This window comes from Xiphias gladius, chromosome 7 (genome assembly GCF_016859285.1).
Source record: "Xiphias gladius isolate SHS-SW01 ecotype Sanya breed wild chromosome 7, ASM1685928v1, whole genome shotgun sequence".
Lineage (NCBI taxonomy): Eukaryota > Metazoa > Chordata > Actinopteri > Istiophoriformes > Xiphiidae > Xiphias > Xiphias gladius.
This window is the reverse complement of record NC_053406.1, coordinates 22,944,050-23,065,945: the sequence shown is the minus strand read 5'-3', so window position 1 is coordinate 23,065,945 and position 121,896 is coordinate 22,944,050. Positions and strand designations below refer to the sequence as shown.

General features: G+C 42.0%; 4 protein-coding genes and 1 non-coding gene across 6 annotated transcripts in view; 2 read left to right on the top strand and 3 right to left on the bottom strand.

Moving 5' to 3' along the window:
• Positions 1-5,037: 5,037 nt before the first annotated feature.
• Positions 5,038-10,151, bottom strand: nek3 (NIMA related kinase 3). Of its 2 annotated transcripts, XM_040129932.1 has the most exons (14): positions 10,034-10,151; positions 9,743-9,866; positions 9,211-9,304; positions 8,994-9,091; positions 8,802-8,885; positions 8,371-8,438; positions 8,166-8,252; positions 7,677-7,731; positions 7,267-7,467; positions 6,892-7,006; positions 6,512-6,673; positions 6,258-6,389; positions 5,983-6,100; positions 5,038-5,458 (listed from the first exon to the last, which is right to left on the bottom strand). In XM_040129932.1, the coding sequence occupies exons 2-14, from the start codon at positions 9,857-9,859 to the stop codon at positions 5,392-5,394; spliced, it is 1,398 nt and encodes a 465-aa protein (XP_039985866.1). In that variant the 5' UTR covers positions 9,860-9,866; positions 10,034-10,151; the 3' UTR covers positions 5,038-5,391. The 2 variants fall into 2 exon arrangements, with proteins under 2 accessions (XP_039985866.1, XP_039985867.1); XM_040129933.1 differs by lacking the exons at positions 9,743-9,866; positions 10,034-10,151 and adding an exon at positions 9,462-9,617.
• A 408-nt stretch (positions 10,152-10,559) lies between these two features.
• Positions 10,560-10,632, top strand: trnak-uuu. Its single transcript has one exon. It is a non-coding gene; the product is annotated as a tRNA-Lys (tRNA).
• An 11,825-nt stretch (positions 10,633-22,457) lies between these two features.
• Positions 22,458-64,774, bottom strand: LOC120791567 (LHFPL tetraspan subfamily member 6 protein). The gene is made up of 4 exons (XM_040130012.1): positions 64,511-64,774; positions 62,937-63,454; positions 26,762-26,860; positions 22,458-23,252 (listed from the first exon to the last, which is right to left on the bottom strand). The coding sequence occupies exons 2-4, from the start codon at positions 63,319-63,321 to the stop codon at positions 23,134-23,136; spliced, it is 603 nt and encodes a 200-aa protein (XP_039985946.1). The 5' UTR covers positions 63,322-63,454; positions 64,511-64,774; the 3' UTR covers positions 22,458-23,133.
• A 1,748-nt stretch (positions 64,775-66,522) lies between these two features.
• Positions 66,523-91,013, top strand: cog6 (component of oligomeric golgi complex 6). The gene is made up of 19 exons (XM_040131597.1): positions 66,523-66,731; positions 67,059-67,202; positions 67,776-67,847; positions 68,093-68,151; positions 75,484-75,595; positions 76,213-76,295; positions 76,548-76,618; positions 77,715-77,808; positions 80,137-80,265; positions 81,597-81,688; positions 82,655-82,719; positions 82,866-82,957; positions 83,389-83,506; positions 84,581-84,712; positions 84,885-85,052; positions 85,587-85,694; positions 87,541-87,594; positions 87,716-87,795; positions 89,623-91,013. The coding sequence occupies exons 1-19, from the start codon at positions 66,597-66,599 to the stop codon at positions 89,768-89,770; spliced, it is 1,956 nt and encodes a 651-aa protein (XP_039987531.1). The 5' UTR covers positions 66,523-66,596; the 3' UTR covers positions 89,771-91,013.
• Positions 91,014-115,511: 24,498 nt separating this feature from the next.
• The window catches only part of foxo1a (forkhead box O1 a), a 26,801-nt gene continuing 20,416 nt past the window's right edge, over positions 115,512-121,896 (bottom strand). Inside the window, exons 2-3 of the mRNA XM_040130752.1 lie at positions 120,052-120,243; positions 115,512-119,527 (exon numbers count right to left, since the gene is read on the bottom strand). Of these exons, the coding sequence (XP_039986686.1) occupies positions 118,340-119,527; positions 120,052-120,243 (1,380 nt within the window). The 3' untranslated portion in view covers positions 115,512-118,339. The remainder of the gene's footprint in view (positions 119,528-120,051; positions 120,244-121,896) is intronic.

The following is a 121,896-nucleotide window of genomic DNA, read 5'->3' as shown; positions in this document are numbered from 1 at the left end:
TTACTGCAACCGTGGCCTTAGGGGTGGGAAGGACACGGCTCATCGATACCCCGGAGGTTATCTGCATCGACCTAAAACAAACCACACAATTAGCCCCGTGTAGCAGACAGATAAGACCAAGATAAAGCCACTTCCGTCAGAAGGTACCATCCAGCAAGAGAAGCCAATCGCTGATATGAAATGATCCCCATGCCACATTGTAATGGTTGGAAGCTGATGGCTGCCTTGACTAAAATATATGTTAGAAAATCTGAAACACTGGAGCACTGGAGTTTTTCAAAAGTGTTGGCAATAATAATAATAATAATAAGTATGTGTGATTTAGTAAAGGGGCTAAAAGGTGAAAGATCATTAGTGCGGTGTTTCAACACATCTCAAACACCTATGTTTTCATCACATACTGACACCTCACAGCGCGTGTGTTGGGAAAGTGCAGTGGCATGAGTGATGAAGAACACATTGGCTCGTCATCGATTATGCCCTCTTGTTGGAACCTGTGCCGTGTGGATGTGTTGTTTCAGATCAGTGAGATATAAACACTAATTGTGCAACTACACAGAATCTCAAGGCTGAGGGATTCGTTTCCTGTTGGAGACTGGACTGCGACAGTATCTTTTTCGAGCTTGAACGAATCTGTGTCAGACTCATTTGGTGAATTAATGAAGCTGTATTTCCCTCTCAACCAATTAAACCTTTCATATGAAGCACAACATAATTAGAGGCAGATGAGAAATGTTGCCTTTAGCTAGATCGCCACTCATTTCTAAGGACACACAAGCTTTTGTTTTGATGAAACTGTATGCTTCATCGAAAGACAAATACAACATGCTGGCTTATTTAAAAAAAAAAAAAGTCTTTCCCAGCTATTCTCTTTCTAACTAAAGAGCAAAGCCAGAGGCAGGGTGAGATGTTTAACAGAAAAGAACAAAATAATAATAAAAGAGGAAGTTTTGAAAGCAGGAAAGATGATCATGACATTGTAGCTCAGCTGCGCTACACAACTTCATCTGTATCTTTCCTGATCAGTGCATGCAGAATAAGGAATAAGCAAAAAAGAATGAGCTGAAACTTCACAACATTTAAAACTGCCCGCGAGATTAAAAATAAAAAGACACATATCACATTTTAATACCCTTAAACCGAACAATGGAGTTTCTTTACTATTAATCTATTATTGGCTCAAAGGAAGGATGACAAGAGGACAGTCCAACAGAGCCCGGGACCCTGCCTAAAGGCGGACCAACCCATCAGGTGTCAACAGGCAAGGGAGCCCCGAACAATGGGGGAGTTTAAAACCGCGAAGGGCCTGACAACGGGCCAGCACTGTCCCACACAACCCAGGCTCCAAATTTAGCTGCTCCTGACCTTTTTACTTTGAGTGGCTGATGAATTGTGCCGTTCCACGACAAATCCTGATTGGCCACACCGGCCTCTATTGCCTGATACCGAGCCCCGCAAAAACACGGGCAGCGGACAATGGAGGGTCACTGTGGAGGGCTTGAAATAATCATAACAATGACAGCTCCCATATTTATAGTCGCAAAGAGACTCCCAACTGCAGCGCCTAAGTGCTTTGTTATTAACAGGAAGAGCTGCTCCCCGCGAAACACCTCTCCTTACTGGGTGAGTCATGGTAGCGGGTTTCATTGTTCTCTTCAATGTGTGTTAGATACCAGTGAGGTTATACATGTCCACTGAAAACTCAGATAAAGTACAGAAACTAATTTAGCGCAACCTTTAAAAAACACACAAAATAGAGAGAGAGAGAAAAAAAATCGAGGCTCCATCTGTTTGTTCTGAATAAGAAAACTGAAAGATCGGTATCAGCAATGGTAGCCAGACAGAGATCACTGGGTCATCTTGCATCTGCAGAGCTCTTCCTGAGTGAAGCTGGGGGCGCTCAGACAGCACGCCACAAAAACAGGCATGTGACACAGGCAAAAGGGGAACAGAGACCGTGACAAGTCGCAATATTACATCAAGGGTGATGACAGAGGCTAAGATTCGAGGTGTGCGGACAATCTCCCCAAAAAACAAAATGAAAGGCCCTTCGATAATTGGGGAAGTTACTGGATTGTTTGCTATCAGGTCACCAGGATGACCAGGATAGATAATCAATGAGGCACTTCAGATTAGACGTCCGAGCGGGGGCTGGAGATGCAACCTCACTGTGACTCTGATTAGATCCTGAAAATGCAGGATGTAGCCTGTTTTAAGCTGAGAGAGATGAGGTAAATTGAACAGAGAGAGACAGAGAGGAAGTGCTACATCTGTGAGTCTCGGTTCCAAAGGCTTGTCGCATGTGACGAAAGACGCCAAAGCGCCGTGGCTTTTCTCACATTTGTAAAAAATTCACATGGCAATGAGTGTCACAATTGCACGTTTCACATCTGGCATCGCTCGATTTCCAGTCAGAGCAAAGAGTTAGATGGTCAAACTGCTTCAAAATTGAAGTTCAGTTTCCATTTTTTTTGCCTCACAACCCTGCTGTTAACGCACACACACACACACACACACACACACACACACACACACACACACACACACACACACAGTGTAAGTGCACTGCACAGATGCAGTAATTCATTCAGAGAGAAGTTTCTTTCTTGACCCATTTATAGTCATTGAGATACAACAGACACAACTTCACATCCTTCCTGCAAGAGGAAGCCCCTGTTCATCTGCTTGTTTGCCTCCTTATTTTCTGAACTACGGCCGCATAAAACTGTTCGGTCAGGATTTTTTTTTTTTTTTTTTTTTTGCTCCCTTGACCCAGCAGTTACAGGAACAGCTGCACAATTTATTCCAAACCAACAACCCTGACACAAATCTTATCTTACTGAAGTTTATTACTGTAATTTTTCAAAGACTGTGTCAGAGAAGGCCGTTTTTCATTTCTCATGCTTTATTATATGATGTGATTTTATTAGACTGCAGTACAGTGAGAGGTGCTATTTTGCATTAGATTTATTTTAATCTGCAATGACAAACAAACAAATGAACATTTAACTGCAGTTTATTAAAAAAAAAGTTTGTCACAGTGAAAGAAAAATAAAGACACAGGAACAAGATCCGGAAAACAAGCACATTCCTAAATAAATAAGATAAAATTAGAGGTCATTACTCAAGCTGGCCCCATTTCCAGGCTTGCTATATTAGTGCCACTTAGCATTATAGGATTATTAATGGAATCAGAATAATTATAAAAAGAAAAAAAGGGGGAAAAATACAGAAAAACTGTATACTGGTTATACTGTAATATAAGTTGTTTTTACCACTCCCTGTACGTCAGCAGTGCATGCTGGCTGTTGCCTATTTGCACAGGGTTAATCATTCTAGGACAAAAAGTACTGAGCCAACACTACATGTCGAACAGACACCCGTAACCCGCTGCCCACACCCTGGAATTACAGCTGGGTTTGAAAGGTTTGACACTGGTGCCACTATGACACCAGAGTAGCTAAACACTATTGGTTTTCTGTTACCTTAGTTTGGGGAATCTAAACATGTCACACACCCCCTTTTTTTCCCCATCCAAATTTAACTTAATATGTCAAATTGCTCAATGCATCATTGTCAAATTAAGAACATTAACAGTTTAAAGTTAGAAAAGTGTCTTGATTTCGATCAGGAAATGTCTGATCAAAGAGGAGGTGAACAAACCTAAGAATCTGACCAAGCACACACTTTGTGATACGTTGATGCTTAAAAAGTATTGTGGTTCAAACACTTAAATTACCGACCCTAATAACATAATACTAGAATTCCCAGGACTCCCCAGTTTACTTTAGTTGACTGAGCTGGAAAAGCCACTGTCCCATGGACACTGATGGGAGACCCTCCTATCTGCAGGGCACACAACATGACGTTGTAGCTCAGCTATACTACACAACTTTATCTGTATCTTTCCTGAACATGGACATGGAGGTGCAAGGGGAAATACAGTAATGATACATTTTTTTTTTTTTTTTTTTAAAAAGAAAGAAAAAAAAGCCGGGGGCTGGAGCATGAGCCCTAGAGGGGGATTCAGTGTGGCTTCAAGATAAGGGGTGAGCTGCAGCCCTGAGCTTCCTCAATAAAACACATCATGGGCAGATATCTAGCAAGAGCCTCTCATAAAGAGGAGTCCTCCTGTCAACCAGTGAGATGCTTCTTATCCTGGAGGAACTTTGGCAGCAGGATAATCCATCCCTGGCGTGACTGTTGGTGAATCAGCACCATTATGGTTTTGTTGACTCAAGTGTTTTTAGTATCTATATCCTGCTGAGCCCAAACTGTCATGGGCGAGGTTTGGTTTTGGTCTCGCTGTTGCCATGAGGTTAAGCCATTGTTTGCTCTAATTTCCTCCTGTCAAGATTTTAATTTGGCAGGACAAAAAGATGAACAGGCTCTACTTGTTCCCTTATATTAAATGTCGTTGTATTCTTTAGGGTGCCAATAACTATGAACACAGTCTGAATTGAATTGACATATGGGCAGGGAGAACACTCACAGATTTATCTTACAGCATCTTACATGTAATGTGAAAAAGACATTCTGGTTCAGGTTTAATTTCCCAGAATGTAGCTTTTCTCACTCCTCTCCACTCTGTAGGGTTCACATCACTGTTTTTGACTCCACCTAGTGGTACATAATCGACATTTACCGCAGGAAAAGACCCGCACCGCCACCTCTCTCGTCTCTGCACCACTGTGGTCACAGCAAATTAGAAATAACACAACATCTGAAAGGGGCCAGACGTATGGTTTGTTCGTGTCTCGCCACAAGAATAAATCTCAAAGAATGCCAGTGACCGAACATGTTTAGTCTACTTTTTCGATATTGCAGAGGAAATGGACATCAAAAGCTGCGGGGTGGGCTCAAAATGATGTGACACCACGCAGACCCAGCTGCTCTGACTCTAATATTTCCTGCTTCCCCCCCCGACAGACCAAACAGGAGCTCCCAGACGGCCACAGCCTGCTGGGAATGTTATCACTGGTAACATGAACAATACACAGCAGATGTTCAAATCAAATGAGAGACGGAGCACAGACATATCTCAAGCGTTCTTTATGTGAAAAAAGGTTTTGCCACAACAGGTTGAAGAATATTCAGTTCAAATTTAGTGTTGTGATCAAGTTCACACAAACCAGCGCAGAGCTTGAAACATACAATATTTAAAAAAAAAAACTTTCTGTCTCACTGTCACTGTCTGAGCTTAACTGGATTTTCATTATCTTGGCTACAACCAGCTATAAAAACCGGTCCTCATTAATAAGACCAAGACCTGGTCTCACATACATCAAGTTGAAATGGTTTCGTCATGTGGAAACAGCTAGCGTTTTAAAACAAATGCATACATTAATAATGACGGCCTTGTGACCGCGAAGGCTGCGAGGGAAAGAGGCTTTAGTGCTCGGAAAACATTCTTTCAACTTCATCAATCCAGTCACATGGAGATTCTTCCTCAAAGTCTCTGTGAAGAGAGCACATTCAGTACGATACATTTTAATGTTTTTGTTTTCATATAAGAAGTCACACATACACATCACACAAACCCAGTACTTTCTGTGGGTTCATCAGAGATCCAACAGATATTCATACAGCACGCATTACTATTTGCTGCCAGTTTTAATGTGCATAATGTTCATTTTGCCGGGTGCTGTCATATTTTGTTTCACATAATTTGCTTTACAGCCTATACTCTTGGCTTTGGACGTCCAAAAGGTGAATTACAAAGCATTTCATTCTTTTTTTTTTTTTTTCCTGCCACTGTTTTCATTCGAAACCCCTAAACATTCTGTAAATACTTTAAACCAACACATCAACCGTTTGCATCTTTACATGATTTTTTCCATAGAGGTATAAACCATCCAAAACGCGCACTATGGCCCTTTAAAGCTACTTTAGGGATTACTAATAATCATTAGAATGTCAAAATAAAACCAGAAACTCGAGGTAAAATCGTAGTAAACACAGCAGTAGGCCAGGGTTACTTACGTGTCCTCGTCATCTGAGCGCGGCTGCAGCCTGTCCTCGTCTACGGCCACTTCCAGCTCAAGACCGTCGGTGGCGTCCCCCTGCGGCTGGGAGAGGGGTCCCATCAGCAGGTCGTCACCTGTAAATGGAAACCGCAACGCCACAGGTGGCTGTAAATCATCTACTGCGCCGACATTAATTCTGTCATGACTGAAAGGACTCTTATAGGACATTTAACAAAAACATCCTCTAATTTCAGTTTATTGGTTGTGATCGATTCAGTTATTTCAACAGACCTCCTCTGTTTATTAAAAAGGTGCTGAAGGCTCTGCTCAGCCGGGCCTTCTCCAACAGACTCAGAAGCCTCTCGGGAGGATCCTTCTCCCATTGTCTCCTCTGCCTGCTGTCCTCTGGCTCCTCTGACAGGCCTGAAAAAAAAAAACAAAAAAAAACAGGGATCCAAAACACCGATGGTGTACGTCATTCCTCAAACTTGACTAAGTCTTTTGTAAATTTCAGGGAAATTGAAATGTGGACGCTGCTTTCGTACTTCCATGAGTAGAGCCTGCGAGGGTCTGGCCGGTCGATGCCATGCTGCCGGACGAGACGAGGCTGGCATCGGCCAACACCTGCAGCACAGAGCCCCCAGTGGCCCACTGCTTTCGACGGCCGGGCTCTCTGCGGTCAGAGTGACCCTCAGACAACTCCATGCCTGGGGTGAAGGGGTTATTTAGCACATTTTCCGTTACATAATTCTTGTTTGAAAACGGTGAAAGCATTGAAAAACTGTGCTTATTTTCTCACGGACAACCACATGCAAGCTCATACCGGACCGCACAAAAAAAAAAATCAGTAGCGTGATTCTCCCAGAATTTCGGCAGCATTTCCTTTATTTCACGACGACGTCCTTAACGTTGACGTTGACTCTACCTTCAGATATTGACGCTTTTATTAAACTCTTCTCTCCCAGGAGATTAGCCACCTTCTTCCCCTCCTCCCTGTTCCATCGACCAGTACGCCTCCCCTGTTCCTCCTTCTCTATCACCTGTAAACAAGGGGTCAAAGCGGTGCGGTGAATCAAACGCATTACATGAGCTCCGCGGCCATCTGAACTAACAGCAGCTTGTCAAAGGTCAGATTCCACACAGGCTCACAGCAGCTGGGGAAGCTGCGTAAGCGTTTCAGTTCTCGCTTTGACACCTTGCCCTGACAGTATGTCGTTCTGATGGATGGGCAGCCGTAAAAATCACTTCAGGTTCAGCTGCTTGAGTGACAGTCAACATGCAGGAACCGCTTTGTTTTTACCTGCGAGGTAATATGTGGACGCAGGAGCTTGGAAACCCGGTGACAGGCCAGGATGGTGTGCAGGGACGGCCTGTCTTTCGGGTGCGTCTTAAACATCTGCTTGATCAAATACTGCAGCTCGTAGGGCAGGTGGTTGGGGAGGGGAGGGTACGCACCCCGACACACCTTAAGGATCAGGCTCTTCCAGCTGGTTGCCTGGAACTAGACGCAAGATTGAGGTGTGACCATCTCTGGGGACAATAAAACCACACAGCAACATCCCAGCCACAAAGAAATACACAGAAGTTAATCTAACTCAGCTGAAGATACCAGGCCTCCAATCCTTCCCACAACAGTGCAGAAGTGTTTCATACAAAGATTCATTGACAGTAGTCGGAGTGAGGTCCACACTCGAGAGGGAGGGGACGTACCGGGTGTCGCAGGGTGCAGAGCTCGTAGAGAACACAGCCCAAGGACCACACATCACTGCAGAACACACGAACACAAGAGACGGTTATTCGCTCGCACCAGACACTCGTCATGTACTGGGCACAGTCAGCGAGACGCAAGACTGGTTCACCCACGCACCAGTTGCATAATCACTGCTGAGCCCAGAACGTAGCTGAGAAAACAGAGTGTTTTGAAAATTCCTCATCGCTGGTGCGTTTGTTGACGCTCAGAGACTGTGTTTACAAGCCATGCCATCAAGTAAATAGTAACATACCTACAAGGTGTATAACTTTCTCTCAATGCAGTAACATCAGCCTGGTGACTGTCTGTATATGTATATATGGTCCTCTGTAGCACGTTTTTTTTGAATAATATGTATTCATATAATAGCATTTTGATCCATAGATATTTTCACTTAATCTTGTGCCATATCAAAACAAAGAACCAGCTAAACAGACATGATAACATACCTCTTGTTGTTGTACGGCTTGTTGTCCCAGATTTCTGGTGCCACATAATATGGTGTCCCAACATAAGTATGAGCGAAAGCCTTGGAGCTGCAGCAGGACAACAGAAACGGGTGGATGTTAAAATGGGACAGCGGCGAATCAAATAAAAGTGCCTTAACCTTAAAAAATGGCCAGCTTATAAACCGCTGCCGCTCTCCTCCTCTACCTGTTCAGAATACACGCTGAGCCAAAGTCCCCGAGCTTGACTGTCCCTCTATCTGTCAGGAAAATGTTCTGGGTGGGGAAGAATGACGGAGAAGTGAAGACTTTACAGGAAGCTAGAATAAGAGCGGCCGAGCAGAGCGAACAAGATGACATTATGCATAGGTGGGAGATAATGGTGCGATCATGTCTCGATCAGCGATCTCATCGTTGCTCGTTTCACACTGATGATAGTCTAGGAACACGCAACCAACCAATAAACTAAATGACTGACTTCTTCTGATTCAGACAGCAAGCATTAAAAAACAAAAAACAAAATCTGATCTTCCGCATGAGCTTGTTCTACGTATGACAACAAATGTTTTCAGACATTCATTCAAATCTTTTTAACATACAGAGTAATCTAAAAACTATAACGTCTAGAGACTTATGCACCTTGGACTTCAGATCTCTGTGCAAAACCCGTTTATCGTGGATGTGCTTTGCGCCTGCGCACATTTGAGCAAACCACCTCAAGATCTGAAAAAAAAAAAAAAAAAGACTTCAGTGAAACAAAATTTAAAAAGGGAGGAGGGGGCAACAGTGACATAAAAGTTTGAGAATAACTGCAGGTAGTCGAGGGCCTACATCATCAACGCAGAACTGCGTAGTTTTCTGTTGCCGGATCCTCTGGAGCAGGTCTCCTCCCCTGCAGTACTCCATGACAATACACAGGAGGCCATCGGCTGAAAGAACACAATCACACTGCCTATTCTGCAATCCAAATAATAACAATAACTGTGTGTCACAAGAGTCCAAAAGGTCTTGCAACGGGTTTTACAGGGAGCCTTGCGCCTGCGACTACCTTCGAATGCCTCCCTGAAGGCCACGATGTTGGGATGTTTCATTCTGGACAGGAGCACGGCTTCTCTCCTTGAATTCTCCAACTTTGACGGATTCTATAAAAATGCAAATACAGGCGTGAATGCATTTCCTATCATGCAAAAACAAACAGCCTCCATGTGTCTGCGCAGGCAGCAATCTGGTAGCTTATCAGCAGCACAGTGCAAATAACATTTCCTCGTCTGACCCCCCCCCAACAGTATGGATTCAGTCGTTGTCTGTGTAATGTTGCTTTCTCCATATATGTAGCAGTGGAAATGCAGCATTTGAATGTTTTAATCGTTATTCTGATCAATATTTTCCCAGAAAGACCCGATGCACTGGGGCGATCCAGTTCAGCTCCTGTTCCAACGCACAGGTGAAGGTCTATTTGTGCAGCACTTTTCAAAACAAAAGGACACGCAGTGCTTCACAATAAAAGCACGGGCAGGAATGAATCAGAAATCACGATGCGCAGCGCAGCGCAGCGCATCCCTGTCTCTGTTTACGCATACCGTGGGCAGCTGGATTTCCTTGACCACATACTTCTCCTGGCTGCTTTTGCACCGGACTAGCAAAGCGCGGCCGAAAGATCCTTCTCCGATGACTCTCAGCGGTGAATAATTCTCCATGGAGCGCCTTTATAGAAACAAACAAACAAACAACGAGAGAGCACAAAGGATATAAACATCTACAACAGGCCGAGCCGACGGGGGCGGCGCTTTACACTGGGGGCTATCTTGCGCTAGTCTTCCCGCGCTGAGGCATATTTACAACGTGTGAAAAAGACAAGAAAAACAATCTACCTGTACTCGCGCTGCTCGTCCGGCCGCCACTTCCTTGTTGCTGCATGACGTAGGGGCCGCGCACGCCTGCACCGCTCGGTGCCTCCGCCAGGTGGCGGCAGATCATAATCTCTAGATCCCGGGTCGAGACTCAGACATTTCCCCTCACGGCAGTGCTAATGTTGCAATGGCTATTCTCTATTCTGTTTTTCGAAGTGCTTATATGACAAACTTCGCCCTTTTCCTCTTCTATCAGATGCATGTGTTTTCGATTCATTATCATTATGTCTGCAATAAACTGCAGGGTCTATACCCCTGATGTTGCCGCTTTCCTTCCTGCCCTCCCTCTTCCGGTAATCCGCTCAACAGATACAATTCAAATTATAAAAAATAAATAAATGGATAAAAAAAAAAAAATAATAATAATAAGATTTGTGGACCGCCCAAACCCCGCCTGAAGCTAGCCCATCGCTGCGCGTCGGCAGAGGTCAAGTGTGGACCGCGATGTCGAGGTGGTATAGGGAACCCACGTCACCCTGAAGCAGGAGCCCGGATAGCTCAGTCGGTAGAGCATCAGACTTTTAATCTGAGGGTCCAGGGTTCAAGTCCCTGTTCGGGCGTACGAATTTTTTGCTTTTGAAGAAGAAGAAGTCAGCGCGCTGCGGGACAAAAAGCCAAACCCTCGGTGCCCGTAGAACCTCGGCGAGTTGACGAGTAGCCTACAATCTGTGGGTGGAGACCCGTGCCAAAGGCGGATTCCCAGTCCAACGGTGAAGCGCGTGAATCTCAGAGGAACGATCGGTTGTCGTCGCGCGTTGTAGGTCACTTTACTGCAAAGTCTGCACGGCTGAACATTTCCCCAACCCAACTATTGTATTAGAAAATGACAGTGCAGGGCCGTAGCCAGGACACAGCTACTGAGCTTCTCCTCAGGCGCCACCAGCAGTCTGTAACGGTTTCTTCTATTTATTTACATTATTTATTCACAATAAACACCAATCAGCCACAACATGAGCTACTTTTAAAGTTGTGGCTGATCGGAGAACTTATGGATTTTAATTACTGAATGAGTTCATGCATTAAGGCCTAAAAACCAGTCAAAGCGGACTGTAAAGACATTAGAGTCAGCCCTCCATAACCCATTATGTGCAAGTTGTGTGTAGTTGTAGAACGTGAACTCCTCCGTAAGGTGAATAAAAGCCCCACGTTCCCAGAAACGGTACAGAGGACATGACCCGGATGTCCTCACTTTGGTGCAACTATGGCTCCTGTTTCAATGTTAACTATACCGTGCCTGCATTGGTTTCCATCCATATCCACGTGATATGCAAATTGATTCGTGAGGGAACGCTGTATAGACTTCTAAAACCAATCAGTGCGTAAACTGCATCACAGTGCAACAATGATGTAATACAGACAAAAAAAACATAACGCCGACCTCACCCTCGCTGCGGCGCACGACTTTCAGGACTCCGCTAATGGGCTCTCAGATCACAAAGCAGTGAGCGCATACCGCTGGCTGACTAGAACAGCAGGAAAAATACATCCCGAAAAAGTGCGATCGTAAACGATCAGCACAAATGCAAAGCGTATGCGATTTGTAGTTAAGGAGCTGAGACTTTAAAGCACACCCGGTAAGCTCCTTTAATCTTCAGCAGAATTCCCCTAACATCTTGTGCAGCATAAACCAAGTGCTTCGCAGTCAAAATGACTGCATAGTGGATCCAAATGTCTAATATTTGGCTCATTACCTCCTGTTTTTTTTGCTTTCTGGCAGTGTTCTGGTTGCACCTATCAGCAAGTAGTCTTCCACAGGAGGAAAATAAAGGCATTAATGAGGTAAATATTGGGCATGGTGCAACAGTTTGTCTACAGCTCCTGAATTATGCTGCACAAGCTGTTTGGGGAAATGTGATGGACATTTTTTTTGCTTTTCTTGGAGCTGCAGAATGGTATCTTAACTTAGTTTGGGAAGAGGCCCCTTTACAAACTTCTGCTGCGCCTCTACTGACAAACGGCTGACATGTTTTCATGTAGTTTCCATAAGACAAGACATCAATGTGCTCTTCGCTTTGCGTTACAGAATTGAATACTAATTTACGGGTAAATCAGAAAAGGGGGCCAGCCACAACCTCCAGCTGGTGATTTTCATGAGCTAAACTCATAAATACAAAGACAAATAATTGTAAACAGCAGCTAAACCCTTCTGTGAAGTTGAACAAGACAGTGTTCACGGCTAAAGTACAACAATGTCAGGCTGCTCTGCTCAGTTCATAAGTGAGGAATTTTCACATGGCCACCTGGCTAATCATTAATTACTGGTTATTAAAGATGGACAAAGCTGTGCCAGCGTGTGTGTGTGTGTGTGTGTGTGTGTGTCAGAGAGAGAGAGAGGGAGAGAGAGAGAGCTTTTACCAAAGGTTTTAAAATATGTCATTTATGAATTGATAGGGGTGAGAAGAAGATGTTGTACGTGTTTGTACAAGAACCGGCTTTGCTGTAGGTGATTGTGCTGCTGAGAGAGCATCTACATAACATATGGTTTCAGTTACACGCTGTGATGCATCTTTTCAAGATTGTGCTGCTTTAAAAACGACATATGACTGAAACGAAGCAGCTGTGGGACAATAAAAATTCAGACCGAATGACAATTCTGTAAAAGCCTCTGGTGTAGAGGGTTCTCAGTCCTGGGGTCGGGCCCCTATGTGGACCTGGCTGATATACAGATCGGGTAATGGGATATTTCCAAGACTGATTTATTGATATTTGTTTGAATTTGCGCCTGTTTTAATGATATCGCCCCTTCTAAACAATACAATCTGAACTTGAGTCATGTTCCTGAAAGAGAATCCAAAAGTATGCCTGAAACCACATGGCAGCTTGACGACACTCAAATGAGAAGTTTGGAACCAAAATAAGAGGGTCAAGTGCCAAAAAAGGCAGAGACACCCTGCACGAATGATCTTCTCTGATGTCAAAATGTTTTCACAGAAAGTCGCCCATGCCATAAAATCTCTCATTCTTAAGCTTTCACGTAAATTTTTACGTTCGAGGCTATCAGTGAAAATAAATCTCCCGTGGCATAAAAAAGTCGTGATCCCCCGCCCTTCTAAGAGCGACTCATTAAGAGCCATCAAATGGTCCTTCGTGGGGACGGTTGGAATTCCACAGTCTGAGAGGGAGAATACTCAAGTCCATCAGAGACCCATTAAAAAAACATAGAGGAAGATCTGACACTTAGTGCTTAAATATAATAAAATAGTATGCAGGACTATGAGATACTGTTAAAATATACTGTAAGAATATCTCGTTACCCAGGTGACACATTTTGGTGTAGTTAAGACGGCAGTGTTAAAGCCTCAAATGTATGCCCCTTGAAAAAATTAGATAATCACAACGGAAACGTTCAGAGTTATACCACTGGTACAATAAACATGCTCCTGGAGGAAACCTTAAAGTTGTGGGCTGCCTCCAAACGTCCGATTCGCTGCCCGCATCTCTCAATTGTCCAGCGACTCGAACTGAGTGAAAGACGGAACGGACTGAAACGAAACGGTAATTCCGTCTGATTATCTGGCTGTTAAAGATGGACATCAAAGAAGACAAAGCATTGGCCTGTGGAGTTGTGTCCGCGAGGCTGCTTTGTGGACAATGAAGGTCACTCTGTGGGACGATCCGAAGTTTATCTGAACTTTTGAGTCCGTCTGAGCATCACAAATAAGCGTTTTCATCACCATCCTTAACCTCAGCACATGTTGATCCCGAGATAATTCTCTCGGATGCTCTCACCTTGACCCTATTTTTCGGTTTATCCTTTAAAGGCTTTGGGGAGGGATCAGGCCGGCTTTTCTCCCGTTTTGGGAGACAACAGTTACAGTTTACTAATACGGAGGAAACCTGCTCGATTTATCAGGTGCAGACGAATAGGATGACGTCACTATCCTGGATGATGGCGGGTGAGGAAACCTTGACAGCACGTATCAGACCCACAGAAAGTGGAAAAAGACCTCGCAATGTAATTATCAGCTACCTCATAACGTTCCAGTCGAGCAGCTTCAAACCTTCCAGGAATGCGTCAAAGTCTGGACTAGTGTGTAGCTGGATATTGGACTTCCCTTACAAAAATGAAAGCCCCCGATTATTTGAGGCGTGGACGAGGGAAATGTCCTGCTTCTCCAGAAGTTTACAAAACAGACAAACGGTTTGAAGAATAAGCCGAATTCGAAAAAAAATCCTCAACAAAAACCGAAACCGACATTCAAAGAGAAGAAATCAATTTGTGAATGAGTGCAAAGAGGGTTACAACAGTTAAAAAGATTATATGAAACAATTAATGACTTTCCAGGTTGGCTGAGGATAAAGAAACACAGATTTTTTTTTTTTCATTCTTTAAAGCTGCATTAATCAAACTTGGCCACTGGAAGGCAGAAGAGTACAAAAACATGTAGACAGACACACAGCCTTTTCGTCCCTTTATGAAGATGTAATGTGTAATATCCCATTGCAGTCACATGTCTGGCCACACGGCGAGTCTAAGTACAGTATTCCCAGTTCTTTTAGCTTTTCCCTCGCAAAAATCCCCCCTGATAAAATATCATACGAAGGTAAGCCCATGTACCACAGTTCCTGTGGTACTTGCTCTGTTCATGTTTCCAGGGGTACTATTACAGTACTCTGAGACTTGTGCTACATTTTGGCACACGTACCACAGGATTGGACCAGCAAGAACATGAGGTGAATTACAGAAACCGGTGGTATAATCCTGTGGTAGATGTCCCGAAATACCACACAAATGTCCGAGTGCCATCGAAATACCAGCGGAAAAAACGCCACAGGAACACAAGTTCCTGTTCCAGAGGAAGTCACCTCAGAAACTCGAGCTGGGGCACCAAAACCACAGAGCATATGGTATTTTACCACTTGGAATTTTTGCAAGGGTGTTTTGGACTCGACTGGCTCTTGAGAAGAATATCTAGCTCTCTGGCTGCTTAATTTTCAACTGTTTTTCACAAGCTAGTTGCAAACTTTGTGCATCCGTAGTTTAGTGCTGGGCAGGTAGCTCGCAGTGGGTTCATCGGTGCTCCAACGCAGAGTTAGTCATATCTCTCTGTGTCAATACGTTTGATTTAATGTTATTAGGAAACACTTTGCAGCTTTAAAACCTCCAATTATAAATCCATTTTTTGTGATCTTGATTTTGAAGTGGTCCTTATCCGCAAAGACTGTGATTTACATTGTGATGGGTGTTTATCAGTTGGCTCAAACTAACTAGACAGAAGCAGCAGTTTAAAGTTAGGCCTATTGTTGCTGAGTTTTAAGGGATCAGTGCTGGATTCTTGGATAGGAGCTGAACTACTGTTTGCTTTAAACGGGATAAACACCAGTGGCCAGATAGCTGTTTATGACTGATAAAATGTTGTGATTAAATTTATCACAGACCTCCTGGCACAGCTCAGCTGAGACTACATTTTGGGGACAGGTGTTGAACTTCATGAGCGTAACATATTTAAAAGAAAAAACATGACAGGAAAATGGGCTGGTTTCTCCTCGGGGGCCGCTTGACCACAGGGGGTTGTCAGCAGAGTTTATTACACTGAACAGCAGTGTTGTGACAATTTCTAGACGGGAGGTGCTCCAGCATCTTCTCTCGCATCGCAGTAGGTCTTCCATAGGGCGCTGAGAGATTTGCAACTTGTTGGTTGTCTGTTATGTTCAATCTCAATAGGGGTTTATGTTCCCAAAGTAAAGAGAAGGCTGTGAAGTTGGATTTATTTATTTACCTATTTATTTTTTCACTTTAAATAGTGCAACATGCATTGAATGGAAACTGTGCCGTCTCCGCAAGCTTTGAGAAGCTCACTGTGTTTTTTTCTTTGAGACTGTGCCCAGGGGTATGATTTCAGTTCTCTAGAAATTTGTTAGGCGGTAGGTTTGGTCTTTAGGCTCTATAAAGTTTCTTTGGCCATGTCTCATCCAGGCTTGGAAATAATCCCGCTGCCTAAGTTTGAAATTTTACTGAAGTAGCTTGAAAGGCGACGCCAGCCTGCATTCTACAATTTTTGAATTGCAATGAATTGAATTTTATTTTATTTAATAGGGATGATGAAGTTGAACACAGTCCCATACAGAGCATGAAACTGCTGTGCTGCACAGAGAGTTTGTATCTATTGCTAATTTTTATCTCCTGTCCCTAATTGCACATACGCAGTGTACTTGAAAATATACAGCTTTCATTCTCATGAAAACACAATACACTACAAACATTGAAATACAATGACATGCCAAACAGAAAAAAACAATTATTCCGAGTACAATAACCTAAAACAACTACAGCTCGGGTTTGCTTTTAGTCAGCCCTTAACCTTTGTTGTGAAGGGTTTAATATCTTTAATTAACTTGATTTCAGGTGGTTAAGTGTTCCAGAGTTGACAGCCCTTTATGGAGTAAGCTGATTGTCCAAATTTAGATTTACGACTTGGTATTTTACAGTTACCATTCACCATGCCCCTAGTTGCTCGGTTACTGTCTTGTCTTTGGATATGTCTGAACAGAGGCTCTGGGGCTAGACTGCTGATACATTTGAAGACGAATTTGAGGAAACAAAGAACATTATATCTTTTCAGGGTGTAGCAGTGATGCCACCAGACAGACTTTTTGTCATTCATTTTTTGAGCCTGTTTGAATAAGGTGAGATGTCTGACTGTAGATGGGGATGCTTGAGCCAATACTGCCATACAATAGGAAAAATAAGGGAAAATCATAGAGTGCATAAATAGAATAACTGCCTGAGTGGGTATGCATTGCCTGATTAATTTGAAATTATGAAGGTTGGTCTTTGCTGTTTTTGAAATCTTCTTTAAATGTTTATCAAATTTGAGGTGTTAGATTATTATATACGATTATTCCTAAGAACTTGAAATCATTTATCTGTTTTTTCATTCCATATCTTTATTTAAAATCTTCAAGTGAGCCCTGCTTTCTATTGGAGAAATGCATACAAACTGTATTTTTCAAGTTCAGAACAAGATGGTTATGTTGCAGCCACTGACGGACATCATCCAAGTATGCAGTTAGGATCTCTGCTGCCCTAGTAATTGACTTAGCTGGTGCATATATGACCGTGTCATCTGCATACAGCTGGCAGCTGGCCTCTGAGGAACATGTAGGTAGGTCATTTATAAAGACTGATAGGCAGTGGGCCCAGGATCGAACCCTGGGGAATACCCAGGGATGACTTTTCTTGGCCAACTTTCACATACTGCCCTCTAGTTTGAAGGTATGACTCAAACCAATCAGTTGCTTGTTTAGAGAAACTGAATGTGGACAACTTAGACAGGAAAATGCCACTTTTGACATTGTCAAATGCCTTTTTCCACATTTTTTTTCGACATTACCCCAATCTAATGAGACAACAACTTGCACTTTCTTTGGAATATTTTGGTCTAAAACCAAATTTTTGTAGATGAAGGAGTTTAGTGGTCTCAAGGTAGTCAGCTAGCTGTGCTGCCACAACCCTCTCAAGTACCTTTGACAGGACAGGGAGAACAGAAATAGGCTGATAGTTGCATATCAGATGATGATCCCCTGCTCTGAAGACTCGTGTAATGACTGCCTTTTTCCAGCCGTTTGGGAAATTGCCGGTCCTAATTGATAAATTGATGAGATGAGTCACAGGTCTTATCAACATATAATACTGAAACAAGTATCCAAATTATACATGTCTTTTGCTTTACAATTTGATAATTTCTTAACATCTTCTGTTTAATTGACCTCTTGGATACAAAATGAATCTGGGTATTCTATACATACATATAAATTAGGGTTAAAATGTTGCTAGTGATTCTTTTAGGTTTTTTAATCATTTGGTTGTAGTTAAACTTTAACATAATCGTTTTCAGTTTTTGTTTATTGTTTTTGTCCAACCAGTTAATATTCTAGTCAGCATAAATTAAATTTATGGCCCAAAATGAAACTTCTGGCCCAACATATGCCTGGGTCCTCGGCCTGAGTCTGGCCAATATACTGCACTTCCACATCTGAGCTGATTCCGGCTGTTGACAGCCAGATTTTCTGTGTTTGCACCAGAATTGGTCCAATTGTGGAAGTAGCATCTGACAGTCATGCTGTGTATGTGGGTCGGACTTGGGCAGATGTGCAGGGCCTATATGGAGCCTGAAGAAACACCAAAATGTGGCGCAAGTATTCACCAGAATAATTTTGCTATCTGGGAGTCTTGCAGTTCGTCTTAAAAAGAAACATCTCAGATGACGGGTTATACAGTCCATAACATTGAAACTCATTTGATTGATGATTCCTCCACCCCCACCTAGCAGGGTATCCTTTCTAAAGCATACGTGACCAGGAATGTCTATCATATCTGTCGGTACATATTTGTGGAGCCAGGTTTCAGTTAAGCAAAAATGGTCCATGTTTGAATCAGACAGTAGAAAGTAGACAGAGTATGAGTCTGATCTCTTTTTGAAATTATGCTCCAAATATTCAAGCGTCCGCAAGGAATGCCTTTGGGTTTAGATTTTATGTCCCATAACATCTTAGCATGATTAACAGGCTGAGAAAACAGATGTTGTTGTTTCCAGCATACATTGATGCTAACAGCACACAAGGAAGACATCTTGGAGGGACCCCAAAACTATCTTTTAATTCTTCTCCTTTTCTATCGTCCCTCACTGCCACTCTTATCTTAGCAGGAAATAACCTGAAGCAGATGATAGAATGAAGTGGTAAGGAGGAGGAGTGAGGGAACGAGGAGGCCATTTGGGATTTGAATGTTTATTACTTCTCTATCCTGAAAAATTGATATCTGTTGTTGATGAAGTGGTCCAGACATATAGCCCACAGGGTCATTTTATCTCTAATGTCATAGAAGGTAGGTAGCCAATACAAAACACCTGACATATTCTAGTGAGACATGCATAGAACTTTAGGAAACTAGAGGAGCAGAAATAGTCCAGTTCTGTCCTGTGTGATTTACTTCAATTTTAAATAAATAATAAAATGTAGGAGCTATCACCCTGCACGCAGACGACTTATAAGCTCGGGCTACAGCCTCCAGTTTTTCCTCATTTGTCTGATGTTTGACAATCACCTTTGACCTTTAAGGCCCTGCACACCCATGTGAAACCCGCACAGGTGATTTTAAATATTTTGACTGATTAGACCTCATCTCGGGACTGTGTGAGCGTGTAAGGATAATGCTTGATCGACATTTCTTGGATTCTCTTTTTTATCTTTGTTGCACCTGCGGGACAGGACAAGTTACGCCTTTATCATAGGCCCTTTTTCACAGAAGACGTTTTGACATGCCCCAGTAGGAAAAAGCACAGGTGTAAACAATATAATGAATGATGGCTCAATTCCATTTGGTTTCAGGCTCCTGGTATTGTGCATGCTGGCTCAGTGTCACACTGTCCTGCCTTACTGGTACCCTTGAATAGAAGAGAGCCATTGTTAATGTTGTTAGTATCACCTGTGCTTTCCCTGCAATGACAAGTCAAAATGTCTGCTGCGAAAAAGGCCAGGCCTGGTATCAGGTGATTCTGTGTAATTCCCAACATAGCTCCCAGTATGGGGAATACAAACTGCTAGTTTTAAAAAACCCTGCTAACCACAGCCTCTCTATATTCCTGTAGGTGAACCGGTGAACCTTGAGTTGTAATCGGTCCGTTCCTGTGTGTGAGCTTTGAGGAACAGTCTCTGATCCTCTCCGCTGATGCAGATTGTCTGGTGTATGTTATCATGAACTCCCTTTATTTCCCTGTCCATATAAGCCTGGTAATGGGCAGATAAACAGACGTGCTGTTTATGGCTAATTGGCAGTTCCTGTAAGCACAGAGGGAAACAAAGAACAACATATGTGGGTGGGATTCTATTTGAAATCAATAAGATCGAGTGATTTAAAAGATTTTGGCCTCGGCTTTCTGTGCACCCTGATTGTTTGTATTTTAGTTAATGTGAAATGCCTGCGTAACTCCATCCATCCATCCATCCATTAGCTATACCGCTTATCCTTTGAGGGGTTGCTGGGGGGGGGGGGGCGCTGGAGCCACTCCCAGCTGACATTGGGCTGGAGGCGGGGAACACCCTGGGCAGGTTCTCCTGGGCGACTGTCTTAGTTACTGTGCTGCAGATACTTCAGGACTTGAAGCTCCTTTTTTTCAGACTAGTTTTATTTACTCCACTGCCAGTACATTCACATATATTACACAACAAAATAACAGTTACAACCGCTGCTGATGATTTCTGTGGGTTACCAGGGTGACACACCACGATTATTCTGTACAGGTTCTAGACGTTTGCAGTCGTGGCTCCTTATTATGCTATGCTGCAGCAATATCAATTATGCAATATATTTATGGAGATTGGTGTTATAGTAGCACAAAACCTTTTTTAGGCAGAGTTGCTCTTAAGGGCAGGAATTATCTCGCTGGAGTACTGTCGGGGGGAAAAAATTAATTAGAAAGAATTAATTGATGTAGAAGTATCTTCTCTAACTGGCTGCCAAGGCTGAGCTCTCTAATGGTGATTAGGTGCTTTCTCCCTTAAATAATCCCCGCTCCAACAATATTAAAAAAGTCACTGCACAATATGGGTGTTTTCAACTGATGCCATAGTGTTCACATAGGGGTTTGATTGTCCTTGTTGATTTCCCTTCATGCTCTCTTCCTCCCATGGCATTTTCCTCCAAGTTTAAGGATTATTAGCAAGGACAAAAAAAAAAAAAAAAAAAAACCTAAACTAAACTAACAAAACTTTTTGGATCCGGCCCGAGAAATCTTTGCTAAGACGTGTGTTAGTCTAACTTTCAGATCAAATCATCAAGATCAAATTATACCACAGCTCTGAAAAGCTGATCCACTAGTGATCCCGCTCGTCCTCACAAAGCGTAAATGTTATGGTCATGAATGGAAAACAAAAGTAAATCCCTGTCATTTTTAAATAGATGTATATTTTGTTATTTTGACCGTACAGTTTAAGTTTTGGCCGATTTTCATTCGTTTCTCGGCTCTACCCGTTGAAGTGATACTACGACCACAGTGTTTTTCGTATCAAACGCTCAGCCGCTGTAGGTTTGAGAGGTGCTCCTAAAGGGTAAGTTCACCCAAATGAGAAAAAAGACATTTTCTTTCCCTATTGCTATCAAGCCACACTGACAGTTTTGGTTTTTATTTTTCCAGGTTTTGACATATCTGTCAGAGATTGATGCCTCTTTCACGGGACAACGAAGGTGAGTATAAAACAGGGTGTGGTCCTCTCGCTTAAGAGTCCTCACAGCAAAAAGTAGCTCTGATCAGTCTAAGTTCCCATCCTTTCCAACAGCTGTAATATCCCTTCACTCAGCAGCTGATGAGAGCGGCTGTACTCCCTGGATACCACACATTTTGCATGTTTTAAGACAAACAGCCGCCTACGAGTAACGAGACTTCAGATTGCACGGTGCACTCTTGTCAGTTTGAGGTATGGGTACTGATATAAAGGAGGGAACGCTCCGACTTGACCCCAATGTGTCATCCTCCGCTGATGAGGCATCTGACACTCTGTAACAATCACTGGTGATATCAATCAGCACAGCGGATCAGAGGGAGAGAGAGAGAGAGAGAGCAGGATGCAGAGGAGCCATAGGAACATATTAAACAGAGCGAGCGCTGAGAGAGATTTCTCAAGTGAGTATGGAGAGGGGGGGGGCTGTCGTTATCTGGGGGATGCTGAGCATTGTGAGAAAATGGGCATGCTAATGAGGGCCAAACACATGGAGACAGCTGCATTGTAAATGAGCTGACTTCGTACACTCGGGTTTGGATGAATCTCTGAAGTGTTGTTTGTGAATCAAAGGAGGAAAAACAGAGGCGGGGGAAAAAAAAAAAAAAAAAAAAAGACTAAAAATAGTAACTGAAAAGCTGGGCGCAGCTCGTGCCTCCGATGACACCCTTACCACCGTGGTAACTGCTATGAAAAGGTTACCGCTCGTGTTATCCACACTATGAGGGCAGGTCGAGGAACTTTGAGACACCCCCCTTGACATTAAGCTGATGGCTGCACAGCTTCTCAGTGTCCCAGGGTAGTATTGCATCTCGGGCATTGTCTGGAAGACTCTGAAGCTTTGAAGCCGAGTAACCTGATCAAAAGGCAAATAATCTGGCTAGAGGTCGTGGGACTTACCTTGTCAATAAAAGGGAAATTTTAAATTCACTGCACTGCCTGTCCTTATCCTCTTTATCGATTCGGGTAAAGAAAAAAAAAAAAAAAAGGACTCCCACATGTAGTGAACACTACGGAGATCAAGAGGTCATGGGAAAAGCTTTTTAGGAATGTAGGTGCACGTCGGTCGGGTTCACCTCAGGGCGTGCTGTGTGACTGGAATAACACTCTAAATCCAGAAATTCAGTAAACATTTATTTACAAAACAAAAGTAATGACAAAGAATAATCTGAACAGTGAATACAAAACATGTGCTAATATGATAAAATACATTATCATACAGAACATATATCTCATGAATATGTTAAATAAACTATGCTTAGATTTTTGGAATCTGAAAAGACTGAGTTGAGGAAGCAGGCAGCCAGTGTTGGATTGCTTTACATTATAGGGATTATTGCATTTTAGTTTGTGATTAAGGCAAGGATGAGATATGAAGAGGAGACAGAAACACTTCACGTAACACTGAAGCAATATTACTTTTCTCTTAATCACAGGGCACGCTATCACATAAACATCAATGACCGAAGGAGAGGAAGACAAAAAAAAAAAAAAACAAGAAAAGAGAATGCTCTTTTCGGTAAAGAAATAGTTATGTAACAATTTTACAAACAAGATTGGTCCATATATTTTTCTTTTAAGAACAGATTTTAAGAGAAGAAACACTTTTCAAAGCCATGTGTGTGTGTGTGTGTGTGTGTGTGTGTGCTGTATTATGAAACAGTCCCTGCAGTCGTCAGATGAGTAGTGTCCCATGATGTGCAGTGCACCACAATGACTTGGTGTCTTTGGTGCCTGGTGTGCTGTACGGCTGTGAGTCCACAGAGTCAGAGCCCTCTCCCTTTTGTCGTACCGCCTGAGGTCTCTGCCTGTCCCCGTCTCTCTGATGCTCTCTCTCTCTCTCCTCAGTACGGGTACTGCTTCTGCTTCTTCCCTGCGAAACAGGACAGCCAAGTGCAGAGCAGCATGGCAGCTGCCGCCCCCGCCCCTGTGCAGTAATATGCCCAGCCGATCTGGCAGGAACCTGCGGAGGAAAGCAGAGGATTCAGGACGATATCACTTCGCCCTTCCGTTTATCTATCTGTCCCTCTGTCGGCAGGATATCTCCCAAAACCCATGAATGGATTTCAGTCAAATTCGGACAGATAAGCCTTTGGCCGAGGAACAACTGACTGGTTTTTGGTTAACCAGATCTTCCGAGTGTCAGACGAGGCCCGCACTGTTTACACTACATTTATAGAGCCTTTTTAGAAAAACTACTCAGACATTATTTCTCATATCACTTCTACAATAAAGGGGGAAAAAAAAAAACGAAACTTCTCTACAAGAGCAGAAATTTAAAACAGTTTACTTCATTGAGATTTACTGCAGTAGGATATAAAACTGGATGTATTCGAGTCATGTACCTGCTATGTTAATAGCAGTTTTAATAAGACTTTCACGCTATAATCTTTTTGCTGTTTCTGACGTGGGGATCTTGTCCGTATTCACAGTTTTAAAATGTAACGCCTCTACTTTTAGCGTCCTGTGTGCACATAGAGCCTGGACCACTATCATCATTCAAGTGAATGATGCTCTCGGCTCGGATCCTCTCTGATCCACCTGAACCGAAGGTTCTTACTTCATTTCAAGTTTTAAGGGTATGACTGCAGAATTAAAGAATCGCTTGATCTTGAAAACTAACTTGCTGGGAACAATGTCTGTACACAATCTTGTACAACTATTAATTGTTAATGGATGTGTGCAGTATATTAAAGTTGTATGTGTATTGTGTATTAGGGAGCAGTAATGGAGTGTAGTAAGGACTGAACGTGACATCCTGCTGATAATATAACTGTTGTGTCAGTTGTGTTTCATTTAAAATACATACGTTCATTTGAAATGTTGATCTATTTGTGCGTACTGTATCGTTCTCCACCATTCTTGTCTTGTCTTGACGTAACATTAACATGTTGGTGTTAGGAGCAGCAACTGTTGTGAACTGCTCAACATTTTTGTTCGAGGCACTACATTTCCCTTCCCCTTGAGAAAAACAGTTAGCGCCGTCGAAGCAAATGCACCGAGCATAGTTTGACTTCATTTGGAAAACGGACAGTCTGGTATGTGGCAAATGCACTCTCACGATAGAGACTTCTGGAAAGCACACCGGTGGCGAAAGGGGCCGAGAATGAGCCGAAAGCTGAGAGCGAACAGAAATTAAAACATAAAGCGCCTCATTAAGACGCATCCTCTATAATCCTCAGAGGAAATTATGTGCGTTATTAAACAAGGATATGACATCCATCTAATTCTAGACGTGGAAAATGTTGCGATGACCATCAAGACTTGAACATCGCATCAAATTTTGGGAAGAACTGAATACCGAGTGAATATAGTTATCTAATTACGAGCCGGGTGGTAGGACGAGGAGGTTTTCTCATTGACAAATCACATCAGCCTTCTCCTCACCATGGAAACCCAACTCAACAGCCACAACTGAAAATGCTTCTCATTTTATGTTGCATCTCTCTCCCTGTGTTGGGAGTCGCATTTAATGAAAATGAGCTCCCCCCTCGTTCATAATGTGGCTGTAGTTTACCTATTGAGAGGATGTGGGTATATTCAATTTTGCTAAATTAGCAGGTCAAAGCAATCAATTCATTCTCACGGCAAACATACCTGCAGTTAATGTGCCCTGCAGCTACATTCAAGGTTATCTTTGAATAACTGAAGCACTGACTCCTCTCCGGGTGATTAATGAATGAGTCTATAAAGGAGAGATTCAAAGTCCTCCTCGTGGCAAACGCATCATTTGTGTGAAATCCACTGTTCTCGTGGGGGAACATCGCAGCCCTGTCACGGCGCTAACAAGAATGAGGTGGAACTGAAATAACTGTGGTGCAGTCATCTTCAACAAGCAAATATAATTTGCCAGCGGCACTAACCAGCACACTGCTGCAAACACACTTGTTAACAATAATTTACATGTACCGAGAGCCTGTTCTTTCAAAGAGGGAATCCCAACATGAAAAACCTGAGATTCAACGTAATAACCCTAGATTCCATTGCCTGAAGTTTCAGTATTAAATATGATACGGTTCGGGATTTGAACCTGTCAGGATCATATCTGTTTGGATCATAAGGAGGCTGTCTAGATTTAGATGCTGTTAGAATAGACTATCTGTCTATCTGCTAACAGAAAGGCAGCTGTAATCTGTAAGTATCCATCCAATTTACACGACTGCAAACGTATCAAAACCCAGCGTTGTATTGTTGGCTGTGTTTTGAAAGCCCTTTCTTGTTCTTTAATGTCAGTAGAGATACAACGTTCCTAATGCATACGGCTGGTTAACGTCGATTAACTCGCATTTCCTAACTTCATGATAACAGAGCGGACGTAACTGTTGTTTTCGCCTTGTTGGCGATGTTGGTCTTTCCGAGAGCTAGTCCATCCACCTGACCGGAACAATACACATCTCACCGACCACTGACTAGGCTGCCATGAAATGTGATATGAATATTCGTTGTCTGGTGGTGCTCCGGTGTCACTGCCGGGTCAAAAACCTTCCCTTGCGTAATTACGAGGTGTAATGAAAATCGCACCACACAGGGGACCCTTCCGGGACTTAACCGTTTTTTTCTGTAACAAGCCACACCATTTCGGTCAGCAGTTAATAGGTGTTGTAGTAATACAGCTCAATATACATGTAGAAACTCCGCGGATCTTCACGTGTGAGGATAGGAGTAGAAAAAAAAAAACCTTAAAAGTGGCAGAAACTCTAGCATGGTGGACATTGAAGTAAATGAAAAGAGAGCGCAAATCTAAGCGTACTCGGTGTCGCCTGATTACATAGGTTATGGGCTGCACAGCTTTCATCAAAGTTATACCTGTGAAATTTAATTCATATATTCCAACCCCACCAAATGGATTTCTCCGCGTACTGCTCTGATGTTTGGGACTAACATTAATTTGAGTCTCTAAAAAAAAAAAATCTCCTCCATTAGGTAAAAAAAATCACACACTATTTGCTTAGCACCAAATAAAAGAGAAGCTGCAGCATGAAAAGCTCCTCCACCGGCCCTATTGTCTGATACAGTAGCACATTACTGTCTGCGAGATAGTCCTGATAATGTCAGCTGAATACAGAGCACAAAAGGAGCCCCCGCTTATTATCAGCACGTATGTATAGCTATAAAACACTTCAGAAATTGACAGCAACTGGAGGCTCTGTTGACTTTTGTTCATACATTTTAAAATACCAGGGGGATCAAGTCTCTTCAGTAAATGACAGTACCGGAGACTTTTGTCTGTTTGGCCCCTAAAAAAGGCAGAATGTCAAGGGCCAGATAGTAAAGTCTGTTCTCCCTGTCCAACTTTTTCACAGATTTATCTGTTCCGATAGCAGAACATTCAGCAAACACGGGACAAATTTGAACAGTCAGGGTTGAAGCATCTGTGTGTAATTCAGGCGCTGTGTGCAGGCTGTAGGTGCGTCTGTGTGAGTGTGTGTGTGTGTGTGTGTGTGTGATGGATCTTCCGGGTAGACATCTTACCTAGTTGAAACTGGTCCGAGCTGTTGTTGCAGGTCTGTTGTACTTCCTCACTGTCCCATCCCAGCGGATAGAGTGCACAGCCCGATCCTATGAGCAGACCTGAGACGAAGGGGAGGAGAAAGGGGAGACTGTCGGTGAGGAAGGAATTGCAGTAACTTGACTGATCGCTGGAGGTTCAAAAGATTTCACCGAGCGTGGCTGGAGGTTGACAAGACGCTGATGGTGAGGGGAAAACTGCAGCAAGGACAAACTCTCATCGTCAAGGTGTTCACTCAGCTCCTTGAGGAAGGTCTGCATTGTTTTTGTGAGACCTCGCCAATGTGGGTTTTAATCATTTAAGAATCTTTTCATTAATGAGGAAGACAAAATGCAAAGCAGTGGGTTGTTTTTTCTTTTTTCTTTGTTGCATCCAGATATCCGGCGAGCCGAAATGAATTCAAACTCAGGTTTTGTTTGGATTCCCTCTCATTCTTTCATTTATGTTTTAATTAAAATGACCAAACAGACAATGAGCTGCCGCTCTCCAACAGCGTGATGTGTGTGACCTTACCAAAGTGATTCCTTTTTTTTCCCACCTTATCAACCGTTTCCAGCGGATGCTGATGGGGCGGCAGCTCTGACCTGTTCCACCAGTTTTACCTCTGCACAAGCCTCACATCCCTTTGTAAAGTGAGGCGGATTGTGACTTTGACATTTCATCACATTTTTACTGCACCAAAAACAAAGCACTCCTCCGCCAGCAGCTCTTAAAACAGCTGTAAATGAACAACGAACATATGCAAATAGCGTGGCAATTTCTCACAGAGGAAAACAGCGAAAAAAACAAGCATTTTTTTTCGGGCACGCAATAATTACTGTAAAACTCTGGAAAATCCTTGAGGGACTGCTTTATGTCAGTGATTAAAGAGACTTATGACTGTGCTTAAAGCTGCACACAGAGACAAGAGTAAAATCTAGCCAAGGCCATTACATTAAGGATTAATATCCTCAATATTTGCCTGTAGCCAGGTTCTTGACAAGTTATTCCCTGGGTGCCAAGGCCTGTCTCTTGAAATTACCCTGTGGGGGCCCCTGGTAGGTGGCTCTGCCATCACATTAGCTTAATCCCCTCCAATGTCTCTGCCCCGCTATCAGTTTTGGGATGCGAGGATGGCAGCAGCGGAGGAGAAGGCAAGAAAGCTCTGCCTTCCAACCTGATTACCCCTGCCATCCAGGACCGCCTTATTACATCTAGGCCAGATAACAAGCAAGAATTAATCCACATGCTAATGCAGATGGGCTACACAAACCGGCTAACATCTGAGGTGGAGCAGGAAAAGTGAGAAAGACATCTGTGTCTCCCCAGTCGCAGCCAAGAGGACAGCGAATGTCATCGGCTTGCTTCTGGGAGAAAATAGACCGGCTGATTATGGCATCCGTGGTAGAAAATCAATTCAGTGAAACTCCGGCATGCTGATGAGAATGAAGGGATATGAAAAGGCTCGGACCAAGTCTGTGTCATCATAGCTCGGGATCTGAGGGGGATCCGGGGATTTTCATATGTAACAACTCAGCCGTTTCTTCTTCAGACCCTTAAGAGGACGTCAGATGAGTTTCTGCTTCGGACCCAAAATGACTACCTTTCGCAGAGCAGTACAGCGAAAGTAACATAGGAGCATTTGATGTAAATCCCTGTACAAGCAGCCACTGTGGACCCCTGATGAACATAAAAACCCACCATTTTACACAAGGCACAAAAATGCATTTAGGAGCATTAAAATATTCGTAGTTATATAATGTTATCAAATGTGTTTTGATTCAAATTTGTAACAGTAAAGACTGTAAAGCATGCCAGCAGGATAATGTATTCATGATTAATATTTAACAAAATCAGAAATTCTCTTTCAAGTGTTGTGTAATGCAGCGGGATACGGCAGCATGTAATCAAATTGAATTTCCTTGCAGCAAAAGGGAAGAAAAAAATGAACACAGGCAAAATGTGGTTTTGTTTCACAAAGCCATTGTTACTCTATCCAGCAAAGTGTAAAATTTGCATTTGAAAAATCAAGATTTATGGGGGATTCTCAATCATACTTTGATTAACACATTTGTTAAAATCATCAAAACCGTAAAGAGCTGCTGCTCTGTAGCAGGCCCCTCAGAGGGAAGAACGGGTGAAGAAAGACTTCAGTGCATAGTTTCCACATCAGGTCAGATGATGACAGTGAGTACTGAAAATGGCCCCTAGACTACGGGCGGGCGGGAAAACTATTGCCACAAGAAAGACAAGAGCTCGGTTTCAATGTGTGACCACAAAAAACAAAACAAAATAAAAGGTTCCTGGGTGAACTGTCGGTGTTTTCTATTGGTTTTGGGGATAAACTCACTGAGCCTGCAACACTGCAGTGGGCGAAATCAGCGTGAGCACTCGCACGTTACCATGACACTATTAAGACAGATACTGTGAAACACAGATCACTGTGGGAGCGGATGAACTAAAATATAAACACATCGCCACGTCGAGGGGTAATACAATGCCGTATTATATGCGGTCCTACATCTCTCTTTTGGCTTTTATTTATTGTATGTATTTCTTTATTTTTTCCCAGGTTAGTTAATTCCATCAAATCCCATCCTCCACACTCACTATGTGGGTTTTATTGCGAAGCAGAGGTAGGGAGGCTGGTGACTGGGATGTGGGAGAAAGATTACCAAGAATGAAAGACGTCCTTTCACATAATGTTTATGAGCCAAGCTGCTTGAAGGAAGTGTGGACTTGTGAGAGGAAACTACCTCAGGCTCTGATTCTCCATGCATGCTGTTGTAGACAGATACTTCTAGTCCCTCTTATTTCCCAAGCTGACACCGATGCGCCCCGATCTGCACAAACAGCCGGGGATTTGTGTCATTTAGCATGTGGTTGTCAGCTACAGTGGCCCTTCAAACTTTTTGGCTTTTGACCCCTTAAACTGAAGCAAGGCCTTCTCGTGACCTCCTGCCACAGACCGCATATAAAGACAGTTTGTATTTTGGATTGTGTGTTTGTTTTTTTTGTTGTTTCTTTTCCAGTAAATCCTTTTGTGAATTCCCCCAAATTTCTTGACCTATATCTAAAGTCCTGGCCCCCGGCTTGGGAACAACTGAGACTGTGGTCATGCTACAATCACAAGCACTAAACCATGTGCTAGACTTTGCTAGATAAGATAAAGCTTAATGATCCCCGCAGGAAAAATCGGTTCACTGTGGCAGAAAACAGTGAGATAGCAGAGCAAAAACTTAGGTCAAATAAGAAAACACTGCAATAGAAAATTGACAAATTCAACTCTTGAATGTTATGTGGAATGAAAAATTCTGAGAAAAAACATGAATCGCAGCAGAGTAGAATATCCAATAAATAATAAACAGCATTTGACTGCATTAAAACAGAAAGGCTGATTTCTCTTTCACTCAACACGATCAACTTCAACAAGCAGCTCATTTTGCTGCGACCAGATGGCCGTCTCACGACGACACCGTCGCAGGACTCCACTAAGCTGCCACGCGGGCAGTTGGTGGAAGCCACCGGAAGGCTGTCGCAGCAGCCACGCAGCCACTACAGGACACTGTAGAACAGACAGACAGGAAAGATGATAAACGTGAGAAATCTGGCCAACACCGCTTCCACAGCCACTGGGTGTAACTTCCACAGGGGTTATTAGGAATCAAAATAAGAAGTTTCCCTTCGGCAGCGTCTCAGCCCTCAGGTCAAACTTAAAGATGCGCCGGGCTTTCTGGGAGATCAGGAGAGGTTCAAGTGCTGCTCTATCAACACAGACCTGGGAGGTTTGTTTACCTTGCTGCTTTTCGCTAACAACCACAGTTTGTAAAATCTTAGCCTATTCTGGAGTCTTGTTTCAGTTGCTATGGCAGCCGGCTGATGCCCAATAGTCCTCTCTGGCGGAGGGGGTCAAGAGGAAGAGGAAGGGGTCGACTTATGCACGGATCGAGTTTCAATTGATCTCCTTACGGTCGTTATACGAATGACTATCTCAGGCCTAATGGCTTCTCTGAAAGGCTATTCTATGAACTGGGGAAGACTTCAGTTAAATGGACTCAATCAAACACAGTCAGTCCAACATATCAGGGTTCAATCTGTAAAATCTAGTCTAATATAGCGATCTCTCCTCTGCATGTCCTTTCCTTAGATTTCATCATTATAGTTGAGCTCACTCTTGAAATCGCATTTTCAGTGCTTTAAAAAGTGAACTGAAAAGTGCTTTATTCCACCCATTGTTCCCCATCCTTTTCTGTCGACGCTTTTTACCTGAAAGAAAAACTGCCCCCTTTTCATATCCCCCACATTCTCTGATTTAGGGAGTGCTGATGCCTTTTGTCAGGCCTTCCTGCTCTCTGTCAAGAACAAAGGAATTTCTTTACCCTCCTTCATGCCCCGAGACAATACCATTCAAGGTTATCATTCAAAAGGCCAAAGAGGACAGGGAGAAAAGGCTGCCGCTAAGCTGGAGAGAATTTTGGTGGCCAGGGAACTGGAGTGGGGATGTGCCTGAATGGGCCGGCTTAATGTAAGACATTCCCTTCTGGGCTTGGAGGATGATCCGAAAGAGAGAGGGAAATGTAAGGGCAACCACACCTGGGAAGGCAGGACTGCGCACTTTCAAAAACTAATATCCACCTTTACAAATCTTATTCTGTTTTAAAATCCAATTTTTCTTACGAGAGTTGAAAAAAAATGCCAAAGGGGTCAGAGACTGCCAGTCATTCTCAATGTGCTTTCATATGTTAAGACAATTTTCCAGACAACAATGACGATATAATGAAGGAAGACAGAATTAAGCCAGCTTTGGGATCAATCAAATGCCTCATTACTCCAGAAAATGCATGAAACAAGTTGCAAAAAGGGCAATTATCTCATAAAAAACTGCTCTTTTTATGCTTTCGTTTAAAAAAAAAAGAAAAAAAAAAGTCAGATTTAATGGTTTTATACTAAATGGATTGTAAAAATAAATACATTTCATGGAGCGTTGCCTTTATGGAAGAGAATAGCTGAAAATAGCTGGTAAAATCTTTGCACAACTGTGCTCAATTAAACAAAATGTCACATCTTACTATATATACGGTTACACATTTAGACTCATTTATTTGATCGATAAACAGATTTGCCCTCATTCTAATGAAAACGATTTTTGTTAACACGTTCATGTGCAGCTAACCTCATTCTCATTCTCTCTCAGTTTACCCGTCTGAGATTCAGTCAGAGGCAGCGACAGGTTCTTGTGTACCTTCAGCCTCAACAGCCCTTGTGACTTATCTGTCAACCGACCAATCCCTGCATGTCGAGGCATGTTTTTTTTTTCCCCCCCCTTCACTTGAAACACAAGGCACACATCAACATGTGCAGCTTGCATGCCTGCTTTTCCTTATGATGTTTTCGAGTCTCTGTCATTCGAGATGGATCAAGACAGTCGCTTTCACAGGGGCTTACTCCTGTGTGAGCGTTTTTGCTGGCAAAGCCGGGGGTTCTTATGTGAGCGAAGGGGGGGGGGGATCTGGAGATTCAGTTGAAACATTCTGGAGCACTGAGAGATGGAGGTTGAGGGGGATGCAGAGAAAGTGGGGATTTGTGAAGTACGTGTGATGTGTGATGTGTAGAGTGAAGCATACAAATACTTTTCGCTGCCAGTGGCTGGCATTCAAGCACTCCTTAGCCAACGGTCTGCTCATTGGTTTTCGGCTTGTAACGAAAGCTACATCAAGCTCGTTAAGTAGTAGTCTTCAGTTATCCTGTTTTTTCTTATCAATATTACTTTGCTGAACACTTCTGTTGTGGTTTTTCTGCACAGCACCTCCCAAAGATTACCTCAGTCATCCGGTTGGACAAGAGGTGTGTTGAATGGCGAAGATCTGGTTGAACGGCAGGTTTCAACCCCGCTGGAATATTCTGAGAGAAACCGGGTGACTGCACTGGAGATCTTCCAGTCCACAGCCGTTTGTACAGGAAACTGTGTTACTGACCACATCCAGTAGGATAAGAGCTCTACGACAAGCAAGCTCTACAGCCAGTGTGCATTTTGTTCAGAGCGTGACCATCCTCTTCATGACTATTTTAACCCTCTTCCCTCTGGTACTTGCTACAGCCAGCCCCGAGAAAAGGTTAAACAATCGCAAAACACTCCTGTCCATCAGTTGCCCCCTGGGACTTATACAGCACCTTAAACATTCATCAATGCACCATGGATTTATGGTCCATCGAGGTCTTTGGATGATCTAAAATTAAGATGTTTTGCTGTATGCTTTTGCTTTGCTTTGTTTATATAATTTAAACTATTTTAAGAGTCCAACGTATTTTTTTCACAGATCCTAGAATGTAAGATCTTTTCTCTTACTATACACTACAGGTCTGACAACTGCCCGTTTCCACTTCAGAAACTTACCAGAATGTAAATTAGCTATTGTCGTCCATTCTGCTTTTATTGCAGTTGTTATGTAGGTGCTTTGGAGAGAGCTTCCTAGAACTAGCCAGCTGAGGAGGTCATCCTAAATCCAGGTGCTTTCAGGCAGTGCTAGCGGTGCTGTTGACTGTCATTGGTCGATCCAAAGGGAATGCTAAGAGGAATACCAGAGGGTCGGGGTGTTCCACGCAGCAAAACACGCAGCGGAGGAAACTGCAAAACACGGTGCAACACAATGCACTGGATGATGGTTTTCGACCACCTTCATCCCAGCCTGACAAATACTTAACAAGTATGTAAACGTTCAGGTTGTGGTAATAAAAAAAAAAATAGGAAAAAGAAAACCAAAAAAAGTGACACTACTTTAGTTGCTACATTGTCAGTTTAAATGGCGTACTCGTAAGGAAAAGGCCAAACATAAATAATGTACAGCATGCGCTGGCTTGTTGGCTTGTGCCACTCTCCTGTAACAATGTGTCATTTCTTTCCATGTCCTCCCATCAGTCACCATCGTTGGCCCTGGGCAGAAAGTGCAGCTTGTGTTATACTGATCAGCTTCGGTGCTTTTCCTACAGGCGCTCTGTCAAGGGCTGGCCTTATCTAATCACACCATTCATTTGTCACACAGTTTCCGACTACAACCGGTAATTAATAAACACACCAATTACAAGAGCAAATGAACCACTGGTTCATTAATCAGTGGGCATATATTAAGCAGAAAAAAGAAAAAAAAACACTATTAGCTCCATAGCTCAGGGGCACAACATAGTGCATAAAAAGTGCACAAGATGAAGCTGGGGTGTGCTAAATACGTAGCAAATAACTTTCAAAAGAGAACATCTTCTGGGTGTGTGGGGAGAATGCGCTTTTCACACGGGGGCACAGAGATTTTCTGTATGTCTCAGTCTTTCCAGCAACAAACCCACGCCTCCCTGCGACCTCAGCCATGTCTCCTCGGATCTCACATTGCAAATTGGGCATTCGTCCCCCTCCTTTCAAGAAAGAAGGGAAAGAATTCGGCAGTGTCCGAGAGGAATTCCTCCTCTAGCTTTTCTAAAATGTTGAACAAATTTAACTCCCTCTTGTAAATGTAGTCACTCCTGTGATGAACTAGCGCTGGAATCTAGATCATGAAGAACAGCAGAAACAACGAGTTTGGGGTATCTAGGTAACTGAGAAAACCTGCCATGTCAAGATCACCTGACTGCTAAAATGCTGCAGTGGCGTTCATTTGCCGCCTCAGTTTTTCTCTAAAGTCAAAGGGAAGATTAGCTTTTGCAATATCTTGCAATATTTTAATGACTCACTGTATTATCATTTTGAGGCTTGGTGGCAGGGTGGTGACAATAAGCTACTTTACTTGCACATGACAAAGATAGAGTCAAAGCCAGCTTATAGTTTTTCAGCCTCATTTAACGGAAAATTTCAGTAATTCAAACAATCGAAGTAAGTGGAAAAACGTGCTAAAAAGGAGTGCGGACATCTACTGCAAACTATTATACAAATGTGTATTAGTATGCTAGTCTGGAATTTCAATTTAAAAAGTGACGACCGTTACATCCAGCAGAGGCGACGCGAGTGAAGAAGAAAACATGTGGGGAGAACAACAAAGCCAAAGGGTATGGAAATCCTCCTCGGGGTAGGATCCACTTTACAGGGTCCTACAAGTGTAGCTCCTCTAACTGGGTCATGTCTGATGTGTTGAGCAGCACCCTCCTCCCACAGACAGAGCCTGACAGAAAGGCATGACATTAGGCCACGTGTCCATAATTCAGCATACACCTACAGCGACGCGTTCCTGCCTTAATTACCATTTACAATGAGCGGTAAACATGCTAACGCAAAGCCTTCTGGGGAGAGGGGAATCAAAGACGCTGCAATCTACGATTTAATATTCATGTTAATAGCATCCAAATATGCAATGAATGTTTTAGTATCCTCCACGCAGACACTGCCAGACATCAAAATGCCTCGCTGACAGTACTGGGGCTCGTGATGGGAGCAGCTCCATACTGCAAACACAAAGGACCTCCTTTCAAAAGACAATGCAACGCTTCAGGGATCGAGGAAAAAACGACTCCCACTGCCAAGTGGCACCAAGTGCCATAGCTTGTGTTTAAAGTGCCGGCCCACTGAATTCACGCTGTCCACCAGGACACACACCAGGCTAGCTTATTACCCTCGAGGATGGAGTTTAAGCAGCATTGCCTAATTCGCAAAAATCAAATATTCCCTGAACTAACAGGTCACTTTACTTGCTGGCAGCATGTCATTGTGTTGGTGTAATGGAAAAAGCCATCAAGTAAGAATCTCAGGAAGACACGAGGCTCATTCTAAAGCCCAGGGAGGTTGTAATGACATCGGTATGTAACTTTTATATAGGTTACATTCAAATCAAAGCATAAAACCGAAGCAGTAGATTTTACCATTTGGAGAACTAAGTACTTTTTTACATTGAGAAACTGTTTCATTCAAGTTTCATAAGTGAACAGTTAAGACAGATACGAGAAGAGAAGAGTCCACCAACACTGAATTTGATATTCACAGCCTTTTTAATTATGTAAATATCAAGCTGTGGCCGGTTAGCTTAACTTAGCACAAAGACTGGAAACAGGGGGAAACAGCATAAGCCTGTCAAAATCTACCAACCAGCAAGTCTGACAACCACTAATCAACATGTTTTTCCTTGTTTGTTTGATCTGTACAAAAATCAAATAGTCACAACTTGTTGTGTATTATGGTAGGTGGGCATTTGTGGCCTTTGAACACAGTCAAGCCAGCTGTTTCCACCTATTTCTAGTCTTTATACTATCCTAAGCTAACCAGCTGCTGGCTGTAGCGTATGCTGATGTTTTTAAAAAAATGTCAAAGTTCATGAAAGTCACCTTTTTTCAACGTTTTTTTCTTCTTACTTTTGTATAGACTGATAGGTAAAGGTTCGATGGCGACGCACAATGTCTCTCCTCTTTCATCACATGCTATTATTGTGACATTTGAGAGCCCTTCTGGAAGCGGGAAATAGCCAAATTGAGGACGCATTATGTAACTTGTCAAGTAATCCGTGAGCAATACAATAGGGCAATACAAAGGAGAGGCTGTGCAGGACTGTGTGTTCTTTTGACATTTTGTATGATATTGAATTGGTATTGTGATGCTACATAATCATACAGTATCTGGTTTATCCTTTCTGCTCAAGGGTGAAAAGCTATTTCTGCCCCGATGAGTCCACAGATTGAAACCAAACAGATGTCGAGAAAAGGTTACCAATTCCATTTCATAATAAGATTTACTATTATCTTGCTTTTTATGTTGCCATGCCATCTCTGACAGGGTAGTGAAAAGTACTGGGGTAAATTGAAGCGGATGCTATTATGTTGAGATAAATGTTAGCGATGAAACCGCAGCCTCCTGGTGAAGCCTTGTCGTCTTAACTATGCTGTATGGAGTCCTTTGAACCCACGGGTAATAACATACGATCTAGAATAAACTGCAGTTTCCTAACGCTGATGGTGTGGAAAAGAGACATGACAGCGACACCTTGTTGTTCCACCGTGGTGTTAAAAGCGTCTGGTGTGGGAAAAAGTCATGAAATATGTGGAGCGCCTGAGGGCTGATTATTTTTGCCTCTTGGTCAGAGCACTCGCTAAATGTCACGCCTTGGTTGTGGTTTTGTCAGGCACATTCATTAAGTCTTCATCTCGTTAAACAGTTAGGATTCTGTCGGTTGAGCCCCGAGGCAAACTAAATCAAAAACATTTTAAGGTAAAGAAATAAAGCCAACTGGATGAGTGTGAACCCAGACAAGATGAAACCCAAGGGGTTGAGCACTAGCAGGTGGGCTGAGAATGAAACTGTTTACATGGGTAATTATAGAGAATACAGACATTACTCATAATTATCTGAAATAATCCATGGCTTTATTTACTCCTGTGTCCATTTAGGAGAATGTGAAAAACCATGATGTAAAGCAGAATGAACAATGGAGCAGTTAATCGGCTTGAAATGTGTTTCCAATAAGATGAGAAATTTTAAAACAGGATGGTGTCCCGGCCAGGTTCCTTTTTACTTCAATTCAAACAACACAGACTTCACACCTCTGTTACACTGCCGCCTCCCACAAACATATGGCTTCAATCAAGCTGCAGGGATTCATGACATAAGAGTCGGTGAATCCACAGATTATAGCAGGGGAGCAAAGACGAATGAAAATCAATAGTTTCAGGGTCCTCGCAAAACTGCCCCTCACCGAGATGTTTCAAAGAGAAAAAAAAAAAAAAAATCAGAAGAAAAATAGATGCAATAAGATGTGGGAACAATGCTCTTTAAGCACCAGAGGTTTCCTCCAACAGTCAGGGCGGTTAGAGGGTATTTCCACTCTTATTGCTTTATGCTCAGTTCACACGGGACTAACAGCACAGCATCAACTAGCTCCTTACCTCTGTGTTTTCTGAAAAAAAACAAAAAAAAAACCCATTAGAACAAGAAAATAAAGTTCATTGCATTGGATACAATTCTGTGAAGTCAAAGATTTTAGAGATTGTCACTAACCAAAGCTTAACTTCAAACCGCCTGCAAAAAGCATTCCTCTATAGTTTCCACTACTGCCTCTAGCTTTGCAAAATTTTGCATCTAAAACAACAAAAAAAAGACAAATTCAGTTCCCATGGGATTACTATGATTTAAATGGGGACCTCTGACTTCACCAAGGTGTGGCAGGTAATTTGCTCCGGGATTTCACTTAAATTATGACCAGGGCAGACTCGCATCAGGATTAAAATCATCAGCGATCCCCCTCAATTATACAAATCACTTCCCGACCTCGGGTTGTATTAGTTCCGTGCAGACAGAGCTGTGTAAAATTTCCATCAGTATTCATGAACATGAACGACTCTCTTAAAATGAGAGATAAAATTTGGATGAAGGAAGAAACTGTGAAACTTGGGAGCAAAATTAACTCTGTGTCATTACGGCGCTCTCAGTGATGAGGCAGAAAGGTTCTCCCCTGTAATGTAATGGGTCCACAAAGGCTCCCATTCACCGTCAAAAACACTCGTCCACAATACGTCCCGTGATTGAATCGGTTTGAGTGCCTGTAAGTCTTAAGGGGGGCTTGTTCCTGCTCACAAATTGTCCGAGATCATAATTCACTGCATATGCAAACTCTTTTTCGAGGGATGAATCTTTTTTCCTTGAATGTTGATTACTGTAGCGCTGTTGTGCTAGCCTCGCAGTGACTGAAGAGCCTGCCAAAGGGCTGTTGAGAATGTATCACTGGACATTTCAGAGCTAGTCAGTCTGATTGATTGAGCCATAAAGAGTTTGTCCGTGGGGCTAACAGGACTTGGATAAAAGATTAGGAGTCTGTTGAGTCTTGATTAATGTTAGAGGATATAACCTCTGGCCAGTGGTGCTGAAAGATTTATATAAACGGGGTTTTGGCAGCGAAATATACGCACAGTAAAATGGAGCGAGTTGAAGTCGGTGAGGATGAAACAATCACAGGGTATCCCCAGGACATGAGCTAAATCAAAGCAGCATAGTCACAACTTCATAATGAGACAAACAAGCATATTAACTGACAGATGAAGTAGGACAGCAACACGAGTGACAAAACAGACTAGGCTAAAAGAGATATCTCAAAGGCAAGCGACCCCAATTTCGTTTTTGCTGTTTTCTAAATAAGAAGGAATGTGATGACAGCGGGGTAAAAAAAATTCCTCTGCATATTTATAAAGGACCTTGTCTGTGTCAAGCCCTACCCCACCCCCTGGACTTAAGGCTGTCTGATTAGTATTCAGTGAATTCATTAAGACACAATCGCTGTTGTCTGGGAACATGGGAACTCTTGATGGAGGAGAGGTTGAGTTCAGCCCACTGGGTAAGTCCCTTCAGGAAAAAATGCCCCATCCCCCAAACCTGAAGGTCACCATGTCCTTACTCTGCAACTGATCTGATGATCACAGGCAAAGAGCGGTTGGGGGGGGGGGTTCAGTGTTAAGATCTTTATTTGCACATGCTGTGTTGTTGCCAGCATGCAAAGATCTGCTATCTGCTAGATCTGGCTATGCCTGAGAAAAAGGCAAATGTGAGTCGGACTTCCGGCTTGATTTTCCCCAAACAAAATCATCCGCAATTCATCACCCAGTCTAGTGTTTTTCCTTGTAAGCTGTAAAAAATTATAAATGAGATCAGACTTTGCAACTCGCGGACCCTATATCCCTCAAAAGTTGCACCCCCAACCCCACCTTCCCAGCTATTAAAATCAATGTTGAGATGAATGTACAGCAGAAGCCATGGGTACACCGGGTAAAAAAACTCTTCCAGCTGCTCCAGTGGTTCATATGTTAGGCAGGCAAGCTTTGGTCGCGTCCTGGCAAACCAGTGATGAACCATTCCCCAGGGAAGCGCTTACACACTTCAGCCAGTTTAATAAAAAAACAGGGGAAAAAAAATCTGTTCTGCATGAGAGCTTCACAATAATAAATCACAGACAAGGACAAAATATTGCATATGGCCACGGTGCACAAATCCAATAGAGTTTGGCTTAGATCTCATCTTAGTGCTCGACTGTCAATCTTGTGTGTTTCTTCCATCCTGCTTTTTTTTTGCCATCACTTTGACTTGCAGCAACAAATACAAATCTCTTTGTTGTCACCTTCCACCTCTGGAAAGGATTTCAAATTATGAGAGAATTATCAAACAGAGGCAAAAACACTTCCCCCGGGTTTAATATCGCAATTTACTCTCTGCTTTGCTTCAAGTGGTCTCTTTGTGGCTGAGGAAAGATCTTTAGCCCGCACCAATTTTAAGGTGTTCACAGTAAAACTAATTACCAGTAAAAACAACAAAAAAAGGAGAATAATATGAAGAGCTGTTCTGGCAGTCCACAGCATATATCCTTGAGGGAAATCTGTGCCATATCCTGAAGCTTCGTTCTGTTTTCCACCACCACAATGAGGAAGAAAGACTTTGATCATCCACTGTGTCTCACTCACCAAGAGAGGAGGAAAACAGAGTCAGGGCATAAGATTTCGGTTCTCCACACATGGGAATGCAGAGCAGAGGAAAATGAGGTGAACAGTCATGGAGAGAAAAGCAGAAAACGTCCAGCAGCTGCAACACATTTGACAGGAAACAAGAAACACAACGAGATTGGGAATTAAGTTGCCAGAGACAGAAAATGCCAAGGATAGACCACCAACATCAAGAATAATGCTGACTTTGGTGGTGGTGGTCAGGTGCGAGTATGAGTGTGCTCACGAGTTATCAGTTCACATCTGAGGAGTAATTCATAAACGCTTGGTTTTTTTGCAGTTCCTTTGTCCAAAGCAGCATTGGAATTCCTGTTATTTTCTGCGACATGTTCAGTTCTTGTCATGAAGCCAAAGCTAAAATCGGCTTCTTCTCAACAGGGACCACAGTATTCAGTCTCTAAAGATGTTTTTTTTTCTTCTTTTTTTTTCCTTCACAGCCCAGGCACGGCAGGCACATAAGCATAAATGTGACAGCACAAGCGAGTCGATAAACACACTTTCATTTAGGAGTACTTCAAAGTTCAGCCAACAGGGTTAAGAGAGACTACAAAAGAAAAAAAAGGCAATCTGCGGCGGCGGAAAATGCATTTTAAGATGGAGAAAACCTGATATGGCAGCAACAATAACTACAATAAATACATCTATAGTGCATTCTATTTAAGGTCAAAAGGAGAAAAATCCTATTTGATATTTTTGAAGTGTATAAATTGTACCTCTATGTTAATTAAATTTGTGTATGAGTGTTTTAGTTTCGGTATTTGAGCAGCAGGCATTACTGAATAGCTAAGTGATGTATTTTATTTCTGGCAAATCCCCTCATAAAAAACTGTTTTGTTTTGACAAAATATCCACAGAAATGCAGAGAGTAAGCATTAACTATTAATCACACTTGAAAACAATGTCACTAATGCAAGAAGAGGTAAAAAAAAAAAAATGCAAATTAGATATATAAGATGTATGTTGATGGAAACTGCAAAAAAGAAAGGAGTGTGGTCCTGTAAGTGTGCGTGTGACTAAGATCAGAGGCATGTTGCAAAGGTTTAAGGTACCCATTACTGCTGAGTGTAGCAGCAATGGGATTATTGGTACCCGGAGGGTACAGATGGCACCGAAATCCTCTGAGTCGTACTGAAAAGGTCACACAAAATACAGGAGGGCCATCCCCTCCTTCTCACCCACCCATTCATTGCTGCTAACAAAGTCCTCGGGCTGGTTTCTGCTCCAGCTTCTAGTTTCTCATCAATCCTCTGAATGCTCCTCAATCGTTCTTTTCAAGTGTGTCACAGAGAACAGAACAGAAACGCCTTTCAAATGTCAAATGGCAGCGGACCTGACTCGCAGTGTCGAGATCGCGGAAAGGGCTGAATTCAATAAAGCACTTGTGGCGCTTTCCAGGAAAAATAGATTTCATCAGAGCTCTTTTGTTAAGATGTTTAACACGACAGAAAGAAAGAGCGGAAAAGATGCGGATGCAGAGCGATGTATTAAAAGACATTACTGTGCTGAGAACAGATGAAATGCTATGCACATTGTAATTTAGTTCGAAGGTCATTTTTGACACATTCCATTCTTATCCTGTCGTCCATTTGTCTCTGTCATACCGCATGTACTCATGTTAGGTCTGTTGTTTGCATTGCAGCGAGGAGACTCACATTCCTCCTCTGTCTTGTTTTGCCATACTGCTCTGTCTGTGTATTTCCTGCCCCCATACGGCTCCATCCTCCGAAGGCGCTGGCTCCTCCACCAACACCATATGGCGAGTCCAACTAGGCAGGCAGCACTCTGCAAGACTCTCACAGCGTCTGCGTTCTCCATGTTTTCTTTGAGGGATCCACCACACCGCTTACAGAGGGCCTTACGGATACTTACTAACTCTCACACAATGTGAGCACAGCAAGGCAGGAGTGCAATTACTAGAACAGACAAAAGTATATAGTACATCTGCTGCTGGCCTCAGCCTCTAACCTCAGAAAGGTCTTTAGGTAAGAATTAAGTCCACACACTATCAATCTCGTAAAGCAATATAAGAAGGCTTTAAAAAAATCAGCATACAGATTAAAAAAAGAAAAAATAGGCATCATGTATCCATGCTATTCCTGGCCTAAATACCTTACCTATCAAATATTTATCAAAATCTGTTAACAGACACAAACGAACAAAAAAAAAGCCTTTAAAAAGACATGCCATATACATGCTTTTACTGAAATGTAAACCAACAGATATCAGTTAAGGAGAGAGAGGTCCTAAGAAAGGCAAGTTTACTTGATAAGGGGGCAGAGGGAAGGAAATTGAAACTGTTGGTTGGAGTTCTTACTTACACCTACTTGTGCATCGTGAGGTCATTATTGCGGTCAAATTTTGTTTTGTCAGGAGGAGAAAGTTTGTTTGGAGAGCTGTACTGTATCCTCTGAAAGCCTCGTCGTTACACCACCATACAGGTTGTAAAAGCCGAAAACATCCAATGAGAACGGACTGGGCCTGACAGCTGGCGAACCAAATCGCTGAACTGTGGGGAGCAGTTTGGATGACGTGACTCAAAACTTTTCTACACTCAAAAACCTGGAGAATAACCACTTCCACCAGGTGTTGTGGATATTAAATGTGGTGTGATTCTTAGCTGCGTGGCTCATTTGTGACCAGCTTTGCTGGTCAATGAGATGAGATCACGTTACATCATTACATTTTGAAGTTAATTTGGAAATCAGATGGAAAGACCGACGACGGCCAAATGAGTGGGGTGTTCATGCAGCCAGGTGCAGGGAAAGGGTTTAGAAAGATGAATGAGTGAAGGAGAGGGCTGTCAGTCAACTCTTGTACAGCGTGGTTTAAATTCTTTTCAGACGATAGCAATATTTGGATTGGTAGATACCGAGCTGCTGGATTTAATCTGTTTTTGCATTTCTCCTCGGCAACACAACGTTTAAACTCACCCATCAGCTCCTCAGCTTGGAAGTTGGTCTGTACTCTGATTGGTTGGGAGGAATACACACATCGAGCACCTTAGTTAACGTTTTTGCCCCTTTTTTTTTTTTTTTTTTAATCTGACATAGTTTTTTTTTTCTTCTTTTTTTCATTTTGACACCAGCTGTTAGAATGAAAACAACTTGTAGAAGGAAGCGTGAAACCAACTCTCGAGAGAAAGCCACAAATGGACTTAGCCAACTCTGCCTGCCAGACAGGCATGTGGAGTATGTGTTATAATGTGAAGATGAGACATTCATACCCCAGGATCACACTTCATGTGTGGAGTGTGCTACTCTCAACTGGAAGCTCATTTCTAATGGGAAGGTGTTGCCACCATATCCTTCCTCTGCACAGGCATCGTGCAGTAAGGAAACTGCACTCAGTTTTGCTCGTTTTTTGTGATGAAAATCCACATGAGATCCTCATGTAGATGTCTACAGTTTGAGGGAAAATGCATTAAATGCATTATTTAGTAACTGATACCGGCGTCAAGACGCGGGGAGTGACAGAGAAGTCACCACCAGCCCTGACATCTGTGACTGATTACAAGTTGCAATGTGCCAGTGATAAATGTGCGAACACGAGGCGGTGATGAATTTAATACTGTTCCCCAAGGAACACAGACCTTCGATCACACGTCTTATTACTGTCTCTCCCCCCTGATGGCTTAATTGATCCTCAAAGAAGCAACAAAGAAAACCCTCCTCCACTCATCCAAAGATTATGATACCTGATAGGAGGGGGAAAAAAAAAAAACACGGCAGCTTTTAACCCAACTAGCCTAATGATCAAAATTTAATTACAAAGCTATGAGGTGCCGAGTCTGTTGTACTATTGAGCAGTTGCTGGACCATGAAGGTGACTGCAGCATTTGATCACATAAGTTAATTTTCACTGGTTACAACTTGTTTTTCCTCAGCAGAGAAAACATGGCAATAGGGCCACTGGTGTGATTGGCGTGTCCTGCTGCCAGGGCTTCTTCTGCTGTGGTGCGTGCTAAACTGAGCGCCTTCATGGACGAATTCAGAGGAGAAATGCAAAGCAAGGAGGAATGGCACTCCTTTTCTACCCACAGAGGTTGACCATGGCATATGCTGCCGCTTATTATTCCCTATGTCTGCCTGTTTTCCATTGTATTTATAGCAGGGGGAACTTGATTTAGATCTGCTCCATCTGGTGATTCGCTGTAGGGATGGGTGCCACATCCTCTGCTCTTCTGTGTTACCCCCCCCCCCCCCCTCGGCTTACTGGCCTTTATTTAAGGAAGATGGTAAGTGAGATAGCAGGGCGTCAGTCCTCTCTCTCCATCTTTCTCTCCGACACCAGCTGCTGCTGCACAGTTTATGATGCTGCCTGGGAGGCAATGGGAGAAGGGGGCGTCTGGAGCCGGTAGAGGTGTAAAAATCCCTCCCACTTTCTTTGGTGGTATGCAAAGATTCCACGGGCGGCCGCCAGAGCCCCTTTCCTTGCACAACCCTCCCCCCAGCCGCAGCTCCCATCAACCTTCAGAAGCCCCTGAAATGGAGGTGGAAAAAAGAGGAGGTAACAGAGCTGAGGTTTGGGGCACAAAGGAGGAAGAGGCTGATTAAAAACCACCTTCACCATCTGACTTCAACGTCTGAAACTCCTTTTTACCTCGATATAAAGATGTGCAGGGTTTGCAAGGATTTGTACCTACAAGTGGACCAAGTGTGGGTCGCAATTTCTTTCATTTCATGTAAATGCATTCCACAGGAAATGTAGGGCAGGACAGCCGAGCTGCCAAAAGATGATTTTCTGATCTAATGAAGTCTCCACATACCGGCAAACGGGCATCGACAACAAGAAAAAGAACAGAAAAATAGAATTCTCTGTTTTTCCCTGAACATTTCCGCAGCACAGACATGAGCCCATTTCCACTGTAATTACATTTTAGAAGCTTTCATAATACCTCTTAATGGGAAGGAAAGTCAGTGCAACGGACAACTGGTAATGTGATCGTCTACCCATGACTGACACTCAATTCAAATCTTTCTTTAAATGCCCTTATTTCATTACCCTCTAATGTATTCTTTACTCAGTGTGCTGGTGCAGAGAGAAGTGGTGAGAGATGAGGGAAGGGGCGGTTAAAGATGAGCTGCTATCTAAAATGCCTCATTTCATGGGTTATTTTTCTGCAGAAAAAAAAAATTAAATTGGGTAATTTCAAATCTCATGATTAATCAGCGTCTGGCTTCAGCTGAAACAGGCCGTTTGTCTCTTTCACTGCAGTGTTATGCCGAAGTTTGTTGAATCTGTATTTGACTTCCTCTCGAAAGTGACAAACGAGGGGCTTGGCCTCCAGAAGCTGGGTCGAGGGCAACATGTCGTTCACTTTGCCACAACTGTAAGACTTTCTGAGTGTACTTGCCGGAATGAACAACTCACCATAAGGCCGACTGTCTGTCTGCTGCAATGGTGGAGCTTTAATGTTGAATGTCAGCGAGATTGCACTCAGTTTTATTCTTTGAGTTTTTCTGTAAAACTGATGCTTATGCTAGGGTTTCTGCAAAAACGCATTTTCAAGTTGAAAGATGTGTATCTTAATTTGAATGCGGGTAGAATCCGTGCAAAATTGCTCATACACTAACTTCTAAAGATTCGGACAATGCTGCTAAAGACTAGAACTGTAAAGCTTCTGAATTACAGTCAGATGAATGCATTGTGTGACAAAACACAAGCAAACAAGCGAACAAATGACTTGCAAACAGCTCTTTGTCTACTTAAAACCTTAGCGTAATGGAGAACAAACACACTGATGAAGAGCATCTTTGGCTGCTTCGGCACCATGTGCATGTGTTTGCATAACTGCGAGACTTATTGTTCTAGCCCGGTGACGTGACAAAGCTTTGACTGAGATTTACAACAGGAAGAAAACAATAATACTAGATGTTATTTCAGCAAACATATATGTGTGATATGCAAGAAGCTCCGAAAACAAAATGGGGCCAAAAGAGAAAACAGGAAACTGCACACACAGCAAAGCTAGTAAAACTAACTTCCCATGCAATTTGCTCATTGTCACCTCAGTGTGTGAGTGTGGTCACGCATGCTTGTTGCCTCTGAGGAGGTTTGAGACTCCCCGCAGCGAAAAAGGGACCTCTTCAGCGATTTTCATTTCCACGCTCACGGACAGAATGTTGGGGAAGAGACAGGCCACTGCTCACCTGGTGACCATATGAAGGCTTCAGATTCCAGTATCCCCTCGTAGCTCCACAAATACAAGCACGACGGGACAGGCGCGAGGCCGGCCCCTGCCTGCGGCCTGTCTGGAAGACGGATGAGACACTGGTGCCGGGCCTGGGGCCCCAGGGCTCCCTGAAGGGACCTAGCTATTGGGCTGGTAGATTAGGTCTGGATCACTGTTGACATGCCACAGCAGAAAGCAGTGGTTGAGAGAAAGAGGCTAAAGTATTTTTCTCCAGTTCAAAAGTGGAGCAGCCCACATGTGGTCTGTTGTTTGAGATAAAGGATATGCATATATCTATTGCAGAAAAAGTCAGATAATCAGTTATTTGTTTCACCGAAAATTAAAATGTAATTGTTTAAATTATTAAGCAAAAATGCCAAGCCTTTACTGCTTCCAGCTTTTCAAATGTAAGGATTGGCCACTTTTCTCTGCTCTACATCATCGTAAATCTCAATCACGGAGTATCGGGCTGTTGATTGGACAAAGCAAGCAATTTGAAGGTGTCACCTTGGCGTCTATGAAATGAGCTGTACCCCTATACATACCAATACTGATCATGAACCTATGTACAGCTTTAGGCTTTTCATTTATATTGTTTTGGCCACTAGAACGTAATAATAACGAATCATCTTTCCAGTTTAATGTTATCACTAGAAAGACCACATTAGCAGCCACTCAAGCAACAGCAGCCCATTTTCCCCATGTTCACCTAACAGCCCCCACCTATTACTGCTTCCTTGAAGATATATAGCCAGCCATTTACATGCCAATGAATCACAGTCCTGCTCCGCACGCGACAAGTTGCCCTTGGTTAGGTGTTACTTCTCAAGCTCAAGGTCTAACAGCGGGGTAATTATCACAAAACGCTGAGATAGAGGAAGATGTTGAAGGATATGTTTACCCAAGGTGCTTTGGGGGGTTCCTTAATTACTAGACACACGGTGTAGGATTAATCATTTGGTGGGTTTTTAAGACAACATACAAAAGAAGACGGTCAATGGCTGGATGTCAGAGAGAGAATGACAAGGAGCTGTACGTGAAAAATGTAGTTCAAGATAGGAGGAATAGTATAAAACACATCCAGAGTACACAGCGAGGCAGCAGAAAGTAGCTCACCATCACAAGTGACAAACTGTGGTCTGTCGGTCGCTCAAGAGAAGATGTAGATCTCTTTTCACCGATCAATACGTCCTGCAGACGCCCCTGTCACAAGCCCGGGCCTGGTACCTGCTTGAGTCTCCACCCTGCACTGTCCCCACCACTACCATTCATCTCCAGTGTAACTGCCCGCAGGGCTCACCGAGGGGAGAAGAGCGCGCTCTAAACAACAAAGCTTAGAGCAGGGACACTAGCGGGCTCCCAGCCGAGGGATCTGAGCTTTGATCATGATTACAGATTGCTGAGGCTCAGGGCAGGTGTCTTCCTGACTCAGCGACACCCTGCTGAGAGCCCATCAATAAGCAGTGGGAAGGAGGACTGTTCGAATGCTTTGCCTGAACGACAACACACCTTTAAATCCCTATGATACCTCTGTACAAGCTGTCTGCTTTGAATTGTTGTTTTGTTCAGTTGCCTTCCAAGAAAGAGGATGTTGAAAAACCCTGGGGAGCTTCTGACTAGATTTCAGAAGGGAAACTCTTTTTTTTCTATAAAGAAAATCTTCAACTCTTGCCCAAAGAAGTTTATAAAAAGCCCCCCGCTGTTACTCCGTCCAATTTATGTATCTGGTTTTCATATCAAACCACACAGGATTTCACTTCTGGCTTTATCGGCAATCCCTTCATCCCATGTTTCAGCAGCGACAAGACTATTTCACAGTGACTATGCTGAAAGTAATGGTAAAAAACCAGTGCCTTTTTCATTTCCAGTTTGGAACGGCGTATGTGCTGTATGAACCCGTCTTTTCACACTGAATGCACACCACTGGGGTGGGGGTGGGGTGGGGATGGGGATTGTGTTGGGGGAATCTCCACGTGCCAATTGCCAGTAGTTGGCTGACAACTGCTTAGTAGCTCATCTCAAGTCTTTCCCTGTAACTGTCTCTGGAGGACAGAGAACGAAGTTGTGGACTGACCAGTAACCATATATTTGCCATTTTTCTTTAGTCTGCACATCATTTGGACTGAGAGCATGAAGAAGAGGCAGAGAATGTGAGATTCACACCAGCAGATGAAAAACTCCAAACCCTCGGGAATACAGTCCTTTAAAAATAATAAGCTGTCTGATTTCCTTTGAAACCTTTGACAATTCTTTTTGTCTCTGCTGTTTTTTTTTTCTCCCCTTTTTTGTTCAACAACATATTTTTAATTCTGAATTTGCGGCAAATATAGTCATATCAATACTTAAATCAGTTACATGACTGCTGGCTAAAGGAAACTCCACCACGCACTTTACAGCAGCTGTTGTAAAGCAATTAAAAAAAACTGCTATTTTCAGTTCAGCTCAGGTGGTGTCATTTTTTCATTCCTGCAGACAACTGGCTAGCAACACGTCAAGGTATATTCAGTGCAGTTATGCTGATAGCAGAGAAGTCTTCAGTAATGTAAATATCCACGGTAAACATTCGGTTTTGGTTCCAGGCAAAACAGTGCAAGATGAAGAGCTCCTATCTGGACATTTTGCACCAACATTCAACACCTACACAGACAGACAGAAATCCACATATACTAGTTTCTCCAACAGAGCAGACTGTGGAGCAGCCACTCGCTTTTCACTAAGAGGTGCAGCTCTTGCTTTGCAGTCTGATCCAAATGTTGGTCTAATCTTACCGGAGGCATCCACCAAGACACATAATAAAACCACGCTCATATTCAAGAGGAAATTTCCAGCACAGATTAGCAGCCAGCGAGTCCACGTGCTCCAAAGCTGTTTCTCTGCTTTTTCGACGGGCAAAATAATGTATAACTCATCTTCATCTGCAGTGCCGGAGGAGGTGGAAGCTAAACGATTGTAGAGCTCCAGACCCATTGCAGGCTGGAGGGGAAGATGCTGAGATAATAGTGGGACACTTACTGCCCCAAACGCAGCAGGGTATTGCAGGGTATCTGTACACAGCACAGCTGTCTCTGCTTTTATTGACATTTTGTGCATGCAGCATGGGTCAGTTTACCGGATGGCTTCCAGACTAACCGTGATGTCAGGGGTGTTTATGTTTGATGTTCAGTGTAACTACTGAATAATGGATGTCAAACTCACCTACCTCTATAATACCTACCTACCTCTCTGCCACCTCACACACCTCACACCAGAGAGCTGATGCAGTTACAGAGGTTGGAAAAAACAATATTGAGTAACATTTTCTTTTCTGGGTCAGATAACCGTGGGAGGGAGACATCAGTATAACATCAAATCACAAATCAGATATCAAGCAGGCAATCAAAATAGTACAACCTACGCTTTGTCCACTCTGCTGTGTGACTGACAGTCTGCACTGGGTTATCAGCAGGCCCGAATGCCTGGGACTTCTCCGCTCCTATTATCTCCCTCTTTGCACATGATGAGACATTTGGCATCCATGCTCTCTGTTTGAAAAAAAAAAAAAAAAAAAAAAATCTACACACACACTCCGGCCAGCAACTTACTGTGTGGTTATCTTCAAATGTCAGATGGTGAAGCACATCATGGTCAGGCTGAAACATGTCGAGCAGAACCGCTTTGGAGGACTTCCCTCTCAGACCCAGCTGCTCTCACGGAGATTCAGCGCTGTCGACCTCTAACCTGCTATCACTCTGTCAGAACAGCTCAACCAGCCAGCCGCTGAAACTAATCAGCTATCAGCTGAATCTCCCTTTATTTGTGTAATTTTGACAGAAATAATCACATCAAATCCGTGCCTTGTGAATGAGCCAAATTCAATTTGAAAAGTCATTCTGACAATTTTCTAATCAAAGCCATATCTTCAGTTTTCTTGCACCTACGTGCTCCAGCAGAGAGACAGGAGGCAGCGGGAAGCAGGGAAAGGAGTTCCCCTGAGGGGAATGCCAACAAAGGACCAGCACTGGAGTAGCACTATCAGGACAGTCAGTGTAGGCGACACATTCACTAATGATCCAGTCTTAGGTGGCGTTGCAGTAGGTAAGTAGATGTGAATAATATCACTAGCAACAGAGCAATATACTTCAACTCCTAAGGGCTTTGCTCCACATATAATCACTACGTGATGACAAACCTTCCATCCTGCTTAACCTTACCAGGTTGTCTTTAGTCGTCTCTGTTAAAAAGCTTTCTTGTTTCCTTCCAATTTGCCCATGTAATGTTGCTTAGATACAAGTAGAGTCAGACTATAACACTAGGGCGTGGACACTGTAATGAGGTTCATGTATTTCATAGAAAAATCAATAATTTTCGAGATATTGGACACTAGAACAGCTCAGACACTGCCGGAAAAAAAATTAATTTGATCCCATTTTCACCTTTGAATGGATTTAGATGAATTTGTCTAGTGACGATTTATGTAAAATGAAAGCGACAATAAAAGGAGACAAATGATGGTGGTCAGTGTTTGCATTATCTTGGAGCTATTCACTGAAGATTGGTGTTTTCATTATGTTGGTGAGTCTATAAAGCCGAAGAATAACTCATATTTAATCATTTCGATTTGTCCACACCACCCTGCGCTAGAGTCATCAACTCGTGAGCCAGCTCGAGCAATAGCTGGAATTTGTTATTAAAAAGCCCTGGGTTCGGTCACAGTACGACTGTAAGTCACACCCAGAAAAAAACTTTCTGTAATATTATGGTGTAACTAACTAGAATCAGGTTGCCGTTCCCATGGGGACTTGTGGCAAGCCTATGGGCAAAGGGCTGGGTGTAGCTGGCTTGTCAGGCCTGGGAGAACAACAACTGGGGGCTCAGACTGGTCCAGACCCAAAATTAGAGCAGAGAGCAAAGTCATTCTGCTGGATCAAAGAGTACCTTTTGTTCCTATGCTCCCTTTGGAAAAGGAACAGAACTCTCAGCTTTCACTTTTTGAGTTCTCTGTGACATTTTATTTCTGTTTGAGCAAAAAGAACATACACACGCGTCAAGCAAGGAGCAAGTGGAAACAGAAAAGAGAATATGTGACTAATGAAAATAAAGGGCACGAAGGTGGCAGAGGAAGAGGGGGAGTGGGCGTGGTAGGCAAATTGTCTTGCTAATGTTCTCTGCTCTGATAACAGGTGAGGAAAGAGATAAAGTAGCACTGCAGATATTTTTATCCCCACCTACCATACAGCTGTTTGTAAACAGCAACTGACCCACCCTGTTAAGGCAAGTGCCTCTGATTTAGACTCCAACACTGTGTGTTTTTTTTATTTTATTCCCAATGTATTTATTATAACGATTGTCTTTGCAGGGCATTCAATAACAGCTTCCAAACCTCAGACAGCTCCGTGCAGCTCTTCCAGCATGCTGTTTTTCACAGCAATCCTATATATGGCCATCGGCTCTTGCTGATCTTCATAAACACATACAAATATGGGTAGAGCACGTCTTCTTTCCGGTTTAAAGTCTCCTCTAGCTTTCTCTGAGATGAAGCTCACTTTGTGCATTCCAGAGGCCTTGTGTTATGCTTTCAGGGGGCTGCATTTCGGACTCAGTGGCTTAAAATACATAAAAGCCACTCTGTCTTATGGTGAACTGAATGGGCGTCCCATCTTGGGGCCTCTTATTCCTGAGAACTTTTACAGCCCTTGTCTGCTGGCTACAGAGAGTAAATGCTTGACTTTAAGATCTTTCTTGCTCAGTTTTGTTTATGTCACGCTGTCAATGCTGCCGCTGCTGATTTTCTTTCTCTTTTGGGTCCACGGGAAGGCCAGTCAACAAGGCTGAGGCTTCACTACAGTATGCTCGTGAGGGGTAAAAATAGAATTTTGGTAGATGAACTGCCTATCAGCAGAATGGTGGTTTGTTGTTTCTTGAATCTACAGACAACTTGTAGCTTAACTTGCTTCTCTTAAGCAACAAACCACTGACTGCTACAAGACTCTGGGGATTTCTCCAAATGTTGACAAGCCCTCCTCTCTCTCTCTCTCTCCCGATGCCTCTCATTTAGGTCTGCACCCCCTGCTGCTGTGGAAACCAGATCCCATAATGGGAAGAGCCCACCCAACTGCTGCTGACCAGCTGGAATGAGAGTCTGGGAAGCAAAGCAGAACTGGAATCACACTGCATCGGCTTCCACCCAAACACTAAACCCTCCCCACTCTCCACAAGTACAGCCGTGGGCCACAAAATGGAGATTATTGTTCAGCTTGTGTCAGCCCTATAAAAACTGAGGCATGGCACACTATTTTTTTCCTGAGACATAATTTCATGTGGAACAATTATAGGGTTGTCATTTTATGATAATGACAAGAGGGACATTTTGCTTATTACTTCGCCAAGGTGCCTTTTGATGGTTTTTCCTGCAAGGCTTCAAAAAAGCCCACAATGCACATTCCACTCCTTCACATGAGGTCGTATTTGTATTGATCACGAAACACACAAACACTCATTCTCTCAAGGGTCTTGCCGCCTCTAATTTATATAAGCTGAATTCATAACAGATATCCCTGACTCTGTTAGCATTCGCGATCACCAGCAAAATATAGATCTTAGCCCGCTGCTGTAAAGACAACTAAAGGAAAGCTTCAAAATGTATTAATTTCAAACACGTTCTCTTGTGCAACGTATGCAATCGTGCTCAGTGAAAGCTTCTCAAATTAAACTTCTAGTTGTGCTGGGGATGGGGAAGCGCGTGAGCCGGGGGCAACAGAATATATTTACCCCAAATTCCCGGCATTCCTTAAGGCAGACAGCACACACAGGCCCTGGCCTGAGCACACAGGACATTAATACACTCAGCCACATGCAGGCTATGCTGACGACACTTTAAAAATAACACAGAGATACAAGAAGCAACAAATTCACACCTTACCAGAGCACATGTCCCTTTTCGCACACTCAACTACTGTAACCGTTTCATTAACGGACTGCGGGCCACTGATGACAGACAAATGCATGCGCACAGATGACCCTTATCCTCCTCTGATCTGGTCCTCAGCTGCCTTTTACACCACCTCCCCCTGTCCCCGCTGTCTAGCAGCCACATGTGTTTGAGTCACCCACCGAGGGTCAAAGCTTCTCTCCCAGAGCCGAACACTGACCCTGATCTAATTCTCCCAGAGACGGAGGGGACTCTTTTCCACACATTACTCACCATGAGAGCTCTGTCTCCTCGGGCAGCTCTTAATGCTATTCCCGGCCCTTCAGGAATAAGATGCAGGGGATACTTGGATACATTGAGTCAAATTAAAGGAAACATCCACGAGTCAAAGTGACACAGAGCAAATCAAATTAGTCCTAATTAGGTGTTTGAAACGTTTGCTATATAATGTATCTTTGGTTGGAGGGTAAAGAAATTAAAGACAAGCAATTATTATGGATTCCTCCACCAAAAATAGCGTCCTCTCTTCGCTATTCTATGCTGCCATCTTATTTGCAGATCTGTCTCCATACATTCATCCCATATTCTATTTACTCGCTGGTCTGCTATTTGACCTACGAGAAGGCAGCACAAAAGAAGTATTGACCCCAAATTCCCCCTAACTGGGAAGAGCAGGGTATAATTAACTGTAGTGTTAAAGGCATGGTGCCTCTGAGACTGTAAAACAGGGTATGAATACTGAGCAAACTACTTTATCCCACAGGGCTAAGACACAGTCCATCCAATCCATACTTATTAATTTATTCAGTGGACTCATGGCCTCTGACTCCCTCAGAGCTGGCTAACTGGTCAAATGTGGGCTTAATTAGACATAACGTGGTGAACTTCAGGAAAACGTTTTTTTTTTTCCCCTTCCCTTGTTCTCTCTTTGTGTTTCTCTTCACACAATATGGTTTATCTTCTACAGGAACAAGTACTACGATGGCTCAAATTCAATGAAAGGGGTTTATTCTTGTAGCCCTACCTGTGACTAAAGCGCTGCTCACTGTAAGTACAGACTGGGGCATTAACATCAAACATGCCCTTCGCAATGTGTGTCACCAGTGATACAGAGAAGCAGAGCCTCCGCCATCTGTTAAGCATCTGTCTGAGCGGTGATTCATCCATTCGCACATATTCACTGTTTTAGGTGTCAGCGGCAAAGACGTGATATGCGTTAACAATTACTTTTCTGTCCGCTTCGTCCTTTCTGTTAAAGCAGGGGAGAATGTCCTGGGCGATCATCTCAGAAAATAAAACTATTCACAAAGAAATTAATGAAGGTCCTGTGGTCGAGGGCAACAATTAACAGTTCTTTTCATCATCAATGGTAATGGCAGTTATATTTTTGGGCACGGTCAGTTGGTCCAACGCGTTGGTCTAGACTGAAATATCTCGACAACTATTGGGTGGATTGCAATAAAATTTTACACAGACAATCACGGTGCCCAGAGGCTGAATCCTAATGACTGACTTTTCCTCTCGTGCCACCAGCAGGTTCACAGATGTGACTTTGAGGGAAATGCCTCAAAAAACTATTGGATGGACTGCCATGAAATTTGGTTCAAACATTCATTGTCATGAGAAGATTAATTATAATAACTTTAGTGATACCCTGACCTTACATCTAGCGCCATCATCATGTCAAAATTTTAAATTTGGTTTGGTTTGTGACTTGCAAAATCACTTATATTTCCATAAGTGTCAGCTGTACTTTGTCTTTAGTGCTAATTAGCAATTATTAGTATGCTAACATTCTAAACTAAGATGGCGAACACAGTAAACATTACACCTTCTCAACATCAGCATTTCAGCATTGCCATTGTGATCATGTTAGCATGCTGTCATTAGCATTTAGCTCAAAGTACTGCTGTGGCTCAGTATAGCGTCACAGAGCAAAATAGCATGGCTGATTCTTGTCGAATAATTCTGATTTCCCAGTGGCAACAATCAAAGTGCTTGTTTTGTCTGACTACCTGCCTCAAAACCAAAAAATATTTAATTTACAATCATTAAAAACAGCAAATCCTCACATTTGGGTACCTGGAACCAGCAAATGTTTGACATTTTTGTTTGGTAAATTACTTAAAAATTAGTAATTATTTTATAATCAGAATTGCTGTTTATTCTTTTTCTGTCAGTCGACTAAACATTTAATTAACAATAGTTTCACCAATACCAAATTCATTTCCCAAAGTCATTCATTCTCCTTAACTGCCAGGCTCCCTGCTCTCTGTTTTAATGGCTGCATTAATGCCAGACACGACTGCAGACCCACCAGACACGTTTTCTGGAACAGTTCTGTTCCCAGTGACAAAAACAACCCAATATGCAGCACGCTTGCTACTATGGCAGTGAAAACAATGACTTAACAGAGAAACAGACTGAAATAACCTTTCTGTCTGTCCTTTGGTTCCCCAGACTTCCTGTTTGACAAAACTAAATCCCTGTTGATGCTGGGCTTTCCGCCCTGTTTCTCTCTGTTTCTGTCTCACTCTTTTTCATCTGTTCTCTCTTTCTGTCTTTCTGGCTGAGCCCACGAAACACACTTCGGGTCACTGGGTACTGGCCCAATCTTATTTTTTTGTCTGCTTGCAGCAGACAGCAATGTGAACTGCCAATGTTCGGAGAGGAAGGAGAGCAAGGGAAAGGGATGGAGAAGGAGAGGGGGAAGGACACAAAGGGGTGCAGAAAAAGCAGAATTAGGGGAAAGGTGAAACATTCTGGAAATAGAGAGTTAAAGACTGAGAGCGCAAGAAATAATACAGTAGTAACCTGAAAGGAGAAGGGCAGAGAAGGAGACGTGAGTTCATCCTGAGAAAGAATTAAGGGTGAAGGAGAAAGATAGACCAGAGTGTTGGAGAGAAAAAGACTGCCTATGGTGCACAGGCTACGTTGCGCGGCTCTCTGAATCCAAACACCCTTGTGGTGGTGTTGGTGGGGGACTGAGGGAACTGTATCTTGAGCAAAAAATAACTGCCGGGCTGAATGAGCGCATTACAGTTTTGCAAGAGTGGTCTGCACTTTAGGTGATCAATCAGCCCAGAGGAAGAGATGTCCACTTTATAACCATCAGTGGCCGGAAATGTAAGCAATGAAGAGCAAGATAGCTTTCTAAAAACCATTACACAAGGCTCTTGTCCGTAGTGAAAAGGCCCGGCTTTCTCCTCATCAAACATATGGGCCGGTGCTATCTCATTAGTTTTACGCCATGCCTACATGGCAGGTGAGACAGTGTAGTTCATCATCATCAGATCAAACTGGCAGGCCTACGAGGATGAAGGAATACAGATAGGGTTTTGGAAGTAAAAGGATAACACAGGACGTCAGAGAATATTTACCCATCGCCCTGGAAATGTCTTGTGATCTGACACCATTAAACAATGACTGTCAAGGCACAGTGTTCCAGACAGAATCTTCCCCTGGAAACATGAGCTCTTCATCCCCAAAGCCTTCCTCATATGGATGTGATTTCACTTTGTTGTACCTCTTGAAAATGAGTGCTACTGGTGAGAGGGGAGTGGAGGCACACATTCTGGGACTGGGTGAGATCCAGCTGGCAAGAACCCTCAAAGCCGACACAAGGACAAAGCTCCTGGCTGTGCTGGTATGGCTCTCGAACAGGACAACACACTCCCGTGCCAAAGAGCCTGTGGCAACATTTTGGGAACCACAATGGCAGCCCATTTGTAATTTATTAACATGTCTTTAAATTCATTGCTCTTGCTCATACCCTTGACATACACTTTGAGCTACATAGGTAGTGCAGACAGATGTGGTAAATTTAATTTCATTTGGCCTGGATGACCAGGATATTGTATTACATGTGTGTTACAGATCACCTCTGGGGCAACAACAGAGTTACTCAAAGAAGTGATACACTTAAAACAGAGGCAGACTAAACTCAAATAGGCCCAGAGTTGAACGTGTTTCATGTGTGTATCCTCTCTGTGGCTTCATATTGTTCATTTACTGTCATTCCACACCAGTGTGAGCAAACGAGATGCTGGCACAGAGGTTTAAACAGAGCCAATCAACCAGAAAACGAAACGGAGAAGCTTTCCTAGGGGGCAACACAGCCAATTATTTGATATTTCAGATCAACTGCAGCTTCAGCAGAGGCTGATGTGGGAAGTATTCGACCAGTGTGTCCAGCAAGCCGGTGTACACTGCGGCGCCTCGAGCCAAAGTGTTGCATTGTTATTGTTTCCCCCACAAATATGTGCTTTAGTTCAGACCAGGCTAATACGGTTTCATCTACTTAAATTCTGTTTCTACTTCCACGGTATTTAAAGCATTCGCTATTTATTCCATTCTGCTTTGAAGAAATAAAACAAAAAGCTTTACAACTGGTCAAAAGTTAAATGTATGTCAAATAAATTAGAAGTTTGTCATCTCCCTCTGAAAGACCTCAAAGGAGGAACGTCAGAAAGCAGAGATGCATGTGAAAACCCATATTTTTCTGATCTCATTTCATCAAAGAACAGTCTGAACCCTGGGGTAATATTTAATGTAATAGACATTAAATGTCTCTAATCAATAATATATACCCTAAGCCCATTGCGCAGTGATGGCATTGAATTTGCCTCCAAAAACTGTAAAGAGTTCTTGGTGCCTCTCCCGACAATGACAGACAAAATTAAACTCTGTAGATTCTCTGCTGACCACAACCTTCCCGTATGGCAGTGGAATATGCTGCGTTGTGCTGTTTCAGACTGGGTTTTTTTTTTTTTTTTTTTTTTAAACGTCCCTCGGGGACACTAAACCTCATAGGTCCGCACCGCCTCTGAAACAGCGGCAGCTTACAGTATATGAATTCCTCTGCTTGCACCCTACGTCCCATCCCAGAAAACTCCCTGAAGAGGACCAAGTACAGCTCGTCCTAAATCATGTTGTTTGTCTTGACATTTCGCCTTCAGTTTCAAGGACATAGCAGTTTAACGTCTTCTGAATAAAATATAGCCTATATCCTCCGGCCTTGAGTCACTATATCTCTTGACATTTTTATCAAGACTTAAAATGATTTCAATCCGGCTGACATTCTCTGTGGGTCAAAGCAATATTTTTGAGAGATTGCAGGTATGTTTTGGAACTATGCTTTATCGCTGCCGCTCCTAATGTGACTAGTGATGTGATTTTTGGCTTCAAGTGCTACAAATCAACCTTTAGGGACCTTTGTTTTTTGGATCACAGCAGTTCTATGTGATTGATTGTCTTGAAAGGGCACCAGGGTACAGTTGTCAGTGACATGAACTGGGTCCACATTTCCAATTCATGTTACTAAATGGACAGAAGTTTACAGTCTACTTACTGTTCAGTGTTTTTGGCCTCAACAGTGTGTTGAATCTGATTCCTAAAAAACAACCTTGTCTTCAAATTTTCCAGCTTTTTTTCCCACAACAAATTCATTTCTGAAATTCAGCTGCTCTTTTGTTGATGATGTAGAAAAAGATCCCTTTTTTTATTTTCTTATTCTGAAAACAACCCTTTAATATTTACTATACCATACTATACTAATTAGTCCTTTGTTATCTTTGAAAATCGAGTACCAAGGTCCGTATCAGGTATGAGTACATTTTCATCACACTACTCTTCTTTTGGCATCCTTACATTGTTTTCCTTCCAGTTTTTAAATGATTTTGAGATTTCATTTTGAAGCTATGGTTGGGCTTGGCAGCTGGCTATATCATAAGCCTATTAATCTCTTGAAGTTTTCTGCTCAGTGTGTGAATTAGACAGTCTCAGACAAGGTTCTGAGATCTGAAACAAAATCCTGGCGTCAAAGCCAACTCAGTGCACATGGCCATCACTGAAACCTGTAAGTTCAATAGGGTCAGTGAGACAGCCTGAGCCAGGAACTGAGCCCTTTCAGACATCTGCAGATTTCAAATATATTTGAAGTTCAACACAGAATCTACAGCACTTGAGAATGAGAATGAGATATAATGCCGGTCATTGGAGAACAATGAGCAAAGCCAATGAGGGCTGGCAGGCAGAAAAAAGCAGAAAAGGCAGAGAGTCAATGTTTAGGGAGTCCAGTTTAGGGATAGTTTTACCTTGACAATAAAATATATATCATAAGAACATCAAACAGTACACAGTATAGATATAGCTATGGTAATAGGCTTTTATCATTTATTTCTAGCCTTCTTTGTAGTAAACACAACCATTGCAACCTGTATTTCCCAACTACTCTCTTCCAAATTTTGCATCTAGTCCTTATTTTCTGAGTTCAGTCTAACTGCTGTGATCTAGTCTTCTTTCGAAAGCTCCAACCGCACCACAGTGACATGAGAAAGTTGCATTTTAAGTTTGTTTCTGTGAGATGTTCCGAAGACAGGATGAGCATAAGCAGATCCGGTGTCTCACTTTCATGAGCAGGAGTATCTCAGTCTGAAAAAAAGTCCATTCAAACCGACTGGTAGAGGCCCCAGGCCCCCTTCCAGTCCATTAAAACTGACTGGATGAGGCCCCAGACCACCATCACTATCCCTCATATTTAACTGGTGATAGAGCCGATCGATCATCCAGTCGCAGGGCGCATCAAAACAAATGTTAAAACATAACTGCCTGTCGGGTGCAGAGGGAAATGAGATGAAAATAAACAAAAGCATGAATTAAAGGTAGGATATTGTGTTGACGAAAAATACAAAATATGTAATAAGGTACATACATTTCTTAAATCTTGGCTGTTGAAAATGAACATTGCATTGCTTTCTTCCTGCTATGTCCGGCTCTGCTTGGGGGCAACCAAAAAGACAAGGCAAGGCTCTGCGGGGGGACGGGGGGGGTCAAAATCCCTAACAACCAAATCCAAGTCAAGAATCTTTTAATGTCTGAACCTCCCGTCTGTGCCACAGCCGTTTACAGTCCGCACTGCTGCATAACTAAGACAAAAAACTACAGCGAAAGCAGTTGTTTAATGTAAGCAGCACAGAGATCTCAGGCCTTTGATTTATGAGCCAGAACAGCCTCATACTCTCATACTCAGACTCTGATGCTCTGGCCTGTAGAGGAAATCTGGGCCTTTGCCATTAGCAATTAACCAGCCCAAAGATCAACTTTCCCATAGTGAACTGGGAAGAAAAGAGCGTCATGATAGGTAAACAACAACAATAACAACAATAATAGTTATTGTTAACACTTAATCTTTCAGTCAGGTCTGCAGCTAATGCGATAAAGCGCTGATAAATCCTTTCAGCTCTGATCTATTTCATGGGATTGAGCTAAATTACAGGGAGCTATAAAGTGGACGTTTTATTTGTGGCAGTTCAGAAGCCCTGGCCTCTCTGGTAAGACACTCTTCATTAGTGGACAACAATAGGAGCAGAGGAAACACAAAAGGAGGATGATACTGGCATCAGACGGCGAACCATGCGGCTCCCGTGCATCGGGTGAATTCACATGCATTGCCTCGCCGACTGAACGCCTCATTTGCTCCCACTCCCTGTTCCTGGTAATCACTGAGATTTGATCATATCTCTCGGCACACATTTCGGTTTTCCCCCTGCGGATCTTTATTTCTCAGCAAGGTTCTCGATTAATAAGAAGTGAATGCTGAACGTTTCAATTATCAGGTATTTTTTTTCTTTCCTCTCCCAGCTTCCCCTGCCTGCCTCGACATTTCTTCTCTCTTTGTAAGTGACAGAAGACAATACGTGGAACAGCCCACTGAGCTTCCCAATTGTGTCACTTCCAATTAGCCCTTCTGAAACATCTCTGCCCTTCAGCTCACCAGCATTCAAGTTAAAAGATCTGAGCGGTGCCCCTTGTATTGTACCCCGCCTTCCTTCGCTCTCCCTCCATCTAAATTCATGTGTGTCTGGATTTGTAAGTCTACGAAAGAGAGAAATTGCAAGAAAGACAGACAGCGATTTTTTAATCCCATAACCAAAAATAGCAGCTTGCTGTAAAGCTCTGTGTATGAGGTTGCTGTGAGCTTAAATAGAGAGCTCTCCTTACATAAAAGTGCACATTTCTGAATTAACCAACCAGCCATCACCTTAATCATCCTCCATATTATACACCATTAATACTGATGCTCCTAAGTAGCTAAGCCTTTTAGAGCCAGGACATGGTGCGTTGTGGTGGTCCTCTGAAGACTTATCCCACAGAAAAACCTGGCAGCTCTGTCAAATCTGCCTACAACCTGCCTTTCTGTCACATCACTTTTCAAAGCCAAACTGAAGTGATGGGGATTGTAAATAGCAGAGTGGTGAGCCACGGTATGCAAGCAAACCTTTTTGAGTTAATGAGAGGGCTGGAGCGCCGCAGCTTCTTAAACTAGGGCAGAGAAACTTGCAGCTTCAATGGAAGCTTTCCCTCAGACCTCATGTCTCAGGAGAACACATGTGCAAAACCAACAGTACACATAAACAAAGCTTGTGCCGTGCAGAGCTGTGTCCACTTACTATAATCAAACAAATAAAGAAAAAGACATTTCCATGGCGTCCAGAGGTGCAGCGTGGACAGAACTCTAGTTTTGCGAAGAGAAAGAGAAAGGGCGTGGGTGTCTTTTCAACTTTAAGAGGCTCATTCTGGATCCGATCCAGAGCAGAAAATCGCACTGACATATTTTGGGCACGCTTGTAGCCCAAATGAAGCTTAATTTTCCATTATTTCATCAGTCAAACTAAAAACAAAAGAAATGAATTGATGCCAAAAGTCTGCTGCAGAAAAGAAAGAAAGAGTAATGCAAATTGTCGGTCAGAGTAAAATACAGGAAGGTATTATGAAACTCTGAAGCACTCTGAAGATTTTTTCTTCGACAAATTATATATTCTACTTTATTTACCATATGTGCGCTGATCAAAGTTTTTTTTGGTTTTTTTTTGTGGGACCAAAGCCTTGAATGATCCAAAGCCGTGCACAAAATGTGAACAAAATGTTGAGAAACACCTCTGGCACCAGCAAAGTGCTACATTTAAAAATTTACAGTTTGTAAATGTAGCACTTTTTCAAAAGTCTTATTAAAAAGATTCACTGAATTCCATACAGCAATGAGCAGAATGGGGTGAGTGTTGCTTTAAAAACTGCAGTCATGAAGTTGCCATAAAGAATGTAAACTGACCCAACATCATCAATGGAGTAACATGACCACCATCTTACTGGGAGACTTTTCATTTCCTGTGGACCCTGGGTATCTGAGAGCTTTTCTGGGCCGACAGCAGGTTTTGTTGCCAAAGAAAAGTCGGCCAGAGGTAAAAACTTGCATGGTTATCACGTTTTCTATGACTCCTTGTTTCCTCATCAATTTTATTTTGTTTCGTGAACATCACTTCTGTCGAAGGGTTCAAAAAAAAATTCAATGGGAAGTTCATAACAGCCATTAAAAACCTCCCAAATCTATACAGACATCTGTACCTTAGGAGTCAGAGGGAATCTGTACTCTTTCAATGCAAAGCAAAGCATAAAGAATATGTGATCTGACTGTTTAAAACTTCATGGTCCCAGGTCTCTTCATCATTGTAATCAGAGCATCTGTACTCTACTCCTCCAGTCAGATGAAAACCACCAGTGAACACACTGCGAAGCCAGTGTCACGGCTGGTTGGATGCACAAGTGCACACAGAACAACGTTAAAACGTAATCTTACCTCCAACAAACTGGATGCCACCGGCCACACGGCCAATAGTACGTGAGATGAGGTCAGAGATGCAACAGCCCATGAGAGCGGTGAGCGCCACCAGCAGGAGCAGGCCGCATCCCACGCCCGTCACCACCGTGCAGATCCTCCACTCCAGACTCGGGATGCCGTTGAAGGAAGCGTAGCGCCCACACTGCTCCAGCATCACCGTGGCCTGCCTCTCTTCATCCCTCACCGGGTAGGAGCACCGCCGAAACGTGCCAAAGGACACAGGCTTGTCCATCTGTGTGCCCAGCAGCCAGTAGGGCATGAAGAAGCCAACACAGGAGGCAGCAGCACACAGCAGGGACAGCAGAGCCCAGATAACCCCCGTACATGTCAGACTAGATGCCATGGTGAACAGTCTGCAAATGGTTCACACAGTCACTGAACAAACAGCAGTTATATGAGCAGTCACTGTGTTGTGGGAAACCTTGCAACAAGCATTTAACACCGGCCGTCTTCACCGTCTCAGCGACTCCGGGTCCCTGTCAGGAGGAAGAGAAACATCCAGACTGAGCACTGACAGAAATATCATCCGTGGGAGCAAGTTGCTGGCTTTTGGAATAATGTGAAAAATCAGAGTTGGAAACCCGAAACCTGCCTCGCATCATTATAAGTGCAGCATTAACGCAATAAATCAATAACTAGAAACGCAGACATGAAAGACTCCAAGTAAGAGAGTATCACTCATTAACAGACTTTTAATAATAACATGATAAGTCAAGTATTGCTTTATGAGGTTATGTAACTGATAGTTGATTGTTATATAGTTAGACAGTTGGATCTATTCTTCTGTAAAGTCCTCTAAGACTTTTCCTAAATGATGAAGTAAGCAGATTCATAGACAAACAAAACTGGACATGGTTCAATAACAGGCAGCTATTCAATATAGATTCAATACAATTACGATTTGATTAGTATATAACAGTAAAAAACATCCAGTGATAATCAAACTCAGGCCAATAAATAATCAAGTCAGGTTTGATAAACTGGGGGGGCAATGATTTTTCTCCATCATACTTATTTATTTAAGTCCCATTCTTCTTGTTATCGTCCAGAAATGGATAAGAAATCATTTTAAAAATGTGAGTTATTAATTCAAAAAATTCAACATCTTCCAGTCAGCAGTGAATATGCACGATAACAACCAGTATACCCTATGCTGCCTGTTACTGGAACAACCGGTATTACTAAGTATGATTAAGTACAGCGATGTTAACTCGTCAACAAGTCAGCAAAATCAATCATATCATAAACTTTAAAATGATGATCACAACAGTACAGCCTAGGGCATGTTAGGGGACTGTGACACCACACGAAATACCCATCAAGTACCGCGGCTCCGACGAAAAACTGGACATCTAGTTCAGGGATCACCGCCGCAAGATCGCAGAAACAACCAGCTGCAGGAACATGCAGCGGTTTCTTTCGTCAGGGGTGACCCTCGAGGAACGCGCCGTGGTATCGCAGCGCTCCCGCCGTCGAAACGCGAAGGATGGAAACAGGGGCAAAAGAAAAGGAAACAGAGGAAGAGAGCTTACATGTTGGGAGAGCCCCGGAATGAGGTGCGCTAGGTGTGCACTGAGAGGTTATTTCCATCTGCGGGCAAACTTTTCTTCGGTGGAGCAGAAGAGGGAAGAAATGCGTTGGACCTAAGACTGTAAAATCCCCAAAAAAGTGACTGCGGGATCGGCTCGCGAACCACTTGCTCCGTATCAATATATTTAACCGAGGCGAGGATCAATTATTCACTCCGGCGCGGTGCAGAAACGTGCGGCGGTGCCCGACCGGACTCCCGTTTCCACATTCCTGCTCTGGGAGAGAGAGAGAGAGAGAGAGAGAGAGAGAGAGAGAGAGAGAGAGGGAGAGAGGGAGGGAGGGAGGGGGGAGGCGAGGAGGGGGCGAGTCCGTGAAACACTCTCAGGAGGTGACCATCAATCACGCAAATCCCCACCCAGGGGCTGGACTCGACGCTTGCTATCGTTCCCTGCATGCTCCCGATCCATTCACGGACGCCTCGTAAACCGCCGAGGTCGTGTCGGAGAGGACGGTCTTGACAGACCGGAGAAACCTCGACGGAGTTGACGTTAAGCGACGAAAGCAATAGTGCAGGATAGTATTAGCGTATGGTAAACATTACTATCATGAAATCGCCTGGGCCCGCTTTTATATGGCGCAAGGTGACAGGATATTATTGAGTGTTTTCTTCAGTGATAAAATGCAAGGGGTCTTTGGTATTGCTGTGTTTTAACACCTTCCCATAGATATTTTTTGTGGAGCTTAGTTTGTGCTGGTGGTATTTAGGGTTTAATGTTTTTTTTCCCCCCTCGAATTTTAATGCATGTTATCTGTCTTGCACAGCCATAAGCAGAAACAGATAGAGGAATGTTTTTCGGAAGAATTTTTTGATTTTAGGCAGCACAATCACATATTTCAATAGATAAAAAACCAAAAAAACAAACCCAAAACATCATGATGCTTTTCCACTATGCATACCTCAGTGTGTTAACATTTACACTTGCCTGTACGAAGCCCTGTGCAAGAGAGAGTAACACAAAGAAAAAAATGGATGGGCCAGGATACATTATCAACTGTTTATGTTATTAGTGTCTTAAAGTATTAATGACACAAGTTGTTAAGGTTTTTACCCTTTGTAACTTTAGCAGAGTGACCAAAAATCCTTTATAATCTGTTTATATGTGAAAATATACATTAAAAAATTGACTATCTTTGATAGTTTATTTGTGAGGTTTTTTTTTTTTTTTTTACACAGTTTTCCAAATGCCATTCTCTCATTGCGCCCCTTTTTTTTAGGTGTGCACGGTCAGGCTTGTTTCTGTTGGTCAGTTATGCTTAGAAAAGTGATTTGCTAGTTGGGAAATCACCACTCTGACTATTCCCACTGCCGCGACTGTGTAGAACTAAGGGATCACATGAAAATTGTTTCGTCAATTTCGCAACAGATGCAGTCGTGCGATCTGTTTTCGTTTTTTGAAATAATTGCTGGAAATATTTAAATGTGGAATATTTCCCGCGGCACTTGAACGCCACATTGCTCTCTGCTCTCTGCTCGCTGTCCTGTGTGGAGACGGGGGCAGGTGGAGAGAATGAATCAGACTCTCCCGGAGATCTGTTTAGATTATACGTACCTCTTATCTTTTGAAAATGAATCTGACCCATATTCCCGAACCAATGAACCTGAATTAAATGAGCCACTTGAGCCCACCTGAGCTCCGAGCAAAGCATGTGACCTGTACACCCATTAACACGTTTCATTAACATTTTATTCAGAACTCGGAGAAACTCAAAGTAACAATTATAACTCAAATGGAACAGGACAGTTTTAATGTTGGGCTTAACTGCTTTCCAGTTTGTTGAAGGAGTGAGGAGAGTGGGGAAATATTATATTTGTGTGATATAATTACCATCATCATCATTATCATCATCATCATCATCGTCAGTCCTCGGTGGCCGAGTCCCTTTCAACAACAAAAAATAACAATTTACCTGAGCAGAAATAAATAACCCCGTAACGGAACGTTGTATCGTTCCCCTGCAGGCCGGACGCTGATTCCAGACGGACCAAAACATCTCTCGGAAAAGTTGACGTGGAGGTGCTCGTCTACAATGGCTGATATTAAAGTAGAAATTTCCGCTGACGGCTCCACTGTAATTCAGAATCCAAATGCGACGTCTCAGCCCAATAACCCGCTGTCAAGGAAGCTTAACAAAATACTGGAGACGAGGCTCGACAACGACAAGGTAAATTGGGAGAGGTTAGCTTCTTGCTAGCTAACTCTCTGAGGCTAATTCTGCAAACTAGCCGCGTTTCAGCTGGAGAAAAAAAATCAAAAAATCCCTGGAACAACACCAACGAAAAGTTTACCTATTTGACAGTTAGCAGGTCGCTGCAGGTGTTAAATGTTTACTGTCTCGAGTCTTATTTGTACCCCCCATCAGGAACAGTTTACCTTGCTAAGACACCGCTGTTTTAGCCTAAGTTGGTGAAATGAGACTTATTCTGCACGCAAGAAATGCAGGCTATTAAAAGACTGACTAACATTATAATGTCCCCCTTTGTGCTTTCAGGAGATGCTGGAGGCTCTGAAGGCTCTGTCTGTGTTCTTCACTGAAAACAGTTTGCGCACCAGGAGGAATCTTCGCGGGGACATAGAGCGACGAAGCTTGGCAATCAATGAGGACTTCGCAGGAATATTTAAAGAAGTGAAAGAGGTAAGATATAGCTTTACCAGAGAAATACAGTTGACTGTCGTTAATTAAAAACAAACAAACAAACAAACAAACACACACACACACCTATATTGTCTGCGCCAGTACAGACGCAGATAATGTACTGAGGTAGAGCAGCCCTAGGAAAACACATGGCAGTGGTTTTGGGTGGGGAACATACATTTACAGAGACTGTTAAACAGATGCACCTTTAAATTCCTAACTATATTGTACGAAACAGCACAGGTTGATGAAGGACTTTTGTTACTTTTCCACTTTTAAAAATGCTTTGATCCACACTAGTATACGTTTTTAGGGTGTGGCGTATGAGATTTCTGCAAAAATAAACCGCAGTAGCAATTCCAGTACCAAAGACTGCAGTGGAGAACTGTATTAGAACACCTTTGATTCAAGCAAACTACATCTCAACAGTTGCTTGCAGCATTAAAATACTTTAAGGCAACAAATTGTATCATTACTATTTAAAAATACTGTTACGAGCATCTTAGATGTACAGAGATGCATATCCAGGTTTGCCCCAGAGCTGCTTTAACTGTGTCTTCACATTCACCACAGGAGCTTGAAAGTGTTCATGAGGATGTCCAGGCCATGAGCACATGTTGTGAAGAAATGACCAATAGATTAAAGGTACAGTGATCAGCTCCATGTGTTGTTGTTTTTTTTTTTTTTTAAATTCTCCTGTATGTATAATTATTTAATAAAGATAACTGAGTGTACATAAAAACAATAGAGACTAGTATATTCGTGTAGGCTTTTTATTAGTATGGTGTGAATCTAATGTATGATGTTAATAACTTAATTTGAATGATTTATTAGATATCTTTTGAGAATATGTCTGCAAGCCTTCTTTCACAGTAACTTTTCTTCAACAGGCTGCAAAGGAGCAAACTCAAGACCTCATAGTAAAAACCAACAAGCTACAGGGAGAAAAGTGAGTTAAATTTAAAGAGGTGAAAAGTAAGTGTGTGTGTGTGTGTGTGTGTGTGTGTGTGTGTGTGTGTGTGTGTGTGTGTGTGTGTGTGTGTGTGTGTGTGTGTGTGTGTGTGTTTTGGATGTAACTTGACATATACATGTATAATTGAAATAAGAATGACATAACACATCAGTGGGGAAATGTCCTCAAGAATAAAGCAGCACTTCCAGTTGCCTTTGTTTTTGTATGTCTAGGAATCCTACTGCCTGTCTGACTTCTAATTTCATTGACATTTCTAAAAAATATATATGCTACAGTTAATGGTTTACATATTTACTATTGCCTGTAATGGCTACATGAGTCAGAAACACAAAGTGACTAGAAAAGAAAATTCTGTCCTGTGTAATGTAATCCACTACAAAGCAAGTATTACTTACTACCTTTGGGAAAGTTATTATTTTATTTGTTAAATTGTTGAAGATGGCGTATCGAAAAAGTGTTCATTCAAGTCTACTACAACTTAAGGCTGTAGCTGGGTATTTTTGTACTGGGCTGCTATATTGTAAGATTTTTCTGATATTTTATATTTTGCACCATAAATGTGGTGGACAAAATGTTAGATATTTATTTCGCTATTAAGCAGTCAAGTGCCCGACACTTTCATAACGTACAGCCTCAAATTGTACAGTAGTACATTCGACTCAAAAAAATTCACAAAAAAATGAACCTTTTATGTAAGATAGTGTTTATTGTTATTACATCAAACAAGCATTGTACTGAGCATTGTCTACTCTCGTACAAGTGTTATTGTCACTATCAATCTGAAAACTCAAATTTTACAATCTACAGTTGTCAGCACAAGTTGTTTCTGTGGCTGCATTGGCACCAAACTGTAAAACAAGACCAAATGACGAGGCTGCCACCCTGAAATTTTAAACTGGAATTTCAGGATATCGGGGAGATCATGGAGATAGGATGGCAACTTTATTCTGAATAAACTGCAGGAATTTCAAAGAAATTTCATGCCGCCATTTCTACCCTTATCTCTTCCCAAAGCTACAAGTCATTTTGGAAACCTGTCACAAATGTTGCTGGTAGGCATCTTCATCAGTCCAAAGCTAGACCCCATCATTTCAACCTCCCCGGCGTCCCATTTCCACAGAGAAATTACATTTTTTTTCTACTCAGGCAAGGTTCCAGACAAATACCACTTCAATCAAAGCACAAGGCTGGAACAACACAGTCCGCTTGGCTAGTGATAAGCTTTTGTTGCACACATGTTGTTTGGAAAGCGAGGCCTGGCTGAAAATGCTAACACTTCCTTGTTTGTTAGTTGAAGTAGATTTTTCAATTTAATTAGAACCAAGCAATTAAATTAGAAGTTATATACTGATCGTTTTAGATATTTGAACAAATAAAGACATGACCTGGCAAGTTAAAATAAGTTGAAGAGTAGATTTCTAGTCTGTGAAAAGCATATCTTTATTTTTGATCAGGAGAGATGAATGATTTATGTGGTTACTAAATATTTCTCTTGAAGTTGTCTATTTGCATAAGGAGGGGTAGCAGTAATCTTTAATGGTGCTTTATTTTTTTATTCATCTTGTCTTATGATGTTCGGGCTAAGATACACATCAAAGTAGTTCCTGTTAACACTGCACTACTCCCTGATCTTATTGAGGTCAGACTGTGACAACTGGAGAGCAACCCATCGGTTTGTCTCTATATTTGAGTGTGTAGCATTGAGTTTTGCTGACAACACACACAAACAGCTGTCAGATATGCTGATTCAATATATTCACCTCACTATGACATAAATTCATGAGTGGAGTCAGTGTATCACGGGTGCTCACCCATTCTCAACTGTTGGAATACTGATGGATGTTTTTTGAAAGCCTGCCACTAAATCATCCATTGTCCAATCCATTTGTCGTTAATCTATGAATTTGGCCGGCAGAGTATTGACAGGGATGTGGATGTAAAACACCCACTCCTGTTCAGTGATAGCTGGGGGTTGGGGTGGGGTTCATTATCGTCTGTGACCTTGGTGCTCAGTGACCTTTGTGAGTTGACATAGAGGCAGGGGCGCGGGCAAAGATAATGTAGATTTCTGGCAAAGGACTCTGCTGACAGCTGTGATGTACTGCAACAATTCCATGCTCTACTGGCAGAGATTCAGGACCTCCTTGAAAAAAAAAAAAAAGGTGACATAGGAGGGGAGGCAGTGAGATTGAAGAGTTTGAACCTGGGAGCAGTGAGAGACACCAATGGGGATAAAGCCACCTCTTACATGTGCAGGCAATGAATTAATAAAAGTCGTATCGCTTTGTGCGGGGTTCTTGTTGAAGGTAAGTGGTCAGAGATTTTACATGAATGCCCTTCTAAGTGGCCCCTTTCCTTGTCTTTTTCTTTGCATAGTGGTCCCATTGGGACCTGCTGTCCATCTGTGTGACATTTTCATTCACAGAACCACAATAACCCCACAGCCAGATGGGATAGTGTCTGCACGCTGGGCTTTGACCTTGTCTTTAGCAATTTTATCTCACAAGAGCTGCCAGGGGAAGTGTGCACTCAGCTGTCCTCCTTCAGCCACCTACCAGTCTACCCACTGCACCACACCGCGCCAGTCTTCTTGGTCGGATCTATTTCAGGTCACAAAGTCTTCTGCAGTCCCAGGCCACAGTTTTTTTTTTTTTTTTCTTTTCGTTTTTTTTTTAAACTTGTCTTCCGTTGACACGTATTATAACTAGAGATTTGAAGCATATTCTCAAAAGTTGTGATTATAGGGCAGCTCTGCTGAGAGACTAGAGTCGTTTTTAAAGCTCTGTCGATGCTCCTGATGTGTATTTACCCGGCAGAGTAGACCTGTCCTGAACTGTTTGCTATGTTATCTGTGCCAGTGGCACCGTGTCATTTATCAGCTTTAATGAAACTGAAAAGAACAGCAGATTGCTTACAGTGTGCAGAAGCAAAGGTTGAAGGGGCGGGCCAATGAGAGTAGACGGCCTGTATTTGTCCGCCGGCTTTCAGACATGCTGCTCTTTTGTTTGGGGCTGGTGGTGTTCAAAGGCACTGTCAGCAAGAGCACTAAATAGGTGTTGTGTGTCGTTCCATAATGAAACGTAATGCTACCCACCTGTCCCACACAGTGTGATCTTTGCATTGGCGTGACATGTTATCATGCTGAACAAGTTGAGACATCTCACAAACGCTTGTCTCTCTGGACTTTGACCTCACGAGCCGCTGGAGCTGAAGGGGCTGGACTGTTTGGTTCTCCAGCTATTACTGAGCCACTCAGGCAGCTACAGTAGACCTACTTTGCTGCATACCAAAGTGCAACGTAGACCAATTTAGTAACCACAACTAAGCTTTACCTTCTTTTTGCATGTGGTAACCACTCATTTCCCACAGGAAATCCCACAGCATATGATGAACTATCAGACCTAAAGCCCTTTGTTTCATTCAGACTATTTTTGCTGAAAATAAATCAAATGTTCTCAGTATGACTTCTTTGCAGGTCATTAACAGATCAAGAGTTCTGAAACCCTTGAGAGAATGATCAGGCACATCAGAGTGTAAATGACAACCTGTGTAAAATTACACTTGAGCCTTCTTATTGCTCAGCTGGCTGTTAATGAGGGTTGGATGTGAGTATGTCTTTGTGTTGTCTGATGTGACTGGCTGCGGCTGCACTCTGTGATCACTGGTGCATGGCTAACAAACAGCTTTGTGAATGCCAAATTTCCACGCAAGCCTTTGAAATGGCCCCTAATAGATTTTAATGAATAATCGACCCACATGGTTTACAATTTATGAAGGGGTTGGACGTTCGCTTGTTACAAAGAGCTGTTGATCTCCTTCTCATTCATTCAGTATGATTATCATTCATTTTTCAAAATAGATTATGAAAGATGTGCTGTAAATCTTTTCATAGAAGTCAAATGTTTAAGTCTGCTGTTGCACTGTATGATAAATAGTGAGCTTGGCTAATGTGAATCACTGATCGAGCTCTCAGTGCACTATTGGCTCGGCTCTGAGGTAATTAAGTAGATACTGGTAATTTCAGACTTTCAGTTTGACGAAGCTGTTTATGAGATTGTGCTGTGTTATAGTGCTTAAATAATTTCTGTGCTTGAACAGACAAAATCAGTCTGTTGGAAAATATGAGCACACACACACAAAAATGCACAAAAAGAGAGACCGCCGAGTAGCCCCTTTTAAACAGAGATCCCGCTATACTGCCATTAAGAAGACCCCCTCATTATGCCGGCTTTGCTTGTTTACACTCAACCAAACAAAGTCGACATAATGCCAACTCCGTGTGTAATTTAAGATAGTATGTTGATGTTCTGTAAATCAGAGGCGTGACGTGAAACAAAACAGCAATGGCGTCTGTCTCGCCATGCCGGCTCTCCTTTTTACACAGATGTCGATTCAGCTCTGCGACTTCATCCGCTGCCGACTCGTTGCCGGAACATCAGTACCCCCCCAATTCCATGTTGGTACCTTTTTATACAGAATGAAGAGGCAGAGTAAAGGTGCAAAAGTCCTGCCTTGAACAGGCTGTAAAAAAGGGGCAACTGTAACTTGTCTTCATCGCATCATGTAACATTATGTAAGCTGCATCTAATTTATCGTTCTTCAGGAAGAACTTACATCAATAAGTTCCTTTTACTTTGAACCACGAGCACAGAGTCTCTACACGCTTGCCTTTACAGTGTGACGATGCCACAGTCATTAAAGTATGTTGCCTCTCTCTGGTATTCGGTAATTGTAGTCTGGAGAAGAATGTGTCATGTCCTGACAGCACTGTAGACAGCCATCCTGCTGGTCCATCGTTCCCTTGCTTTCCTTTGCTCTGCTGCTACAGCTCCAACAAATTCCCCCGTCCTCATTATGTACAGGCGTGTGCAGCCTGTCTGTTCGTTGTGAATTACATCCTGGAAGAACAGGTCTGTCACTCTTGGCCTGGACATGAAAAATTGGGGGCATTTCTTAGCTTCTACAGGTGAATCTGTTGCAAAGTTTGCCATGTGAGAAATCTTTTCTCTACTGGTGCTCCCATGTCTACGAAGTTCAACAAACCTTAATCAGTGAGGGATTGGAAACAGTTGTCTTAAAATGAAACTCGTGAGGTGATATTTTTAATATGGGAAGTTGAGTAAATTATATGATTTCTGGTCAAGTGGGTTCAGCTTTTGGACTCTGAGTTTGAAGGTCCTCTTATAAAGTCATGAACACATCCTCAATGGGTCATTCTTGTCAACTATTCTCATAAACACAGTGACCATGACCTCTTTTGAAGCCACCGGCATGTTGGTAGACATGCAGTCTGTGGTTTAAATGCTTAATGAATGAAATTCCAAGATATGGCGTTTTAAATGTGGCTGATGAGATAAGTTTTATGAAGCCTTTAAGACTATAAGGACCATTGGGCAGCCAATCAGTTTTATGTCCCATCAAAATGGTTTGTGGGACCTTTTTTCCCAAATTTAACCTTGTGCGTGTTTGTGCTTCTGCCTTTTTATTTCTTCTTGTGAATATGATAACTCAGCAACCTTTAATGATAGAAATTCCACAGTTTCTCTCTATAGAACAGATTATCCAATTAGATTTTCGTAAAAGCATGCTGCATACATTTGCATATTAGTGATAAAATCTCCTTTCTTGAGACAACTACAGCTCATCCCTCTACAAGAGTTTACAGTCTTCATATTAATATTCGTCATGTTTTGTGTGAATACATGCATGTTCAAGTGGAAATAGTTTCTCTAATTTTATGCATCACTCAGTTTAATTAATGACTTCATTAGCATAACTTTTTATTTTTTTTTTTACATGTAATTGTAATCGTGTTATGATATAAGGTGGCCCAGGTTCCTCTTGTTTTATTTGTTTAGCTCTCAGTAGCATGATGTCCTCTCTCTTTCTCCAATCAATTCTCATTCAACTTTCTCCTCTCTGTTTTATGAAGTTCAGTGTGTTTCTGTACACAGATGGTCAGGGTTTGGTAGTGACAGCTACTTCTAATACAAGAACATAACTGTCTTCTGTTACATTAACTAAATAATCTACTATATTTGTGACAGACTAGAAGATTATTTCTGACAATCTCAAAGTAAAAGAATGAGCCTCAAAAGGCGTTTTTTTTTAGGTAAAGGCAGGGCTGTTGTGTGTCTTTGTGGAATGAAAAAATATAGTATCATTATTGTCACTGCTTACAGTTTTGATGCTGTAGCCAGGCTGCTGTAAAGAAGTAAATTTGTGAAGTATGTTACCCAAGCCTGTCTGTGCATGGAATTCAGGGCTGTGGTCCAGCCAAGCTGTCCTCTTTGTGTGTTGCAACAAAATCCCACTGTATAAAACACGTAAAGGGCAAAGAAACCTCAAGGTCCTGTGTGTGAGGCTGAGTGAGTTGTACAGAGAAATCCTAAATCCTAGAACCCTGTCACAGATTTATAAGCCTTTACCTTCAGCTGACTGAGCACTGGTAATAGCCGTGTTAGAGACAATGGTCAGATAATGGTGGGTTCTTCTCCACCACCAAAACAACCTGGTGATTTACTGATCCTACCTCGCCTTCACATAGAGGGAGAGAATACCGACGCGGTGGTTTGGATGGAACGATGGGGACCGAGGGTGGACTTGCTGTTGTTCTGCTATCCCATCATAGAGTTCCCTGTTTGACTGGGATGGTTGCCATGGTCACTATTATGTTGAGACATTTATAGTGACACCAATAGTGATCACTCCGCTGTTGTTGATAGTGAAAAAACCTGGCCGGTATTCGGCTCCGTTTTCTCTTCGTTACTCTTTGTTTCTCTTGGTTTGTCTTCGTCTCTTTATTTTCAGACTGCTGCACATGATATCTTTACCCTGTGTCCCACCCTGTTGTCTCACTCTCAGTTCACTTTGAGCAAAGGTGTGTGTGTGTTTGACAGAGAGAGAGAATATGTGTGTGTGTGAGGAGTATGATTGCCACCTGCTGTAGGACTTTGAACATTACAGTTTGTTGACAGCAGGCATTATTTTTAAAGTTAAATGAGAGCATACAGTATAATAGATTTTCAGTTTTCCACTCAAATTTATTATTATGTGCACAGTAAGAAAACACAAGGGTGATAGAACCAAGTGATGAAAGACAGAAGAAAAAATCTGAACACTATTGTTAGATAAAAGTCCACAAGGGGCCTTGAAGACAGACAAAATAAATCTTGGTGACAAATTAACTGGCAAAAAAACTAAACAACAAAGAATGATAAAGAGAAAATAATCATTTATAAAATAAATATTTTAAAGGGCAACAATGACAAGCAAAGGAAATCACAACATTTATCTCTTTCCCCTCAGTCACCGCCTGGAGGTGAGAGCTCAGGTTGCTCAAGCTTTCCTCGCCAAGTTCCAGCTATCTCATGAGGAGATGGCCACACTGCGAGGGGCTCGGGATGCACCCATTACTGAGGTAATTTCCATTTTAATGTATGCTAAAGAAGAAAATCATGTAAGGAACCCTCCCATCCACACCCACAGGATGGGGGGATGCAGTATCAGATACAGAGATGTGCCTTGCTGATCTGTAGCTTTTGTCTTCAGTTTTTTGCTTGTGAGGCTCCATTATCTGGATCCCCTAGTTGAAGGGTGATCGATCTTGTCACTCCGCCAACATGCCACAATATCTAATAAGTTGTAAGATGTGATAAATATATTTTAAATTTATTAAGTCCACTAACTAAAATTTTGAATTGATTTGTTCTGATCTATACCTTTTCTGACCATCCTCCCCGTAACTTTGTAGTGAAAATGAATCTAGATCATCTAAAAAAAAAAAAAAAAAAGTACTTTAGTACATGGTTATGATATGCACATAATTTTGCATGTCAAATAACACCACACATCTGTCAGCTTCAAATCAAGATATTATCTGTCAATAGTGCATGATCAGTTACAAATGCTATCCTTGTTCATTTCTTTACCAAAGCTGTAATTTTTAGTCTTTTGCCAAAAATGTCCATTGTCCTCTGTCAACCTGCTACCCCTACCCTAGTATATTCATTAATGCGTCGTTCCATTTTTTTCCAGGATTTCTTCAAAGCTCTTAGCCGAGTGAAGCACATCCATGAGGATGTGAAAATCCTCCTGCGAACCAACCAGCAAACTGCAGGGTAAGGTGCATATCTGATTACATGCTGTTACTCTATGCTCCACTTGCTCTGACAGAATGAAAAAAACAACTTTTATGGTGATTTCATTCTCCTTGTTAAATTCATGGCATTTATTTTGAACCTGAGAGGTGGAACAGTCAAGTAGGAAAAAAACATCCAGGTCTGGTATTTATGTCACTGTCAGGGATCTGACACTATGCTGCAGGTCATGAGTATGTAATGTGTGGTCTTGGTTTTATATGCTTGTTCCAGGTTGGAGATCATGGAGCAGATGGCGGTGTTACAGGAGACATCATATGAGCAGCTTTACCGCTGGGCTCAGAGTGAGTACAGTACACAGAGTTAATACCACGAGAACACTGAGGAATAAAACTGATTTACTACGAACTTCTTTGCACAAGGCGGCCATACTGAACTTGGGTGTTGTGTTGTCAAGGTCAGACAATTAAGCCAGAGTATTTTGTCCAGTGTCCTTCCATTTGTCCCCAAATGGTTGCTATGGTGGATGATTTGTTTTCAATGTGTGCTTTTTTTTTTTTTTTTTTTTTTTTTTTTTTTTTCCTGATATTACAAAATATAAAACAGTGCTCTTTGAAGTGCCCATAAATATCCAGTAATAGCATTTATAAGAGTAATTTGAGAAAACATGTGACTCATAATCTCTGGCTGAGTTTTGTCAAAAGAATGCTAGAAATCAAAGTTTTTTTTCTATGTTTTGTCATTGAAAAATAAAATTGAAATATACCATTTAGATCACAGAACACCGTTTGTGTCATTATACAATAACAAAATATAGAGCATGCATGAGTTGCTCTACAGACTCTTACTTTGCTTTGGTTTAGATTTGCCAAAAGTTCCAATTCCATAAATTTGGCAAGTGAAAGTTTGGTATTGGTAAAACGAAAGAGCTGTAAATTATTATGTTGTTCTGTAATTTCTCTGCTTGTAGTAGCAGTTACTTTATTTTCTGAAGGGTCACTTTTTCATATGCATTTGTCAGTTATTTATGAGGGAGAACTACATTTTCACTCAAATGATAATGCACATTATCTGACGTGTACTTGTATTTTGCAGCATTAAGTAAGGTTCGACAGAAAATGGAGTGTGTTGACCCATTTTCTCCAGTCTAGAAGATTGGCCACTGCCTGTTCATTGTGTGTATTGTCTGAAGCATAAGCAAACCGGCTGACTTCTTACTAAAAGCTCATCGGAAAATATGTTTGAAAATGTTCTTGGTGCTTTGATTTGCTTCTTGCCAACAGGGTTGACGTGGTCAAAACATTTAGCATCAATGAATGCAGCATAACAAAAGCAAAGTTATTACAAAGACAGCAATTATTTCATTCGTTGGTCTGTATAATGTCCTATACACATTATATAGACTGTATTTCTTCTCCTGTTGTCTTTCTTATTATATAGATGAATGCAGGGGACTGACCCAGGAGACATGTGATATCAGCCCTGTGCTGACTCAAGCCATGGAGGCCTTACAGGACCGACCCGTCCTTTACAAGTAACGTATAAACACAATCTCACACACTCTCAAACAGAAACTTGTTTATCTGAATAAAATACGGTATGGTCTGTCCCTTCATTTATCTTTTTCTCCATGCCAATCAGTGTTTATACTGTATGTTTTGTCAACTTGTATAGTTTAAAATGTCCAATATCAAAGGATGCATGTGGCTGAGATATTTGTTTGAATTTAATACCAACAGTAGAGAGTCAGGCCCTAAAAATCTAGACAAAAAAATTGCTACAGGCACTACACTTCAGTGATATACATCATAGAAGCAGAAATGCATGTTTGTTAAAATGACGTGGGAGTTATAAGACTTCGTATTTCACTCTGCTGCTGTCTTCAGTGTCTTCAACGTCTCTCTTCAACAATTGTGAGAGATTATGGCTCGGGAGATTTTTGTCTCAAACGTAGAGAAACAAAGAGGTTCTTGATTTAAATAAAACAGCTCAAACAGCGTGAAGCAGCAGAACATGTCCCCACCATGAAGCAAACAGTGGAAGTTACAGATCCACAAAAAAAAAAAATCACATTCAAAATAAATCATGAACAATCAGCATTGTAACGAACCGCCGGCGCAGGTTTCTGTATGAGTACAACTTTTAAGTGCATATTTAGCATAAATTAATGCAAATATATTGCCTCAGAGTTTTATAAAATAATCAAAGACTGAAATGAATCATTATGACTATATATAGTAAACACATTTCTTGATATATTTGAGACATTGTATGAGATTAATTTTCATTCTGGAAAAAAAAAAACAGTTTTGGGGGGGGGTTTTTTCAAAAATTCAGTGTGTGCATCCTTAAGGCCTAAAAAACATGTTGAATGCATTCCCTAACTCTTAACAGAAAACGTATTTATTTGTTTATCTATCTATTTGCAAATCCTTTTTATAATTCTTTTAAATTCTTTATAATTCTGCATTGTTTACAGCTTGTAGGTGTGCAGTCTTTTTCGCTTTCATTTGTTTACGCGACTGGTCGAATGTTTAAGAACTCCTTCACTTTTCCAGCTGTTATTTAAATTTACATATTCAATGTCGCAGTGTTTTTTGAAATTAAGGGCTTGGTCAAAAACACAACTGTAGATTTTAAAAACAAGGAATCATGGAATCTTCTCGTTGAACTAAATTTAATCTAAATTTTTGACTCATTCAGCAGCCAAACGCACACAAGGCCTTCTTTCTACAAAGCAAATATAGCTCAGAAGGGTCGTCCCAACACTTTAGCCACATTCCAGTTCCCGTTAATGTGTTGCTCTTGCAGGTTGCTTCGCTTTCACATTTCTGTCCAGTTCGCCCCAGACCATCTCCATGGGGTTTAACGGTGCTGGTCTTCCATCATGTGAAGCCACCGTCTAGTTCTTTTCTTCAAATGTTTACGTTTTTTATCTTGGTGTATGGTGAACCCCTGACCAGCTGGTCTGTCTTCCTTTGTTAACTGCCTTTTTTCTCACCATTCTGATAGCACTATACAGTACTACTTCCTGCACTACATGTGTTGTCTTAATAATGCATCAGAGGGTGTAGTAACACAATTTGTTCCAACACTGCCTTTGTACAGACAGAGGGTTTGTAAGTAATCAACAAAAGTTGGGGCACCTGTAGGAATTGTTTGTTTAACTTCCAAGGCTTTGTTTACTTCCACTGAAGCAGGAAAGCTGTAAATTAAAAAAATTCCTAATCCCTGAAAAAGGCCTGTTTTCCATGAGATTTACATGATTTTTCAGTTTTGTGGTGACCTAAACTTTGTTTTCTTTTCTCTTTTTTTTTTCTTTTATTTTTTTTTTTACCTTGGGCAGTCTAGAGATTACCTTTGTACCATTTAAGGTTATTCACTGAACTGCTGAATTTCAATAAAAACCGGAAAAATGGGGGTCCCAGATTTCCCGAAACCTACTGTCAGTTTAACTTTTTCCCCAAAACAAAACAACTCAGTGGACTGTTTCAAACGCTACCTCAAGATATTTTTTCATGCCTTCTGACTATCTGCATTCTGGGAAATGCACCTGTCTCAGTGCCCAGAAAGAGTCCAAGGTCATGCCCTGGCTGAGGATGTTTAGGCTGAGAGAGTGGAGACCAGTGTTCCTGGAATCTTAATTCAGCACTATCTTCTGTTTAGTCTGTCACAGAGCCTGCCACCATCAAGTAATCAAAACAACCTCAAACTCTTTCCTTTTGGAAAAGCTGCCTGCATTGTTGATGTATGTCAGCAACTGACCTCCAGCGCACTTTCTGCACGAAAACACTGTGGCTGCCGTCTTTTCACATGAGGTGGGGGTGTTGAATGTTCCCTTCTTTCTCTTCTGTTTGGTAAGGTACACTCTGGATGAGTTTGGAACCGCGCGCAGATGTGCAGTGGTACGAGGCTTCATTGACGCCCTCACCCGCGGTGGACCAGGAGGAACTCCCCGCCCCATAGAGATGCATTCACACGACCCTATGCGGTAATCAGACCCGTTGTAATGTGACGCTTCCTTTCTCAAATCCCATTTAGGAACCGAATATTGCCATTTGTTAATGTAATAAAACCAAAAGGAAACTTTATTTCTGATGGAAATTTAGCTGTGTTTCCATATAAACTCATGGATGCTTCTTTCATGTCTCCGCATTAAGTTTGAAAGTATCCTACACGAGTTCAGCGTGGCATAGCTCAATTAATGGGTGTCAGCGAAATCAAAGGGAATCTCTGCTTAAAAATAGGAACATCTACATTTATGCATCTCAAAAGATGAATAGCTTGTCAAACCTAACCACAAGTTGTAGTTTATGTATTTTTAGAGTCACTAATTTCTTTTAACAAAGAAATTAGATTATATCAAACTTTCAGCCTGATTCCTTTTTTGCATGTGCCCACAACCAGAGCTGATGAATACTAATACTGGATGCAGTCTATATTTTGTAAAAAGTAATCTCTTTTGCAATTATAAGGATTTTGCATGAAATTGTCAAAACATTTCTAGTGATCGCAAAATTAAACTGACAGAATTTTTCCGACTAAACTCACCATTCAGCAGAACTTCAAACTACACAAAGAAATTCAAATGGGATCATTGGATTTGTGTACGTCTAGAAATGACAGGAAATATAGTTAAATTCCTCAAAAACATAACTATCCTCTCAATAAATATTTAAAGTCTAAGTGTTACAGTGTACAGAGTATCTATTGTATGATTGTAATTATCATATTTCATGTTACGATTGTCATGATCCCCAAACCATAAATCAATTAGATTTAATTCCAAACTCCTGAGAGTCTTAACTTTTATAACCCAATTCAAGACGATGTTAAATGTCTATTTTTGTCAAGGAGTGTCTGAGTGTGTCTGTGTTTCCTGTTGTACCACATTCTCTTCCCTCTTACTCCTGTGCCCAGTAGCCAAATGGGAGATTTTCTCAGAATACCAGCCATGTGTGGAACACAACATAACCTCCACTTTATAGGAAGCATCAGCAGTTCTGAGAACATCAAGTTCTTTCTCACCTCGCTATGTCCTCACACTCACTCACAGTCCACAAAACACACAAACGCACACACACACACACACACACACACACACACACACACAAAGGCTTGCGCATAATAATTCAAGTTTAACCTTGCTGTTTTCCACCGTTATGTAACACCAAAAGCTGTGTATGTGTTTGTGTGTGAGGGGAGTGAAACATGATGACCCATGCCCCAACGTAGCTGTGGTCATGGCGTTTTAAGATTAGCCCCCGGGTTGGCCCCTCACTGGCATACTGTTTAATACAGACTGTTTTGTTGTTCTTTCAGGTATGTTGGGGACATGCTGGCCTGGCTGCACCAAGCCACTGCTTCAGAGAAAGAGCATCTAGAAGCTCTGCTGAAACAAGTCACTCTGCCAGGTATGGTGCTTCCTAAATGCTAATTACACAGTTTGCAAGGCTCCATCATCTGCCACACCTTCAATTACAAATGGTGCGATCACACCTGCAAATTTTTTCACTGTTTTTTAAATTTATTTATTTATTTATTTATTTTAATGTCTTACCCTTATCGGAAACATTTGCTTTGTTGAATCTTTTCATTTGGTGTTTTTTTTACGAGCAAACCGGGGCTTCTAAACAAATGCCGCATGGACTCACACGTCTTTGTGTACTGGAGTGTGGGTAACCAATCATTCAGTGAGGTTACAGATGTTGGCAACAGTTAGAGAGTGTGAACAAATCTAATTCTATTACATTTAGAACAGCCTCATGGACTAATCCTGTGCTTGTTTCCCTAATTTAACTTCTTCAGTTCTCATAGCAGTTAAAAAGGAAGACAGCTCATTAACGTGGATCAGTTGAGACCGGGGTTTGCCCTTGGTCTATTTTGTTATGCTAAGGTACATCCAGGCTATCAGATGTCAACATTTATCTCCTTTCTAGTAGTTTCCTGTAGTTAATTTTGATTATCATCTCACTTCTAACAAATCATGTCAGAGCTGACTAGGAAAAAGTCTGAGCATTTTCAGGCAGTTGTTAGTGCGGTGACATGATGCCAGTTGAGTTTGAATGATGGAATTGGTGTCACCTGACCAAACAGTGCCACAGTGAAATCCAAAACTAAATTTAAAAGTTTGAGTAAGCATGAATGTGTGAATGCAACCTAAACCTAACACAAGAATGAATAAGGAATGTTGTTTTTACACTTGTTTTATACTCAGTTAGTGTGTTACTTCACATGCAGATTTACCCCAATTTTCCCCAATGCTGTATTTATATATACTGTGATTATGTACGTGATATGCACAAAATAGCCGAAGCAATCCCAAAGAGCCCTGACTATTTTTTTTTTTTTTTTTTTTTGTTTGTTCTTCTTACATTTAGGTGTGGAGGAGAACATGCAGGAGGTGGTTGGACACATCACTGAGGGAGTCTGCAGGCCGCTGAAAGTGAGCAACCAAATTAACCAAATTGCTTTGAGAAGCTATTGAAATAAAAAAATTTAAAAAATTTTTAAAAAAGCACTGATCAGCTCTGTTGAATGTATACTGTGGCCTGTCATGTTTTGCTCATGTGTTGCGGATCTATCTCCCAGGTTCGGATCGAACAGGTCATTGTCGCCGAGCCAGGTGCCGTCCTACTTTACAAACTGTCCAACCTGCTTAAGTTTTACCACCACACAATCAGGTATTGTAGCACACTCAAGAGTTTGCACCGTAACATTAGCGTAACAGCTTAACAGTTAACGGCTGAAACGATTCATTGATTAATCGCTCAACAAAAAATTATGAGGGCAACAGCTTTAAAAATTGATTAATCATTTAAGGCATTTATAGAGCAAAACATACGTTAGTTTTAGTTTAGCAAATTTTGGAATTTGCTGCTTGTCTGTTTTATATGATTGTAAGTTGAGAAGCTTTTTGTTTTACTCTGTCGGTTGGACAAAACAAGCAATTTGAAGAAGCTACTTTGAGCTCTCGGAGCTTGTAATGAGCGGTTTTTCAAATGTATTTTGACATTTTTTAAAGTAATTAGTTCTTGAATTGAAAAAAAAAAAAAAGAAAATTATTTAAATAATCCTGTATGCAGCCTTGTTGATGTCTTTGTTTTTTGTCTAGCTCTATTATTGGGACCAGTGTGGCCTCCTTGCTCATCACTATTGAGGAAATGCACATCCTTAGCAAAAAGATGTTTTTCAACAGCCTGAGCCTTCATGCAAGCAGACTCATGGACAAGGTACACTATGAGGATTTTTAGAACGAGTTTTATTTGAATATTCCACAATATTGTCTTTGTTTCTGCTCTGCTTTCCTCCCAGTGTCATTTGCCCATGCGGTTTATTTTGAAGTGGTGGTTTTATATTTTATATGTAAAAAATATAGTTTTTCCTCTTATCCAGAGTGGTAAAGTGCTTCAGTTGAAAATTCTTTAAATGCTTCATAAACAAAAATGAGAAGAAATCAGACCCAGGTTGAGTGCTTATAATAAAATCTACATGAATGAAGATCACATCAAAGTAAGTAACTGCAAACAATACCATCAGCTAAGGAAAGAGATAGAGGAAGAAGCCTTGTTTTTAAAATACAGGCGGTTCACAATGTTCTTTCATAAAATGCTTAAATGACAGTGCAGAAGTTCAGTATTGCACCCTGTGGACACACACCATATATTTCAGCTCTGCTTCTAAACCCTCAAAGACAACAAGGCTATTTCTGAAGCACGTATGCTTGTAAACAGTTTTGGCCTGCTGGCCACAGCATCGAAATGGCACTAGCTGCCAAAAAACACCAGACTTGTTACCGTTTAGTTAAATTGGCATCCAAATATACCTCAGCACGAGCAGGAGCTCTTCCACATTACATGCTTGCTGTTTACTGATCAATAGCAGTTACAAGAATTATCCCTGTAGCTTGGTGTTAATCAAATTGGAGGCCCTCAGGGTTTTGGTGTCAATTCCAGCTAATGCCAGGAACACAGCCTTCTCATAATTTGCTCTATTAGGTGGACAAAGGTGGCCGGGCTCAGTTCTGTGTTGTATATCCAGAGGCCAATGAAATCAAAACCCTCTTCATTAAAAAAGCTCTACTGACTCTGAACAAGCGGAGGCTCAGGGTAGCAGCAAGGAGCAGCTGTATATTCAGCCTGTCGTGCTTCTAATTAGGGATGTTTAATGCTTTGATAATGTTGTAAGGACCACTTGTCTTTGTGAAGACTGCAGCCCACACACAACTAATGTCTGCAAGAATAACTTTTGCTCTTTTGCTCTATCTACAATGCCTTGTCTTCTTACGTCCCTGACTGCCTGGGCAGGTGGAGCTGCCACCTGCAGACCTGGGACCTACAGCCTCCCTCACTCAGACGCTGTCCCTCCTCAGGGAGGTGCTGGCCTCCCACGACTCCTCAGTGGTTCCTCTGGATGCCCGCCAGGCTGACTTTGCTCAAGTAAACACATTTCTACGATATGATCAGATTGAGAGAAAGGGGGATTTGTTGCTGTTTCTGTTAAATCTATGAGCTGTATGGAGCTGTGTTAATATTTGTTTTATCGCCTTATCATGAAAGCCAGTTTTATTCCTTCATCTCTTAAGGCTCTGTCTCACTTTGTCCCTCCCAGGTGCTCTCCTGCATCTTGGATCCTCTCCTGCAGCTGTGCACTGTGTCAGCCAGTAACCTCGGCACAGCTGACATGGCTACCTACATGGTCAACTCACTGTATGTCATGAAGACAACGCTGGCTCTCTTTGAGTTCACTGACAAGAGGCTCGAGATGCTTGAGTTCCAGGTTTGTCTTAATTGTAAACAATTATCAACATATTAAAGGTGAATCAGACAGTTAAAATTATTTTCCATGTTTTAAGTGTCTATTTGCATTTAATTACAATTAGTCAAGGTCATGAAACTAATAACAACACCACATCTTAGTGAGACAAGACAAACTGAATCATGAAACACTGATGTTATCCAACATGAATGCTCAGCTTACAGTCATCACATTGTCTGTGCATAGGGCTATTGTTCATTAAAAACAGTTAATTATTCTTTTTTTCCTTTCATTAAAACCCACAGAGCCCAAATCTTTTATTACAAAGACTTAATTTTTCCATCTCATAGGAGTGTGTGCGTCATATATTGTTGTTCGTGCTCACATCTATCGCTCTATTTATAGCACACTCTATTTTTGCGATTGAGCACGACAAGAGCTCCTGTAGAAGTTTCATTATCAATAGCACAGTGATCCTCCATTAACCACAAGTACCACTGGCGCACAATGTAGGCTTGGACTGGAGTTTAAGCCACTCTCTCCCACATTTTCTAGATCGAGGCTCACCTTGACACTCTGATCAACGAGCAGGCATCCTACGTGCTGACCAGGGCCGGACTGAGCTACATCTACAGCTGTGTCCAGCAGCACAGTGCCGAACAGGTCTCACGCGGAGCATTAAACCACACTTTCACATGCACTCACTCGTGAAGTTATAGAACGTTGGATTTTTTTTTCTCACATCTCTCCAGTTAGACTCCCTAATGGTCCTCTTTTTTTTTTTTTTTTTTTTTTTATATTATACAGGCCCTGGCAGTATTGTTTACACTACAAATTTGGGCACTACAATAGCTATCGCTATGGTTACCACATGACCAATGTCTTTATTAGGGCATAATGGCATTTCTGTCAGATTTTCAGATGAGAAAAGGACAGAGGGAGGCAGATCCTATTATGTTCTATTAGAATATATTAGCTCGTGCAGAAGCGTCCTGTACAGACGAGAGAGCTGAAGCCCTGGAGCCTTCCTCCTTCTTTGTAACACACTTTGCCACTGGGCCAACTGAGACCCATAGTTGTGGTTCAGCGTGTGAGTCTTGAAACCTCGGGTCATGTCAGGACACACCACGCCCTGCTGCTGCTGCTGCAGCTCGATGCAAAGCTCAATCAAGAACTGTCATTCCTTTGCAGACTACTTCTCTCCTCGGGTGGCCTTTCTTTGGTTTTTCCTTAAATAGTTCTGTTTTTGAAAGATTAAGTCTGGCCGTCTACACTCGACAGCATCCCAGATGTCAACGACTGACGAGAATCCCCAAGTTTATTTTAGACTTTTCAGGTTTACTTTCACTATCTGTTTAACATTTGATCACCGTAATTTTCTGTGATACATCAGACGAACAAGTCAGGAACAAGAAAACAGTGATAAAAACAATAGTGTTCGCTGGCTAGAAGCTAGCAGATGAGTTTGTGGGCTCATAGTATGTTTGTTAATGTACCCATATCCCCATAAAATCACTCCAAGCACTGCAAAGTTGCTTTGAACCTTGCACTGCCTCCTGTGTGCTGCTTTTAATGTTGGCAATTTAGGCATTTAAGCTTGACTTAATGTTGTCATTCTGGATAATCAGTGTCAGCTAATTGCCTTAAAGGTACCTGGTGTTGTGTTCACAAAGTCGATCATGTATTTACTCTGTCTAGTTGACATGAAGATTTAGGGAGGGATTTTTTTCTCGTTCACAAATCAAAACTCACATGTCCAAGTTCAGTTTTCTAAAAAAGCACATTATTATCATGAATTATATTAGATTTTTTTCCCCAGTAAATCCCTTCAGTGCTCTTAATTAGTGCCGATTTATAAACCAAAGTCATTAAGTCACAAACATTATGAATCTCTTACTGACTTAAATGTGCTGTCTTCACGGTTTTCAGTATATGAATAGTCTGAATCCCGTATAATTAAGCTAAGGATAGCTACAGCAACCCATGACATCAAAGCGATGTTGAACCAACCAATCAGCCATTTAAAAAGTAAGCCAGCACGAGAAAGGAAGTGTCGTGTAGTCATTGAGATAAATGTGACATTTTATCATGATACAGATCTTAGGTCGAAGATTCCAGCCCTAGTGCATATCAGCTTTTTTGTTTCATTAATGGTAAGAAGGAGTAAAGCCGTACACTATGATGATGTGTTTTTTGATCAACTTTTTTTATAAACTGCCTCTTAAATCAAAGAAAAAGAGATGATCCTTATTATGCGCTGAGGTGGCCGGATTAACATCACTCATTCAGGCATCATTGTGTCCCTGCTTCAGTCCATTTTTAGCATCTGTTGAGGGCAGTGTATACAAATAACACAGGAAGAAGCCTTTTCAGTGCTGCATGCAGACATGAATTAATGGAGGACCACAGTCACCTGACCTTTGTTCAGTTCTGAGATTCAACATTGTTGCTGTTCAAACATTGCGACCTTGGGTTGGATTCTAAGCAGATGTGCACTTTTCTGTCTCAGGGTCCTCTGTCCCTCCTCCCCAGCATGGACAGCTCTTCCGTGAAAGCTGCAATGGTGAGTTACACTGCGTGTGTTTAATAAAGCTGATTGTCCTGCATGGAATAATAAACTGTCAGTTAATTATGATGTTCCTTTAACTTATCACCTGCTTTTAACTCTCTCGCACAAACGACAGGTCCAGTTTGATCGGTACCTGTCGTCGCCAGACACTCTTGTGATGCCGCAGCTCAACTTCCTGCTCAGTGCATCCATCAAGTGAGTTTCCTGTCCCTAATGATGAGAGTGGCTCTCTCTGTTCAGGGAGAGAATAGCACATATGCAATATTCAGGCTTCAAGTTAAGTGTTTACCACATCGCATGGCGTTTCAACAGGGTAAGGAGCATATTCAGAGTGATAAAAATAGAATGGGAGCGTTGACCAAATAACGTTCAAAATTCATTAGCCTGCCAGATGTAATAGGATCATTACTGCATTCCAAACAAAACACTCGAATAAATGCACAGCGAGTTTGGATGCTAAATTGCTAAAGCCACCAACACATTGAGAGAGCGGTCGGCAAGACTGCCTGTATTTGTCTTACTGATCAGAAAATGCACATGCTTTTAGCTCAATCCAGCTGCTACATTGGAGGGCTCTCTCTATGAGTCACGTTTCCTGGGAAGTGCAGCAGGCTTGAGGAGCACTCTGTACCTCAGGTTAATGTTCCCTATTAATGGACATGGGAGGACTGATGGGCAGGACGCCATTAATTAGCTTCTGGTCCATTTCTCACTCACACTCATTCCCTGAAATCATTCCTCCTCTTCGTCTTTTTCTCTCTCTTCCACTATCTCTCACGTCTGCTTCTCTGCTCACCTAAATACACAAAAACACCCGCCAGCACACTCTGAAAACACTCTTCTGGACAAATAATGGGAATGTACGCTTAGACTCCCTTCGTTTCAAATTTCATGTTAGTGCACTCGGTTTGGAGTAAGGTGATATACACAGCACTGTGGTTCTATGTTCTCTGTGGGCCAATTAAAAATATGGATCTCGAGAGCCTGAGCGGGTTGCAACTGAGGCTGTCCCACTGTGTCGTTGAGTCCTCTCGCTGGGCTCTTCTGGTTCCCACTGTTGCATCCTCCATTCGTACTTCATTGCAAGAAATAGAAGTTGTATCCTTCACTTAACTTTATGCAGTATTTTTTGGGTTTTTTTGTTTTCTGGGTTTAAAAAAAAAAAAAAAAATAGTAATACAAAAACCTTACTTTAAAACTAAAATGATAAATTAAATCAAAAGAAGCAAAACGAGATGTTTCTTTTTTTAAAAATGCCTCAAGTGACTTATAAATCAGCCCTGCCTAAAAGTAAACAACAAAGAAAACAGAGGTGCAACTAAAAGGAAATCTGATGGGGTTTTGTTTGTTTGTTTGTTTGTTTGTTTTTTAAATCAACTAATAGTTTGGTCTATAAAATGTCAGAAAACAGTGGCCATCACAATATCTCAGAGCACCAAGTGGCATCTTAAAATGTAGTGTTTTGCTAATTTTCTTTCAATGAACTAATGTGGTACATCGTTGCTACTCTAAAAGAAAACAACAAAAATCTAGATGGAAAACAAATATGTATCTTGACTGCATAATTAAACCGTCTCTATAATTGGATCCAGGAACCCATTAATTTAGATGTACACTTAACATGTTTAAGTGTGTTTAAAGATGGTTTGTTGATTAGAGGGAATACAGTTCTCTCATTTCAAGAGCCTTTTCTTTGCTAGATCAGTATGTGTTGCTGAGGCTGACACCTGATGCTTGTGTGTTATTGCTGTAATATGTATCCATAGATGGCAGTGTGCACCACATACTGCCACTCTTTGTTTTTACTCAGCAGGGGCACACAATGGTCACTGAACAAAAAAAGTAATTAGGACAAATTCTTACTCATGGCTGATTTATTTCAGCTCTTGAACTGTGACTAATTACAGCATAGCTCTTCGTGTCTGATTTAGGCTTGAAACGCTTGAATTTAAAAGACCCGTTCATTGCTGTGACTTTGTTTTGAGAGTATAAAAATCTGAAGAGTTTTATCTGTTTGTGCAGGGAGCAGATTTTCCGTCAGTCGACAGAGCTGGTGTGCAGGGCCTATGGAGAGGTCTACACAGCACTGACCAGCCCAGCTAATGGCTACAAAGACCCAGAGAACCTTGTGCCCAGGTCCCCTCAGCAGGTTCAGACCTTGCTGTCCTGAGAGGCGCTTTTGTCGCACCTGGTTGATCTCTCCAAAGCACCGGGCAAGCTCCAGCACTGGACAGCCTGCAGGTTATTTAAAGAGCTGTGTAATTTGTACAGTATAATAACACAAATGTATATAAAAGTAGTAGTTAAGGTGGGGTTCCTTGTGGGGAATGTTGGTCACTAATCTCAGAGAGAGACATGTCTGTGTATATACAGCCTCCTGTGTGCCAGGAGGGAAGGCATTATATGTATATGATCCTTTTACTCTCACTGCTTCAGGCAGTGAAAGTTTAGGGCTCGGCTTGTTTTTTTTTGTCTGTAAAGCACATATGTCTCCTTCTGTCTGTCTGATTTCACACCATGTACCCTGTTTTGGGGTCCGTAATTGTACAAACGATTGGACAAAACATTGTATAAAACAAAAGGATACACTAAATTAAAGAGGCCTGTCTTATTTTTCCACACTTAAAAGTGGTCAGGGAAAATTCAGCCGCAATGCCAAGAGGAACCTCAGAAGCTTCAGCACAAACGTGTTTATTTTAATCTCAACTGTTTTGAGCTGTAGGGATAAAATGGAAAGTCTGTCTTACCATCTCGATTAGCTTTTTAAACAATGTCTACCATGCTGGCTAAGATGTAAAAACAAGACTATAATGAGACTGGATTTAGTCATTTACGATAAATCCTACTCTTAAATGAATCTTTCGCCATTTAAAAGCCGTTATGGTGTGTCAGGAGGAGGGAATGTTTTTCTTCACTATTACCACAGCATTAAACCCCACTGTAATTTCTGCATGTATCAACATATGAAGTAACTTTTCTCACCCTGTGCTGTCTTTTGTACGTAACACACCTTGTCTTGTGATGTTTTAGTTTACGACAGCTTTTCTCTATATAATGCGGTGGTGACTAGGATAAAGTGATCCAGCATTGGCTATAGACATACTTTAAATTAAAGTTATGTATAAAAGACTTCCTAAGGCTTTGGTTTCACAAAGATAATCATCAGCTTCTATAAAATCCACAGAATCCAGAAATTATTAGAGGTGAAACCTCATAGGAACTGGCCCCAATCCAGACCCCAAAAGATGCTTGTCAAAAGGACCGATTTGCTACATTATCTTTACAAATGGCCAGAGTCTAAGTTATCTCTAAATTCACATACAGAACAGTATAGTGTTTTCCATCTCTCTGAAAAAACAACTCCACAGCATTGGACAGTTGTGATATGATGGTGTATAATATCATATTGGTGAAAATCTGACACCACCCAGCCCACGTAATCCCCAATAAGGCACAGCTGAAACAATAAAGATAAAGTGAATATTGATCCAGTCTGTTGTAATAGTCTCAGGCCTGAGAGGCAGCATTTCATTTCTGCTATCTGACATCAAGGTTCATGGCAGCAGGCCTGATCTTGGCAGCTCTGCCAGCACTGAGTCCCAGGATTTCCCCAGCTCGCCGGATGTTACTCAGATATCATTGGCCAGGACATTGAGTACTGGGAATAAATGGAATTCCACAAAGTTCAGTATCTGGACGGCACTCTTAAGTCCTTTAAATAGACCTGCTCTCTCTTCCAGTTCTGCTTGGCTCCGGTCTCATACAAGCTGGATTTTTGAGTGTTTTTACTCAGCACCCTTTGGCAGAATGTGGGATGATGTTTGAAAAGCAGGATTATTGAATAACAATACACACAGAGTGCACCTTCACAAACTCAGCGGCACATCAGTTGTGTTTGAAATACATGTGGGCTTGCGCAGTTCAGCACGTGAGGGCTTTTTCCTGCCGCCGGCTGTATTAATGAGTTAGCAGATGTGAGCGGTGATGGAGTCACCTCTTAGAGGCAGGTAGTGGTGAGCAGGGTGGCAAACATTCATCCCATCATTCGCTCCATATGACAGCGGTCACCAAGCTTTTGCCTGCTGAACCATGACACCAGCAGGAATCTGGGTTAAAGGATAAGAGCAGCAATATTGAGGGGGTTTTTTTTGTTGTTTTTTTTTTTGTTTTGTTTTTTTTCCTCCCCTTCCACGTTTACCCCCGTCCTGGTGGTAAACATCATTCCACAGCTGATAACTGGAATTTTACCTATTGCCCCAGAGGAAACTTTGAAAGGAAAATTACTAAAAACAATACTGCAAGCTTACTGCAGTAATCCACTCGTTCTCCACATTTTTGCTTAGATATGTCGTTTGTTGCCTCCTCAATTGGAAACGACCCATCACCTCCTCAAAGTAGGATTTGGTAACTGGTAGGAGTGAGGGTTTTGTGTCACAACATAGTGATGCTTTTGTAGTGTAGTGCATGTAAGGCAACATTTTAAATAAAAAAATTTAGATTTTAATAAAGGATTAATTAAGAGTAAATGTAGGGAGAGCTCATTTTACCTGGGCTCTCAGTTATTCTAAGGTGCTTCTAAAACATTCGTTATTTTTTTATCTGTCACTGTAGCAATGAATTAGTCTTGTGGCTATTAGTACACCGTGTACATGCAGAGATTCAAATTCAAATTGTATATTTACAGTGATAGAGAGATAAGCTTCACTATATGGCAGCATGCCTTTGCCATAGTTCCACTCTGAGTAAACAGACCCAGAAATCCTGAGAGGTTTCCCCAAGTAGTAGTTTTTTTTTTTTTTTTTTTTAATGAGCCTGGATATATAGACAATACATTTAGCATTGGCAAATGTATTGAAGTTATGAAAACTCAAAGTACTTGCTTTCCTTAGAGCATGTGATGACATATTCCTGTCTTGCAGTCCTTTTTTTATTGCACAATGATCAACTTAACATCTTCTGCATAGTGTAGAAACTGCTGTTATGAAGTTGAAAATTTACTAATGTATTTGGAGTGTGAAACAGTAGTGGAAGTGTGTCTGGTCAGGCCTAAATGTACTCTGCTATATAACATATCTAACTACACAGTCAAGCACAAGACCAGTATGATTGACTGTCTGTTAACTTTTAAATTTGATTTATCAGCTGCTGTCAAGCACCAACCCCTGGAGCATAAGCAGATTTTGTGTTGTAGTAGACAAGAGTTTTTCCAATGTTGCAGTTATAAATTGTCAGTGCTCTGGACAATTGTGTAGAAACGGAGGATATATGCAGATACATATAAAACAGCATCATCTGCATACATCTGGAATACTGCTTCACGGCACAATATAAGCTGGCATTAGTTTACTTGTTCAGAGTTTTCTGTGAAAATCCCAGGTCAACTGTCACTGCAGTCAACTTCCATTTTGAAGGATTTTACCTCCCTGAATAGCAAAATACTCTGTGTACAATTGCGGAGTCGGAAGGACAGAATCTTAAAAATTAAATAGTAATGATAGGTCAATACAAACATGCAAATTGGTTACCTCAGATGGACTAAAATGACAAAACAGCAGCCTACGGGGAATGCAAGACGTTCTAAGCTTGGGGGGGAAAAAAACCTTTATCACCACTGGAATGTTTCTTTACCAGGGACACCATGGTTGAGGCAAAATGCCTACGTCTACTTTCCAGCTGTAATCTTAACGTCCTGTCCGATACGAAGTTGTCAGGAAATCAGTGATGGAATAATGGACTTTGTGCCACTGAACTACAAAGTCAGAACACTGTAAGGTGTACAATGTTAATGTGTTATCTGTTTTGATTAGGCTCTTCATTTCACAAACTGTGCTGTACTTGCAGATTATGCACAGTTGCATCATGCTCTGCCCCCTTGTTAAACATTGAACACAAACTTTCTGCAAGAGGAGATGATTTTACCCCTGGAAATCGTGTCATGATTGTCATTATGTGGTCTTAGTCAATACTTGGATAACACTTTGCTTTTGGATTTCTTCAACACAGCCTTATTCTTGGGTTTTAATTAAACCACTCATCCCACTCCAGCCTAATATCTCTTATTAGGCCCATTTAAAAAAAAAAAAAAAAGTTTGGAATTAGTTATGTAACATGCTCTCCATGCATTGTAAACTAGTGGCTTCAAGCACAGGGCATGGTCATCCATCCTATTATGAAGCTGAAATATATTGGAGCTCCTCGTAATTATTTCCCCACATTGCTTTTGTTATTTGGAGAGGTTACCTTATGTCAGACCTCACCCTCTTTGGAGGCTATTATGTAATTTGTCTATTAGCACAGGAAGGGAGACACTGTGAAGTACTGACCTGAAACACAAGTGCACAGTAATTAATTTTCTTTTCTGATTCTCTGCTGTTCCCATCATCCTAATAAGCATTTCATTCAGTGCACTCAACGCAACACAGGGCCTCAGAACCATCAAAACTGCCTCAAAAATCAGCATTTGCTGCTCCTGATTTTGACACAGAAGACCCAGTTATTAATGCACGTCCATCTGACGCTGCTATTGACAGGCACACTCCCTGACCAGATGCGTGTCCAGGTGGCCCTGATAAACAAAGCAGATCAGAGATGCTAACAACACAGTGTTTGGATAGTCGTGGGATGAGAGGAGCGCGCAGAGATGACTGGCTCTCTCCGGCCAAAGATTAGCCAATGATGGAGCTGCTTTGCCCTCACGCTGCTGGAAAAGGTTGGACCCCCCAATGGTGCCCCAGAATGCTGGTACAGTATTGCGTGTGGCTGCGATACTTCATTGTGTAAGCTTTTGCTCCCAGCAGAAACATGTTTGCTTTTGCTGGTATGAACACTTTGTACAGAGTTCTGGGCCAAACACAAGCACGTTCAGTAATTTCCGAATTGTCACCAATGACCAGATTTGTCCTGTGTTGTTGGATTTCAGTCACCCATGAAAAATCTCTTGCTGTTTTGGTTTTTTTTTTTTTTTTGAATGTGAGATGTTTTTTACAAAGTCATTTGCAGCACAAAAGTGAGATTTTTGAATATGATGAGGATTTATTGGAACCTAGTGGTTGTCAGATGTGTATCTAATTCACATGTTGATTGTTTACCATGATTATTAATATTTTTAAACTGAAGATCATTTAGATGCTTTTTCGCCAGATTTTTTTAAAGATCACCAGGTTTGCCACCAGCACACAACCAAATCCATGAACCTGAGAAACAGACAGACCTGTTCACACTTAACAGAATAGAGAACAAGAACATGTAACAAATTCACCGTGACTAATGCCTGTGTGAGTAATCCAACATGCTGTCAATCATTACTCACACAGAGGGCACTGTCTCCGCTCTCATTGGTCCGAATGCAGCCGTGCTGTGCGCTTCTTCAAAGCACAGTCCCGTGATTCCCATCCTGAGGCGAAAGAACAGGGCAGAGTTGTGTGTGTGTGTGTGTGTGTGTGTGTTTGTGTGTGTGTGTGTGCAGGAGAGGAAGAAAGGCAGCGATTATGTGGACAGGAGTCGTTCTTGTCGCCAGGGTCATGGCAAAAGACCCGGTCACCCCACTTTCATGTGTTCCATGTTCAGGGTTGGTAAACAAACATGGCTGTGAGCAGAAGCTTTGGCTATGGCATTACACACGGCTATGTTTTGAAGCCATAAAGCATGGATGGTGATGCAACGGCAAGAGGCTGCAATCCAGTCTGCAACATCCGCACTGCCTCTGCCCTCCATCACTGTGGTGACAGTTTAAAGCTGAGCATCTGCTCCTCATCCTCAGAACAATTACAGTACCGTTGTATAGAAATGGTAAACAGAGACCAAACACGAGATCAGTGATTTGTAGTTTCTATCTCACATCGTCTGTGTTAAGTCTTGCTTAAAGTCTTTCTAAGACAGTTCAACCCTCTGAAGGCAAAACGCAGCCTAAATTGTCCCGTACACTGTGTTAAATGCAGGTTTGAGGCTGTAGAGGCTGCCAGTTTTGGCGAGCTCTTGGTGAGACATGAATTCATTTGGTTACAACTTATTAGGTGAATAGGGTACCTTTCCGCACCATTGATGACACCAAATTTGTTGTTTTTCTGAACTATACACACAAACTTTCAGGTTTATCAACAAGGAAATGAATATGAAAACTAGAGTATTGTTTCTAGAGAAAGAATGCAGGAAAGGAGGAGAGAACACAGTGATACAGCTGTAGTGTGTTTGTGTTTTTGTGTGTGTGTGTGTGTGTGTGTGTGTGTGTGTGTGTGTGTGGGGTGGGAGGTGACAGTGACGGGGTGGTTGCGCAGAAACAGCACTAGAGGCCTGAGAGGGGAAGGAGAGAGCCCCAGTTATTGAGTAACCCAGAGCAGCAGTCCCATACTCACCTTTCCCCTAATAGCCCTTCACCTTCCAAACCACGTGAACTGGGCCTGTATGCTGACTCCCCATAGTGTGCACTCTAACACACATGCACCAAGAAGGCTTAGCCAGTGACAGAGAATCACAGCACACACACACACACACACACACACACACACACACAAGAGCATTAAGTAGAAGTTTCCCTTGACAGCAGAACCAGCAAAATCGCAGCAGCCCAAAGGTGGAATATGCGTGATGACATAAAATGACCAGAATATACTGCAGCTGTTAGGATTTGACTTGTTGGTCAGTACTAAAGACTCAACACTTACCTCGCTGTGCTGAGATTTCTGGGTCCTAAAACTCCCTTTCACGTGCTCCAGGGCCCTGACGCACCGTAGCATTGGGCACGGTGGGTCCATGTGTGGTCGATGGTGGTGTTTGCTGCGTGATCAGCACCACTGGCTTCAGTCAGTCCTCACCAGCGGCCACTGGCAGATTGAGCATTTTGAAATGAAGTTGGGGGCAGCTGGTGGTAGCATTTAGTGATGTCTCTCCATGTTACACCTTCATCTTTACTTGTCCCCAAAGGCAAAAGACCACGGGCCGACACCATTACAAAACAAAACTTGTGTGTGTGTGTCAGATGGATTCGCAGGTTTGTATTCCGAGGAAATGACAGATTCGTAACTGTGGTGTGTTTGGTCCATCTCTCTGCACCGTTTCTTGGTGGACACGTGCAGACTGCTGACCATTTCTTTTCCTCTCATTCAGGCATGTTGGCAGTCAACTGGCCACCTGCTCTATCGTTTGCTGTGTGTTCAAGTGCAACTTTTAGCAGAAGATCTGTGGCGATGCATCGCGTCTTTGCTGGTTTTTTTGGCAGAGCTAATTATTTCAGGTTGGATAGGTCTCCGTTTTGAAAAATCCAAGCCCAAGCTTCCGTCTCCAGGTAATGCCGTTTTCAACTTTCAACGGACAGATTGCCATGGGCGACCAAAATCACAAAACAATTGCAGCTATGAAGGCTAAAAAACCTGACAGACAGGTGACTGCGTTTTTATATGGTGTTTCTTCTCTACAATCCAATTCATTTTCATATTTGCTAGCTAACTAGTATTTTGAACACGTGACTTTATAATTCGTTTCCTAAGCCATAGAGACAGAATGGAGCTGTTGAAATGTATTAGTCACTGGGAGTGTTTTCAGAAATTCTTACGCTGCTTTAAAGTAAGACCCAACTGAATTTTCTTGAGCATAGACTACAGCTGAATATGGCTGGATGAAGAAGTGTGTGGGAACGCGTACCAGTGTGTCAGCAGAAAGCCACTCCTTCCCATTGTAGCAGCTGAATGAGTAAGATGTCAATGGAAAGTATGAGTCACTAGATCTACAACTCACAACAATAATATTTAGCATGAGTAGGGAACTCAAAGCAGTCTGCAGAAGGTAGATCAGTGATTAGTGGCTTTATACGCAGACTGGGAGTGGCAGTGACAAAACTGCTGGCCTGACATCATTAATCCATCCCAGCCCACACACTTCTCCATGCCAGACTGGTAAGGGAGGTACCGGCTGCAAGACGGGCTGCTAATTCAGTCCAGGGTAAGGAGCAGAACCAGAGGGATCCAGATCAGCCGCACTGAAACCTTCGCCCGCTCCCTCGTCATATGGGTGTGACTGGAAGCTTTTCTGGTAATGCCCTGTCTCAGGGAGAAGAAAAAAAAAAAAAAAAGGGTGCTTTCTCACACTACAGAGCGGATTCTTCTAAGCCCTTACATACATTCTTTGAAGTTATTCAATGAGTGATGAGTGAGAAAAATGTGTTATGTCAAAATACAGTAGGAATATGAAAAAAAAAAATGTAGCTTCAGTAAAAGTTGTTATCTTTTAGCAATTCGGCTAACAGGTTACAAAAGAGCCCATCGCTGTTAATCAGGTATCAGAGGAGTTCTGTGCTGTTTTTATGGAAAACTGGATAAACTAGCCATGTTGTTGAACAGTATGATGGAAATAAGAAGTCTGGATGAGGAATTTCATTACGTGACTCTGCTGAAAGCTCTAAAACGTCATTTCAAAATTTCTGTTAGAAAACTTCCATAGTTTTCACATGAGTATTATGGAAGTTTTGAGGTCCTTTGAATAGCAATAAGCACAAACAGGATAGTGGCTTGAATTATTACACCTTATACAATATATGAGACTTCTGAAAACTTTCCATTTATGTTACATTCTTTTAGTGGTTTATCAACCTGCTGTCATTTAAAAATACTGCTGTGTCGTTTTATTTTCACATACAAACGAAACATTGCAAGCTGGACAAGCAACAGAGAAAAGGTTAATAATGGTGCCATCCACATTAACAGACAAAGAAAAATCCAAGGAAAAAACACGGACTTTCTCTCGTAGAGATGTGAAGTTCGAAAACACCACAGAAGCAGTTTTTTGTTTTGTTTTTTTCCCCGCTAGTATTTCAGCAACAGTGGAAAAACAAAATAAAAATCGAACCCCACAAATGACCAGTTTATAGGTAATGGAACTCACATGCATGACTGTCAGCCGTAGCGCTGGTTCAGCTGCTCTTATCTTGTCATCACAAGAAAAGAGCCGTAACAATTATCCACAATACACTGTAGAAAATTCCTTATTATCTCAAAATAATTTGCAAAACTCAAATCTCATGACAACAAACAAGAAGCAAATGGGCCCTGTGGGCCAGTTGGAACATAGCAGAAAAGAGCTTTGCAGTGTTCTTGTTTTGAAAACTCACAGATTTTATATATTTTTCCAAACTTTTATACCCTACATGTTCCTTTCTTGTTTTATTGGCCTTTCACGCACACGCTGTATGTGAGATAAACACTTAAGCATTTACGCTGGGCACATCAAATTGAGTAATCATTCAAATTTACAAATCTGCATGTGAATAACGACTGCACCGAGGCTGAAGCTCAAGCTCGTGGTGTTGACTCAGAAAATGAATCATGGAACCTGCGGAGAGCCCAGATCATCTGAGCAGCTGTCCCAACAAGCCGGGGGCCGGGTCCGGGGCCAGATTGGGCCCTGTTTTCACTGAGGTGGGGGGGAGAGAGGCGAGAGGAGAGAGAGATCTGAAAACTTTCCACAGAATGCTTTTTTAAACAGTCACTTTCAAATCATGGAAGCAAATCAAATCCATGCAGAAAAAACAAGCTTTGGTATTTAACCTGAGCATGGAAAAGCAAAGAAAGGGTGTTATTTTGGAATGACTGGCATGGTGGGTAAACTCTCCAGCCATTTCCTACAATTCATACGCCGAAAGGTCTTGACTTTCTCTTAAGTGATATCTTGGCTCCAACACATGAAATGCTCCAGGTTGATCAAGAAGTGGGAAGCCGTGTTTGACCTGAAATAGGAAATCACAGTAGGAAGTTAGATAAAATTCAAGAATAGAGGATCAGACTTTCACAAAACACTTTTCCCCTTGTCTTGCACTGTGATTTATGCGGATTTTGTTGAGTTCAACGTCCAGCAACGGCAACATGCCAAATTATTTAAAAGATCTTTTTTCAAAGGTTTTGTCTCACAACTCACATTTTCATAAGGGTTTAGTTAACCTGTTACACAAAGTCTTTTCCTCTCTGAGAAAGGAACATGATCACTATGTTATGCTTATTTTGCTAAAACTTTGCAAAAATCCAGTATTTGACATTGTGAGTCCAAAGTCTAGTTTCTAATTACATTTTTTTGGGAGAGATGAAAGAAAAAGTTGTTTTGAAGGTATAAATTATGGTTGTCGTGGAAACAGTGTGTGATTTTAGCTTGGCACTCTCATACGTGGGTGGCCCAAACATGTGAGTCAGTGAAACAGACCACTCAGATTGCATCTGCTGTCACGATATGAGAGAGATCGTGAACTCTATCTATTTTTTATTCCCTGAAGAGCGGCCATATGGTCGAGCCTTCTCTCTGCTTGTGCAAACCCTCAAACTGGGATGTCTAGTTCGATTTTTGTCCAGGTTACAGCTCAAAGATGGAGGAACACGCTGAGTAAAATGAATCAGGGACAGGAATATGCTGCGTTACGCAATAACAATAAACAATCATATCATCACCATTAGTGTCTGCATTTTGCCGCGGCAGCGTACTCTAATATTTGAACTGCCTAATGAAAGAAGCTGAGGAGGTGGATCCCAGTTAAAGCTTCTAATTTCACCAATTAAACCACTTCAGTCATGACGTGCACACAGAGCTGAATGTGAGAAGACTTTCCTCTTGACTGCGAGACTAGGCTCTGCACAGCAGGGTGCAAATCAACAGCAGGAAAAAATGTTTACAGAGTAAAACAGTATTTTTTAAATGGCAGTGACGAAGCTTCAGCACGGGAATCTGTGCTACCGTGTAGAACCTTTCATCTTTTCGTCTGATGTAATTTTTCTTCAGACACTTGTACAGAAAATGACATGTTGCAATCTTAAAGGAATAGTTCGCCACGTTGGGACAGACGCTTCTTCGCTTTCTTGCCCGGAGCTAGGATGAGACGATCGCCACCACTGTCATGTCTTCCTGTTAGCCTGTTAGCGTAGCTTAGCATACGCACTGGAAACTGGGGGAACCAGCTAGCCTAGCTCTGCCCAAAAGTAACAAAAATACAGCTGTAAAGCTCACTTATGAACAGTTGATATCTAGCTTGTTTCATCAAGGCTCAACATACATATGGAAATGACAAAAATGAGAATGGTATTGATGTTTTTATGTAATGCTCAGAAAAAAGGTAAATCACTGTGTCAAACTGTTCCTTCAAATTCACACGAGATAAAGAAGAACACACAAAGCTGCAATTGAATAAAAGGAAAAAGGACAAAAACAGACATCAAACCAGCAATCAATATTGCAATCTGTATTACTGTCAAATAATAATACGTCAAAATCAGCTAAGGTGATCGATTTTCACTTCCTCTGCCAAGCTCAGATTTGAAATTGGAAACTTAAAGAGAAAGAAAGTCTTCAAAGTGCGTTCAAAAGCGATCATTATTACGAGTTTACGGAAGTCCCTCGGTGGAAAAAATGTGAAGGAAATAAGAACCAGTTGGCGGGCGTACTGTGGGGGCGAGTTACCATTCTTCTTTCCTCTACACAGTGAAAAAACTTGGACACTGATGAGCTTAGGGAGTCAAACAGGCACCTAGGCCTTCCACCTGCTCCTTGGCTAAGGAACCCATGGGAGCAGGTCTGGATCACACCCTGCATGCAGCGCTTTGGCCCCAGGAGATCCGAGGTTACAGAAGCCCTTGCCCAGACTTGCCAGCCTACATTCAAACTGACTCCCACCGTACAGGTCAGGCCTGTTTTCTTCCGTCTAGCCTGGGGCCTTGTATGGGATAATTACCGAACTTTCAAGGATGAGTATCGCATTGGATTAACTGTAACACCTGAGCCACCACCAAACTGTACGTGAACTTGTGTGGAAAGTTGTTGTTGTCCCTGTCCAGGGACATATTCCACTACTTCTGAGGTTTCTGTTTGATTTTTGTCAGGTAAATACTGTAAGTGCTCATTTAAACAAACTGGTGGGGTTAAAACAGATGTAAAGTGAGTGAGTATTGATTTAGATAATTCTGTCTTTGAAAATCATCCCAAACAAACATTTAAAGCTCAGATTGCATCCATGTGCTGTAAAACATTGTGGGTGAAAACCTGACAACCTTTCAAAATAAAACTTTCTGCTAGGCCAACCTATTCCTGGTTCATAATTTGTTACAAGGGGTTAATAAGACATTTTTTAAGGCTGTATAATAATGATAATTATGACCTTTGATTGATGACTTAATAATATTAATAACTGCAGACTTGATGGCTAAATAAATGAATAAATGGCCATGACTTTATATTTTTAATAACCCATTGGATCTGAAGTTGTAATAGCAAGTAAGATCAGCCAAAGAGATTCCTCAAACCCTGGGAGTATGAAATGTTGTCCCTTTTAACGGTCTATTACTGATCTATATAACCCCTTTATAAATATCTATTTACATTAATAAAGCCACACCGTTTTTTGGAGTTGCAGATGTCAGATAAAGGGATTTAAGATACCATATCCAGCTGCCATCACCATCACCACATAGAATACTATGAAGTGCTCATCGAACATCCACTTATGACCAGCAAGCCATAAAACAGCCTCTACGTGCTTTCGTGGATCCCGTCTAGCAGTGTGCATAGAAAGCCTCCCACTCTTTCAAAATCCACCTGATGCTGCCTTACTGTGTTCTATTGTGGCTCCCTGGGAGGTTCAGGCCTCTGGGGACTAATAATGTCTGTCACGCATGCTGTAATACCCCCACAAATCCAAAGGTGAGAAGCATTAGCGAACAGTCCTGACAGATCCTGGCAGCGCTCGTGCAAGAGTGCGGCTGCGTTACACCAGGTCTGTGGGCATCAGCTGGAAAAACAAGCTGAGACTGATAACAGATCAGGCCCACATTCCATCCTGGGCTTTGCTGAGGGACAAAGCAGACCACCAGTTCTCACACGCGGTGACAGTGGTTAGCGTGGGAGTAAGGGTGAGGCCTAAAGAGGTGCATGGTTGGCGGTGTTTCACAGAGCTCCTCTGCTGTGATACGGATCTCATGTCGTGGCCAGGTTGCACCACCGCCGCGTGAATGCCTCTGTGAGAGGAGAAAACAAAAACATAAATCTCAGTGGCTTTATTCGGTGTCAGTTTTAGGCTAGTCTTTCTTTAATAATGTGAGCAATGGTTCGGCACTGTAAGGCCCAGGTGCCGACAGACCTCCCGCCGTGCTGAGCAGGCTCTCGGGGTCCATGCTGTGCAGGCCTGGCTGGGTCCGGCTGGACGGCTGAGTGCAGGTTGCCCAGCAGGCTGTGTTGTCTCAGCCTTCAGCCAGGGATGATAGATGGAGCTGGAAATGCTCCCAGAGAGGGGGTGAGCACATGTGTGGCAAGACGTGGCAGGTGGTGAGCGCTGACTTGACAGCAATTAAATGTACAAATCTTTGATTAAGCTCATGGGAAGGCAGTCATTAGCAACACCGAATCGGCCCTCCCACAACACTTACACACACACACACACACACACAAGCGCACAGCCTCTCTTACTCTCACGAACATACACACACAGGCACACATTTTTCATCCTGAGTAACAGTAACTCTAATTTCTGATGTGCCCTTGAGCAAGGCACTCGTTTTGCAATATTGCCATTGCGATATTAACTTAAATTAATAAATATTTCTATTGGTTTTTGTCCAAAACATCAGATTGAGAGATTCCATATGTGCTTTTAAATTCAACAGAAATTGTTTGTTTGAATGTTGCCAATTATAAACAACCTTTAAAAGGCTTTTCTCTCTTCATCACGCACAACAGAATCAATGGTTACACCAGTGACAGAGCGAAACGTAAAAGAGCTTAACAGTAGAATTCAATCGGGGCAACGGCAGTGGTGAAACAACCTGTTTGCCGGCAAAACAATTATCTTGGACATGTGTTTGGAACTGAAACCAAAAATAAAATTTCATTTTCATCTATGGCATTGCCAACATTCTGCACACACAGCAATGATACAGTACAGTAGGTCAACGTAGGACCATAAAGTAGATTCAGAATCTAAAGGATGTTAACAATGGACCATCTGTGCAGTATCTGGGGAACTTTGAATTTTATTTTGTTATTTTTGTTGTAAGTTCCAAAGAAGTTTACTTCCCAATAAGCTGTGTGGTTAATGCTGTCGGCTTCTGGACTTGTTTCAAAGTTGTTTGATTATGGGTTAACTGCCACATCCCCGTATCTCAGCAGTTAACCCAGTGATTAAAATAATGTCTCACTGGATGTGAATGACGGCAAAGACCATGAAAATAAAACCAGGGTTGTAAAAACATGAAATGGTCCAACAAGCTTGGGTAGGAAGTAGCAGGAAGTAGCAGCACTCAGGCTGGTTGTGTCCCGGCTTAGTCACCTCAAAGGGTTAAAATGTCCCATTTGTGCATTGCTTGCCACAGACATGCAATAAATGCCATAACACTCAACCTTCACAGCACTCTGGGTGGAAATAGTATATAAAGAGTAACATGTGCTGGCCACAGTGTGCTTTGAAATGTTCTCTTGAAATGTACTGTATGTATGAGGTCATAGAGGTCCAGGCCATGTGTGAGCGCACACTGTAAAACCATGCACGTTTTACAGTGTGGCTTCAGTCCAGTTTCATCGCAGGCATCACCCACCGCCATCTTACATCGCTGGATTTGGCGATCGAAAGGTTCTGAGCGAAAGTGAAAGCAAAGATTCTTTTAATATGATCAATTGACCCGTGCCTCAGCTGTCTGCAAGTCCAGTCAGGTTATTTCTTGACAGGAAACAGACACATGGGGTATCCATGGCAAAAGTGACAAGGGCCTTTGCCCCTTCACAAATTCCTCTTTGGTCCAGAACTTCAGTTGGCCCAATCTTGAAATCAGAGAAAATTAAATGTAACCCATATTAACCAGTGCCTGGGTTCATGCCAAATTATTGATTGTTTTAAACAAGGAAATAAATAAGCTGTGAATTCATCATTAGTCTCTCCTGGATACACGTCTAATCCCTCACACAGATGTCACGGGTAAGATGGTTTAATCAACTCTCATATGACTTGGTTAATTATAACTAAGAACTGAAACTAAAAGAAATTCAAGTTCTGTAAGAGGCTGAATTCTCCTGAGTTACCTTATAGTTAGCAGAGCTCTTTAAAGGTACTTCCATGCAGCAGTCTCTCACATGAGGAAAAGGTGTCACCTTTCCGTACAGTGTGTCACACACCCAACAAATCCCTTTAGCTTTGTTTTCCTGTGGGACTTAAGAGTGGTAATTGCCATCCTGTCCCCAGCTCACTAATGAGAGCGAGGTCATTCCCTATACCCGGGCTGCCTATCTCACTGTCCATATCCCATAATCCCCTTCTCTAGGAAACAGAGGAATGCCTACAGCTTTACGCCTGACAAGCCTCCAGTGAATTCGATCAGATCTCCGTTGCAACACAGGATTACTGAACATAAAGCAAGGCTCAGAGCAATGTAAAGGCTTTTAAACATTACAGCTCCACTCAACCTATCGCTTACAAAAACAATGCACAATTTCTCTATTTGATGGAAAATTTACTATCTGAAACTTAATTGAATAGTGTCTAGATAGTGGATTGTTTTTTTTTAATTTTGTTTTTTTAAGTGAAAGCAAATTACCCGACATGTTCTACAACAGATTCATGATTTGACTGAATTTTTGATAGAAAGACTAGGTCTTCTTTTCTCTTAATCCCGTATGTCTCATTTTAGAGCAAAGGTCTCCATCCTTAGCGGCTGTTGAGTGTGCTGCTCTGCTCCTTTCATGGGAATCTGTCACCGTGGAGATGTGAGGTTGCTCCCTCCCTGCCAGCGCCAGGAGAGACAGCGGGCACATCCCACCGGACCGAATCCATCCTCAGAATTACACCAGTTCACTCTTCTTGATGAGATAATCAGAGAAGCAGAGCCTAATGTGACACTGTTACATGACAACTATAGCACACCTGCTTCTGATTTAGAATGAAATCACTAAAATACTGAATTAACATGAAAACAGACTTTTATCCATCACGTTTGGCCAGTGCCATACCTTCTGTTCTACTCTGCAGTTTCATAGAAATAAAGAACACCCGCACAATTTTCATTGATAGTGAAGATACTTTAACAACACTATATATAGTTTTTAGAAAAAGTGAATAATTAAAGTATTAAATACGATTCTGTGAAGCATTTTATATAAACTACCATTATTAATGGTCATTTGAATTTGGTCCTAATGAAGTCTACCAATAAAGTCTACAATTCAAGTCTGATGACAGTATTATAAACACCTGTCATAGGATCTCTTTGTCCCAGAATAAATGCTTTCCCGTAGGATGCAGAGTAGAGTTTATGTTTCCAGAAGCAGCAACATGTGGCAGAAGAAATATTGTCGAGGTCTGCACTGAGTAAATTTATTTCAAGATGTTGGACCTGGGCCTATAGCACATCAGGTGCACAGGTGCAAAATCCCAAAGCAGCGATAACTTGTTAACAAATGTGTCGGGAGTTTCAAGAAAAACACAAATCTGCACAACAAAATAAGAATTAGATTACCACGTTAAAGCAGCTATAACTGATATATTTATAATGACCATGTATCAGCCGTAAATGTGACAATTTGACAGGGGTTGCTCGTAGCAGTGATGAACCTACAGAGAATTATCACCCAAATCTGCACCTGCCCTCGCCTTTACGGCGCTATGTAGTGAGTTCCAGGTTTGTTTTTTTTTATTTTGTTTTTTTTAACTTTACGACTAACAGACAGCAGACGGACAAAAGTTAGCGATTAGCTGGTGAGCATTCATTTAGTAGCTAAAGAGCCAGACATTGTGCACCTATAGATGTTTAGTATGATGAATGTATTAGCGAAAAGTTGCCTATTTAAACAACCAGCAGACACAGAGGTTATCATTCATTTGCAGTCATTTCTGTGGCAATCTTGCGAATATCGTTTTAACTCTGTTTTGGTCTCCACAAGCCCCTGAGGGAAATACTGTATCGGTCCCATTAGATGCTAATGGTCCATTCTCTTCATGAGCTGGTCGCTAACTTCTGCCATTTGGTGCCAAGCAAGTAGTTTATGGTTGGTTTATCAGTAGCAGTATTTTTGCTGAAAAAAGCTGCGTGCTGCTGGAGACAGGGTCAATGAGAGCGTAATTTGCAAGATGTACAGCCAAAACTATGAGTTAAAAGATGCTAAAAGTTCATAAGGCTGAGGGGAACTGCAGAGTTGGCTGATATTTTCTCTGAGTTTGACACAATGAGCAGCCTTTTTAACATTAGACATGGTAATTTTATATGTTGTTAATGTAAAATATTGATAATTGGAGCTTTAAATCAGGTGCATCGCTGATATTAGTCTGACGAGTGACATTGGATTACCTTAAATGAAATGGCATAACTGCCGTCGGAAGCTGATGATGTCAGAGATGAAACGTATTTCTGAAGATTGACTTTTTGATGATATTTTTGTTTGATGTAGTCAGGATGTTGCTCTGAGACCATGTCACATCATCATATTAAGACAGTTCATTTCATGTCCAACAATCAATAGCATTTCCTGGGTCCTGCTTTATTTCCCCATGTTTTCCTGCTCCTCCCCTCTTCTAAGAATACACTAGCCAGCCTAATCACAGGAACCGACCCAGGCTGGAGGTGCATGCCTTTGCACATGGCAGCACAAATTAAAATGTCTCCTGCCGCCCGCCTCTCTAATTCCCTGGCACTATGCCCTGGCCTGTCCCACGAATTACAACCAGACCTCTCCATATGGTGCAGCCAGCATGGGGCAGGCCAGCTTATTGACATGAGCTACTCCCTGGACTCTCTAAGTCAATAACCGAGTAGCTCAGAACACACACATTTGGCCAGCCGCAGAGTGCTAACTCCATGACATTATTAAGAGCAATAGTGGAGGTGACTTGGAGAGGATTTTTTGTCCCTTAGATAAAGGAGGCTACCAGTCGATACCACAACACATGCGCTAAATAGAGAAAGAATCAAGAGTTTATCCAATCCTAGACCATTTAATCTCCTATGAGCTGCACAGTGTGATTCTTGGGCAAGGGTCTCTGGGTCATTCCAAAGTTTAGACTGAAAACAAAAAGAGACTGGCCCATTTCCAATGTGCTCTTTGGCTTTTTAATCTCAATTTTATTGTCTTGCTCACGGTTAATGGTTTCAAAGAGTTGCCCCCTCCCGGACTTTGATTTTTTTTTTTTCTTTTCCCCTCCTAGAAGCTCTATTATTAAGTATTATAATCCCTCAACCACTGAAAGATGTATTGTTTGCAAATAGATAACAAACTGTGAGGTTCAGATAATTTCCTTTAAGAATCTCTATCAGTCTAGACATGCGAATTTGTGATACGATATTTCCATAGCAACAGTGCACAGTAGGTGGCAATACCTGTATTATAACAGAAGACAGGTACGACGGTTAACAAAGGTCATTACAGGATTAAGAAAAGGATATTAGGCAACAAATTGATATTTTACCGACAATGTCCCGATGTGGGCCATATTACAATCAGAAAATAGGCAGATGTGTTATGTAAAGAAGTCAAAGAGCAAAGATCAAATTAATTTTGTAGTTGAAAACATTCTGTCTGTGAACATTTTTAACCTAACTGAGAACATTTTGTTTCAGTGTTTATGTCTGTAACGAAAATCAAACAAATTTTATAGCCTCTTTATCCATGTAAAATCTTCAAAAATAAAAGTTTGGACAATAAATTTCCGCATGAAAGAAGTGAGGGGAGGTTGCAGAATGAGCATTCAAGCTTAAATAATTGATAACTTGAAATAAAAGTGTTTACCACAACAAAGCTAAACCAAAACAAAAAATTTTGGTTGTTTAAAAAATGAAAAAAAGGACTGATGCTATAAATTTGAAAAAGAGGGTTTTGGTTGCCTTTTCCTTTGCTTTGTTCTGTGCTTGGTGTACACACTATTTCATTTTTTTCCTTTTCTATTATGTCTGCGTCTCAGCTAAGTGCAGATGAAGAAATTAGCCAAAAAGCAGACGCTCCGAATGCTATGACCATCGCTGTTCACAGCTTGAAACACGAGCACGTTGGAATATTTCTCTTACTGTAAGCTTATAAAACAATAAGGAGAATTCCTGTTATGTAAATGTAAAAAAAATGATTCAAAAAGACACCCTCGAGTAAATGTAGTGAGTAACAGGAACATCAGAGGCAGAGCTGACACCCTCAAACCAAAAACCAGACAATGACGCTGTTGTTAACCGTCTTATCAGAAGACAAATCTTTGACCGCAACAGCAATGGGTCTGCCTCCACCTGCAACTGGGTGCCAGATTTTTCCAAACACATATGCTGCTTTGTTAGGATTCGCGATCAGTGTTTGTCCCCCGCACTGAGTGTTGTTGATGGTGTTGTTTTCAAATGTCCTGCTAATACTTGGTTCTCGCCCACACGTGCCCTGGATGCAGATTATTAGGCCGGGGCTCAGGTAACCGATATGTTCCTGGGTAAAACGTAAACAAGCGTAAAACACCTTATGACACACATGAGTAGAGGGGTCACAGAATCTAATACACTAATGAATAATTTCATCACCGGTTGACCCACTGCTGCAGCAGGATACCTTTTCCCGTTCCCTGCCATTGATGAGTAACACTTTAAAACTCATGACTTATGGCAAGCTAGAGCCAACCAGTAATGAATACTAACATGTGTGTCCATTTGCTGCACAGATAAAACTGAAGGGAACTCTTCCACTAAATAAATCTGACATTTTGATAACAACAAACTCAAAAAAGTCTAAATCTCAGGGGCTAAATTGACCATTCAGCATATGTTATGATGAACAGCTCTCCCAATGGAAAACCAGCGAACCACAACCCATAGTTGTCAGTCATAAAAATATCCTGGGGCAGCTCCATCCACAAGAGAGAGCAGACAATCTTTGTGGGCTTATGGGTATTAAGTTAGGACTTAAATATGCAAATGAGCACCATTGTTCCAAAACCAGAAAATGTACTGTACCACGAGCCACAACCCAGCAAAGTACAGTTACAGCATCCTGTTGTTTTTGAATTTTACTCTCTGTGGAAGTGTACAGCTGCAGTCTCTTTAGAGAGATTATGAACTCACTGCTGGATTGATATATGTACATGTACATAAGAAAGGGGACAAATGTTATTCTTTTGTTTCTCTTTTTAGACAGACCACATACTGTAGTTCGTTAAAAGGTGAAAGTAAAGGAATCAGGGTTTTTTCCACTGGTTAAAAAGATGGCTCCCCTAGTGAATCATTGGAATAATGTACAATTATTAAGAGCCATTGCCTTTGTGTCTGAAAGGTGCTACACAAATAACCGTGCCTCACCTAACTCTTTCTTTCTTCTTTCTGTTGGCGTTTTACTTTGTCCATGTTTTTTTTTCTTTTACTTTTCCTCTTTTCTCTCCTTCTCTCCCTCTTTGTTCTCTTGTAATTTTACCATAGAAACTACAGTGTTTACATCCTGTGTGCCTTTCAAGAAGACCTTGTTTATTCTTGAGAGTGCTGGTGTGTGACTCTCTTACTATCATTCTGGAGGAAATACCATGAGTCGCGTGCCAGTCGCAGCTAACCACAAACCCAAGCTGGGTGGAGAGGGGCATTTTTCATATAAATCATGGAATATGGCTGTGGGCGAGCCATTGCCAGGCTGAGTGAACAGCCATAAATAGACTCCCATTGCATGTAGTAACAGCTTTGAGCAACACAAAGACGGACTGTAGTAACCATTGCCTGTGGTATAGCTGGGAAAAAGGGCTCTTATTGTTTCTGTGTGTTGCCAAGTTGGTCATAAGATATTACCAGGCTGTCAAATTCAATACATGAAGCGGCTGAAATGAACCTTTGAATCTATTTTGAATGCTTGAGATTTCCTGAATTTTCACTTTAGGCCTCTGCTTCCAGCACCGGAGGGTTTGACAGTATGACAGAATACTGCCTCAGTGAACCCCACTTGAGATGTCAGGGACCAACAGCTCTGACACACTTTGGTCTTCAACAAAACACTTACTCACAGACTCGGCTCTGTCTGGCTCCATTTCCCAGGATTGCTTACATCACATGACATAAATGGAGCTCTGAGGGATATATATCTAGTGCTGCAATGATAGATAGTCAAATAATGTCAGAGGTGGTTAACGAGGGCTCCTTGAGCAAGAAAATGTGACAGTACAAAGGCTGCAAGGAGCAAAGACTAATGTGGAATGTAACTAACCTAAAAGCTAAAGTCATATGGGACTAATCGGTTCCAGCAATGCATAAATTACAAAGGGAGGAACAGTGATGGTCAGCAGCACGGTCAGCAACATAAAGATAAAACAGAGAGAGAGAGAGAAAGAATCAAATCAGTGTGTGTGTGTCATGCCTGTTGGGTGTCTTATCAGTGCTGCTGGAGAAGTCAAGTCAGGACACAAATCACACCCCAAGGCTGGGCTGTCTCTTCTCAACTTTCAAAACTGTTGAGCTACATCTGTTTCTCTTTTGCTCTCTCTGTCTCTCTACCTCTTTCTCTCGTTGTCTCTCTCCCCACTCCTGAAATGGGTTGTTTCATAATGATGTGTCTTGGCCCCACAGTTGCTTTGCCCTATTGCTTTGGTACAGTATGATGCGATGTAGTGCAATGGAGCGGAACTGATCATCTGATCAGTGGCACCCACAGGCTTTCTATGGGACAGGGAGAAAAATGTGACTCTATGGTGAAGGGCAGGCTCCTTTTTAGTTTTATGGTTTATTTCGCCCCAAGGTCACATTAGATGCGCGCTTGAGTCGACCACAGAAGCGCTTGGGATCACCAGGAGGGCACTCGTACCAACCAGAGGGGAACTTGGAGCATCCAAAGGGGCACTTGGCCTAGAAGGGCTCTTTTACCAACCTGGGGGGGACTAAGGCCAACCAACAGAGGATTTTGGCAAACGAGAAGGGTACTTAAACCCACTAGAGTGGGATGTGGGCAAACTGTGGGCACTTGGGACAACTACAAGGACAACCAAAAGGATACTTTGGCCAACCGAAGGATCACTTCCAACTACATGGGCATTTAGGTTAACCAGCAGTACCAACCAGGGGATTACTGAGGCAGCACTTGGGCTTATCAAAGGAGCAGCCGGAGCAACCTAAATGGCACACTGGAAGAGCACTTATGCCAACCAGAAGAACCCTTGCCAGAGGGGCACTTAGACCAACCAGAGGGGAATTTGAGACAACAAGGAGGGTATGTGGGCCTACCAGAGGAGCAGTTTCAACACGAGGGTGTTTGGGTTGACTGAATAGCCATGTTGGGTCTCCTGGGCTGTGAATCAACCATGGGACTGTCCAGTTAGGGCACAAAAATACCCCCAATTAAATAATTTTCATTCTTAACTAGACATTCACATATCATTGCATCTGATGTTATAAGATATTAGTCTCACTCTGTCTCATGGATCCAGCAACAAAACGTGATGTCTGAGCTCTCCAAACTGATTTTTCTCAGATTTGTAATGCTATGTTTCAGTTGAGACTTTTCTGTTCATAGGGTGAAGAATAATGTCTTCAAACAAGACTAAGATGTAACAAATTAAAAAAAAAAAAAAAAACAACCAAAAAAAAAAAAACATACCAGATGAAATGACAAACAAATAAAAATATGTTAAATTCTGCTGGGTGTGCACCAGGCAGGCTCAGCTGAGGCTGGTGACCACCCATGGGTTCTGTCATCTACGTCGACACTTCACTAGTTACAGGCCCCATTGCTTGATGTCTTTTGGGCCAAATGTCTCTCTGAGACTTATTTGTGCCACCTACAGAGCCCTGGAGACACACCTCCAACACACACACACAGACACACACAGACACACACACACACACACACACACACACACACACACACACACACACACACACACACACACACACACACACACACACACATCATGCCTGCTCAGGCTTGCATGATAGCTGGAAGAGGTAAGTTTGATAAAGTTCAGTAGGTAAGTTTCAAAATGTGAGTTTGGTTCTCCTATTTACATTTTAATTTGGTATAATTTAATTCATGTAAAATATGCTTTGTTCTTGAGAATGTTTTTTCTAGCCCAGCTACATAGTCTGAGTGCAACAGTATTGAAAGTTCAAAGATATTTTGTGCACGAAAGCTCTCTAGGTCTAACATCTAAATCAGACTAATTTGGTCCAGAATGTGACTTTGTGAATGTGATTCTGTTTGGATGGTCTTTTTGATCCAGTATAATTATTTATGTCCTATTCCTTAAAGCCCAGCAGTGTACCGACCCACTGTACAGTGTTTAGTTCATAACATTTTTCACTTTATGTAACCAAAGATTTGCATGACTACAACACATCTGTCCATTCACAGATGTCCGTTGTTGTTTTGTGACTTGAAGTTTTCTAATACCTCACTATGATAGATGTGTGTTTTCCCTCAGTTCTTTATCACATCTTTTTAGTTAAATCTGTTATTTCCCTCAAAACACTTATGCTTAAATTGTATATGAGTCACGTGGAGGCATTTTTTTTTTTTTTTTATATACTCAGGAATGCTGTTAGAGTGTGAAATCTCAAACAAGTACATTGTTAATGGACAAGCACCCGGAAGTGTCTTTGATAATGCATTTCACTATTGGCCACAGTATTCTAGTATTAAGAGTCTTGTGTTTGCAAATATTGACTCAGCGGTTGACCTACGGGAATGACAAGAATTTAGATTCAAGGACTTTTTTTTTTTTTTTTAAATAAAAATGCCCTTTCTATTTTCCCTTATCTCCTTGTCTTCAATTCAAATTAGGGGCCCAATAAAACACTAGTTGGAAACTAAAATGTGAAAACACAAGTGTAGCAAAGAGTGTGAACTCCATGGCCTATCACTATGTCCTCACACTGCATCTGTGTCCTGACATGGACCCAACCATCTAACCGCATTTTGCACCCAGGGGATCATAAGGATCACATATGCCTTTGGCAGGAGTCCACACCCACATTCCTCAGCTATGTGCTCACAAGCGTCCTCTCTGCCCCCCTCTCCCTCCTCTCTCCCACTTCACTCTGACACCAAAACCTTGGCCCACATTGCTGTGCACTGTAAAGAAATGCAAACACTCTGATTTTTTTCCTGGACGCAGGGGGAGCTGAAACATCAAGTGTGCCACTTCAAGTCGAGTCGTCCAAGCTCTCCTCAACATGCTACTTGCTAAACTGACTGTTCCAGTGCGCATGTGGGATTTGTTTTAGCTACAGTAACTAGATGCTGAAACTCATTGCACAGAAATTTACTTCAGTGTGAAGTGCAACCCTGTACGAAAGAGAGCAGAAGGAGAAAAAATAGTACAGAAAAAGAGGTGAGCACTGGAACCAGTCTTGACTGCAGCTTCCTAAGAACCCTTCTTAGCCAGAGCTTTTTATGAGACTAGTCCCCGGTGGGCTTGTCTAGTTAAAGGTTATCTTTTACTTACAAGTCAGAGTCAAAGACAGTGGGTCCAGAGGGGCGGCGCAGTATGCTGTCTGGGGTGACTGGGTTCAGTGGTAGGGGGTGCATGGTGCGGAATGTGGCTCTAAGGAAAAGCCAAGAGGAATCATTATAGGGAAGAAATGAGACGCCACAACTGGGAGTGCAGCACACGAGTAGAGAATTTTCAGTCTTTTATAAAACAAGCCTCTGCACATGTCTTAAATCTGCTGTTCTGGGATCCTTTATCCTCCTGTGACAATTGTGTACTCTCCAGTTTTTAAGTGTAGAGATTGAATGGAAAACGAATGCATGGAGCATTCTTATTTTACACTGCATACACTTTCGATTTTCAGATTATGAGGTATTGGGTTATAATGGCTTTTGCCATTTAGCCAATTTTCTCTATTACAAATGTAGCCCATGCTACATTATATCAGATCCTACTACACTTTACTAATAGTCCTCTGCAACTTTACTAGCAGACCTTTCAAGTACTGTAGATCTTATAAAGCTCCACGAGTAGCTTTGACCTGGAAATGTCAGTTGTCTAGTTGGGACCAAACTGTGACCTCAGGCCAGACAACCTGCTAATCATGTCCTGCCAAGCTCAGTGCTAGAGAAGAAAAAAAAGAAGAAGAAAAGAACCAGATTGGCATAGGTATGCCATAAAATGTGTAACTATAAATCAGCAAACAACTGCTCTGGAAGCAGAAATCATTGGTTAAGCAGCAGCTAATATTATGAAGCCCAGAGCTCTTGTTAGTAGGCATAGATAAGGAAAAAAAGTTGTAGCCAACTTGTTAGCTTAGTTTAAACTAGTCAAATGACCCTACAGTCCTCTGGTTACTTTCATGAGTCATGTTTATACGTACAGGGTAAAAATATTGGGAAGGTAATCATCATTTTTACCTATTTATATTCTCATCAAGTTGCCTATCTAGCTCACTTCTATTCTGAAAAACAGTAATTACTTGTCCCCACCCACTGATGTTTTCGATAACCAACTAGATTATTTATATGTAACAAAATAATGAGGGCTCAAAGGAGCACTTATTAGCTTTCGGAGCTTTCAAGCTCCTTTCATCGTCTTTTTCACAGAATGGTGACGGCTCATGTCCACCTGCCGAGCAGCCCTGCCTCTAAGACATGTTTGTACCAAACCAGGACTCCAAGTTGCTCATGTCGACTTCTGCATGCACCTCTGCACGTTTCTCATTGTTCAGTGACAGATCTGACACATCTTTAACACAGATGTACATTTATTCAGGTCTTAATACATTAATATTGAACAAGTTACATATTCTTATTTGATTGCAAATCACACAGCACAATTCCAATTTATTCCTTTATGGTTGTATAAGTTAAATGTAACAGATTTCTTATTTTAAAATATGTATTGGGTACTCTTCCTCTTGTTACGAGGAGCACTTTATTATAAAATGTAAGTAAAAGTGCAATATCTTTCTATTCATAAAATTACAAAAATTGGTCCAGAATCTGCATTGAGCATGACTTCTCTGACAGACTAAATATTGTGTTTTTCATTTTAAAAATGCAATATATCTTGACATTTTTTTCAGTAATTTGCTTTTTGATGCTATTTTCTAAAAACTGTAGCTAAATACAAGAAATACAACATTGTCAGTTTACAAAAGCTTAGCATATCAATCACTGCATCATCTATTTTCTAAATAAACTTCATTTTTTCCCCATATAACTATCTGGAACATACAGTTTTGACAACAACAACACCATAATATCTCACAGCGCTATGTTACAATAAAATATCTCTGTCATAAGTTCGAAAGAAAAAGAAAATATAACAATAGCAACATAAAATTAAGGAATACAATGCATAGATTCAATCATTTAAAAATGTAGAGATATAATTTACTTAGTACAGCTCTTTTACTTTTAGAGTGAACCCTGTGACACTGACTACATGGATTCATTACAGTTTATCCTGACTTGAGTGACCGGCACAAATATATATAATTCTGAACATATTACATGATAAAAATGCTAAATATATCACTTTAACTTCAAAGGCAAATTTGGCTATAGTACATTATGGCATGTTTGGATAAGAAAAGGCAACACCTGGCACCAAAGCCAAACAGCAGCTTCTTTAACGGCTTCTCTGCAGAGACTTTTGAAATGTTAAGAATTTCATTTTACTCTTCTCAAACCTGCCCGCTCCCTGGCTTTATCTTAAAATGTATGTCAGCGGTGTCAGAACATGTGGCATTACTGGTCTGGAGCGTGCAAGTTTTCATTTCAACCAAACACCAAAACTAATTAAAGAGCTGTCCCCCGTGGTTGGAGGTGACCTCATTAGTAGTACGGCTTCGGTACGAAACCTGCATACTCAAGAGCCCTTGACAACACCTGGTCAGACACGCGCTGATATATGCTGTTTCTGTATAAATCAAACAATAAACATAAATGTGGTATAGGCAGTTTTCAGTTTTAGTTAGTAATCTCTAAGCCACTTGGTCTTTCAGCCACCAAACCAATCGACTTCATGAGAAGCAGTCATGTTTACAGACACCATCTTCACAAAGGTTACCACAATCTTGCGCACTACTTGTGACCTGCATAATAAGTCACTGACGGGCTGACAAGCTCATTGTTAGTATAGCAATAAGTGGGAAAAGCAGTTCAGACAATGCAACTATACAAGCTAGATAAGATACTTAACACGTAGTAGCACTCTTCAGGGGAAAATTTTTAAAATAGTCAAAATGATCAAGCTATCACGTGTTACCATTATAAAAAATGTTTAAAAAGACACAGAGATAGGTAGAGGTAGGAGGGGCAGAGTGAAAGTGGAGTCTCATTAAAAGCAGTAGAGTTGATCCTATTGACGGCATCAGAGGGCTCTTTTGGACAAAAAAAGGGATTCATTCTGTACTCATTGAAATCAGTGACACTAACCTTTTGAGACTAAGAAGAAAATGAAAAACGTTCTGAGACTGAACAGGGGAGAGGCTGGTTACTCACAGTGTCTTTAATGACAATCTCTAGCAGGTCTTGGACTCAGCCTTGGTGTGAAAGCAACAGTAGCACTGAGAATATCTTTTATCCAACCTGCCTTGACCTCCTAACATTCACTAAGCGTTCAGGAAACCCTTACAATAACAATCTACAGTCGCTCGCTTCTTCTCGTGAAAGCAGGGAAAAGAAAAGAAAGAATTCACTGTACTTCTCTTTAAGACTGCTGGATCTGAGTATATTCTGGACCATAGACATTTACAACATAAAACCCTTCAAGCCTGCAGTCGATATCTACTTTGTTAGGCACAATAAGTAGGCCCCTGTGGTATTAAGGTTCAGAGTGACGAACGACTCAGAACAACTGTGATGTCTGAGTGCAGGTTATGCACCAGCATAAATCTATATTAACCACAAATAATTTAGGTCTCAAATATATACTACATCTAGTAAACACCTACTACATCATTTTAATATACATCCTTAATGTATGTACAAGAAATCAGAAAGTGTATTACCATTTTACAGCCGGATTGAGAAGGATTCTCAAGCACAGATCTGTCCACTCGACGTGTGTTTAAAAGAATCTGATCCAGTTTTCTCTGTGAGCTCATTTCTGCTGCCTTAATTTTTGCTTCCATTCTGTAAACACTATTTACAGTCTTATAAAATACACTACGAGACCTGATTTTACAAACTGTATGATGACATTATGTACATTCAGGCAATAACAAAGTGAGTTATCATGTAACATCATCCGAGGATCCCTTGAGAAGTCTCTCACTTTACATCATGTCAGTCCACAAACCCATGAGCCAGATTACCTTCATAATTTGTCTGTAGTGGTAATCAATTATCACTACACTGTACATACAAAAAGGTGGATTACGGACACACGGTAAACAGCACGGTATGAGTTTGTGCACTTCTACAGATTGTGCTGCTGCTGCTGCTGCTGCTGCTGATGAGATGTAGTTGGCAGTGTCACTTGCAAAACTCGTAGACAAAACCACCGTATAGTATCTCTAACCTTGTTGAGTAAACCGGAGAGGTGTGTTTCAGTTTGGCTCTTACGTTAAGGCAAAATGTTTGGCACTTAGTTTGTACAGAATATTTGCTATTTCAAAAATAATTCAGAATTCATCTTCTTCAGTTCATGGGTCCTCAGCAGATCACGACCAGTCTCAGTCTGCTGCAGTGATCCGAAAAGTATTTTTGAAACAGAAATGCTGATGGTACAGAAACTGCAGATGATGCTGGGATGAGGATTAAGCATCCTACGATACATTTTTTGTCTCAAATGAGTCCCGATTGTGTCTTTTAGCAAACAGCAACAAGAAGAAGTCAGATGAACAAAGGTGTTTTCGTACTACAGAGTCTACCCTGACACCCAGCTGTGTGTGGTGGTCTTCACCCCGTGGGGGAAACCTTGTTGGGTCACCATTGGCTCAAAGTTGAAGTCCAGTGAGTCCCCGTCCATCAGAGTATCATGGAGGACAGTCTCCATGTCAAACTCAAACTTCTCGATGGACATGTCGTCCAAGTCGCTTGGCAGCTTTTCCGGGTGTGAGGGTGGTGGCAGGCCTGGTCGACCGTATCCGTTGGTGTTGAGAGGGCAGAAGCCGCCAGGCATGCCTCCCCCGCTGAGGTGGCTGGAGAGGCCATAAGGCATCTGCATAGGGCTTTTGGCTGTGGGCAAACGCGTGGTGCCCCCACTGTGGCTCAGGGACATGAGCAAGCGGCCGTTCATAGCCGCCGACGGGGCCGGGGCTTGACTGTGCACATTGTGGGGGTGAGTGTGAGAGAGACCGTGAAGGTGACCGTTCCCTCCTCCCATGAGCTTGGCTGCATGCTGACTGCTGCTGTACGGCGGCAGCATGCAGCCTCCGCTGGACTGAGTCACTACAGTGTCCACCGACGGCATGAGGTCTCCGTGCTGGTCTGTATCTGATGTCAGCAGCTCCTTCAGAAGCCCTGGGGGGCAGCTGTACTGGCCCATACTGGGCCCGAAGCTGGGCTTGCTCTCTGGCAGTGTCTGCAGTGGCATGGACGACAGGGTGTTCATTCCTGCTTGGCCATACACACACTTGCGATACTCCTGCTGAGGCTGCGTGGCCATACTGGGGGAGCTGTAAGCAGGGTACCCAGGGCTCGGCTGCATCATAGGAGATGGGGAGGACTGGGAGGATCCGGGGGTCGTCGCCCCTCCTCCAACCTGAGAATTATTGGGCGAGAGCAAGTTCAGGTTGTCCAGAAGGTTCTCCATAACATTCTCAGAACTGTGTCCCAGAGAGCCGGTCATCTCTGTTAGGCTGGGAAGTGTGGCTGTCATTTTGGCGCCAGGGGCTCCTGGGTAGCCCATATGCACGTCTGCCTCCCCGAGGTCATCTTCGGGCATGAAGGGTGAGAGGCGGCCGCTCACAGTGCTGGCGTTGGAGCTGGTCCGAGGCCTGAAGCTGCTCCATGCATCAAAGTCATCGTTGCTGTGGGAGTTGGGGCTGCCGGGCCACTTAGAGTAGGAGCCCGGGCTGTCTGCGCCTCCGTCTGGGCCGCCTTGCAGGGACAGCTGTGGGAAGACAGGGAGACAGTGTAACATATGCGTTGGGCAGAAACCGCTGGAAATAAAACCCAGGGCTGGGTGATACTAACAAAAATCAAACACCAAAGTACCATACCCATAATGTGATCTTGGGAATGGATTTTCTGAGGATGTTTACAGACAAGAGGACTATGAGAAACAATTAATTAGCAGTGTGGATATGATTACCAAACACAAAGAATCATTCTTAGATAATTTCTTTCAGCTCTAACAGATGTTTACCATGATATTCTATGTTGACACATCAACCAGCTCTTTTGGAACAAAGAGTGAGTGACAATTTATGAAAACATTTACCAAAACACTACTAAAATTAGTTGCTTTTGTATAAAAACCAACATTGGGCCACACATTCAGCTTTTTCTAAATTCTAATTTGAAAAAGAAGTAGAGAGACAGTGGAGGAAAAAAGGAAATCTTGGCATGGTTCAAAAATTCAATATCAGCTATCTCTGAGCACAGAAGCATTAGACGGCTCCTTTCTTTGTTTACCTTTTTCTTAGCTGCTCTTCCTCTGCTCTTGGTGAACTTGCTGTTGTTGTCCATGGAGGCTGCTCTGCGTCGCGGGGACTTGCCGCTCTTCCCACCCTCTGGGTTCAACATCCACCAGGAGCTCTTCCCCGTCCCCTCATTCTGGACGCGAACAAAGCGGCTGTGCAGCGACAGGTTGTGTCTGATGGAGTTCTGGAGAAGAGGGAGAAAGAGAAAAAGAGGAAAGCTGGGTGAGGAGCAGACAAACATAGAGATCTGCGTTTGTCCTTTTCCCAAAACCCCTCAGATCTGGTTTAGCATCCAAGTGCAAATCCCCCTGTACAGGTGGTTCTCCTCTAAAAACATGCTTGGCTTGACGGCTGACATACGGAGGAGAAAGGGGAGATTTTAAGGTCACTCAACAATCTAATGCCATTTGCTATTCAAAGGAACACATGTGCACCCGCACAATAGGTGTAAATAAATTTATTCCATGAGCAATACATCCTGTACAGAGTGAGGATTAAACTGCAGATAATCTTATCTCTAAATATACTGTACAAGTGGGCCTTTATTTCCTTTACAAAAACAGAGGGACCCATTGTAAAGCACCATTGTACCAACACTCACATTCCACCTGACTACGTGTCTTGTCTAAACCAGCACAGAATCAAAGGGAGGAAACAGACTAATCTTTCCTCCTTACAGACACATTAATTCTCCCCCATAACGTTGCTTAGTGACAACCCCAGTGGAAAAACTAATTTTTACGCAGGAAGCTAGTGAAGCATTATTAAAACACGACAAACAAAAGAGCGAGAATATTGGGCAAACGTCTGCTGAGCAAACCACAGAAAGTGAGACACCAATTCTGTCCTACTTTACTGGAACTGCTACTGTACCGGGACAGAACATTTCAGACTTCATTCGTTTTTCAACCTGTTAACATTTTTAAATTCCAACTCAGCCCAAACTGTTGTTTAAGGGACCATTTAACCTCAGAGAATAATTTACACTCTGCCTCTGTTATGGCCTGGCTTGTTTTGTGCCCAGGCCAGTAACGAGCCTTGGCCAGACATTACTGTACATGCGTAAAACTTGTTGTTATGAGAGCAGGGCTGGAACTCCTGGCGCGCAAACACACACACACACACACGCACACACACACACACACGCGCAGAGCTTAGCGTGCATAGTGGCTAACATCATCAAGACTGTTCCTGCTTTGAGTCACTGCTTCACATCTGGTTCACAATCTGCCCTCTTCTCTGCCTTCACCTCTGCTCTTCCTAATCTCTACCATCTCTTCTCATTCTTGACTCTGAAATCATCCCACTCTCGCCTACACCACAATTATTTTCACTGTGCGTTAATTTCTCAACAAAGTAATCAATGAGTTGTTTAGTCTGTGAAATTTTCCATAGGTCAAAGTGATGTCTTCTAATTGCTTGTTTTGTCCAACAATCCAAATCTGAAAAATAATTTATTTACAATGATACAAACAGAGAGAAGGAGCTAGTTCTTGTATTTGGAAAGCCAGGAATAGAAAAATGCCTGCCATTTTTGCTTGATAAATTACTTCAAAGATCAAAGACTGCAGCCATTTGGTGTTGCACTTCCATAAAGTCGGGGGATTTGCAAAAGACAAAATAGAATAAAAAGAATGGTCAAAATCGAAGCATGAGAAGCTGCAAATATCGTGACTTTGAGTCCCTAGTATAGGTCAAGCTCTAAAAACACTGGATACATTTCCCATAGTGCAACTTGATAGCTTCTTTCATTAGAACCTCCCCAACCGTTAAATCAAACATCTTTGAAAATCCACAACCCCAGTTTGTAACGAAGGCTTTCTGTTCAAGTATTTAA

Coding starts and splice junctions, on each gene's coding strand:
- nek3 (XM_040129932.1), bottom strand. CDS start 9,859: ATGGAGAATTATTCACCGCTGAGAGTCATCGGAGAAGGATCTTTCGGC. Junction 8,886..8,993: donor CGCAGTTCTGCGTTGATGAT/GTAGGCCCTCGA, acceptor TTTTTTTTTCAG/ATCTTGAGGTGGTTTGCTCA. Junction 8,253..8,370: donor TCAGCGTGTATTCTGAACAG/GTAGAGGAGGAG, acceptor GTCCTGCTGCAG/CTCCAAGGCTTTCGCTCATA.
- LOC120791567 (XM_040130012.1), bottom strand. CDS start 63,321: ATGGCATCTAGTCTGACATGTACGGGGGTTATCTGGGCTCTGCTGTCC. Junction 26,861..62,936: donor TGGCATCCAGTTTGTTGGAG/GTAAGATTACGT, acceptor CCTTCGTCTCAG/GTCTGCTCATAGGATCGGGC. Junction 23,253..26,761: donor CTCGGACCAGTTTCAACTAG/GTAAGATGTCTA, acceptor TTTCCTCCGCAG/GTTCCTGCCAGATCGGCTGG.
- cog6 (XM_040131597.1), top strand. CDS start 66,597: ATGGCTGATATTAAAGTAGAAATTTCCGCTGACGGCTCCACTGTAATT. Junction 68,152..75,483: donor AACAAGCTACAGGGAGAAAA/GTGAGTTAAATT, acceptor CTTTCCCCTCAG/TCACCGCCTGGAGGTGAGAG. Junction 85,695..87,540: donor AGCAGCACAGTGCCGAACAG/GTCTCACGCGGA, acceptor TTTCTGTCTCAG/GGTCCTCTGTCCCTCCTCCC.